Raw genomic sequence first — 144179 nt, 5'->3', positions numbered from 1 at the left:
TCATCCACTTTGGGCAGCGTGTACTGGTCCTGTAACGAGACTCGGTTAATTGTTACCTTGTAGTCTCCGCAGATTCTGACCGTGCCATCGCTTTTCAACACCGGAACAATTGGACTGGCTCACTCGTTGAACTCGACTGGCGATATGATTCCTTCCTGTTGGAGTCTGTCCAGTTCGATCTCGACTTTCTCCCTCCCTAACCTGAGGAAGGACATTCTTGCTATTGAGGGAGTGCAGCGAAGGTTCACCAGACTGATTCCCGGGATGGCGGGACTGACATATCAAGAAAGACTGGATCAACTGGGCTTGTATTCACTGGAGTTCAGAAGAATGAGAGGGGACCTCATAGAAACATTTAAAATTCTGACGGGGTTAGACAGGTTAGATGCAGGAAGAATGTTCCCAATGTTGGGGAAGTCCAGAACCAGAGGTCACAGTCTAAGGATAAGGGGTAAGCCATTTAGGACCGAGATGCGGAGGAACTTCTTCACCCAGAGAGTGGTGAACCTGTGGAATTCTCTACCACAGAACGTTGTTGAGGCCAATTCACTAAATATATTCAAAAAGGAGTTAGATGAAGTCCTTACTACTAGGGGGATCAAGGGGTATGGCGAGAAAGCAGGAATGGGGTACTGAAGTTGAATGTTCAGCCATGAACTCATTGAATGGCGGTGCAGGCTAGAAGGGCCGAATGGCCTACTCCTGGACCTATTTTCTATGTTTCTATGTTTCTATCATGTACGGAACTGCCCGAGCCTTGTGATGGACGGGCCGTGCATCGGGGCCTAGATGGATCTGTACCTTGGCGCCTGTGAAGTTGCTGATGCCTGGTTTGAACAGCGAGGGAAACTTGCTCAGCATTTGAGCACACGAGGCGTCATCCATTGAAGATAGTGCTTTGATGTCATTCCAATTCCATCTAATCTTTTCTAGCCAGCTTCTGCCGAACAGCGGTGGGCCATTGCCTGGAACAATCCACAATGATTGGTCATGCACAGCTCCATCATACGATACCTTCACTGCCGCACTTCCAATGACTGGTATGAGCTTTTTGGTGTCGGTATGCAGCTTTGCATTAATCGGGCTCAGTTTGGGCCTTTGTGCTTTATTGCCCCACAGTTTATTGAAAGCCTTCTGGCTCATTATTGACTGACTTGCACCCGTGTCCATGGATACTGGAACTCCATTTAATTTGACTTTCAGCATTATAGGAGAACTCTTCCTCGGGTTGAGTTGCCTGTGTTGCGTGATCCGCGCCGGATCGATCATCCTCTGCCACGTGGTGAGTCGCAGCACGTTTGCACAGTCGCTGGAGGTGCCCCATCGTTGCGCAGCTTTTGCACACGTAGTGCTTGAATTGACATTGATGGGCCCGATGATTACCCCTGCAGCGCCAACACGGTGCTAATGGATTCACATTCACCACTGATGGCAGACTCTGAGTCTTCACAGGTCTTACAGCCGCAGACGTATAGGTACTGCCATATGCAGTTCGGCCTGCTAGCGACATCATTTTATACACAGTACTCGCCGGTGAGCTTCGATGTTGAGAAGTTATCGTCCTTGGCCATGCATGCCTGGGCGATCGCGATGGCCCTGCTCAGGTCAAGGGTTTCAGCAGCCAGCAGCTTTCGAAGAATGACCTCGTGGCTGATGCCCAGCACAAAAAAGTCCTGCAGCATTTGCCCCAACGCAGCTCCAAAATTGCAAGGTCCTGTGAGGCCTCTCAGGTCAGCAACATAATCCACCACGTCTTGGCCCTCAAAGCGATGCTGCATGTAAAAATGATATCTGGCCATGAGGATACTCTCCTTCCACTTGAGGTGGTCCAGAACCAGCCTGCACAACTCTCTATATTCCTTCTCCATTGCTTTTGTCAGTGCGAGCAGATTATTGATGAGGCCGTATATTTTAGGCCCACAGACGGTGAGGAGAACCGCCCTGCACTTGGCCGCGTTAGTGTCTCCTTCCAGCTCATTGGCCACGAAGTACTGGTCGAGATGCTCGACGAAAGCTTCCCAATCGTCACCCTCTACGAATCTCTCTAACATTCCAACGGCAGCCATGGTTGCATGAAGTTTTGTATTCTGTTACTCATCGCCAATTGTTGTGTATAGAAGAATTCCACGAGGCTGAGTACTGTGAGCTAAATTTAGTGTGACCGTAGTCTTTTTAATTACAACTGCAGAGTGCCTAAACAACATGGCAGCCAACCTTTTATACTGGCCTTGCACGTGTGTGCAGGTGACCATTAGGACTCCCCAGTCGCGCCCTCTGGTGGCAAGTATTACATAGTTACATACATAACAGAAATCTTATTCTTTATTGCAAACATAGTCAAAAATGGATTCCAATATTAAGAATGGCTGCTTTGATAAAAGGAAATGATGTATTGATATATCAATAAAAGTTATCCTTCACAAGATGCTATAAATACTTGATTAACTGGACGAATCCACTCTTTAAAAGATAGTAAATATTTGTTGATGTTGTTCACCACTTGGCAAAAATTGCCCAAACATCTTCACAGCTCTCACAAAAGGCTTTGGCATCTGTATGTGAGTAACTCAATGACAGAATATCCAGGATACAAGTCAAATCACCTTCAAACATTATATTTGTAGCAAAGGAAGAAGGCTCAATGATTGGGACATACATTTGAGTTTGCAAGACAATGTATGCTGAGACTGGCACATAAACACTCTTGATTAACCACCACAAGAATCTTCAGCCATCAGGGAGATATTTATATTAATACAAAAACTAAATACTGTGAATGCTGGAAATCTGAAATAAAAACAAAAAATGCTGGAAATACTCAGCAGGTCAGGTACCATCGATGGAGCGAGAAATAGAGTTTACGGGCCCAAGTTTCCACAAGAAAAAAAACGGGGGCCCCTCCGAGCTGGGCGCCCGTTTTTCGCGCCTAAAACGGCGCCTAAAAACATCCTCGGTATTCTCCACCTACTTGCAGGTCCTCTGGCACTCGGCGCAGCCAGCACGAGCTGTGGGGGGGCAGAGCCAGGTCCCTGCGCTGAAAACAGTGCCGGGACCTCTGCACATGCACGCTACAGTCGGCACGCAAGTGCAGTAGCTCCAGGCGCCGAACTGTGTGGGAGGGGCCCGAAGCACGCAGCCCCTAGCCCTGGCCCAATGGCCTCACTGGGGCTGCGTGAATAAGGCTCCTCCCACGGCCAGCTCCTGCTTCCCCCCCCCCCCCCGCTCCCGACCGGACCCGACACCCGCTCCCCCCTGCCTCCGGACCAGACCCGACACCCGCTCCCCCCCCCCGACCAGACCCGACCCGACACCCGCTCCCCCCCCTCTCTCCCTCCCCCTCTCTCCCTCCCCCTCTCTCTCTCTCCCTCCCCCTCTCTCCCTCCCCCTCTCTCTCTCTCCCTCCCTCTCTCCCTCCCCCTCTCTCCCTCCCCCTCTCTCTCTCTCCCTCCCCCTCTCTCCCTCCCCCTCTCTCTCTCTCCCTCCCTCCCTCCCTCTCTCTCTCTCCCTCCCCCTCTCTCTCCCTCCCCCTCTCTCTCTCTCCCTCCCTCCCCCTCTCTCTCTCTCTCTCCCTCTCCCTCTCTCTCTCCCCCTCCCGCTCAGCGGCACGAACGGCTGCAGAATTCTCCCTGGCTGAAGCACTTTCACACAGGTAGGAAGATGGTTTATTTAATCTTTTCTTGGCTTATAAATGTTTATTCAGGTTGGATTTATTTGTATAATATTTGTAGAAGTATAAATAAGGATTTATTGTAGAATTTAATGAGTTCCCTTCACCCCCCCCCCCCCACCTCGTTCTGGACGCCTAATTTGTAACCTGCGCCTGATTTTTTAATGTGTAGAACAGGTTTTTTCAGTTCTACAAAAATCTTCACGGGCTCCATTCTACTTTAGTTTGGAGTACATTTTCACTGTGGAAACTTTCAAATTCGGCGTCAGTGGCCGGACACGCCCCCTTTTGAAGAAAAAATTCTGTTCCAAAGTAGAACTGTTCTACCTGACTAGAACTGCAGAAAAAAAAATGTGGAGAATTGCGATTTCTAAAATAGTCCGTTCTCCACCAGTTGCTCCTAAAAATCAGGCGCGAATCATGTGGAAACTTGGGCCCTACGTTTCAGGTCAATGACCTTTTGTCAGAACTCTGACATACTTTTATTAATTAGAATTGCACTACATTTGGCTTTGAGGAAGAATTTGTTATGCTTTCCATCATCCAAAAACTTCATATCAACCCATTCTTCCTCGACGAAGGACATGACTGTCTTTCTTTTAATGAAGGATTTCAGTCCCTTAATTTTGTGGAATAGAATTTTAATCTGTGTCACCAATAACTATTTAAGAAAGGGATAGAAGGGTTGATATGAAGCTGCAATAAAGTCACCTAAAAGAAAATTGCAATGGAATAATAGGGGCCAGATTTGAATTGACAATATATGCTAAAATTGAAGACCACAAAAGTCTTCAGCACTCCAACTTAGAGAAAATAAATCCCTTGAGTTTTTCATTCCTAGGGTTACTGTCAGTCTGGTTTGTTTTCAAAATGACATAAAAGGTAAATTGGACCCCTGAGCCAAGAAATTCAGCAACCCAGCGCCGGTTGTTTGGGTGCTAAACAGCCTCCTAAGCTTCCAATATGGCGGGTAGGAAGTGCATGCTCATTACAAGCTGAAGTGCGTTGCTGCAATATTGGTAATGATCAAAAATCATCATTCAGTGCCCATGCCTGAAACAGTCATTATCCATTGCATATGCAAATAAGAGCCTAATGCCTGTTTGAGGTCCCACTGCAAGATTGGTTTGCCCTGAGGCAACCAGTACCGGCTGCACACAGAAAAATCAGGCCTATATGCAGCCTAATAAACAGTCCTTAAAGGGACCACCTGTTAGGCCACAACCAACATGAACACCCTCACCCCCTCTTAGTTGGCTCCCCATGTTGATTGTCCCCTTCTCACTTACATGAGGGCCACTATGGCACCAACAGAGGCCTGATCTTTCATCCCAATTCACCGGCGAGCTGCTTGTTGCTCTCAACAGTTTGCTAGCTTGAGGGAAATGAGGCTCAAGGCCCAAAATTGAGGGCTCCTCAGACCTCACCGTGCCCAAATTTCTAGACCCTTGGGTTTTGTTTTGAGTGGTAGCCTGCTTTTTTTCCCCAACTTGTTCCTGTATCTTATGATGTGTATTGGTTATTAAGGTTTTCAATGAATTGTTACTTCAGCAATAAAAATCAGACGTCAAGCCATGATTTCCACTACTGTCCTGACTTTATTCAGCCTCTTGTATGACTTTGATTTGGAAAAAGGTACCTTGATAACCCAATATGAAATGTCCAAAGTGAAAGGATGCAACAAATATCTTACATCTGATACAGTGCGTAAAACATGGCTTTACGCCTTCTATTTTTAATATAGAAAACACGAAGGGGCTGAAATTGCCCTCAGTGAGAAATTGGGGAGGGCACTTTGATTTATCCGAAGATTTACTGTCCGGCGGGAGTCAAATGGAAGAGCTGTAAAATTTGTCTCTTTAACTCTGACACCTCCTCCCAGCACTTTGGGGTGCTGTTTGAGGTGGTAACAGGCCTTAAAGAAGGGGGCAATTTCCCCCTCTAAATGCGATAAGATTACAATTATGAGGCAGAGGAAAGAAAAAATATCCCCTTTGGGCCTTTACAACTCAGCAGTAAATGAGAAAATCTCTCTAAATATTAAACTATTATCAACAACCTGAGGGAATCTTATCCCTTTAAAACAAATCTGCTTTCCTCAGTATGACTGTAGGTCTGTTTAAAACAAAATAAACACCCTAGGGCCTAGACGTTCCACTTTTTTTGCATCGACACCGCCCACTTATCGTCCATTTTAACACTGAGTGAGGTATACCGCCCAGATATCGCCCATTTAGCAACAAAATGGAAACTAAAGCCCACGTATCGCTCACTTATCGCCCAGCATTACTTTCGGCATATAGTTAACGGCGAGAATTAATAATACCGCCCCCCTACTTTCTTTTGCTGTAAAGATCAGAATGGGGAAACTAATGCCGATAATAACGCCGAGCGAAAAAAAGGCTGAGAAAAAGTTGCTCTCACCTGAACTAAACCCAGCGATACGGACACCATGTTGTAAATTGGAAGTCGGTTCATATAAAAGGCTGCTTCAACTTCTGGTGAGTTTTGATGTACTGTACAGTTCTTTTTAGGTGATTTGAACATCTGAACAAACATCTTATCATACTGTGGATGATTTGAATTTATTTTAGGTAGTAAAATTTATTGTTTGTGAACAATAAGTATAAAACTGATTGTTATTGTAATGGGGCCTGTCATTTCTCAGCCTGCTTGATGACTACGCACATGCTGCAGACTAGAGATGGCAGAAGGTACATTGAAGAGCATTATATACCCAATCAAAGAGGTGGCAGACTGAGGAGGAGGACGAGAACTTACACCCTATGCACTGACAAGGAGAAGCGATCTTATCTGAGACAATGTGCAACAAGGTTATGTGAAATAAAAAACATTTAATGAGAACATTTGTATAAAATCATAATTATAATTGCAAAAAACACCCCACTCTCATCCCACCCCGCAACAAATTGATAACATTTATATCATTCATAAAAATTTTCAAATTTTAAACAAAACGTCATAGTCAAAGAACAGAAATGCAAAAAAACAAGGTACCCACCCTCCTCCCTAACCTGCCAACAAAATAGCAACCACAACATAAAAATACTGTGAGCAATACAACACCTGTGGCCATGCACCTCACTTTCCTTCCGCGCCCCCCCCCTGCTTCTCCTCCCCACCTCTACCCCTTCCCCTTCCCCTCCTGACTCCAAGCCGCCTTGCCGAGGAGCTCCTCAGGCTGCTTCATTAGGGGGGATGGTGCACATCCACTGGTTGAACGGATATGGGAGAGGATAATCCCGAGGAGGGAACGGCCTCTGAGCCAGAAGCAAGACCTTCCTCCTGGCTCGCATGTGTCGTTGGCAATGGGGGTGCGGCACCTTGGGGTGCAGTGCCGTGCTCTGGGACCACTGGGAGCCCTCTGCCACCAGTATTCCTGGCTATCACCTCCAGGGTCTCCGCCATCCGCGACACGTACGTGGCGGACATGCTGGCCAGCTGTTGGGATATGCCCCCCATGGTCTGTTGGATCTGCTGACCTATCCCAACCCTCCTCCTGGACAAGTGCACCATGTCCCCGCTCAGATCTGCCGCTTGTGGAGCAGACCTGCTGCGTCGAACCAACCTCCGCGTGGTCGGCGCCGTCATGGAGACACCTCGGGTGCCCTGCGGCAAGGTGTTTGGGCTCGCTACCTCCACGGTGGAGGAAGGCATGGCCGCAGGAAAACTAGATGTAATCGGTGTCGAATGGATTATGGAGCTTGGCAATGCACGCTCCTCGAAGTCGGCACTGTCATCTGTGGAGAAGGCACCCTGCAGCTCCACAGGCGATAATCGGGGCTCCTCAGCATGAGATGGACGATCGTCCGGCGAGTCTGACCCCACGCTCCCACCTTCTGGGCTCGGTGGTGTTGCATGGGGCCACGCTGCTGGCTGAGCTACATAACATAAATGAGGTTATTAGAGGAGAAGGGGGTGATAGAGTCATTAGGTGATTCCAATGCTGCACACAGCATATGCAAGACAAAAACACCACCACTATCAAAATCATCACAGACATCACATTTCATGAGCATGAACAATTCTGCATTGCAATGATTCTCATGAGGCCATCATTATTTAGATAACACTTTTATCAATCATCTATCATATATTATTGTTCGGATATGAGTGGGTGTGGCATCTATTGACGTTGCATCACACAATGGTGTACACTTTACTCACGTGGCATCACATCAGGTTCTGCTGCTGCTTGCGTGGCGGACCGGGGGTGGCTCCCCACGAGTGCCAGCACCCCCTCCTCAATGTCGGTGAGCTCGCTGATAACTGGTGGCCCGTCACCCATTCGCCTCTGTTCGGCCCTATTCTTCTAAAGCTTCTTCTGTAAAAGGTAACACCAGCATGACATGGCATGAGATCATTGCATGAGATCATTGCTAGGTACTGTCACAGAGACTGATACAACACATAACCGACAAATGTAATCATGATTATTATAAAAAACATCATTATTTACCTAAAGACGTACACCGTCAACGCAGGCTTTGAGTAAAACATTCCTGCTATAAATGCAAGACATCACATCTGATTTTAATCACTCATTACACTTACAATTCAAATTATATCAATATATAAGTACATGTAAGTAAATGTAATACTTAATCTGGCGGTTCCGACAAGGTCGTTCCAGCGCTTGTGGCACTGGTTGCCCTCACGCACATCATTTGTCATGGGATTTAATAATGGGATTTAATAATGGGAAATGTGGAAATGGCTGAGACCTTAAACAATTATCTTGCTGCGGTCTTCACAGTGGAAGACACAAAAACCATGCCAAAAATTGCTGGTCACGGGAATGTGGGAAGGGAGGACCTTGAGACAATCATTATCACTAGGGGGGTAGTGCTGGACAGGCTAATGGGACTCAAGGTAGACAAGTCCACTGGTCCTGATGAAATGCATCCCAGGGTATTAAAAGAGATGGCAGAAGTTATAGCAGATGCTTTCGTTATAATCTACCAAAATTCTCTGGACTCTGGGGAGGTACCAGCGGATTGGAAAGCAGCTAATGTAACGCCTCTATTTAAAAAAGGGGGCAGACAAAAGGCAGGTAACTATAGGCCGATTAGTTTAACATCTGTAGTGGGGAAAATGCTTGAAGCTATCATTAAGGAAGAAATAGCGGGACATCTAGATAGGAATAGTGCAAGAGATTGAGATAGGTTAAGCGAATGGGCTAAGGTTTGGCAGATGGAATACGATGTCGGAAAATGTGAGGTCATCCACCTTGGAAAAAAAAACAGTAAAAGGGAATATTATTTGAATGGGGAGAAATTACAACATGCTGCGGTGCAGAGGGACCTGGGGGTCCTTGTGCATGAATCCCAAAAAGTTAGTTAGCAGGTGCAGCAGGGAATCAGGAAGCAGACTAGGCCCAGCGGCAGCGAGAGGCCGCGGCACTCCGAGAAGCAGGAGTGCGTGGCGTTGGTGAGGCCTATAAAGGCCCAGCAGCAGCGAGATGCGTACTTGTGCAGCTGCAGCGGGGAGAGAAGGCAAAAAAGAAGTAGAAAGAAATGAAAAGGTGACGTCACAGCCAAGGGGGTAAGTGATTGGCTGGTGATTGGTGAGTAGCTTTCCTTTTTCTTTTTTATATCAGTAAGTAACCTGTTAACATTGTTGTTGCCAATTCAAGGGTATCTAAGGGTTAAGTCATGGCAGGAGAGCTCGGTCACATGATATGCTCCTCCTGTACCATGTGGGAACTCAGGGACACTTCTGGTGTCCCTGACGACTACATGTGCGGGAAGTGTATCCGCCTCCAGCTCCTGACGGACCACGTTGCGGAATTGGAGCTGAGAGTGGATTCACTCTGGAGCATCCACGATGCTGAGAATGACGTGAATAGCACGTGTAGCGAGTTGGTCTTACCGCAGGTGAAGGGTCCACAGCCAGATAGGGAATGGAAGACCAGCAGGAAGAGCAGTGCAAGGAAGGTAGTGCAGGGGTCCCCTGCGGTCATCCCCCTGCAAAACAGATACACTGCTTTGAGTACAGTTGAGGGGGATGACTCATCAAGTTCATGGCACCGTGGCTGGCTCTGTTGCACAGGATGGCAGGAAAAAGAGTGAGAGAGTGATAGTGATAGGGTATTCAATTGTAAGGGGAATAGAAAGGCGTTTCTGTGGCCGCAACCGAGAATCCAGGATGGTATGTTGCCTCCCTGGTGCAAGGGTCAAGGATGTCTCGAAGCGGGTGCAGGACATTCAAAAAAGGGAGGGTGAACAGCCAGTTGTCGTGGTGTACATTGGTATAAACGACATAGGTAAAAAAAGGGATGAGGTCCTACGAGACGAATTTAAGGAGCTAGGAGCTAAATTAAAAAGTAAGACCTCAAAAGTAATAATCTCGGGATTGCTACCAGTGCCACATGCTCGTCAGAGTAGGAATCGCAGGATAGCTCAGATGAATACATGGCTTGAGCAGTGGTGCAGCAGGGAGGGATTCAAATTCCTGGGGCATTGGAAATGGTTCTGGGGGAGGTGGGACCAGTACAGACCGGACGGTCTGCACCTGGGCAGGACTGGAACCAATGTCCTAGGGGGAGTGTTTGCTAGTGCTGTTGGGGAAGAGATAAACTATTATGGCAGGGGGATGGAACCAATGCAGGGAGACAGAGGGAAACAAAAAGGAGACAAAAGCAAAAGACAGAAAGGAGATGAGTAAAAGTGGAGGGCAGAGAAACCCAAGGCAAAAAACAAAAAGGGCTACTGAATATAAAGGGGCTGCAGGAGGGGTCAAAACTAAAAATCATGGTTTAAAAACTAGGATTAAAACACTCTACCTAAATGCACGCAGCATTTGAAATAAAGTAAATGAGTTGACGGCACAAATCATTTCAAATGGGTATGATTTGGTGGCCATTACAGAAACATGGTTGCAGGGTGGCCAAACTGGGAGTTAAACATACAGAGGTATCTGACGATTCGGAAAGATAGACAAGAAGGGAAAGGAGGTGGGGTAGCTCTGTTAATAAAGGAAGATATCAGGGCAGTTGTGAGAGACGATATTGGCTCTAATGAACAAAATGTTGAATCATTGTGGGGGGAGATAAGAGATAGTAAGGGGAAAAAGTCACTGGTGGGCGTAGCTTATACGCCCCCAAATAATAACTTCACGGTGGGGCAGGCAATAATCAAGGGAATAATGGAGGCATGTGAAAAAGGAACGGCAGTAATCATGGGGGATTTTAACCTACATATCGATTGGTCAACTCAAATCGCATGGGGTAGCCTGGAAGAGGAATTCATAGAATGCATACGGGATTGTTTCTTAGAACAGTATGTAACAGAACCTACAAGGGAGCAAGCTATCTTAGATCTGGTCCTGTGCAATGAGACAGGAAAAATAAACGAACTCCTAGTAAAAGATCCTCTCGGAATGAGTGATCACAGTATGGTTGAATTTGTAATACAGATTGAGGGTGAGGAAGTTGTGCCAGAAATGAGCGTACTATGGTTAAACAAATGGGACTACAGTGGGATGAGGGCAGAGTTGGCTAAAGTAGACTGGAAACACAGACTAAATGGTGGCACAATTGAGGAACAGTGGAGGACTTTTAAGGAGCTCTTTCATAGTGCGCAACAAAAATATATTTCAGTGAAAAAGAAGGGCGGTAAGAGAAGGGATAACCAGCCATGGATAACCAAGGAAATAAAGGAGAGTATCAAATCAAAGACCAATGCGTATAAGGTGGCCAAGGTTAGTGGGAAACTAGAGGATTGGGACAATTTTAAACAACAGGAAAGAATGACTAAAAAAGCAATAAAGAAAGGAAAGATAGATTATGAAGGTAAACTTGCGCAAAACATAAAAACAGATAGTAAAAGCTTTTACAGATATATAAAATGGAAACGAGTGACTAAAGTAAATGTTGGTCTCTTAGAAGATGAGAAGGGGGATTTAATAATGGGAAATGTGGAAATGGCTGAGACCTTAAACAATTATTTTGCTTCGGTCTTCGCAGTGGAAGACACAAAAACCATGCCAAAAATTGCTGGTCACAGGAATGTGGGAAGGGAGGACCTTGAGACAATCACTATCACTAGTGAGGGTAGTGCTGGACAGGCTAATGGGACTCAAGGTAGACAAGTCCCCTGGTCTTGATGAAATGCATCCCAGGGTATTAAAAGAGATGGCGGAAGTTACAGCAGATGCATTCGTTATAATCTACCAAAATTCTCTGGACTCTGGGGAGGTACCAGCGGATTGCAAAGCAGCTAACATAACGCCTCTGTTTAAAAAAGGGGGCAGACAAAAGGCAGGTAACTATAGGCCGGTTAGTTTAACATCTGTAGTGGGGAAAGTGCTTGAAACTCTCATTAAGGAAGAAATAGCGGGACAACTAGATAGGAATAGTGTAATCGAGCAGACGCAGCATGGATTCATGAAGGGGAAATCATGTTTAACTAATTTACTGGAATTCTTTGAGGATATAACGAGCATGGTGGATAGAGGTGTACCAATGAATGTGGTGTATTTCGATTTCCAAAAGGCATTCGATAAGGTGCCACACAAAAGGTTACTGCAGAAGATAGAGGTATGCGGAGTCAGAGGAAATGTATTAGCATGGATAGAGAATTGGCTGGCGAACAGAAAGCAAAGAGTCGGGATAAATGGGTCCTTTTCGGGTTGGAAATCGGTGGTCAGTGGTGTGCCACAGGGATCGGTGCGGGGACCACAACTGTTTACAATATACATAGATGACCTGGAAGAGGGGACAGAGTGTAGTGTAACAAAATTTGCAGATGGCACAAAGATTAGTGGGAAAGCGGGTTGTGTAGAGGACACAGAGAGGCTGCAAAGTGATTTGGATAGGTTAAGCGAATGGGCTAAGGTTTGGCAGATGGAATACAATGTTGGAAAGTGTGAGGTCAACCACCTTGGGAAAAAAAAACAGTAAAAGGGAATATTATTTGAATGGGGAGAAATTACAACATGCTGAGGTGCAGAGGGCCCTGGGGGTCCTTGTGCATGGATCCCAAAAAGTTAGTTTGCATGTGCAGCAGGTAATCAGGAAGGCGAATGGAATGTTGGCCTTCATTGCGAGATGGATGGAGTACAAAAGCAGGGAGGTCCTGTTGCAACTTAGGTTTTTGGTAAGGCCGCACCTGGAGTACTGCGTGCAGTTTTGGTCATCTTACTTAAGGAAGGATATACTGGCTTTGTAGGGGGTACAGAGATGATTCACTAGGCTGATTCCGGAGATGAGGGGGTTACCTTATGATGAGAGATTGAATAGACTGGGTCTTTACTCGTTGGAGTTCAGAAAGATGAGGGGTGATCTTATAGAAACATTTAAAATCATGAAAGGGATAGACAAGATAGAGGCAGAGAGGTTGTGTCCACTGGTAGAGGAGACTAGAACTAGGGGGCACAGCCTCAAAACATGGGGGAGCCAATTTAAAACCGAGTTGAGAAGGAATTTCTTCTCCCAGAGGGTTGTGAATCTGTGGAATTCTGTGACCAAGGAAGCAGTTGAGGCTAGCTCATTGAATGTATTCAAGTCACAGATAGATAGATTTTCAACCAATAAGGGAATTAAGGGTTATGGGGAGAGGACGGGTAAGTGGAGCTGAATCCACGGCCAGAGCAGCCATGATCGTATTGAATGGTGGAGCAGGCTCGAGGGGCTTGATGGCCTACTCCTGTTCCTAATTCTTATGTTGTCATTATGTAGACGCAACATGAAGGGGAAATCATGTTTAACGAATTTACTGGAATTCTTTGAGGATATAACGAGCATGGTGGATAGAGGTGTACCGATGGATGTGATGTATTTAGATTTCCAAAAGGCATTCGATAAGTGCCTCACAAAAGGTTACTGCAGAAGATAAAGGTACGCGGAGTCAGAGGAAATGTATTAGCTTGGATAGAGAAATGGCTGGCTAACAGAAAGCAGAGAGTCGGGATAAATGGGTCCTTTTCAGGTTGGAAATCAATGGTCAGTGGTGTGCCACAGGGATCGGTGCTGGGACCACAACTGTTTACAATATACATAGATGACCTGGAAGAGGGGACAGAGTGTAGTGTAACAAAATTTGCAGATGACACAAAGATTAGTGGGAAAAGGGGTTGTGTAGAGGACACAGAGAGGCTGCAAAGAGATTTAGATAGGTTAAGCGAATGGGCTAAGGTTTGGCAGATGGAATACAATGTCGGAAAATGTGAGGTCATCCACCTTGGAAAAAAAATCATTAAAAGGGAATATTATTTGAATGGGGAGAATTACAACATGCTGCGGTGCAGAGGGACCTGGGGGTCCTTGTGCATGAATCCCAAAAAGTTAGTTTGCAGGTGCAGCAGGTAATCAGGAAGGCGAATGGCATGTTGGCCTTCATTGCGAGAGGGATGGAGTACAAAAGCAGGGAGGTCCTGCTGCAACTATACAGGGTATTGATGAGGCCGCACCTGGAGTACTGCGTGCAGTTTTGGTCACCTTACTTAAGGAAGGATATACTAGCTTTGAAGGGGGTACAGAGTCGATTCACAGAGGCTGATTCCGGAGATGAGGGGGTTACCTTAATGTGATAGATTGAGTAGACTGGGTCTTTACTTGGAGTTCAGAAGGATGAGGGGTGATCTTATAGAAACATTTAAAATAATGAAAGGGATAGACAAGATAGAGGCAGAGAGATTGTTTCCACTGGTCGGGGAGACTAGAACTAGGGGGCACAGCCTCAAAATAAGGGGGAGCCAATTTAAAACCGAGTTGAGAAGGAATTTCTTCTCCCAGAGGGTTGTGAATCTGTGGAATTCTCTGCCCAAGGAAGCAGTTGAGGCTAGCTCATTGAATGTATTCAAGTCACAGATAGATAGATTTTTAACCAATGAGGGAATTAAGGGTCATGGGAAGCGGGTGGGTAAGTGGAACTGAGTCCACGGTCAGATCAGCCATGATCTTGTTGAATGGCGGAGCAGGCTCGAGGGGCTAGATGGCCTACTCCTGTTCCTAATTCTTATGTTCTTATTATGTTCTTACGGCTAAGGGGATCAAGGGCCATGGAGAGAAAGCAGGAAATGGGTGCTGAGAGAATGACCAGCCATGATCTTGTTGAATGGCGGTGCATGCTCGAAGGGCCGAATGGCCTACTCCTGCACCTATTTTCTATGTTTCTATGTTTCTATGTCACCGGCGAGACCACCTCGGCTATGTTGGCCCATATCTTCTGGCAAACCTTTGGGGTGAGCTTCCCACGCCCACCCTGGGTCAATTGACCCCAGCGTGACCCCACCTCCTGCAGGAGGGAGGCATTTGCCTCATCGAAGAATCTCCGAGCTCGGTATCGTCTTCCCAATAGTTCTTCTCCCACCTCACTGCTTTCGCCAGCGCCCTCAGTCTCCACAGCGTGCTGTGTCGCCTCCTCCATCCCTTCCATTGTTACTATATTTTTTTCCCCAAAACTCCGTGGGAACAACATTATTTGTGCTCACAAGTCTTTTTGCTGCTACCTCCCAAAACAGCCAAACAACCACACAACACACCCACACATGCTTTCAGTCCCTCTCTGCTCCCTCTCTCTCTCTCTCCTCTTCTGCACATGTATTGTTAACCCCTGACCTGAAACACGGGAAACATCCATTGCCATGGTATTGTTATAGACGCCGACAGTTTACGGCAGAAGGTCAAAAAAATTAACGCTCACTCCCATTTCACAACGCTCATGATAACTAACGGCCATTTTATAAAATGGAAAGTTGGGGCTTTGAAATTGGGTGATAATCCGCCGATCTCAAAACCCATATTAATTGCCAATGCTGGAAATAATACCCATTTTGGGAGATCTGCATAAAAGTGGAAAGTCTAACCCTCGGACTCTGAAGGCTGACTTCTGCTGAAACAACAAGAAAGCTTCAGTGACCAGTGAGAACAAGCAACCGACTCAGAATGTGTACAATAGCAAATTAATGTAATTAAGGGCTAGCCATCCTAGACTGGGTGTTGTGTAATGAGAAAGGACTAATTAGCAATCTTGTTGTGCGAGGCCCCCTGGGGGGGAGTGACCATAATATGCTAGAATTCTTTATTAAGATGGAGAGTGACGCAGTTAATTCAGAGACTAGGGTCCTGAACTTAAGGAAAGATAACTTCGATGGTATGGCTAGAATAGACTGGCAAATGATACTTAAAGGGTTGATGGTGGGTAGGCAATGGCAAACATTTAAAGATCACATGGATGAACTTCAACAATTGTACATCCCTGTCTGGAGTAAAAATAAACCAGGGAAGATGGCTCAACCGTGGCTAACAAGGGAAATTAAGGATAGTGTTAAATCCAAGGAAGAGGCATATAAATTGGCCAGAAAAAGCAACAAACCTGAGGACTGGAAGAAATTTGTAATACAGCAGAGGAGGACAAAGGATTTAATTAGGAGGGAGAAAATAGAGTATGAGAGGAAGCTTGCAGGGAACATAAAAACTGACTGCAAAAGCTTCTATAGATACATGAAGAGAAAAAGATTAGTGAAGACAAACGTAGGTCCCTTGCAGTCAGATTCAGGTGAATTAATAATGGGAAACAAAGAAATGGCAGACCAGTTGAACAAATACTTTGGTTCTGTCTTCACGAAGGAAGACACAAATAACCTAGGAGACCGAGGGGCTAGTGAGAAGGAGGAACTGAAGGATATCCTTATTAGGCGGGAAATTGCGTCAGGGAAATTGATGGGATTGAAGGCCGATAAATCCCCGGGGCCTGATAGTCTGCATCCCAGAATACTTAAGGAAGTGGCCCTAGAAATAGTGGATATATTGGTGATCATTTTCCAACAGTCTATCAACTCTGGATCAGTTCCTATGGACTGGAGGGTAGCTAATGTAACACTACTTTTTAAAAAAGGAGCGAGAGAGAAAATGGATAATTATAGACTGGTTCGCCTGACATCAGTAGTGGGGAAAATGCTGGAATCAATTATTAAAGATGAATTAACAGCGCATTTGGAAAGCAGTGACAGGATCGGTCCAAGTCAGCATGGATTTATGAAAGGGAAATCATGCTTGACAAATCTTTTAGAATTCTTTGAAGATGTAACTCGTAGAGTGGACAAGGGAGAACCAGTGGATGTGGTGTATTTGGACTTTCAAAATGCTTTTGACAAGGTCCCACACAAGAGATTGGTGTGCAAAATTAAAGTACATGGTACTGGGAGTAATATACTGACGTGGATAGAGAACTGGTTGGCAGACAGGAAGCAGAGAGTCGGGATAAACGGGTCCTTTGTAGAATGGCAGGCAGTGACTAGTGGGGTGCCGCAGGGCTCAGTCCTGGGACCCCAGCTATTTACAATATACATTAATGATTTGGATGAAGGAATTGAGTGCAACATCTCTAAGTTTGCAGATGACATTAAACTGGGTGGCGATGTGAGCTGTGAGAAGGATGCTAAGAGGCTGCAGGGTGACTTGGACAGATTAGGTTAATGGGCAAATGCACGGTAGATGCAGTATAATGTGGATAAATGTGAGGTTATCCACTTTGGGAGCAAAAACACAAAGGCAGAGTATTATCTGAATGGTGGCAGATTAGGAAAAGGGGAGGTGCAAAGAGACCTGGGTGACATGGTACATCAGTCAATGAAAGTTGGCATGCAGGTACAGCAGGCGGTGAAGAAGCCAAACGGTATGTTGGCCTTCATAGCTCGGGGATTTGAGTATAGGAGCAGGGAGGTCTTACTGCAGTTGTACAGGGCCTTGGTGAGGCCTCACCTGGAATATTGTGTTCAGTTTTGGTCTCCTAATCTGAGGAAGGACATTCTTGCTATTGAGGGAGTGCAGCGAAGGTTCACCAGACTGATTCCCGGGATGGCAGGACTGACATATGAGGAGAGACTGGATCGACTGGGCCTTTATTCACTGGAGTTGAGAAAGATGAGAGGGGATCTCATAGTAACATAAGATTCTGACGGGACTGGACAGGTTAGATGCAGGAAGGATGTCCCCGATGTTGGAGAAGTCCAGAACTAGGGGACACAGTCTAAGGATAAGGGGTAGGCCATTTAGTACTGAGATGAGGAGAAACTTCTTCACTCAGAGAGTTGTTAACCTGTGGAATTCCCTACTGCAGAGAGTTGTTGATCCCAGTTCATTGAATATATTCAAGAGGAGTTAGATATGGTCCTTACGGCTAAAGAGATCAAGGGGTATGGAGAGAAAGCAGGAAAGGGATACTGAGGGAATGATCAGCCATGATCTTATTGAATGGTGGTGCAGGCTCGATAGGCCGAATGGCCTACTCCTGCATCTATTTTCTATGTTTCTATGTTTCTATGTATTCATACCCGTCTTTCAGATAAGACATTAAACAGAGGCCTCGTCTGCTTTCTCAGGTGGACATAAAAGATCTCATGGCACGATTTCGAAGAAGAGCAGGGGAGTTATCCACGGTGCCCTGGTCAATATTTATCCCTCAATCACCATAACAAAAATAGATTATCTGGTCACTATCGCACTGCTGTTTGTGGGAGCTTGCTTGTGCTCAAATCGGCTGCCGCATTTCCCACATTACGACAGTGACTGCACTCCAAAAGTACATCATTGGTTGTAAAGCGCTTTGAGACGTCCGATGGTCCTGAAAGGTGCTATATAAATCTAAGTCCTTCCTTTTCTTTTATTCTTAGATAAGCCTTAATCGACAGACCAGGACAATTGATTGGAGACTGTAAAGCCTGTCCATCATTGCTTCATTCGAAACTTGAAAACAAAATAAAAATTGAACAGTCATGGAAACCCCTTGGGATAAGTCAATATCTGGAGCCGCAGGCACTTCAATTGTGATATTCTGCTGAGACAAAGCAGTAGCTCAGTTAATCAGTCAGTCAATCAATCAGTTACTTGGACAGGCAAGTGGTGTAAATTAGTTCTGCAGTATGGACTTTTTCGTCTCTATCACACCAGTACTGAACAACTCAGAACGTTTTTCCACAGAGGTAAGTACTCTACTGTTACTCCTGGGGCAAAGATAGCAATAGCCTCTTTAAGATGGATTCAGAGCTGAGGCATGCTTCATGCAATGGGGGTAATTTTGGTTTTGTGCAGCAATGTAAAACGGGTGATAGCGAATCAGCAGTTCGTTTTACACCTCTCTTGATTTTAATTTTCATCCACTTCAAGTAATAGAAATAAAAATTGGGTGTGATGTAAAATGGACTGCTAATTCACATTCATTTTACACGATTGCACAAAGTCAAAATTACACGAAATATGTTTAACGCAAATTGAAATGATTGACAGTGGGTCGGGACCCCGGTGTCAGGCTGCCTCCACACTAGTCTCCCAGGCGTCGGGTCTGTCAACGCTGAACAGATCTGACACCAAGCGGTGGGGGAAGCAAGTTAGATTATTAAGAGCTTGTTAACAGGCATGTAAAAACTATTTTAAGCTCAACTTTAGATTTTAAGAGTTTGTCAACGGCTTTCCCGCTGCTCGGGGATCACGTCAGGTAAGGAGATCGGTCTTAGAACATACATAAGAAATAGAAGCAGGAGTAGGTCGTTTGGCCCCTTGGGCCTGCTCTGTCATTCAATAAGATCAAGGCTGCTCTGATCTTGGCCTCAACTCCACTTCCCTGCCCGCTCCCCAGAACCCTTGACTCCCTTATCATTCAAAAATCTGTCTATCTCCATCTTAAATATACACAGCCTCCACAGCTCCCTGGGGCAGAGAATTCCACAGATTCATGACTCTCTGAGAGAATAAATACCTCCTCATTTCTGTTTTAAATGGGCAGCGCCTTATTCTGAGACTATGTCCCCTAGTTCTAGATTCCCCCATGAGGGGAAACATCCTCTCTGCATCTAACCTGTCAAACCCCTCATAATCTTATATGTTTCAATAAGATCACCTCTCATTCTTCTAAACACATAATGAGTATAGGTGCAACCTGCTCAACCTTTTTTCATAAGACAACCCTTCATCTCAGGAATCAACCGAGTGAACCTTCTCTGAACTGCCTCCAATGGAAGTATAACCCTCCTTAAATAAGGAGACCAAAACTGTACGCAGTACTCGAGGTGTGGTCTCACCAAAGCCCTATACCGTTGTAGCAAGACATCCCTACTTTTATACTCCATTCCCCTTGCAATAAAGGCCAACATTCCATTTGCCTCAGTGCCTTTGAAAAAATCTCACCTTGGTCCTCAGAATCCTATCACAATCAACCGCAATATCAGCATCACCAGGCACACCAGCAGCACCACCAACAACACTAGCCTTCTCCACAATCAAGGGATGCTGCACAGGACAGAGGGCATCAGCATCCGACCACAGTGTTGCCCGGGACACCAGGGATGGCCGGATATAAAAGGGGTCAGAGGGTCTAGTAAGGAGGGGGAACTGAAGGAAATCTTTATTAGTCGGGAAATTGTGTTGGGGAAATTGATGGGATTGAAGGCCGATAAATCCCCAGGGCCTGATGGACTGCATCCCAGAGTACTTAAGGAGGTGGCCTTGGAAATAGCGGATGCATTGACAGTCATTTTCCAACATTCATTGACTCTGGATCAGTTCCTATGGAGTGGAGGGTAGCCAATGTAACCCCACTTTTTAAAAAAGGAGGGAGAGAGAAAACAGGGAATTATAGACCGGTCAGCCTGACCTCAGTAGTGGGTAAAATGATGGAATCAATTATTAAGGATGTCATAGCAGTGCATCTGGAAAATGGTGACATGATAGGTCCAAGTCAGCATGGATTTGTGAAAGGGAAATCATGCTTGACAAATCTTCTGGAATTTTTTGAGGATGTTTCCAGTAAAGTGGACAAAGGAGAACCAGTTGATGTGGTATATTTGGACTTTCAGAAGGCTTTCGACAAGGTCCCACACAAGAGATTAATGTGCAAAGTTAAAGCACATGGGATTGGGGGTAGTGTGCTGACGTGGATTGAGAACTGGTTGTCAGACAGGAAGCAAAGAGTAGGAGTAAACGGGTACTTTTCAGAATGGCAGGCAGTGACTAGTGGGGTGCCGCAAGGTTCTGTGCTGGGGCCCCAGCTGTTTACATTGTACATTAATGATTTAGACGAGGGGATTAAATGCAGTATCTCCAAATTTGCGGATGACACTAAGTTGGGTGGCAGTGTGAGCTGCAAGGAGGATGCTATTAGGCTGAGAGTGACTTGGATAGGTTAGGTGAGTGGGCAAATGCATGGCAGATGAAGTATAATGTGGATAAATGTGAGGTTATCCACTTTGGTGGTAAAAACAGAGAGACAGACTATTATCTGAATGGTGACAGATTAGGAAAAGGGAAGGTGCAACGAGACTTGGGTGTCATGGTACATCAGTCATTGAAGGTTAGCATGCAGGTACAGCAGGCGGTTAAGAAAGCAAATGGCATGTTGGCCTTCATAGCGAGGGGATTTGAATACAGGGGCAGGGAGGTGTTGCTACAGTTGTACAGGGCCTTGGTGAGGCCACACCTGGAGTATTGTGTACAGTTTTGGTCTCCTAACTTGAGGAAGGACATTCTTGCTATTGAGGGAGTGCAGCGAAGATTCACCAGACTGATTCCCGGGATGGCGGGACTGACCTATCAAGAAAGACTGGATCAACTGGGCTTGTATTCACTGGAGTTCAGAAGAATGAGAGGGGACCTCATAGAAACGTTTAAAATTCTGACGGGTTTAGACAGGTTAGATGCAGGAAGAATGTTCCCAATGTTGGGGAAGTCCAGAACCAGGGGTCACAGTCTGAGGATAAGGGGTAAGCCATTTAGGACCGAGATGAGGAGAAACTTCTTCACCCAGAGAGTGGTGAACCTGTGGAATTCTCTACCACAGAAAGTAGTTGAGGCCAATTCACTAAATATATTCAAAAGGGAGTTAGATGAAGTCCTTACTACTCGGGGGATCAAGGGTTATGGCGAGAAAGCAGGAAGGGGGTACTGAAGTTTCATGTTCAGCCATGAACTCATTGAATGGCGGTGCAGGCTAGAAGGGCTGAATGGCCTGCTCCTGCACCTATTTTCTATGTTTCTATGTTTCTATATTGGTCAGAATTACTTCAATTGTGTGTGACCGTAATCAGCGAATTATGCAGGTCAATGCCTGGTATCCTGGCATCAGTCATGAAGCCTTCATTCTGTGACAGCCCACTGTGCTATCTGCATTTGAGCCACTACAGCAAATAAGGGAATTAAGGGTTACGGGAAGCGGGCGTGTAAGTGGAGCTGAGTCCACGGCCAGATCAGCCATGATCTTGTTGAATGGCGGAGCAGGCTCGAGGGGCTAGATGGCCTACTCCTGTTCCTAATTCTTATGTTCTTATGTAAACCAAAGGGTTGCTACTAGGCAACAAGCATAGCTGACAGCATAGCTCATGACTCTGGAGCGCAGCCCATGCACATGTGGGCAGTATGCATACGATGAAAGCCATGCTGACAGAGGAGATCATTGGCATTCTGAAACAACACTTCCGCTGCCTTGACCACTCTGAAGGAGCCCTGCTGTACTCGGCAGAGTGTGTACCAAGATGTATGGTGGTCTGCCGCATGCTGCAGAACCTCACCATCATAGGGGCACCAGCTGTATGATGAGCAGGAGAAGGAGGTGGAGGAGGAAAGGAGGAGGAAACCTAGACAGCCCCTTTCTGGCTGGGCTGTCCGTAAAGAGCTCATTCGAGTGCGATACGGATAAACGTAACCCCATATCCCCACCCCATACCCTAGCTTCCCCCTATCACTGAACAACGCAGCGACCACTTGGCCACGATGCAAAAATAAAGGACAACACTAAATAAACATTCCAAATGAAATCATGCCATATTGCATACAAACGTAAATTAATCACCCTAGTGCATTCGCTTAGTGCCTGACTTCCGTGTGCTTTTGCCTGTCCGAGTGCTCTTACACAGTGCTCTCCCAGTGGCTGTAGATTGGCTGGTGGAAGGCTGCTGACTTTCAGTGGGAGAGACTGCAGATGGCCTTCGATGTCAACCTCGAGCAGCCTGGGCTGCTCAATCTCGGCATCGGCGGCAGCGGTCCGGGCTAGCTGGCTGACAGGCAAAAGGAAGGACATAAGAACATAAGAATTAGGAACAGGAGTAGGCCATCTAGCCCCTCGAGCCTGCTCCGCCATTCAAAAAGATCATGGCTGATCTGGCCATGGACTCAGCTCCACTTACCCACCCGCTCCCCATAACCCTTAATTCCCTTATTGGTTAAAAATCTATCTATCTGTGATTTGAATACATTCAATGAACTAGCCTCAACTGCTTCCTTGGGCAGAGAATTCCACAGATTCACAACCCTCTGGGAGAAGAAATTGCTTCTCAACTCGGTTTTAAATTGGCTCCCCCGTATTTTGAGGCTGTGCCCCCTAGTTCTAGTCTCCCCGACCAGTGGAAACAACCTCTCTGCCTCTATCTTGTCTATCCTGTTAGATCTCTTAATTTCCAATGAAATACGAACTCCGAATGTAGTTTTAATGTAACTTTATTCTGGCAGCAGCAACAAGCTCTTGGCTTTAAGCCAGGCCTTTGTTCTTCTGAGACCACATGGCCAAAATGGCTGTACTTATACCTGGTTCAATTTACAGAAAAGAATTCGCCTTCTTTGACCTTATTAGCTCAATTAATAGTCTTTTAACCTTTAATTGGCTCGCTACCCAAAGGTCCTAAAATGTCAAGTTGATTGATGACTTAATGCAATGTGGTCTGTGTTTTCTCAAAAACTGCAGAGCTTGAATTCTCTATCAATCCCTTTCATTATTTTAAATGTTTCTATAAGATCACCCATCATCCTTCTGAACTCCAACGAGTAAAGACCCAGTCTACTCAATCTATCATCATAAGGTAACCCCTTCATCTCCGGAATCAACCTCGTGAATCGTCTCTGTATCCCCTCCAAGGCTAGTATATCCTTCCTTAAGTAGGGTGACCAAAATTGCACGCAGTACTCCTGGTGCGGCCTCACCAATACCCTGTACAGTTGCAGCAGGACCTCCCTGCTTTTGTACTCCATCCCTCTCGCAATGAAGGCCAACATTCTATTTGCCTTCCTGATTTCCTGCTGCACCTGCAAACTAACTTTTTGGGATTCATGCACAAGGAGCCCCAGGTCCCTCTGCACCGCAGCATGTTGTAATTTCTCCCTATTCAAATAATATTCCTTTGGACTGTTTTCTTTTCCAAGGTGGATGACCTCACATTTTCCAACATTGTATTCCATCTGCCAAACTTTAGCCCATTTGCTTAACCTATCTAAATCTCTTTGCAGCCTCTCTGTGTCCTCTACACAACCCGCTTTCCCACTAATCTTTGTGTCATCTGCAAATTTTGTTACACTACACTCTGTCCCCTCTTCCAGGTCATCTATGTATATTGTAAACAGTTGTGGTCCCAGCACCGATCCCTGTGGCACACCACTGACCACCGATTTCCAACCCGAAAAGGACCCATTTATCCCGACTCTCTGCTTTCTGTTAGCCAGCCAATTCTCTATCCATGCTGATACATTTCCTCTGACTCCGCGTACCTTTATCTTCTGCAGTAGCCTTTTGTGTGGCACCTTATCGAATGCCTTTTGAAAATCTAAATACACCACATCCATCGGTACACCTCTATCCACCCTGCTCGTTATATCCTCAAAAAATTCCAGTAAATTAGTTAAACATGATTTCCCCTTCATGAATCCATGTTGCGTCTGCTTGATTGCACTATTCCTATCTAGATGTCCCGCTATTTCTTCCTTAATGATAGCTTCAAGAATTTTCCCCACTACAGATGTCAAATTAACCGGCCTATAGTTACCTGCCTTTTGTCTGCCCCCTTTTTTAAACAGAGGCGTTACATTAGCTGCTTTCCAATCTGATGGTACCTCCCCAGAGTCCAGAGAATTTTGGTAGATTATAACGAATGCATCTGCAATAACTTCCGCCATCTCTTTTAATACCCTGGGATGCATTTCATCAGGACCAGGGGACTTGTCTATCTTGAGTCCCATTAGCCTGTCCAGCACTACCTCCCTAGTGATAGTGATTGTCTCAAGGTCCTCCCTTCCCACATTCCCGTGACCAGCAATTTTTGGCATGGTTTTTGTGTCTTTTACTGTGAAGACCGCAGCAAGATAATTGTTTAAGGTCTCAGCCATTTCCACATTTCCCATTATTAAATCCCCCTTCTCATCTTCTAAGGGACCAACATTTACTTTAGTCATTCTCTTCCATTTTATATATCGGTAAAAGCTTTTACTATCTGTTTTTATGTTTTGCACAAGTTTACTTTCGTAATCTATCTTTCCTTTCTTTATTGCTTTCTTAGTCATTCTTTGCTGTTGTTTAAAATTTTCCCAATCTTCTAGTTTCCCACTAACCTTGGCCACCTTATACGCATTGGTTTTTAATTTGATACTCTCCTTTCTTTCCTTGGTTATCCACGGCTGGTTATCCCTTCTCTTACCGCCCTTCTTTTTCACTGGAATATATTTTTGTTGCGCACTATGAAAGAGCTCCTTAAAAGTCCTCCACTGTTCCTCAATTGTGCCACCGTTTAGTCCGTGTTCCCAGTCTACTTTAGCTAACTCTGCCCTCATCCCACTGTAGTCCCCTTTGTTTAAGCATAGTACGCTCGTTTGAGACACTACTTCCTCAGCCTCAATCTGTATTACAAATTCAACCATACTGTGATCACTCATTCCGAGAGGATCTTTTACTCGGAGATCGTTTATTATTCCTGTCTCATTACACAGGACCAGATCTAAGATAGCTTGCTCCCTTGTAGGTTCTGTAACATACTGTTCCAAGAAACTATCCCGTATGCATTCTATGAATTCCTTCTCCAGGCTACCTCGTGCGATTTGATTTGACCAATCGATATGTAGGTTAAAATCCCCCATGATTACTGCCGTTCCTTTTTCACATGCCTCTATTATTCCCTTGATTATTGTCCGCCCCACCGTGAAGTTATTATTTGGGGGCCTATAAACTATGCCCACCAGTGACTTTTTCCCCTTACTATTTCTAATCTCCACCCACAATGATTTAACATTTTGTTCATGAGAGCCAATATCATCTCTCACAACTGCCCTGATATCATCCTTTATTAACAGAGCTACCCCACCTCCTTTCCCTTCTTGTCTATCCTTCCGAATTGTCAGATACCCCTGTATGTTTAATTCCCAGTCTTGGCTACCCTGCAACCATGTTTCTGTAATGGCCACTAAATCATACCCATTTGTAATGATTTGTGCTGTCAATTCATTTACTTTATTTCAAATGCTGCGTGCATTTAGGTAGAGTGTTTTAATACTAGTTTTTAAACCATGATTTTTAGTTTTGACCCCTCCTGCAGCCTCTTTATATTCATACATATTGTCCCTTCCTATCACCTTGTGGTTTACATTTACCCCAGTGCTACTCTGCTCTGTTGCCTCCTGCCTGTTGCATTCCTTCTTGGGGTCCTGTTCATCTGTGCTCTCACCCACTTTAACTAGCTCAGAGCCCTCTCCTGGGTTCCGAATGCTCCTTCCATTGAGGCACCGAGCTTTCAGGCTTGCCTTTTTATTACACTTTGACCCTTTAGAATTTTGCTGTACAGTGGCTCTTTTTGTTTTTTGCCTTGGGTTTCTCTGCCCTCCACATTTACTCATCTCCTTTATGTCTTTTGCTTCTGTCTCCATTTTGTTTCTCTCTGTCTCCCTGCATTGGTTCCCATCCCCCTGCCATATTAGTTTAACTCCTCCCCAACAGCACTAGCAAACACTCCCCCTAGGACATTGGTTCCGGTCCTGCCCAGGTGCAGACCATCCGGTTCGTACTGGTCCCACCTCCCCCAGAACCAGTTCCAATGCCCCAGGAAGTTGAATCCCTCCCTGCTGCACCACTGCTCAAGCCACGTATTCATCTGCGCTATCCTGCGATTCCTACTCTGACTAGCACGTGGCACTTGTAGCAATCCCAAGGTTACTACTTTTGAGGTCCTACTTTTTAATTTAGCTCCTAGCTCCTTAAGGTCTCATAGGACCTCATCCCTTTTTTTTACCTATATCGTTGGTACCAATGTGCACCACGACAACTGGCTGTTCTCCCTCCCTTTTCAGAATGTCCTGCACCTGCTCCGAGACATTCTTGACCCTTGCACCAGGGAGGCAACATACCATCCTGGAGTCTCGGTTGCGGCCGCAGAAATGCCTATTTATTCCCCTTACAATTGAATCCCCTATCACTGTCGCTCTCCCACTCTTTTTCCTGCCCTCCTGTGCAACAGAGCCAGCCACGGTGCCATGAACTTGGCTGCTGCTGCCCTCCCCTGATGAGTCATCCCCCTCAACAGTACTCAAAGTAGTGTATCCGTTTTGCAGGGGGATGGCCGCAGGGGACCCCTGCACTACCTTCCTTGCACTGCTCTTCCTGCTGGTCTTCCATTCCCTAGCTAGCTGTGGACCCTTCACCTGCGGTAAGACCAACTTGCTACATGTGCTACTCACGTCATTCTCAGCATCGTGAATGCTCCAGAGTGAATCCACCTTCAGCTCCAAGTCCGCAACATGGTCCGTCAGGAGCTGGAGGTGGATACACTTCCCGCACACGTAGTCGTCAGGGACACCGGAAGTGTCCCTGAGTTCCCACATGGTACAGGAGGAGTCTATCACGTGACCGAGCTCTCCTGCCATGACTTAACCCTTAGATACACTTAATTTGACGACAACAATGTTAACAGGTTACTTACTGATATAAAAAAGAAAAAGACAACAATGTTAATGGCTTACTTACTGATATAAAAAAGAAAAAGGAAAGCTACTCACCAATCACCAGCCAATCACTTACCCCTTTGGCTGTGACGTCACCTTTTGATTTCTTTCTACTTCTTTTTTGCTTTTTCTCCCGGCTGGAGCTGCACAAGCTGGGCCTTCATAGGCCTCTCCACGCACCCCGGACTCGCACTGCTCGAACTGCCGCTCCTCCTCCAACATTGGGCCTTCATAGGCCTCTCCACGCACCCCGGACTCGCACTGCTCGAACTGCCGCTCCTCCTCCAACATTGGGCCTTCATAGGCCTCTCCACGCACCCCGGACTCGCACTGCTCGAACTGCCGCTCCTCCTCCAACATTGGGCCTTTGTAGGCCTCTCCACGCACCCTGGACTCCCGCTGCTCGAACTGCCGCTCCTCCTCCAACATTGGGCCTTTATAGACCTATCCATGCACCCTGGACTCCCGCTGCTCGAGCTGCCGCTCCTCCTCCAACATTGGGCCTTTATAGGCCTCTCCACGCACCCCAAACTCCCACTGCTCGAACTTCCGCTCCTCCTCCAACATTGGGCCTTTATAGGCCTCTCCACGCACCCTGGACTCCCACTGCTCGAACTGCCGCTCCTCCTCCAACATTGGGCCTTTATAGGCCTCTCCACGCACCCCAAACTCCCGCTGCTCGAACTGCCGCTCCTCCTCCAACATTGGGCCTTTATAGACCTCTCCACGCACCCCGGACTCCCGCTGCTCGAACTGCCGCTCCTCCTCCAACATTGGGCCTTTATAGGCCTCTCCACGCACCCTGGACTCCCACTGCTCGAACTGCCGCTCCTCCTCCAACCTTGGGCCTTTTGTAGGCCTCACCACGCACCCCGGACTCGCGCTGCTCGAACTGCCGCTCCTCCTCAGACGTTGGGCCTTTTGTAGGCCTCACCATGCACCCCGGACTCGCGCTGCTCGAACTGCCACTCCTCCTCCGACGTTGGGCCTTTTGTAGGCCTCACCACGCACCCCAGACTCCCGCTGCTCGAACTGCCACTCCTCCTCCAACATTGGGCCTTTATTAGCCTCTCCACGCACCCCGGACTCCCGCTGCTCGAACTGCCGCTCCTCCTCCGACGTTGGGCCTTTTGTAGGCCTCACCACGTACCTCGGACTCGCGCTGCGCGAACTGCCGCTCCTCCTCCAACATTGGGCCTTTATTAGCCTCTCCACGCACCCCGGACTCGCGCTGCTCGAACTGCCGCTCCTCCTCCGACGTTGGGCCTTTTGTAGGCCTCACCACGTACCCCGGACTCGCGCTGCTCGAACTGCCGCTCCTCCTCCAACGTTGGTGGTCCGGCAGGGGTGGGAGACAAAGGCTGTAATCCTGAAAGAGGACAGCAGGTTCATTTTCCATTGAGCCACTGTCATTTACCCAAGGTTGCGCCTCAGCAATCCGAGTTATCTGTTGGAGGACAGATTGTTGGACTGCTGTGATACCCTGCAAGCCCCTTTGCACACTATAATCCACAGCCAAGATGGCAGCAGTCTGAGCTTGCATAACAGCATTCTGAGCTTTCACTGCAGCACTCAGATATAGGGTGGTTGTTGCTTGTGCTGCAATAGAAGCTGAGACATCGCTCATCAGATGCTGCATTATGGTTGGGTCAACAAATGTACTAATGGAGTTGGCCATCACTTCCAAGCTGGAAAGGATGGCCTCCAAGCTCTGTGCAAGTTGGTGCCGGGCCCTTCCATGCACCTTGACATTGCACTCAGGCTTTCTAGCAGGCCTACCGATGCACCAAGCATTTCATTGTGCTTATCCATCAGTTTTCTTCTGTAGCCTGCCCCATCGAAGTGCTCATTTGAGTCCTCTTCAGCAGAACTCATGTGTGACCTCATTATCCTTGCTCCCTGCCTGGCTGCAGACCAGTCATGCCTGGTGCCTCACCAGGTGCTATAGGGGGTGGTCTCGGGGGTCAGGTTCACATCTGACCTTCTGAGTGGTTCGAATCGCTCCCACTCCCTGGGTTCTAGACTTTGGATTTATTTGGGGATGTGACAAAGTGCAAGAGACAACTGGTTTTGGTGCAAGAAACTTAGATTTTATTAAGGAAGAGAAAGTACACTGTCAAAACATATAATCACTAGAATAAGGAACACTTTATCACACGTTCAAAAGGGGTTCCAGAAAGTAATACACCTCCCACCTCCCAATGTCTAACTCTGACTAGGTTGAACTCTAGGGCAAACAGGGATAATGCTCACCAATCCTTTTATTGTCAGTTAGCAGTTGTTTGCGGTTTCGGGGTTCGCTGGACTCTGTAGGTTCTGTTTGCCGTACCCCGAACGTCATGGAAGGCTTCTTACCGCGTAGTCTTCAGTTGGGTGGTGTCCGTTGACGCAGCTGGGCACACATTGGATTTATGGGATGAGTACCCACTTCCTTCCGTCAGCAGTAGATTTTAAAGTTCTTTTAGGTAATGTTTCATCTGTTGGTAGCTAGGAACAGATTGTAGCATGGAAACTTTCGAATCTTCGGTTTCTTTTTGAGGAATCTTTTACAGAATTTGTCGATCGAGGTGGTTCGATATTACCATGGTGGCTGTAGTCAGTTGTTGCCACGATGATGATGTCCGAAGTTACTGGGAACTGCTTTTCTCTGACGGTTTGATGATGTTCTTCTTCCTTCTTCAGTGGCAGAGCAGTGTAGCCCAGGAGTGTCGTTGAGGCTGAAGATGTTGATCTCTCTGAAAGTTGTTCTCAGAAAGCTGTTTTTTCGATCTGTAAAACAGGGCCCCAATTATACTTTGGGAGCCATTCTAATCTGCGCGCCAAATCAACCCTGATTTTTTGTCTTAATTTTGGCGGGCTTAGTAATTCTTTGTCATATTTTGGCAGGCTCATTAATGATAATTCGTTTCGGATGTGTCAATCTATTTTAATTCATTTTTCGATTGGGAAAATTAGTTTTGGTATTTACATTGTCTGCTTAGGCCTGGATTTTACATGCGGGCTGGATGGGCTATTAACATTATGCAAGCGCTGGATGGGTTTCATTCTTAGAGCTATGGCTGGCTATCTCTGGGTCGATTGTTGCCATGTTAATGGCTCCTGGGGAGAAGGGTTTTTGAGTTTACACAATTCTCCAGACAATTTGTTTTAGCTCGAATATCCCAGACAGCTCCAATACCCAAGAGGTTAATATTCCCCCTGGTTTTTGCAGTCCTTTTCCCTTGCGGACCCATGCATCCTTTAAAATCCTAAACTTGGTTGAAACTCGTAGATTTCTTCCATTGGCATCTTAGGATCCCAAACTTTCTGCTTGATAGTCTCAAATCGATTTTCCTTTTCAATTAGTCCAAACACTGGGGGATTTCCCACGAATTTTGCAACCTTACAGTGCAGATCCCACTTCTATGTTATCCTCTAAATTACACGCAGTGTCAGCATCTGAGCTGGGGTGGTTGGGAGTATAAAATTGAGTGATGGTGTTTCTTCATCATCACTGCCTCGTTCCTTTTCCACTACTGTCTGGCCAGGCTGCAGTTCTTAGAAATCTGAAAGGAGAAAAGCACAAGGTTAAGATTGTGGTGAGGGGTGGGGAGGAAACAAGAGGTGCATGCTTACATCATCTGAAGTAAATCAGAAGAGATTGTGTGCTGAAGGGGATGTGGGATACGAGAAGAAGGTATGAGGAAACCGTCATCTTCGATGGTTTCAGCCCAGCCACTGGCCACGGCTTCAGCAATGGCCATTCCAATGATGACTAGCACTGTCTACTCCATGTATGGACAAGCAAACACATCAGTCCTCCGCCAGGGGTTAGCTCCTGCTGCCTGCGGTTGTGCGCCTTGTCCTGTAAGAGAGAGGGAAGTGCGTCAATGTCATGGGAGGAAAAGCAATGTGTGGGGAGGACACAGAAAATCTGCAAAAGGACATAGACAGGCTAAGTGAGTGGGCAAAAATTTGGCAGATGGAGTATAATGTTGGAAAGTGTGAGGTCATGCACTTTGGCAGAAAAAAATCAAAGAGCAAGTTCTTATTTAAATGGAGAAAGATTGCAAAGTACGGCAGTACAGCGGGACCTGGGGGTACTTGTGCATGAAACACAAAAGATTAATATGCAGGTACAGCAAGTGATCAGGAAGGCCAATAGAATCTTGGCTTTTATTGCAAAGGGGATGGAGTATAAAAGCAGGGAAATCTTGCTACAGTTATTGGTGAGGCCACACCTGGAATACTGTGTGCAGTTTTGGTTTCCATATTTACGAAAGGATATACAAAGGCAGTTCAGAGAAGGTTCACTAGGTTGATTCCGGAGATGAGGGGGTTGACTTATGAGGAAAGGTTGAATAGGTTGGGCCTCTACCCATTGGAATACAGAAGAACGAGAGGTGATTGTATCAAAATGTATAAGATTATGAGGGGGCTTGACAAGGTGGATGCAGAGAGGATGTTTCCACTGATAGGGGAGACTAGAAGTAGAGGGCATGATCTTAGAATAAGGGGCCACCCATTTAAAACTCAGGCGAGGAGAAATTTCTTCTCTCAGAGGGTTGTAAATCTGTGGAATTCGCTGCCTCAGAGAGCTGTGGAAGCTGGGACATTGAATAAATTTAATACAGAAATAGACAGTTTATTAAATGATAAGGGGATAAGGGGTTATGGGGAGTGGGCAGGGAAGTGGACCTGAGTCCATGATCTGATCAGCCATGATCGTATTAAATGGCGGAGCAGGTTCCAGGGGCCATGCGGCCTACTCCTGCTCCTATTTCTTATGTTCTAATGTTCTTATGTAATCTGTTTGGGTAATGTGGCTGTCATGGTTGAATAGCTCACAGTGTGTGCAATCTGTGAGATGTGGGTGTGAGGCTTGCAGCAGTGCTAAGTTTGTGAGGGTGAGGTGAAGCCATGAATATTATGTCGGAGTCCTGATTAATTGAGATAATTGGTAGGTGAGTGATGGGATGTGGTGCATTGAGCAGTTACTGGGACTAGTGGTGCAGTTGGTGAGATATGGCATTTGAGGATGCATTCTCTACCTTGACCACTCGTGTGATGTCATCGAACTCTTTGCGGCACTACACCTAAGTCCTTGGGGCTTGACTCCTGTCATTGACCACCATGGCTATCTGCTTCCTTGCCTCTGAGCATTTGTCTGGAGAGTTCCTGCCTCCTGTGGATACAGCACATTGCTCCTGCTTTCCACCTCCTCTACCAAGGCCTCCAGTGCAGCGTCGGAGAACCTTGGAGCATGCTCTCTCCCACATTGTGCCATTGTTGAGTGTTTCCCATGTCAGAATCAGTTGTAGAATGACTTTCACCACTTGCTCCAGCCACAATGTACCCCTCTTACCCTGCAGGCTCTTTGTGTTTTTATATGTTTTTATATGTCTTAAAAGTGTTACGCTGGTAAAAGTAGACGATATGCCTCCTTTTACCAGGCGTAAAAGTTTGAAGGACATTCGCTGGGCAAGATTTGGGCAAATAGCCCAATCTCTGCCCCGTGGATATCCTTCTCCGGGGGATGTGTAGATTCTGTCAAAAGAAATCTTGACAGATCGGAAAAGCCGGTTCTCTGGGCATGCACATCGTGCCCCGAAAATCGGCCTTTGCGAGGCCTCGGCGGGTGTGCGCACTTCGTACAGACCCGGCGAGGCCACAATTTTCGGCCCATTATGATTTTCTAAGTGCCCTCTTACTTAATGATGGATTTCATCATTTTCCCAACGACTGATGTCAGGCTAACTGGCCTGTAATTCCTGGTTTTCTTTCTTCCTCCTTGAATTCAGGGTTACATTTGCTGCCTTCCAATCCACTGTTACCATTCTAGAATCTAAATAATTTTGGAAGATCACAACCAATTCATCCACTATCTCTGCAGCCATCTCTTTTAGAACCCGAGGATGTAGGCCATCAGGTACAGGAGATTTATTGGGCCCAAACTTGGTGGACTTAACATCCGCTGCCGCACGAGTTTTCTGGGCGGTCTCCCTGGTTTCTGGGCAGTCTCCCCTCCGAGTGAGTTTGGTGGAGGCCTCCTGCCGGCGGGGAGAGAAGACCGCTGGGTAACGTCCGCTGACATAGAAACATAGAAACATAGAAAATAGGTGCCGGAGTAGGCCAGTCGGCCCTTCAAGCCTGCACCATCATTCAATAAGATCATGGCTGATCATTCCCTCAGTACCCCTTTCCCACTTTCTCTCCATACCCCTTGATCCCTTTAGCCGTAAGGGCCATATCTAACTCCTTCTTGAATATATCCAATGAACTGGCATCAACAACTCCCTGGGGTAGGGAATTCCACAGGTTAACAACTCTCTGAGTGAAGAAGTTTCTCCTCATCTCAATCCTAAATGGCTTACTCCTTATCCTAATACTGTGTCCCCTGGTTCTGGACTTCCCCAACATCGGGAACATTCTTCCCACATCTAACCTGTCCAGTCCCGCCAGAATCTTACATGTTTCCATGAGATCCCCCCTCATCCTTCTAAACTCCAGTGTATAATGGCCCAGTTGATCCAGTCTCTCCTCATATGTCAGTCCAGCCATCCCAGGAATAAGTCTGGTAAACCTTCGCTGCACTCCCTCAATAGCAAGAACGTCCTTCCTTAGATTAGGAGACCAAAACTGAACACAATATTCCAGGTGAGGCCTCACCAAGGCTCTGTACAACTGCAGTAAGACCTCCCTGTTCCTATACTCAAATCCTCTAGCTATGAAAGCCAACATACCATTTACCTTCTTCACCGCCTGCTGTACCTGCATGCCCACTTTCAATGACTGATGAACCATGACACCCAGGTCACGTTGCCCCTCCCCTTTTCCTAATCTGCCGCCATTCAGATAATATTCTGCCTTCGTGATTTTGGCCCCAAAGTGGATAATCTCACATTTAAAATAATGAAAGGGATAGACAAGATAGAGGTAGAGAGGTTGTTTCCACTGGTAGGGTAGACTAGAACTAGGGAGGACAGCCTCAAAATACGGGGGAACCAATTTAAAAACGAGTTGAGAAGGAATTTCTTCTCCCAGAGGGTTGTGAATCTGTGGCATTCTCTGCCCAAGGAAGCAGTTGAGGCTAGCTCATTGAATGTATTCAAATCACAGATAGATAGATTTTTAACCAATAAGGGAATTAAGGGTTCTGGGGAGCGGGCGGGTAAGTGGACCTGAGTCCATGGCCAGATCAGCCATGATCTTGTTGAGTGGCGGAGCAGGCTCGAGGGGCTAGATGACCTACTCCTGTACCTAATTCTTATGTTCTTATGTTCTATGTTCTTATCCACATTATACTGCATCTGCCATGCATTTGCCCACTCACCTAACCTGTCCAAGTCACCCTGCAGCCTCCGCTGGTGTGCGCCGTCCAGAATAGTCCTCTCGCTCGCCAAGCTGCCTGTTTGGTCTGGGCAGTTCTCTGCTCCAGCAGGGAAAAAGACCGCTGCATGGAGACAGGGCTAACCTCAACAGTAAGTATGAAGACCTGCAAAAAAAGGTTAGTCCACTTCTTTTCTTTTTTTTTTTGCAAGGAATTTGGTGGATGGGGTCCATTGAAGGATTTCTAGTGGATTTTTAAAAATGTTTTGAAATTGTTTAATTTGATCATTTCCCCTTTACCTGGGCCCGACTCAATCCTCGGTGGTACTTTGCCGAGGATTGCATTTGCCGCCAAGAATGGAAGCTACTGCTCGCTGCCGCCCAGAATCGGCGTGTAAGTCCCATTTTTGCTGCCGGGCAGTCTTTCCCAGATTTTTCCATGAAACTTCCGCCCAAAATACCGTCAAGATCTTAGTGGTCCTTTGGACAGTACTTGAGCGGTACATAGCTTTCACCAATTTCGGGTCAAAATGTCTTTTAGTCCCATTAGTTTCTCAAGGACTTTTTCTCTACTGATCTTAATTACTTTAAATTCCTCTCTCTCATTAGCCCCTTTTTGGTATGCTCTTTGTGCCTTCTACTGAGAAGACAGATACAAAATATTTGTTTAAACTCTCTGGCATTTCCTTTTCCTCATTATTATTTCTCCTGTCTCAGCCTCTAAGGGACCAACACTTATTTTTGCTACTCTCTTCCTTTTTACACACTTGTAGCTCTTAACATCTGCTTTTATATTTCTTGCTAGTTTACTCTCATTCTATTTTTTCCCTTCTTATCAATTTTTTCATTATCCTTTGCTGGTTTCTAAAGATTTCCCAATCAATAAAGCTACTATTCTTTGCAATATTACAAACTTCTTCTTTTAATTTAATACTATCCTTAATTTCTTTAGTTAGTCATGGATGGGTCACTTTTCCCGTGGAATTTTTATTTCATAGAATCATAGAAATTTACGGCACAGAAGAAAGCCATTCGGCCCATTGTGTGTGTGCCGGCCAAAAAAGAGCCAGCTTATTCCCACTTTCCAGTTCTTGGTCCATAGCCTGGTAGGTTATGGCACTTCAAGTGCACAGTTAAGTACTTCTCAATGCCATTTATATTCGTTGAGAATTTTGGAATATTTCTTTCATTGTTTGCCAGGGTTAGTGGTTGAGGCAGAAACTCCACCAACCTGACCCCGCTACACAGCACTGCCCCCCCCCCCAAGCCATCAAGATCCATGGCGCGGGGCCCTGGACAACATGGATCACTTTCCATAACTTGGGAGCCTATTATCAGCAAGGGCAGACATGGACGCCGAGGTTCAACACCGTCTCCAGTGCGTCAGCGCATCCTTCGACCGCCTGAGGAAGAGAGTGTTCGAAGATCAGGCCCTCAAATCTGGCACCAAGCTTATGGTCTACAGGGCTGTAGTGATACCCGCCCTCCTGTATGGCTCAGAGACATGGACCATTCACAGTAGACACCACAAATCGCTGGAGAAATACCACCAACGATGTCTCTGCAAGATCCTGCAAATCCCCTGGCAGGACAGATGCGCCAACATCAGTGTCCTCGATCAGGCCAACATCGCCAGCATCGAAGCACTTACCACACTCAACCAGCTCCGTTGGGTGGGCCACATTGTTCACATGCCTGACACAAGACTCCCAAAGCAAGTGCTCTACTCGGAACTCCTATATGGCAAGCGAGCCCAGGTGGGCAGAGGAAACATTTCAAGGACACCCTCAAAGCCTCCTTGATAAAATGCAACATCCCCATCGACACCTGAGAGTCCCTGGCCAAAGACTGCCCTAAGTGGAGGAAGAGCACCTGGGAGGGCGCTGACCTCGAGTCTCATCTCCGAGCGCATGCAGAAAGCAAGCGCAGGCAGCGGAAGGAGTGTGCGGCAAACCAGACTCCCCACCCACCCTTTCCTTCAATGACTTTCTGTCCCAACTGTGACAGAGGCTGTAATTTCCATATTGGACTGTTCAGTCATCTAAGAACTCACTTTTAGAATGGAAGCAAGTCTTCTTCGATTTCGAGGGACTGTCTATGATGATGATGTCAACATTCAAGATTAGATTGAAGTGAAGAAAGTTTTACAGGAATCCTTTGGAAACTTGAAGTGGTACATTTAATAATAGCAATGTAACAAGTGGAGTGCATTACATGGTGAGAAAATGCTGAAATGTGTACAATAGTTATGTTCACTATTGTGAAATGCTGTTGCTAGCTACTGTGGCAGTAATCAATGCTTAAAGAGTCAGTATTGATGTGCATTTAACTCATTATTGGTAAGGTTTGCCTATTCATTTTAGTGATCAGTAGCATTTTAACAACATTCTATCTTCCTGCAGTCTAACTTAATTGTTTCCTAATCATTATTAACATTAACCAGATTTATTCTAGTTCACATTCCCATATAATTTGGTTCATAAACTTATAATTAGTTTCTAATTATAATGCTGTCCTGTCAGTTTGACCTTCAATTGATTTTAATTCAATTATTTTAATTTCTCTCACCACGGAACCCTTGTAAATATAAAGTGTTGGCTCATTCTGTCTATGTTGTGTCATGTACATTTTATAAGATGATATTAATGTGCTTAAATACATTTGAAAGGGAAACAAAAACAATTAACTTGAACAGATTTTGGCTTTATTTATTAATGTCGTGAAACAAGTTGCTCTGAATCTTCAGGGTGACAAGGCTGCATTTCTTTTTAAGCAGCAAAGGACACCTCATAAAGGACATTCAGTGCTCAGAGGGCTCATCATTGATATTATGAATCAGCATAATTTGCACATTACAGACTGTAACCTAGATGTCCCTCTCTTTACTGCTCAATTTTCAGGTGGCATTGCAGGAATTAAAAGCCTGCAGCAGCCTAAAGGAGCAATAGCAGCAAATATTGGTAAGAAATTTGGTCTCCTTGGTGAGTTGTGGGGACCACTTTCCTGTGCCGATCCTTCCTGGAAGTGTTGTCGCTGCCAAGTTGACAGCTGCTATCTTCTGAATGCCTAGGGCGGCAGCATAGAACAGGCATTTGGCCCTGTCACTATGGTAATCTGAGCCTAACACCTGTTTTAGGACTCCATTGGCAAATTTGGCGAAAACTGGGCATAGCATATACCGTGCATGTTCCTCTCAGTTTTCCAGGTCGATAGCAGGCCGCTCAAGGGCACAGTAGAACAGGTAAGTTCCTGTTTTTTTATTACCATTATTCTGGTGACAGGAGAAGCAAGAGCGCCATTTTCCAGCTCCACAGAAATACTGCTGTCAGCCCGCAACCCACAGCCCGTAGCCTTCCCACCCCAGGACATATCTGCAATGTCCCAATGGGCGACCTACATCAGGATGCCTGATTTGCGACCGCAGCTCACCAGTATTATGTAGATGAGATTTGAGGCCCAATTTGTCGCGAACCTCAGGCCTTCATCTTTGGGCACGTGTTCCACACCCATTTCACACCCATTTCTGGGATGAGACCAATTTCCAGGTCATTGTTGTGGGTTTGGAGATTCAGAAACTATGCACTTGGAAATGTTGAGTTAATCTTTGATAAACAAAAGGAGTACTTGGAGGTATTTTGGAGATTGGTATTTTGTCTGTGAATAAGAGAAGTACATAAGAACATAAGAAATAGGAGCAGGCCATTTGGCCCCTCGAGCCTGCTCTGCCATTCAATAAGATCATGGTTGATCTGGTCTTGGCCTCAACTCCACTTTCCTGCCCGCTCCCCATAACCCTTGACACCCATGACGTTCAAAAATCTGTCAAGAATAGGTAAGTATTTTTCTAGATAAATTTCTTCCTGTTATCTGTCTTTCAAACTTACATTTACTGACCTCAGGAAAAGGCTGTCTCTTTCAGCCTTAAAGTGATTAGACAGGGATAAAGACAAGTCTCTCTCATGGTTCATTCGTACCATTTGGTTTGCTTTGTCCCAGATCAATGGCTATGCAGAACAAGTGCCCTGTACTAGTGGTATGGTAGGAATGTGCTCACATAATGGTGCTTCCTTTTCCTTTCAATGTTGCATCCTCTTTTGGCTTCTGCTGCTTTTCTGGTTGATCCCTCACTACCCTTGGACACCTTCCTCCTCCAGGCCCACCTTGACGAAATCTCTTTGAAGGTGACATTAATACCCTAGCCAGAAGATACTGCAGAGCACCCAGACTGATCCACGCACCTGAAGCATAGCTTCATAGTTTCAGAAGTGTACTCTATGATAATCTTGGTGGCAGGATGGTCTTTGACATACTGGTGCTGAGTTGATGATCTGGGAAAGTGCACTGGTGCCATCTGCTTTGAGATTCTAGGAACCCCCCCAGAGACTTGTTTTTCGAGGTGAAAATATGCTGGCACAATGAACTGCCTCATGGCACATGCCAGAAACACAAGCATTCACATGCATTATGCAGTACAAATGAGTAGCCATAGGAAGAATGGTATCCTTTGCATTTGATGAAGAGAACTCATATAGCCATGTGAGTGCTATCTATGGACCTTGGACCATGGAGAATCTTCTCACTCTGTGAAACACCAGCGCCCTATTTTATTGTTGCTGGTGCCCATGGGGCGGATAATGATCTGGCTTGCTCTCGTAAATAGTGCAACTGTGACTTGCTTTATGCAACACAGGTAATTGGATAATATTACTGACGTTCTCAGTGGCAGCCTGGAATGTCCCCACTGCATAAAAGTTCAGGTTGGTCATAGGCAGCACTGTGCCTATCCTGAATGTGGGTTGAAGGTCAGATTGAAACTTGTGACATAACTTATCGATAATTACTTTCATGAAGTGCAGCCTTTGCAGCACTGCTCCTGTGTTGAGTGGAGATAGGAGCACCTCAGTCTGTATATTCTGGTATTGGGGTACACAAGTAGATACTTTGCACCATTGGTACTGGTTCTCCAAAAAAAGCAGAATGCAGGAATATTCACAATGGGGCTTTCCTTGCGGCCTCGAGAATGGGGGAAATGGGAGCCCCACAGCGAAGGCACAAAGATGAAGCAGTAACCATGAGCGAAAAGGTGAAGCAGTAACCATGAGTGAAAAGGGTCAATAACAATGAAATTGACCGTGAACATTTTTTTATAAGTAGTTTAAAAGTTGGGCATTTTTATCTTTTTGTCACTGCTTAGCAAAACAGAACACCTTTTTTGAATGGGAGCACTTTATGTTGGGTGTCCTGTACTCCAGAACTGTGGGAAATGACATGCAAGATCGAAATGCCTCCAAATGCATATTTAAAATGAAGGACGCACCTATTTTAGGAGGGCACTACTACCACTGCTGATCTTGCCCATTGGAAAATGGATCAAGATGCAAGTCTATTACATTGTCTGTATCCACTTACCATTTACTGTGCCAAAAATCAGTCACAAACAGATGGAAATCTATCCCAGTGCCTATTATAAAACACAATAGCTGCAAAATCCACAGGTTGTGATTCTCAGAGATCTGATGGTGTTTCCCCTTGAACTCAAACTTTGAAAGGACCCTTAATCTTCAAGGGTAGAGGGCACTTCCCTGGCCAGGACCACCCATGCTGGGTCCCACTTGTGCATTTCTGGAAGTCAGTACTTGGTGTAAGAACATAAGAAATAGGAGCAGGAGTAGGCCATTTGGCCCCTCGAAACTGCTCCGCCATTCAATGAGATCATGGCTGATCTTCTACCTCAATTCCACTTGCTTGCACTTTCCCCATATCCCCTAATTTCCTTAATATCCAAAAATGTATCGATCTCTGTCTTGGATATACTCAACGACTAAGCTTCCACACCCCTCTGGGGTAGAGAATTCTAAACATTCACCACCCTCTGAATGAAGATGTTTCTCCTCATCTTAGTTCTAAATAACCGATTCCTTATTCTGAGACTGTGACCCATGGTTTTAGATTCCCCAGCCAGGGGAAACATCCTCCCTGCATCTACCTTGTCAAGCCCTGTAAGAATTTTGTATGTTTCAATGAGATCACCTCTCATTCTTCTAACCACTAGAGAATATAGGCCTAGTCTACTCAATCTCTCCTCATAGGACAATCCCCCTATCTCAGGAATCAGTCTAGTGAACCTTTGTTGCACTCCCTCTATGGCAAGTATATCCTTCCTTAGGTAAGGAGACCAAAACTATACACAATACTCCAGATGTGGTCTCATCAGGGCTCTACTTAATTGCAGTAAGACATCTTTACTCTTATACTCAAATCCTCTTGTAATAAAGGCCAACATACTATTTGATGTCTTCATTGCTTGCTGTACCTGCATGTTAACTTTCAGTGATTCGTGTACAAGGACATCCAGGTCCCTCTGATACCAGCATTTCCCAATCTCCCACCATTTATAAAATACTCTGCTTTTTAATTTTTCCTACCAAAGTGGATAACTTCACATTTCTCCACATTATATTCCATTTGCCATGTTCTTACCCACTCACTTAGCCTGTCTATATACCCTTGAAGCCTCGTTGTATCCTCCTCACAAATTACAGTCCCACCTAGCTTTGTATCATCAGCAAACTTGGATATATTACATTTGGTCCCCTCATCCAAATCATTGATCTAGATTGTGAATAGCTGGGGCTCAAGCACCGATCCTTGCGGCACCCCACTAGCCTGCCAACCTGAAAATGACCCGTTTATTTCTACTCTCTGTTATCTGTCCGTTAACCAATTCTCAATCCATGCTAGTTTATTACCCCCCAATCCCATGAGCCCTAATTTTGTTTAATAACCTCTTGAGTGGCACTTTATCTAATTCCTTCTGAAAATCCAAATACACAACATCCACTGGTTTCCCCTTATCAATTCTGTTAGCTACAACCTCGTAAAACTCTAACAGATTTGTCCAACATGATTTCCCTTTCATAAATCCTTGTTGACTCTGCCCAATCTTATTATTATTTTCTAAGTGCCCTGTTACCACATCCTTAATAATAGATTCTAGCATTTTCCCTACTACTGATATCAGGCTAACTAATTTGTAGTTTCCCATTTTCTCTCTCCCTCCTTTCTTAAATAGTGGGATTACATTTTCTACCGTTCCAGAATCTATGGAATTTTCAGAAGATGTTAACCAATGCATCCACTATTTCTATAGCCACGTCTTTCAAAACCCTAGGATGTAGGCCATCAGGTCCAGGGGATTATTGGCTTTCAGTCCCATTAATTTCTCCAGTACCGTTTTCTTACTAATATTAATTTCTTTCAGTTCCTCATTCTCCAATCCCCTTTGGTCTCCATTACTTTTTGCGTCTTCTTCCGTGAAGACAGACACATAGTATTTGTTTAATTTCTCTTCATTTCCTTATTCTCCATTACAATTTATCCTGTCTCAGCCTGTAAGGGACCCGCATTTACTTTTGCTAATGTTTTCCGTTTTACATACCTATAGAAGCTTTTACAGTCTGTTTGTCTGTCTCTCACTGATTTGCTCATATTCTATTTTCCCTTTCTTTATCAATTTCTTGGTCCTATTTTACTGAATTCTAAAATCCTCCCAATTCTCAGACTTACTACTCTTTTTGGCAACATTAGAAGCCTCTTCCTTTGATCTTATACTATTTTTAACTTTTCTTGTTAGCCACGGTTGGACCACTTTTCCTGTCGGGTTTTTGTACCTTAAAATAATGTATATTTGTTGTAAATTATGTATTAATTCTTTAAACACTATCCATTGCTTGTCTACCATCATACCTTTTAATGTAGTTTCCCAATCTACCTTGGTCAACTCATCCCTCATATTTCCATAGTTTCCTTTGTTTAGATTTAAGACCCTAGTTTCGGATTTAACTAAATCACTTTCGAACTCAATATAAAATTCCATCATATTATGGTCACTCTTCCCTAAAGTGCCCTTTACTACAAGCTTATTAATTAACCTTTTCTCATTGCACAGTACTAGATCTAAAATAGCCTGTTCCCTAGTTGGTTCCTCAACATACTGATCTAGGAAACTATCTTGTATACATTCCATGAATTTGTCCTCTACACTATTACTGCAAATTTGGTTTGCCCAGTCTATAATGTAGATTAAAGTCCCCCATGATTATTGTACAAGTATTACCCATATTACATGTGTTTCTAATTTCCTGATTTGTACTCTGCCCTACATTACAACTATTGTTTGGGAGCCTATAAACAACATTCTGGGGGTGAAATTGATTAACTTATGGCCCACTGCTGCTGACTGCCACCCACTGCTGCCGACATTCCTCTGCAAAATCCGTCCAGTGCCACTTTCGATGTGGCCTGGAGCTGACGGGAGGAGAGATTTGGCGGGAACCGCCCACTGACGTCAGCGGACAGCCGAGTGGTGCAACTGACCTCCCATCCGCCAAGCTCCCATATTTATGTGGGCGGGAGTTGGCAGGAGTCGTCGCCAGAACAGGGGTGGACCACTGGCTGGAGGCTGGTCTGTCCCCGATGGTAAGTCTGAAGATCCTGAAAAGAAGGATAGTGAACATTTTTTTTCCCACAGCAACTTACCTAGTTGGGGTCCCCTGAAGATCTTCCATAGTTTTTAAAACATTTTCTGATGATTTTTATTTTCAACTTTCCCTGGGCCCAACTCCATCCTCAGCGGCACTTGGGCGGCATGTGCCTCTGCTGCCGAGAATGAGATCTCCTGCCCGCTGTCGCCCAGATTGGTGGCGTACATTGTTCATTTGCCGCCCACCGACCTTTGAGGGACCGCGACGATGAAAACTCCGCCGAAAGTACCGTCCGGTACCTTAGCGGCCATCGGCGACACTTTGGGCGGCACTTGGGCGGGCGGAGGCCTTGACCAAATTCGGCCCCTTTGATTCTACTTCTTGATTTTCAGAGCTAAGATCCTTTCTCTCTGCTGTCCTTTATTATCAGGGCTACCCCTCCTCCTCCTGCATTTTGCCTATCACTTCTGAATGTTAAGTATCCTGGAATATTTAGTTCCCAACCTTAGTCACTTTGCAACCACGTCTCTGTAATGGCTATCAGATCAAACCTATTAATTATTGCTTGTGCTATTAATTCATCTATTTTGTTGTGAATGCTTCACGCATTCAGATATAGTGCCTTTAGCTTTGACATTTCTATTCTTCCCTGATGTCACATTAGTCACTGATGCCTTATGACCTTTGTTACTCTCTCTGTCCCTTCATGACCCACTCTGCTCATTTTTACCCAAACCTCTACTCTGCTCTAGAGCCTTGACATTTCTCTTCCTGCTTTTAAATTTACTCTTTCCTGAAACCTCGCATCCGCCCCCGCCACCTCCCCCCCCACCCCCGCCCCCCCCACCCCCGCATTAGTTTAAAGCCCTGTCTACTGCCCTAGTTATTCGGTTTGCCAAGACACTTGTCCCAGCCCAGTTTAAGTGGAGCCTGTCCCAACGGAACAGCTCCCTCTTTTCCCAGTACTGATGCCAGTGCTCCATGAACTGAAACTCTTTCCTCCACCACCACTCTTTGAGCCATGCATTTAAACCTCTCATCTGTTTGTCCCTATGCCAATTTGCACATGGCTCAGGTAACAATCCAGCGATTATTACCTTTCAGGTTCTGCTTTTTAATTTGGATCCTAGCTCCTCAAACTCCCTTCGCAGAACCTTATTCCTGGTTCTACCTATGTCATTGGTTCCTGCGTGGACCATGACAACTGGATCCTTCCCCTCCCACTCCAAGTTCTTCTCCAGCCGCGAGGAGATATCCTTAACCCTGGCACCGGGTAGGCAACACAACCTCCGAAACTCCCTGTCATGGCTGCAGAGAACAGAATCTCTGACTATACTGTCGCCTACCACTACCACATTCATCTTTACTCCCTCCATTTAAATGGCTTCCTGTACCATGGTGCCGTGGTCATAAGAACATAAAAACATAAGAAATAGGAACAGGAGTAGGCCATACGGCCCCTTGAGCCTGCTCCGCCATTCAATAAGATCATGGCTGATCTGATCATGGACTCAGCTCCACTTCCCTGCCTGCTCCCCATAACCTCTTATCCCCTTATCGTTTAAGAAATTGTCTATTTCTGGCTTATATTTATTCAATGTCTCAACTTCCACAGCTCTCTGAGGCAGCGAATTCCACAGATTTACAACCCTCTGAGAGAAGAAATTTCTCCTCATCTCAGTTTTAAATGGGTGGCCCTTTATTCTAAGATCATGCCCCCTAGTTCTAGTCTCCCCCGTCAGTGGAAATAACCTCTCTGCATCCACCTTGTCAAGCTCCCTCATAATCTTATACATTTCGATAAGATCACCACTCATTCTTCTGGATTCCAATGAGTAAAGGCCCAACCAACTTAACCTTTCTTCATAAGTCAACCCCTCATCTCTGGAATCCTTTTCCTCATCCACACAGGCAGCAAGTACTTCATGCCTGTTGGACAAGGTCAAGGACTGAGGCACCTCCATCACTACATCCTGGGTGCCCATACCTGCCTCACTCACAGTCACACCCTCTTGTCCCTGACCACCGATGAACTCTAAAGTACTACTTAACCTAAGGTGTGTGACTGCCTCCTGGAACGAAGTATCTAGGTAACTCTCCCCCTCCCTGATGCCCCACAATGCCTGCAACTTGTACTCCAGCTCAACAACTCTGAACCGAAGTTCCTTGAGCTGCAGACACATTGCAGATGTGGTTGCTCAGGATCGCGATGCTCTTCACAAACCCCCACATGCTGCAGTTACGGCCCACCACCTTCCTTGCCATGCCTATCTAACCTTCTTTATTTATTTGATTTTGTCGTTAATTATTTTTTTATAAATTATTTTAGTTTTATTACTTAATTGGTTTATTTAGTTTAGTTACTAATTTAATAAAGTAAAGTTATAGCAATTTAAAATTATAGCAATTTACAGTTTCTTGGCAGGCATAGAGATTTTAAAAAACTGTAGTACTCACCAACCAATCACCTACCTGCAGTCCTGTGACTCCTTGTTTTTGCTGTTCTTTTGGAATATCTGCTCCTCTCAGCCAATTTTCCTGCTCGTTATATATGTACTGGCCTTCTGGGCTAGGGAAGAAGGGACTTCCAATGTCTGCCCCTTGGTATCATTTGCCCAGTCTTTTACAAAGCCAACCAAGAACTCCCAGAGATGACAACAGGGAGCCAATTTATTCAAGTCCCTTCCTGCCTCAGGAAAATTTTGGCAGATTCCCACTGGGATTATGGTGGGAGCCCAGTGGAACTCATGTCGATATTCAGGGCCAATACGATTTGTTAAATTAAGGCAGAAAAGAATGTAGATGTTTATTGTAAATTCTGCAATGGATTAGAGATAGCCAGATAAATTATTCAGATGGCACTTTCATTTTCAAGTGACATAAAATCCAACAGTTGTTTGTCATCTCACTCAACTCATTAAAACTAAATCAGGGTGGTGAGATTGGAATTATATTACACCCAATTGAAAATAAATCTGAATACTATGGTTTACTCTGTAGCTACAGTACTGTCAGTGAGCCTTTACACGACCAGAGAATCAAACTCGTAGGCAACGGGAAAAATTGAAACATTGGTACAAATGTTTGCATGGAATGTTCAAATTCTAAGGTAAGATGGAATGTTTTGGCTTTCACTAACATGAATACAATACTTAATTAATGACCACCTCTTGCAGCTTTTAGTGGTTACTTTAGCTCTTAAATTGCTCTGAATGTTTACTATTTGTTTATTTAATGGTCTGAATTCACAGTGAGTTTAGGGAGCTTGTACAATTTAAAGAAATTAGCAATGAGCAATAAATCCATTCTGGTTAAGAAGGCATACGGAAAACTTGCCTTAATTAGCCGAGGCATAGAATATAAGAGCAGGGAGGTTATGCTTGAACTATATAAAACACTAGGCCGCAGCTAGAGTACTGCATGCAGTTCTGGTCACCACATTACAGGAAAGATGTGTTTGCACTAGAGAGAGTACAGGGGAGATTTATGAGGATGTTGCCTGGACTGGAGAATTTTAGCTATGAGCAAAGATTGGATAGGCTGGGGTTGTTTTCTTTGGAACAGAAGAGGCTGAGAGGAGACCTAATTGAGGTGTTCAAAATTATGAGGGGCCGAGATAGGAACAACCTATTTCTCTTAGCAGAGGGGTCAATAATCAGGGGGCATAGATTTAAAGTAATTAGTAGAAGGATTAGAGGGGATTTGAGGGGACATTTCTTCATCCAGAGGGTGGTGGGAGTCCAGAACTCACTGCCTGAAAGGGTGGTAGAGGCAGAAACCTTCATAGCATTTAAAAAGTACTTGATATGCATCTGAAGTGTTGTAACCTACAAAGCTACGGACCAAGACCTAGAAAGTGGGATTAGGCTGGATAGCTCTTTGTTAGCCGACATGGACACAGTGGGCTGAATGACCCCCTTCTGTACTCTAAATTTCTATGATTCTATGTGAATAAATATAATCTCTTTCTCACATGTATGTGCTCATCGATCACCTTAAACAAGTTTTGAAAATAATAGAATTATATTATTTCCCTTTTGTGTGTTAGAAATTATATTTTAGGGCATCTAGTTACACTATGCTGTGATGTTTTGTTAAGTGAAAGCCCTATATAAATGCAAATTGTTATCTTACAAAAGAGGAGTGTAATGTATGGTTTGTATGAAGGAATTGAGTGTAATATCTCCAAATTTACAGATGACACTAAACTGGGTGGCGGTGTGAGCTGTGAGAAGGATGCTAAGAGGCTGCAGGCTCGACTTGGACAGGTTAGGTGAGTGGGCAAATGCATGGCAGATGTAGTATAATGTGGATAAATGTGAGGTTATCCACTTTGTGGGCAAAAACACGAAGGCAGAATATTATCTGAATGGCGGCAGATTAGGAAAAGGGGAGGTGCAACGAGACCTGGGTGTCATGATACATCAGTCATTGAAAGTTGGCATGCAGGTACAGCAGGCAGTGAAGAAGGCAAATGGCATGTTGGCCTTCATAGCTAGGGGATTTGAGTATAGGTGCAGGGAGGTCTTACTGCAGGTGTACAGGGCCTTAGTGAGACCACACCTGGAATATTGTGTTCAGTTTTGGTCTCCTAATCTGAGGAAGGACATTCTTGCTATTGAGGGAGTGCAGCGAAGGTTCACCAGACTGATTCCCGGGATGGCTGGACTGACATACGAGGAGAGACTGGATCGACTGGGCCTTTATACACTGGAGTTTAGAAGGATGAGAGGGGATCTCATAGAAACATATAAGATTCTGACGGGACTGGACAGGTTAGATGTGGGAAGAATGTTCCCAATGTTGGGGAAGTCCAGAACCGGGGACACAGTCTAAGGATAAGGGGTAAGCCATTTAGGACTGAGATGAGGAGAAACTTCTTCATTCAGAGAGTTGTTAACCTGTGGAATTCCCTACTGCAGAGAGTTGTTGATGCCAGTTCATTGGATATATTCAAGAGGGAGTTAGATATGGCCCTTACGGCTAAAGGGATCAAGGGGTATGGAGAGAAAGCAGGAAAGGGATACTGAGGTGAATAATCAGCCATGACCTTATTGAATGGTGGGGCAGGCACGAAGGGCCGAATGGCCTACTCCTGCACCTTTTTTCTACATTTCTATGTTTCTATGTACCTAAGGTCTGCCCATCAGCAGAGGGCACTACCGTTGGAGGTCCTAGGGTCATAGGTACACTCGTGCTGGCCCGGTATTTAACCTGAACTTCACCTTTGTATTTTCACTTCTGGAAGCCATTAAAGGTTACACCTGGTCACTGGCTGACATTTCAGAGTTCATTGTAACATTTCATACAACATAACTGGCGATGAGGCAAATACGAACCCATGCAAAAGTATGGCGAGCACAGCACAATCGAGTACTGTTGGAATTCTCAAGAGATTCAATGAGGGAGAGGAGTGGGGAGATTTCACAGATCGTCTTTGTTATGTATTGAACCCTTTGTAACTTGCATTACACCTGACCACCAGATGGCCTATCTGTTGGAGTCCCAAGGGATCCCAGCATCCCTTGGGAGCACAGTATATAAGCAGGCCACCCACGAGGTACCTGCACTCTGGAACCTTAATAAAGGAGCTAAGGTCACACTTGCTCATTACACACAGCACTCAGTCTCACCGTTTATTATAAGTGTAACAATTGGCGACGAGGTAATGAACAACCGCGCGAAAATGCAAAGAACAGTCGGCATCCTGGAGAAATTCTCAGAAGGGGACAATTGGGAGGCCTTCATGGAGAGACTCGACCAATACTTTGTGACCAACGAGCTGGAAGGTGACGAGAACGCCACCAAAACAAAGGACGATCCTCCTAACTGTCTGTGGGGCAGCAACCTATGGCCTCATGCAGAATCTCCTGGCCCTGGCAAAACCAGCAGAGAAATCCTACGAAGAATTGTGTACGCTGGTCCGGGAGCACCTAAATCCTAAGGAAAGCATTTTGATGGCGAGATATCGGTTCTACACGTGTCAATGATCAGAGGGCCAGGAAGTGGCGAGCTTCACCGCTGAACTAAGGACATTGTGAGTTTGAGAGATTCCGAGAACAAATGTTCTGAGACTTTTTTGTACTGGGCATCAGACATGAGACAATCCTTCGCAAACTGTTGACTGTAGAAACTCCGAATCCGAGTAAAGCCATAACGATAGCCCAGGCATTTATGTTCACCAGCGACAACACCAAGCAGGTTTCGCAGAACAAAGAAGTTGCGGCCAGTACTGTGCATAAAGTAACGCGGTTTTGAACAGAAATGTACATGGCAGAACATACACGCTGGCTGCTGTGGCCCGACCTCAATTGACCCAGAGTCCGCCATCATCTGTTAATGCGAGGCAGTTAACACCCTGTTGGTGCTGTGGAGGTGATCATTGGCCCCATCAATGCCGCTTTAAGCACTATGCGTGCAATGGTTGCAGAACAATGGGACACCTCCAACGAATGTGCAGGCGAGCTGCAAACCCTGCAAACCCTGCAAACCACCGCGTTGCAGAGAAATATTGATCCACTGTGGATCAGACTGAGTTTGAATCTCGTACGGAGGAGGCAGAAGTGTATGGGGTACACACGTTCACGACGAAATACCGACCAATAATGTTGAAAATTGAACTGAACGGCATTCCAGTATTTATGGAGCTGGACATGGGGGCAAGTCAGTCCATAATGAGTAAAAAGGCCTTCGACAGACTGTGGGGAAAGAAGGCACACAGACCCAAGCTCAGCCCCATTCACACTAAACAAAGAACTTACACCAAGAAACAAATCCCTGTGATTGGCAGTGCAGAAGTCAAAGTCTCCTATGATGGAGCAGTACGTGAACTCCCGCTGTGGATTGTGCCAGGGGATGGCTCCACGTCGTTCGGCAGAAGCTGGCTGGGGAAAATCCGCTGGAACTGGGACGACATCCGAGCCCTTTTGTCCGTCGACGATGCCTCATCTACCCAGGTTCTAAGTAAGTTCCCATCGCCATTCGAGCCAGGCATTGGAAGCTTCCCGGGGGCGAAAGTACAGATCCATTTGATTCCTGGGACGCGACCCATCCACCACAAGGCTCGGGCGATACCGTACATGATGCATGAAAAAGTGAGCTGGACAGGCTGCAACATGAAGGCTGGTGGAATTAAACGACTGGGCCAGTCCGATTGTCCCAGTACTCAAGGAGGACAGTATGGTTAGAATTTGCGGGGACTATAAAGTAATGATTAACCGTTTTTTGCTGCAGGACCAGTACCCGCTACCTAAGGCAGACGACTTATTTGCGACCCTGGCCGGAGGGAAGACGTTCACTCAGCTGGACCTGACCTCGGCCCACATGACGCAGGAGCTGGACGAGTCTTCGAAAGATCTCGCCTGCATCAACATGCACAAAGGTCTGTTTATCTACAACCGGTTCCCGTTTGGGATTCGATCGGCCGCGGCAGTCTTCCAGCGGAACATGGAGAGCCTGCTAAAGTCAGTTCCCTGCACAGTAGTCTTCCAGGACGATATATTGGTTACAGGTCGGGAGATCAAGGAGCATCTGAAGAATCTGGAGGAGGTTCTTAGTTGGTTGGATCGCATGGGGCTCAGGTTGAAACGCTCGAAGTGTGTTTTCCTGGCACAGGACCTCGAGTTCATAGGAAGGAGAATCGCAGCAGACCGCATCAGACCCACCAACGCCAAGAGAGTCGGGATAAATGGGTCCTTTTCAGAATGGCAGGCAGTAACTAATGGGGTGCCACAAGGCTCAGTGCTGGGACCCCAGCTTTTTACAATATACATTAATGATTTAGATGAAGGAATTGATTGTAATATCTCCAAGTTTGCAGATGACACTAAACAGGATGGTGGTGTGAGCTGTGAAGAGGATGCTAAGAGGCTGCAAGGTGACTTGGACAGGTTAGGTGAGTGGGCAAATGCATAGCAGATGCAATATAATGTGGATAAATGTGAGGTTATCCACTTTGGGGGCAAAAACACGAAGGCAGAATGTTATCTGCATGGCGGCAGATTAGGAAAAGGGGAGGTGCAACGAGACCTGGGTGTCATGGTTCATCAGTCATTGAAAGTTGGCATGCAGAGACAGCAGGCGGTGAAGAAGGCAAATGGTATGTTGGCCTTCATAGCTAGGGGTTTTTAGTATAGGAGCAGGGAGGTTTTACTGCAGTTGTCCAGGTCTCACCTGGAATATTGTGTTCAGTTTTGGTCTCCTAATCTGAGGAAGGATGTTCTTGCTATTGAGGGAGTGCAGCGAAGGTTCACCAGACTGATTCCCGGGATGGCAGGACTGACATATGAGGAGAGACTGGATCGACTGGGCCTGTATTCACTCGAGTTTAGAAGGATGAGAGGGGATCTCATAGAAACATATAAAATTCTGACGGGACTAGACAGGTTAGATGCAGGAATAATGTTCCCGATGTTGGGGAAGTCCAGAACTAGGGGACATAGTCTAAGGATAAGGAGTAAGCCATTTAGGACTGAGATGAGGAGAAACTTCTTCACTCAGAGAGGTGTTAACCTGTGGAATTCTCTACCGCAGACAGTTGTTGATGCCAGTTCATTGGATATATTCAAGAGGGAGTTAGATATGGCCCTTATGGCTAAAGGGATCAAGGGGTATGGAGTGAAAGCAGGAAAGGGGTACTGAACAGCCATGATCTTATTGAATGGTGGTGCAGGCTCGAAAGGCCAAATGGCCTACTCCTGCACTCATTTTCTATGTTTCAATGTTTCTATGTAAGACAGAGGCCATCAAGAACGCGCCGCGACCACAGAATGTGACGGAGCTGCGGTCGTTCCTGGGACTCATTAACTATTTTGGTAATTTCCTACCTGGGTTCAGCACCCTGCTAGAACACCTACATGTGCTACTGCGCAAGGGAGACGACTGGGAATGGGGGAATTCACAAGAGGCTGCCTTTAAGAAAGCCAGAAATTTATTGTGTCCTAACAAACTGTTTGTCTTGTATAATCCACTTAAACAATTAGTGTTATCTTGCGATGTGTCGCCAATCGGGGTCGGGTGTGTGTTACAACAGGCTAATGATTTGGGGATTTTGCAACCGGTTGCATATGCATCCTGGAGTTTTCCAAGGCCGAAAGGCCTGCAGCATGGTGGAAAAAGAGGCTCTGGCGTGCGTTTACGGAGTAAAAAAAATGCACCAGTACTTATTTGGCCTCAAGTTCGAGCTTGAAACTGACCACAAGCTACTCATATTGCTGTTCTCTGAGAGCAAAGGGATTAATTCCAATGCCTTTGCCCGCATCCAAAGAAGGGCGCTCACACTGTCGGCATACAACTATTTAATCTGCCACAGACCGGGCACAGAGAACTGCGCAGATGCTCTCAGTCAGCTACCATTGCCCACCACCGGGGTGGAAAAGGCACAGCCAGCGGACATGCTCATGGTCTTGGAGGCATTTGAGAATGAGAAATCCCCCGTTATGGCCCGCCAGATCAGGACCTGGACCAGCCAGGATCCTTTACTGTCCTTGGTAAAAAAAACTGTGTCCTCCATGGGAGCTGGTCCAGTGTCTCAGTGGAGATGCAGGAAGCGATTAAACCGCTCCACCGATGCAAAGACAAGTTGTCCCTGCAGGCAGACTGTCTTTTGTGGGGCAATCAATTCCTAGGAAAAATGTTTTTGGTTGTCGTAGACGCTTACTCAAAATGGATTGAATGTACAATAATGTCTGTAAGCACATCCACGGCCTACGAGCCATGTTTGCCACGAATGTCTTGCCTGATGTCCTAGTCAGTGACAATGGGCCGTGCTTTACCAGTGCTGAATTCAAGAAATTCATAACCCACAACGGGATCAAACATGTCATATCTGCCCCGTTCAAGCCTGCATCCAACGGCCAGGCAGAACGGGCAGTTCAGATTATTGTATTCCTAACACAGATGAGACTGCACACAGGGAGGTTAAAGTAACAGTGATGCTGGGATGCCTTCGGACTTCAGGGGATGCACTCCCTGGTGGCGGAACATGGGAGAGCATGCTTTACAGATACACAACATCACTCCCCACCAAAGTCAAAGTGAAAACTATTTACAAGGTGAAGCGATCGGGAGTCTTTCTTTCCCTGGTGGACCGCCTCGGTACAAATGTCTGTTCTGGTGTGTTGGCTGTGCCCTCGCTGGGCTGGCGTGTTGTTGGCCCTGCAGGGCTGTTGGGTGAGCCTGGCCTTGCTGGGCTGTTGGGTGTGATGGGTTTGATTTCCTGGTCCGGGGTGGTGCCGTTGATCCTTTGGCTGTGTGTTGTGGGCTCGAAAAAGGTGGTGTCTGCTGTGCGTTGTTCAGGGCAGTCTGTGAACCGCAGCCTCGTTTGGTCCAGGTGCTTTCTGCAAAATTGTCCATTGTCAAGTTTGACTACAAACATCCTACTCCCTTCTTTAGCTATCACCGTGCCCGCGATCCACTTGGGACCATGTCCATAGTTTAGCACATACACAGGGTCATTCAGATCAATTTCCCGTGACACAGTGGCGCGACCATCGTTTACATTTTGTTGCTGCCGCCTGCTCTCTACCTGATTATGCAGGTTGGGGTGAACCAGCGAGAGTCTAGTTTTAAGTGTCCTTTTCATGAGTAGTTCAGCCGGGGGCACCCCTGTGAGTGAATGGGGTCTCGTGTGGTAGCTGAGCAGTACTCGGGACAGGCGGGTTTGGAGTGAGCCTTCTGTGACTCATTTAAGGCTCTGTTTGATTGTTTGTACTGAAAACTCTGCCTGCCCATTGGAGGCTGGTTTAGACGGGGCCGAGGTGACATGTTTGATCCCATTGCGGGTAATGAATTCTTTAAATTCGGCACTGGTGAAACATGGCCCGTTGTCACTGACCAGTATGTCAGGCAGGCCGTGGGTGGCAAACATGGCCCTCAGGCTTTCAATGGTGGTGGTGGCTGTGCTTCCCGACATTATTTTACATTCAATCCATTTTGAAAAAGCATCCATCACCACCAGGAACATTTTACCGAGAAACGGGCCCGTATAGTCGACATGGATCCTTGACCATGGTCTGGAGGGCCAGGACCATGAACTTAGTGGTGCCTCTCTGGGCGCGTTGCTCAACTGAGCACACATACTGCATTGCCGTACACAGGACTCTAAGTCAGAGTCGATACTGGGCCACAACACGTGGGATCTGGCTATCGCTTTCATCATTACTATACCCGGGTGTGTGCTGTGGAGATCCGAGATGAACGTCTCCCTGCCCTTTTTGGGTAGTACTACGCGGTTACCCCACAACAGGCAGTCTGCCTGAATGGACAGCTCGTCCTTTCGCTGTTGGAACGGCTTGATTAGCTCTTACCTTTCAACGGGGATGCTGGCCCAGCTCCCATGCAGTACACAGTTTTTTTACTAGGGACAGCAGAGGATCTTGGCTGGTCCAAGTCCTAATTTGGCGGGCTGTGACAGATGATTTATCATTTTCAAATGCTTCCATGACCATCAACAAGTCTGCGGGCTGCGCCACCATCAACAAGTTTGCAGGCTTCGCCATTTCCACCCACGTGGTGGGCAATGGTAGCCGACTGAGAGCATTCGCACAGTTCTCGGTGCCTGGCCTGTGGCGGATGGTATAGTTATATGCTGATAGCGCGAGTGCCCACCTTTGTATGTGAGCTGAGGCATTAGTATTTATCCCCTTGTTTTCAGCCAACAGGGATATGAGGGGCTTGTGATCGGTTTCCAGCTTAAATTTGAGGCCAAACAGGTACTGATGCATTTTCTTTACCCCGAACACACACGCTAATGCCTCTTTCTCAATCATGCTGTAGGCCCTCTCGGCCTTGGACAAGCTCCTGGAGACATTGGCGACAGGTTGCAACTTCCCCGCAACGTTAGCTTGTTGTAACACACACCCGACTCCGTACAACGACGCATCACATGCGAGCACAAGTCTTTTACACGGGCTATACAATACAAGCAGCTTGTTGGAGCATAAAATGTTTCTGGCTTTCTCAAAAGCAATTACTTGTTTTTTTTTTCCCCATACCCAGTTCTCACCTTTGCGCAATAACACATGTAGGGGCTCTAAGAGGGCGCTTAACCCCGGTAGGAAGTTACCAAAATAGTTGAGGAGTCCCAGGAACGACTGCCGCTCCGTGACGTTCTGTGGCCTGGGCACGTTCCTGATAGCCTCTGTCTTGGCGTCTGTGGGCCGAATGCCGTCCGCCATGATCTTTCTCCCCAAAAACTCCACTTTCGGTTGCCATGAAGACGCATTTCAACCTCTTCAGCCGCAGCCCTATGCGATCCAGTCGCTGTCGGACTTCCTCCAGGTTTTGTAGGTGCTCGACGGTATCCCGACCCGTGACCAATATTTCGTCCTGAAAAACCACCGTGCGTGGTACTGACTTGAGTAGGCTCTCCATGTTTCTCTGGAAGATCGCTGCAGCCGACTGAATTCCAAACGGGCATCTGTTGTAGATGAACAGTCCCTTGTGTGGGTTGATGCAGGTGAGGCACTTCGAAGACTCCTCCAGCTCCTGCGTCATGTAGGCTGAAGTCAGGTCGAGCTTGGTGAACGTCTTGCCTCCTGCTAGAGTTGCAAATAGGTCGTCTGCCTTAGGTAGTGGGTATTGGGTCCTGTGGTGAGAAACGATTAATAGTTACTTTATAATCGCTGCAAATCCTGACCGTGCCATCAATTTTGAGTACTGGAACAATCGGGCTGGCCCACTCGCTGAATTTCACTGGGGAGATGATGACCTCGCGTTGCAGCCTGTCCAGCTCGATTTCCACTCTCCCCATCATCATGTGAGGTACTACTGGTGCCTTGTGGTGAATGGGTCGTGCCTCTGGGACCAAGTGGATCCGCACCTTCACCCCGGAAAAGTTTCCAATGCCTGGCTCAAAAATGGAAGGAAATTTGTTAAGAACCTGGGTACATGAGGCCTCATCGACATGTGATAGCGCTCGGATGTCATCCCAGTTCCAGTGGATTTTGCCCAGTCAGCTCCTTCCAAGCAGTGTGGGGCCATCGCCCGGGACAATCCAGAGTGGCAGTTCGTGCATTGTACCCTCGTAGGTGATCTTGACGATGGTGCTGCCTAGGACAGTGATAAGCTCTTTGGTGTACATTCTCGGTTTTGGGTAACTGGCGACGAATATATGAATCCAACGCAAAGATGTAGCAAACTGTGGGCATCCTGGAGAAGTTCTTGGAGGGTGAGGACTGGGAAGCCTATGTCGAATGGCTAGACCAGTACTTTGTAGCCAATGAGCTGGACAGAGAAGGAAGCGCTGCAAAAAAGAGAGCGGTCTTCCTCATGGTCTGCGGGGCACCGACCTACAGCCTCATGAAGAATCTTCTGGCTCTGGTGAAACCCACAGATAAGTCATGTGAGGAGCTGTGTACAGTGGTTCGGGAGCTTCTTAACCCGAGGGAGAACACGCTGATGGCGAGGTATCGGTTCTACATGTGCCACCGATCTGATGGTCAGGAAGTGGTGAGCTATGTTGATGAGCTAAGGCGACTTGCAGGACAATGTGAGTTTGATGGCTACCTGGAGCAAATGCTCAGAGACTTTTTTGTACTGGGCATTGGCCACAAGACCATCCGACAAAAACTTTTGACTGCAGAGAATAGTAAATGTGGAGGGAAACCCAAGACAAAAAACAAAAAAGGTCACTTTACAGCAGAATTCTAAAGGGTCAAAGTGTGTTAAAAAGACAAGCCTGAAGGCTCTGTGCCTCAATGCGAGGAGTATTCGGAATAAGGTGGACGAATTAACCGCGCAGATAGCAGTTAACGGGTATGATGTGATTGACATCATGGAGACATGGTTCCAGGGTGACCAAGGGTGACCAAGGCTGGGAACTCAACATCCAGGGGTATTCAGCATTCAGGAAGGATAGACAACAAGGAAAAGGAGGCGGGCTGGCATTGCTGGTTAAAGAGGAAATTAATGCAATTGTAAGAAAGGAAATGAGCTTGGATGATGTGGAATCAGTATGGGTGGAGCTACGGAATACCAAAGGGCAGAAAATGCTAGTGGGAGTTGTGTACAGACCACCAAATAGTAGTAGTGAGGTTGGGGACAGCATCAAACAAGAAATAAGGGATGTGTGCAATAAAGGTACAGCAGTAATCATGGGCGACTTTGATCTACATATTGATTGGGCTAACCTAACTGGTAGCAATGCGGTGGAGGAGGATTTCCTAGAGTGTATCAGGGATGGTTTTCTAGACCAATATGTCGAGAGCTGGCCATCCTAGACTGGGTGATGTGCAATGAGAAGGGACTAATTAGCAATCTTGTTGTGCAAGGCCCCTTGGGGAAGAGTGGCCATAATATGGTAGAATTCTTTATTACGATGGAGAGTGACAAAGTTAATTCAGAAACTAGGGTCCTGAGCATAAGGAAAGGTAACTTTGATGGTATGAGGCGCGAATTGGCTAGATTAGACTGGCAAAAGATACTTAAAGGGTTGACAGTAGATAGGCAATGGCAAACCTTTAAAGATCATATGGACGAACTTCAACAATTGTACATCCCTGTCTGGAGTAAAAAATAAAACGGGGATGGTGGCTCAACCGTGGCTAACAAGGAAAATTAAGGATAGTGTTAAGTCCAAGGAAGAGACATACAAATTAGCCAGAAAAAGTAGCAAGCCGGTGGACTGGGAGAAATTTAGAATACAGCAGAGGAGGACAAAGGGTTTAATTAAGAGGGGGAAAATAGAATACGAGAGGAAGCTTGCTGGAAACATAAAAAATGACTGCAAAAGCTTCTATAGATATGTGAAGAGAAAAAGATTAATGAAGACAAACGTAGGTCCCTTGCAGTCAGCTTCAGGTGAATTCATAATGGGGAACAAAGAAATGGCAGACCAATTGAACAAGTACTTTGGTTCTGTCTTCACGAAGGAAGACACAAATGAACTTCTGGAAATACTAGGGAACCGAGGGTCTAGTGAGAAGGAGGAACTGAAGGATATCCTTATTAGGCGGGAAATTGTGTTCGGGAAATTGATGGGATTGAAAGCCGATAAATCCCCAGGGCCTGATAGTCTGCATCCCAGAGTACTTAAGAAGTGGCCATAGAAATAGTGGATGCATTGGTGATCATTTCCCAACAGTCTATTGACTCTGGATCAGTTCCTATAGACTTGAGGGTTGCTAATGTAACACCACTTTTTAAAAAAGGATGGAGAGAGAAAATGGGTAATTATAGACCAGTTAGCCTGACATCAGTAGTGGGGAAAATGTTGGAATCAATCATTAAGGATGAAATAGCAGCATATTTGGAAAGCAGTGATAGGATTGGTCCAAGTCAGCATGGATTTATGAAGAGGAAATCATGCTTGACAAATCTTCTGGAATTTTTTGAGGATGTTACTAGTAGAGTGGACAGGGGAGAACCAGTGGATGTGGTGTATTTGGACTTTCAAAAGGCTTTTGACAAGGTCCCACACAATAGATTAGTGTGCAAAATTAAAGCACATGATACTGACGTGGATAGAGAACTGGTTGGCAGACAGGAAGCAGAGAGTCGGGATTAACAGGTCCTTTTCAGAATGGCAGGCAGTGACTAGTGGAGTGCCGCAGGGCTCGGTGCTGGGATGCCAGCTCTTTACAATATACATTAATGATTTGGATGAGGGAATTGAGTGTAATATCTCCAAGTTTGCAGATGGCACTAAACTGGGTGGCGGTGTGAGCTGTGAGGAGGATGCTAAGAGGCTGCAGGATGATTTGGACAGGTTAGGCGAGTGGGCAAATACATGGCAGATGCAGTATAATGTGGATAAATGTGAGGTTATCCACTTTGGAGGCAAAAAGACAAAGGCAGAATATTATCTGAATGGCGGCAGATTAAGAAAAGGGGAGGTGCAGCGAGACCTGGCTGTCATGATTCATCAGTCATTGAAGGTTGGCATGCAGGTACAGCAGGCGGTGAAGAAGGCAGTTGGTATGTTGGCCTTCATAGCAAGGGGATTTGAGTATAGGAGCAGGGAAGTCCTACTGCAGTTGTACATGGCCTTGGTGAGGCCCCACCTGGAATATTGTGTTCAGTTTTGGTCTCCTAATCTGAGGAAGGACATTCTTGCTATTGAGGGAGTGCAGCGAAGGTTCACCAGACTGATTCATGGGATGGCAGGACTGACATATGAGGAGAGACTGGATCGACTGGGTCTGTATTCACTGGAGTTTAGAAGTATGAGAGGGAATCTCATGGAAACATATAAAATTCTGACGGGACTGGACAGGTTAGATGCAGGAAGAATGTTCCCGATGTTAGGGAAGTCCAGAACCAGGGGACATAGTCTTAGGATAATGTGTAAGCCATTTAGGACTGAGATGAGGGGGAACTTCTTCACTCAGAGAGTTGTTGATGCCAGTTCATTGAATATATTCAAGAGGGAGTTAGATATGGACTTGCGGCTAAAGGGATCAAGGGGTATGGAGAGAAAGCAGGAACGGGGGTACTGAAGGAATGATCAGCCATGATCTTATTGAATAGTGGTGCAGGCTCGAAGGGTCGGATAGCCTACTCCTGCACTTATTTTCTATGTTGCTATATTTCTATGACCCTCAGTAAGACCATTGCGATAGCACAGGATTTTATGTCCACCAGTGATAACACCAAACAAATCTCTCAGCACACAAGTGCTAGCAAAGTTCATAAATTAACTGGAACTGTGTTTGCGAGCAGAAATGTACAGGGCAGAAACCGCGAGCCTGCAGCTGCCAGCAGGCCTCAGGTGACCCAGATGACTCAGAGTCCCCAACAAAGGATGAATGCAAGGCAATTCACACCTTGTTGGCATTGTGGAGGCTTCCATTCAGCCTATTCATGCCGCTTCAAAGGGTATGTTTGCAAGAGCTGTGGAACAATGGGCACCTCCAATGAGCTTGCAGACAAGCTGCAAGCTCTGCAAAACCTGCTAACTACCACGTGGCAGAGGAAGATCGGTCCATGGTGGATCAAAGCAATTTCGAGCCTCATAGAGAGGAGGCAGATGCTGAAGTACATGGGGTGCACACATTTTCGATGAAATGTCCACCTATAATGCTAAATGTAAAATTGAATGGCTTACCCGTAGCCATGGAACTGGACACTGGCGCTAGCCAATCCATCATGAGTAAAAAGATGTTTGAGAGACTGTGGTATAACAAGGCACTCAGACCAGCCCTGAATCCCATCCTCATCGCCAGTTATTGTGTTCCTAACACAGATGAGACTGCACACAGGGAGGTTAAAGTAACAGTGACCTCAGTCATTATTAAGACACTCCAGAGTGAGGAACAGGCCTTAGGGGCCGGCTTATATACAGTGCTTCCAAGGGATGCTGGGATCCCCTGGGACTTCAGGGGATGCACTCCCTGGTGGCGGAACATGGGAGTGCATGCTTTACAGATACACAACACAGACCATCAAGCAAAGCTTGAAACGTGTGTCGGAAGGCTCCCTGCAGACTCGGTTGTCCCAAGTGCTGCTCAGCTACCACATCAGCTCCACTCACTCACTGGGATTCCCCCAGCTGAGCTGTTCATGAAAAGGGCACTTAAAACAAGGCTCTCTCTTGTCCACCCTGATCTCCATGATCATGTGGAGGGCAAGCAGCATCAACAAAGTATATACCATGACCGCGCAAATTTGTCACGCAATATTGAGATTAATGATCCTGTGTTTGTGCTCAATTATGGGAGTGCATGCTTTACAGATACACAACACAGACCATCAAGCAAATGGCTCGCTGGCACGGTCACAGCCAAAGAGGGGAGTAGGGTGTTTCAGATCAAACTGACCATGTTCAAATGCACAGAAAACATTTGGATCAAATCAAATTGCGGTTCACCAACAGTTACAAACAACCCGAAGAGGACACCACCAACTTTGACCTTCCAACACACACACAAGTGGCAACTGACATCATAGTTGACCACGAAACCAAACTCAACTTCTGCAGCAGCCTGGCAAGGCCGGCTGCCCAACAGTCCAGTGAAGAACTGACCAACCCACGCACACCAGCATTTATACTGAAACAATTGATAAGGGAGCGCAAAGCCCCAGATCGTCTCACCTTGTGTATAAGTGTATTGTTGACTTCACGGGGGAGTGATGTTATGTATTTAACCCTTTGTAACTTGTATTACACCTGACCACCAGAGGGCCTATCTGTTGGAGTCCCAAGGGATTCCTGCATCCCTTGGGAGCACAGTATATAAGCAGGCCACCCATGAGGTACCTGAACTCTGGAACTTTAATAAAGGATCTAAGGTCACACTTGCTCATTACACACAGCATTCAGTCTCACCGTTTATTATGAGTGCAACGGTGTTGACCAGTATTTCGGGGCAAACGACCTAAACAAAGACAAGGATGCAGAGAAGTGCAGGGCAGTTCTTCTCACCGCCTATAGGCCCCACGACCTATGCACTCATCAAGAATCTGCTCTCATCTACTCTTCTTACAGAAAAGGATTACAAAGAACTGTGTGCTCTAGTTCGGGAACATCTTAAACCCACAGAAAGAATTCCCATATCCAGATATTGCTTCTATATGCACGTTTGCCCAGAATGCTAGGACGTAGCGGCATTTGTTGCTGACCTGAGACATCTTGTAGGACCCTGCAAATTTGGGCCTGCGTTGGAAGACACGCTGTGTTACTTTTTCATGATCGGGGTTAACCACGAGGCGATCTTCAGTAAACTGCTGGCTGCGGAGGCGCCGGACCTCAGCAAGGTCATCACCATCGCCCAGGCTTGCATATCCACGCGGAAAAGCACAAAACAGATATCGCGACAAAACAGAAACTCCACGGCAAGTACTGTGTACAAAATTCTATAGCCGGCCGGCATAGCTGCACATGGCAGAGCATACTCGACTGTGTCTGCACAGCCAGGAGCCGCTCAAAGTTCACCATCGAGGGCCTACTCGACTGCATATGCGAGAACGGGAGCCGCTCAAAGCCCACCATCGGGCGCAAATCCGAGTTCATTGTGTTGGCGTTGTGGGGGCAATCACCGGCCCCATCAGTGCCACTTCAGGCAGTATGTATGCAGAGGGTGTGCGAAGACGGGGCATCTTCAGCGGACGTGTCCACAGTGGAGCAAGGGAGCTGCGACACACCACGTGGATGATGATCAATCCAGAGTGGATCTGGCTATGCAGCCCGAGGCGTTTGAGAGTTCCGAGGAAGAAGTGTATAGTGTATGTGCGTTCCTAATAAAGAGCCAACCGATAATGATGGAGGTAAAATTATTAACAAAGAGCCAACTGATAATGATGGAGGTAAAATTAAATGGCATGCCGGTATCCATGGAATTAGACACGGGTGCGAGTCAATCAATAATGAGCCAGAGGACTTTCGAAAAGCTGTGGGAGACCAAGGCAGAGAGACCCAAGCTGAGTCCAATAAATGTGAAGTTGCATACCTACACCAAAAAGCTCATACCAGTGATCGGTAGTGCAGCAGTAAGAGTGTCGTACGAGGGAACGGTTCATGATCTACCGTTATGGATTATCCCGGGCAACGGCCCATCGTTATTCGGCAGGAGTTGGCTCGAGAAAATAAAATGGAAATGGTACGATATCAAAGCTTTGTCATCAGTGGATGATGATTTGTGTGCTCAAGTGCTGAGCAAATTTCCCTCACTGTTTGAATCGGGAATTGGCAGCTTCAAGGGAGCCAAGGTGCAGATTCATCTAGGCCCAGAGACAAGGCCCATCCATCACAAAGCCAGGGCAGTCTCGCACATGAGAAGAGAAAAGGTCGAGCTCGAATTGGACAGGCTACAACGCAAGAGGGGTCATCTCACCGGTCGAATTTAATGAATGGGCCAGTCCCTTTGTTCCGGTGTTACAGAGCGAAAGCACAGTCAGGATTTGTGGAGACTATCAGGTCAGGATTTGTGGAGAATACAAGGTCACGATCAACCAAGTTTCATAACAAGATCAGTACCTGCTACCGAAAGCTGATGACCTGTTCACAACACTAGCCGGGGGAAAATCGTTCACCAAATTGGATCTAACATCAGCCTACATGACACAGGAACTGGTTGAATCATCAAAGAAACTTGCATGCATCAACACGCACAAAGGACTGTTTATTTACAACAGGTGCCCTTTTGGCATTCGTTCAGCGGCAGCCATATTTCAGAGGAACATGGAGAGCCTATTGAAATCCTATCCCCAGGACCGTGGTATTCCAAGACGACATCCTAGTCACAGGTCGTGACACCGCCGAGCACCTGCACAATCTGGAAGAGGTTCTGCGTCGTCTGGACAAAGTGGGACTCAGGCTGAAACATTCGAAGTGCGTTTTCATGGCACCAGAGGTTGAATGCCTTGGACGAAAGATTGCTGCAGATGGAATCAGGCCTACAGACGCGAAAACAGAGGCCATCAAAAATGCGCCCAGGCCCCAGAATGTGACGGAGCTGCGTTCGTTCCTGGGTCTTCTCAACTACTTCGGTAACTTCTTTCCTAAATTGAGCACAGTATTCGAGCCTTTGCACAAGCTGCTCAGGAAATGAGATGACTGGATGTGGGGTGAACTTCAAGACAGAACCTTTGAGAAGACTAGAAATCTGTTGTGTTCCCACCAGCTACTAATACTGTATGACCCATGCAAGCGTTTAGTTTTGACCTGTGATGCGTCATCCTATGGGGTCGGCTGCGTACTCCAGCAAGTCAATGAGTTAGGCAAACTACAACCAGTTGCATTCGCGTCTCGAAACCTGTCCAAGGCGGAAAGAGCCTACGACATGGTAGAGAAAGAGGCTTTAACATGTGTTTATGGGGTAAAAAAAATGCACCAGTACCTGTTTGGGCTTCGCTTCGAGCTGGAAACTGATCACAAGCCACTTATATCGTTGTTCTCGGAACACAAAGGTATCCATACCAACGCGTTGTCCCGCATTCAGAGGTGGGCGCTGATATTATCTGCCTATGATTATATAAATCGCCATAGACCAGGCACTGACAACTGCGCTGATGCATTGAGCCGCTAACCGTTACCCACACCGGAGGTGGAAATGCCAATGCCTGCAGAGCTACTCATGGTCATGGGTGCCTTTGAGAGTGAAGGGTCGCCTGTCACTGCTCAACAAGTTAAGATCTGGACCAATCAGGATCTGACCCTAAAAACGTTGTGTTTTTAACGGGGACTGGTCGACGATCCCCAAGGAAATGGGTGATGAAACCAAAGCGTACAGCTGTCGCAAAGATGAGCTTTCTATCCAGTCCGACTGTTTACTGTGGGGTAATCGTGTTGTAATGACCAAGAAAGGCAGGGCGAGATTTGTAAGGGAGTTACATAGTACGGTATTGATATGATGAAGGCCATCGCCAGGTCCCATGTTTGGTGGCCTGGCATTGACTCAGATTTAGAGTCATGCATGCATCAGTGCAGCACTTGCATGCAGTTAAGCAATGCCCCAAAGGAAGCCCCGCCCAGTCTGTGGTCATTATTATGCTCATAATAAAGGATGAAACTGAGTACTGTATACAATGAGTAAGTGTGACAGCTCCTTTAATTAGACTCCAGAGTGCAGATACCGTGTGGGAGGCCTGCTTATATACAGTGCTCCCAAGGGATGCTGGGATCCCTTGGGATTCCAACAGGTGGGCCATCTGGTGGTGCTTTAAAACAGGTTGCTAAGGGTTACATACATAACATCACTCCCTCGTAAAATCAATAGTACACTTATTTACAGGGTGAGACGATCTGGGGCTTTTCGCTCCCTTGTCAATTGTGTCGGTACAAATGCATGTTGGTTGGTTCTTCACTGGGCTGCTGGGCAGCCGACCTTGCTGGGCTGCTGGGGATGGTGAGTTCGGCTTCATGGTCAACCATGATGTCAGTTGCCAGTTGTGTGTGTGTGTGTTGGAGGGTCGAAGTTGATGGTGTCCTCTTCGGGTTGCTCATAGCTGTTAGTGAACCCCAATTTGGTTTGGTCCAAATGCTTTCTGCACATTAGTCCATTGGCCAATTTGACCTGAACCACCCTACTCCCTTCTTTGGCTATGACCGTGCCAGCAAACCATTTGGGACCATGTCCATAATTGAGCGCAAACACAGGGTTATTGACCTCAATATCGCGTGACAAGTTTGCGCGATCATGGTACATGCTTTGTTGATGCCGCCTGCCCTCGATCACGGAGGTCAGGGTGGACAAGAGAGAGCCTTGTTTTGAGCGCCCTTTTCATGAGCAACTCAGCTGGGGGAACCCCAGTGAGTGAGTGGGGTCTGGTGCGGTAGCTGAGCAGGACTCGGGACAGTCGGGTCTGCAAGGAGCCTCTGACATGCATTTCAAGTTTTGCTTGATGGTTTGAACTACCCATTCTGCCTGGCCGTTGGATGAGGGTTTGAATGGAGCAGATGTGACATGCTTGATCCCATTGCGGGTCATGAATTTCTTGAATTCAGCATTGGTGAGGCACGGCCCATTGTCGCTGACTAGGACATCAGGCAGGCCGTGTGTGGCAAACATGGCTCGTAGGCTTTCGATGGTGGCGGTGGACATGCTTACAGACATTATTACACATTCAATCCATTTTGAATAAGCATCCACAACAACCAGGAACATTTTGTCTAGAAATGGGCCTGCATAGTCAACGTGGATCCTAGACCACGGTTTGGAGGACCACGACCACAAACTTAGCGCTGTCTCTCTGAATGCATTGCTCAGTTGAGAGCAAGTGTTGCACTGGTGCATGCATGACTCTAAATCTGAGTCAATGCCGGGCCACCACACATGGGATCTGGCTATGGCTTTCATCATTACAATGCCTGGGTGGGTGCTGTGTCGGTCACGTATGAGCGTTTCTCTGCATTTCTTGGGCAAGACCACACGATTACCCTACAAAAGACAGTCCGCCTGTCAGGACATTTCATCTTTGCACCTGTGGAACGGCTTAATCTCTTCCTGCATCTCCGCTGGGACACTGGACCAGCTCCCATGGAGGACACAGTTTTTTTTACCAGGGACAGTAAAGGATCCTGGCTGGTTCAGGTCCTGATCTAGCAGGCTGTAACGGGGGATTTCTCGTTCTCAAATGCCTCCATGACCATGAGCAAGTCCGCTGGCTGTGCCATTTCCACCCCGGTGGTGGGCAATGGTAGCCGACTGAGAGCATCTGCGCAGTTCTCTGTGCCCAGTCTGTGGCGGATTACATAGTTGTATGCCGACAGCGTGAGCGCCCATCTTTGGATGCGAGCAGAGGCATTGGTGTTAATCGCTTTGCTCTCTGAGAATAGCGATATGAGCGGCTTATGGTCAGTTTCAAGCGCAAACTTGAGACCAAACAAATACTGGTGCATTTTTTTCACCCCGTAAACGCACGCCAGAGCTTCTTTTTCAATCATGCTGTAGGCCCTTTCGGCCTTGGACAGACTCCTGGATGCACAGGCGAGCGGTTGCAAAATCCCTGATTCATTAGCCTGTTGTAACACACACCCGACTCCGTATGACAACGCATCACAAGCTAGCATTAATCGTTTACATGGGTTACACAGAACAAGCATAAGTTTGAACATAACAGATCTCTGGCTTTCTCAAAGGCAGCCTCTTGTGATTTCCCCCATACCCAGTCGTTTCCCTGCGCAATAGCACATGTAGGGGTTCTAGCAAGGTGCTTAACTCGAGCAAGGTCCCAGGAACGACCACAGCTCCGTCATGTTCTGTGGTCTCAGCGTGTTCTTGATGGCCTCCGTCTTGGCGTCGGTGGGTCTGATGCCATCTGCTGCGATTCTTCTTCCCAAGAACTTGACCTCTGGTGCCAGGAAAACACACTTCGAGCGTTTCAACCTGAGTCCCACACGATCTATATGACTAAAAACCTTCCAGGTTCTTCAAGTGTTCAATGGTGTCCTGACCTATGGCTAATATGTCGTCCTGGAAAACTACGGTGCATGGAACCGACTTTAGCAGGCTCTCCATGTTCCATTGGAAAATTGCCAAGGCCGAACGAATCCCGAATGGGCATCTGTTGTAGATGAAAAGACCTTTGTGCGTGTTGATGCAGGTGAGGCCTTTCGAAGATTCTTCCAGCTCCTGCATCATGTAGGCCGAGGTCAGGTCCAACGTGGTGAATGTCTTTCCTCCAGCCAGGGTCGCAAATAGGTCGTCTGCCTTGGGTAGCGGGTACTGGTCCTGTAGCGAAAAATGGTTAATGGTTACTTTATAGTCCCCGCAAATTCTGACCGTGAGGTCACCTTTGAGTAGCGTGACAATCGGACTGGCCCACTCGTTGAATTCCACCGGCGCGATGATGCCTTCTCTCTGCAGCCTATCCAGCTCAATTTCCACTTTCTCTCGCATCATATACGGTACTGCTGTGCCTTGTGGTGGATGGGTCATGTACCACGAACCAAGTGGATCTGCACTTTCGCCCCCGAGAAACATCCAATCCCTGGCTCGAACAATGATGGGAATCTACTCAGAACATGGGCACATGAGACGTCGCCGACAGACGAAAACGCTCGAATGTCGTCCCAATTCCAGCGGATTTTTCCCAGCCAGCTTCTGCCAAACAGTGTGGGGCCATCCCCTGGCATGATCCATAGTGGGAGTTCATGCACTGCTCCATCATAGGAGACTTTGACTTCTGCGCTGCCAATTACAGGGATCAGCTCTTTGGTGTAAGTTCTTAGCTTGGTGTGAATGGGGCAGAGCTTGGGCCTGTGTTCCTTGTTGCACCACAGCCTGTCGAAGGCCTTTTTGCTCATTATGGACTGACTTGCACCTGTGTCCAGTTCCATGGATACTGGAATTCCGTTCAGTTCAACTTTTAACATAATCGGTGGACATTTCGTGGTGAAGGTGTGTACCCTGTATACTTCTGCCTCCTCGGTTCGAGTCTCTAGTTCAGCCTGATCCACCATGGATCGATCTTCCTCTGTAACGTGGTGGTTTGCAGGCTTTGCAGCTCGCCTGCACATTCGCTGGAGGTGTCCCATTGTTCTGCAGCCGTTGCACGCATAGTGCTTGAAGCGGCATTGATGGACCCGATGATCACCTCCACAACGCCAACAAGGTGTTAACTGCCTCGCATTAACGATTGATGGTGGACTCTGGGTCATCTGAGGTCATGCAGCAGCCAGCGTGTACATTCTGCCATGTATATTCCTGCTCGAAAACGACGTTACTTTGTGCATAGTACTAGCCGAAACCTCTTTATGCTGCACAATTTGTTTGGTGTTATCGCTGGTGGACATAAATACCTGTGCTATCGTTGTGGCTTTGCTCAGAGTCAGTGTTTCAACAGTCAATAGTTCGCGAAGAATTACCTCATGGCCAATGCCAAGCACAAAAAAGTCTCTTAGCATTTGTTCAAGGAATCCATCAAATTCACAATGTCCTGCAAGGCGCCTTAGTTCGGCGACGTAGCTCGCCACTTCCTCATCCTCCGACCGTTGACACGTGTAGAACCGATACCTCGCCATCAAAATGCTTTCCTTCGGATTTAGGTTTTCCCGGACCAGCGTACACAATTCTTCATTAGATTTGGTTGTTGGTTTTACAGGAGCTAGAAAATTCTTCATGAGGACATAGGTTGTTTCCCCACAAATGGTTAGGAGGATCGCTCTTCGTTTGGCAGTGTTCTCGTCTCCTTCCAGCTCCTTGGTCATGGAGTATTGGTCGAGCCTCTTCACGAAAGCCTCCAAATTGTCCCCTTCTGAGAACTTCTCCAGGATACCAACAGTTCTTTGCATTTTCGCGCAGTTGTTCGTTACTTCGTCGCCAAATATTATGCTCATAATAAAGGATGAAACTGAGTACTGTATGCAATGAGTAAGTGTGACCTTAGCTCCTTTAATTAGACTCCAGAGTGCAGGTACCACGTGGGGGGCCTACTTATAGCTTATATACAATGCTCCCAAGGGATGCGGTGAACTCTTGGGGCTCCAACAGGTGGGCACTCTGGTGGTGGTGTGATACAGGTTGCCAAGGGTTATATACATAACAGTCGTGGCCATCCAAACCATGGTCTAGAATCCACATCGACTTTGCGGGCCCCTTCCTCGGTAAAATGTTTTTTGCGGTGGTGGATGCATACTCCAAATGGGTAGAATGTGTGATCATGTCATCCAGCGCTTCCACTGCCACCATTGAGAACCTGAGAGCCGTGTTTGCCACGCATGGTCTGCCAGACTTCGTTGTCAGTGACAACGGACCATGTTTCACGAGCCTGGAGTTTCAAGAGTTCATGAAATGCAACGGCATAAAACACGTGAGGTCAGCCCCGTTCAAACCCGCGTCCAATGGTCAAGTGGAGGGGGCAGTTCAAACCATCAAGCAGAGCCTGAAATGCGAAACGCACGATTCCTTGCAGACATGCTTGTCACGCATACTGCTCAGTTACAGGACAAGGGCACACACGCTCACCGGGGTCCCGCTGTGGAACTATTGATGAAGAGAGGCCTCAAAACCAGGCTCTCTCTAGTCCATCCTGACCTTAACGATCATGTCGAAACCCAACGTCAATGCCAGCAGTGGTATCACGACCGCACCGCTGTGTCACGCGATATATCTGTAAATGACCCAGTGTATGTACTTAACCATGGTCAAGGGCCCAAGTGGCTCCCGGGCAATGTTACGGATAAGGAGGGTAACCGGGTGTATATGGTCAAGCTCAGGAATGGACAGATATGCAGGAAACACGTTGATCAAATCAAGCTAAGACACACTGACGAACCGGAACAGTTGGAAGAAGACACTGCGAGCTTAGACGACCAACCAACTCACGTCCAGCCATCAGAAGAACCCACTGTGGTCAACGCCCAGCCCCAAGTTGTGAGAGACTCGGAAATCACTGAGACGTTCAAACAGGGAGCGAAGGGCTCTGGACCATCTGAACTTGTAATATGGACTTGTGCCAAGAACTGGGGGGGGCTGGGGGTGGGAAATGATGTAATGTATGTACATAAGGTCTGCCCACCACCAGAGGGCACTACCGTCAGAGGTCCTAGGGTCATAGATACACTCATGCTGGGCCCGATATATAATCTGAACTTCACCTTTGTATTTTCACTTCTAGAAGCCATTAAAAACTGACCAGGTTATACCTGGTCACTGGCTCACAGTACGGAGTTCATTGTATCATTTCATACACCATAAGGAGGATATTGGAAAGGAAGTAATTCCTGAATTGATTAAAAGCAATATGAGAGATATTCAAATAAATAAAAGGAAAGTATTAAAGAAATTAAGTTAAGATAAAAGGTTAAGCTGAAGAAGAAAGTGTCGGGAACTGATGGGATATATTCAATGAACCTGAGGGGTACAGTAGCAAAGTGGTTATGTTACTGGACTATTAATCCAGAGGCCTGGACTAACGATGCAGAGACAAATCCCACCACAGCAGCTGTGGAATTTAAATTCAGTTAATTGAATAAATCTGGACCATGAAAATGTCAGATTGTCGTAAAAACCCATATGGTTCACGAATGTTCTCTAGGGAAGGAATTCGGCCATCCTTACCTGGTCTGGCTCCAGACCCACAGCAATGTAGTTGACCCTTAACAGCCCTCTGACTGGCCTACCAGGCCACTCAGTTGTTCCAACCACCACAAAGTAGTATACTAAAAATACAAGGACTGCAGCAGTTCAAGAAGGCAGCTCATCACTACATTCTCAGGGGCAGTTAGAAACGGGAAATAAATGCCCACATCCCATGAATGAATAAAAAAAGAGAAACAGCGGAGGCCTGGAAATTATATTTCAGGGTTCTATTGAGAGTGGATGTGTGCCAGGGAATGGTCAATGTAATATCCATTTTTAAAAAGAGAGACAGAACTAACCAGGGAAATTACAGGTAATTTAAGTTTAAGATCGATAAGGTTCGATGAAGAGAGTGCACAGATTTAGGATGATGGTCAAAAGAACCAGAGGCACATGAGGAAACACTTTTTTATGCAAAGTGTGGTTAGGATTTGGAATGCACTGCCTGATAGGGTGGTGGATACAGATTCAATTGTAGCCTTAAAACGGAATTGGATAAATACTTGAAGGAAAAAAAATTGTCGGGATATGGGGAACGAGTGGAGAATGGAACTAATTAGATTGCTCTTCGAAAAAGCCAGCATAGACTGGATAGGCCGAATGTCCTCCTGCTGTGCTGTACTGTTCTGTGATTCGGTAGAGAATATTTTGGAATTTTGGCAGATGGAATTCAATGTCAGTAAGTTTATGGTGATATATTTAGCTAATAAAATAGAAGTAATAATTAGACTTTGAATAGGGGAAGTCTGGGTGATGTGGAAGTGTAGAGAGATTTTGAGATTCAGGAACATAAGACTTTAAAAGCAGCACCTCATGAAGAAAAGGCCAGAAAGAAAGCTATAGGAATATTGGGTTTAATGGCAAAAGGAATAGAATATAAAAACCAAGATATAATGGTGAATCTATATAAAATCATAGTAAGATCAAAATTGGAGTACTGTGTGCAGTTTTGGGCTCCACACTATGGGAAAGGTATTGAGGTAACAGAGAGGATACAATGCAGATTCACAATTTTCCATTCTGCTGAAGTCAATGGAAAAGTAAATCGGGTGGGTCATATAATGACAACGACTTGTATTTATATAGCATCTTTAACAGAGTGAAATGTCCCAAGGTGCTTCACAGGACTATTAATCTTGGAGTATTGATCCACTACCTGCCGTTTTCTGCTACTGCCAAAAGTTAAAATGAGTTTCGTGGATCTACAATGTCTTTGAGCTAAACAAACTATGATTGTCTAAATACTGGAGTGAAACTGGTGAAAAAAGATCAGGGGCTAGAACCTCCACCTTTTTTGTATGCTTAACGCCCATTTTATCACTGAAATGACGTATAACGCCCATATATCGCCCAGTTTGGCACAAAATGGAAACTGGCGGGCATTTTTCAGAAACTTATTGCTGAGCGTTACTTTCCCCATGTGCTTAACGGCGAGAAAAAATATTACTGCCCGTCCACTTTTTTTGGGCGGAATCAGCAGAATGGGCGAATTCAACGGCCATAATATTACTTTCTGCACGGAATTAACGCCGAGATTCAATATTAACGCCCGCTCACTGTTTTTTGTCATAAAGAGCATATTTACCCAAACCAGCGGCCATGGAGATTGCCCATTGTCAATTTCACCACCTCTCACACATATCGCCCACAATATCGCTCGCTCAAAAAACCACCCACAAAAAGTGGAACTAACCGGAACTAATCACAGCGTTATGGACGCCATGTTCTTCATCACATGTCGCATCCTTTAAAAGGCTGCTGTGCTTCAACTTCGGCGGAGTTCGGATGTACTCTGCAGGTCGTTGGAGTTGGTGTGAACATCTTTAAAAACATCTTGACCACACTGCGACCGATTGGAATTGAAGAGGTGTGTTCGTCGGGATATTCCTTGTTTGTGAGCAATCAGTGGAAAACAGAGAGCTATGGGGCCTGTGCTTTCTCACCCTCTCTTGGTGACCAAATACATGCAGCAGACTCGACATCGCTGAAGGAATGCTCCGCTGCATTATGTGCCCAACGTAAGAAGTGACAGACAGATGAGGAGGACCAAACGTTACACACCCCACAAGTACAAGGAGAAGCATTCTTACCTCGACTTGCCTGATACCACCTTCCTTTGGAGACTGCGCTTCCACAAAGAGGTTATCACTGAGGTATGTCAGCTGATAAGGGCAGGTCTGCAGCCTGCCAACACCATCAGAACTGCACTGTCCGTCGAGGTCAAAGTCACCGCGGCACTGTCGTTCTACGCCTCGGGTTCTTTTCAGGCCACAGCTGCCGACATTTGCGGACTTTCTCAGCATGCCATACATTGCTGCATTAGACCCGTCACTGAAACCCTGTACGCACACAGGAGGGACTTGATCAGCTTCCCTATGACCAGGGAAGCACAAAGTGAGAGGGCTCTAGGATTCTCCAGAATTGAAAACTTCCCCTTGGTGTAGGGAGCAATAGACTGTACGCACATCGCGATGCGGGCACCTTTTCAGGATGCAGAGGTTTTCAAGGACCATAAGGGATTCCACTCCCTGAATGTCCAACTCATTGTCGACCACCAGCAAATTATACTGGCAGTGTATGCTCAATTTCCTGGCAGCATCCATGATGCTCACATCCTGCGTGAGAGCACTGTATCTGGCTTGTTTAACAATGAGCCACAAGGTCAATGCTGGATGCTTGGGGACAAAGGATATGGCCTCGCCACCTGGCTGATGACCCCGCTGCGTGACACCCACACCGAGGCCGAGAGGTGATACAACGATAGCCACAGAGCAACTCGCAATATCGTGGAGAAAACCATTGGAGTGCTGAATAGGCGCTTTAGATGCCTGGACTACTCAGGAGGCGAGCTCCAATACCACTCTGAGCAGATAGTTCAATTCGTGGTGGTGTGCTCCATGCTGCACAACTTAGCTATCAGGAGGGGACAAGAATTGCCTGATGAGTCTGACAGTCCACCTCAGCAGAGAGAGGAAGAGGAGGACGAGGAGGCGGACGCTGACATCGGCCCAGACAATCAGGCTGATGCTGAACCCATGTTCCCGCCCCCCTGTAGACCGCATAAAAGGGCCCAGGGTGGCATGATAGTTGCAAGAGCCTTCTGTCAGGAGCTCATCAATGAGTGCTTTGCCTGAAAGTACGTTGGTGTTATTTACAAGGCTGACACACTGCTGGGTGTGCAGGTCATACATCAATGGTGGGCATCACCTTGGTGACAGTTAAAGTTTAAGCTGATTGAAGTTAATTGTGATTATACCCTTTGATGTTAAGGAATCACCAGCATGTAATGGTGCAGCTATCTGAGCCAATGTGCTACAAGGTTTTGTTAAATAAAAAACATTTAAACCGAACATTAGTCTGAAATCATCAGTATTTCTTTACAAACCAACCCTTCCCCCCCCCGCCCCCCCACCCCGCTTCTCTTCCCCATCTCTATCCCTTCCCTTTCCTCTCATGACTCCAAGCTGCCTGGCCGAGGAGGTCCTCAGGAGATGCTTCACTGGCGGGTGGGGCGGGGGAGGGGGGGGGGTGACGGCTGAAGCGCTGCTTGGACGGATACGGGAGAGGACAGTCCCGAAGTGGGAACATGCTCCGAGCTGCTGGCTCTCATGTGTGGTTGGCAATGGGGGTGCGTCACCTTGGGGTGTAGTGCGGCACTCTGGGACCACTGGGAGCCCTCTGCCACCAGTGTTCCTGGCTACCAGCTCCAGGGCCTCCTCCATCCCTTCCATGTTATTTCTTATTTGTTGGACAAAAACTCGGTGCCAACTATGTTCTTGGTGCTTAGTAGGCTTTTTGCTGCTGGTGAATCTCCCTCGTGTATCCCACAACAGCCAAACAAGCACACACCACAGCCACACATGCTTTCAGTGCCTCTGAGCTCCCTCTCTCGCTGTCTCCTCTTCTGCACATGTCATGATGACCCTTGACCTCCTGAATCGCAGGAATCGGGCATTGCCATGCCATTGCTAAGGACGGTCACACTTTACGGCAGAAGGTCAAAATTACTTATCGCTACCGCCCATTTGATATCGCTCGCGGTAACGCCCATTTTCAAAAATGTAAACTAGGTGAGAATGGGCGAGAAGCCGGCGATCTGAAAACACTTTTTTAATGTCCACGCTAGAAATAATGCCCATTTTTGGGCGATAAGCCCAAAAGTGGAAGTTCTAGCCCCAGGCCTTTGAGATCCTGGCAAAAATGTGGTTGTCCTGGCCCAAAACATGGGCAGATTAAAGCCTATAGTTCGTGGGGCGGGCTGTGCCTAAGTTTATAATATAAGTTCTACTCTCTCTGGGCTACAGGCAAAGCAAACATTTGCCCAGAGAGCTTAACCTGCAGCACACTTGACTGAGGATTGCAAAATCTGCTGAGGAGGAAGCTCGTCAAGTAGGGGAAGTTGTTGTGGTGACACAGGCCACCTTCCAGTAAAAGCATCTCCGTGGAGGGAGGTTACTGCCCAAGAAATTAGTCACTCAGGATGGCCCAAAGCACTTCACAGCCAAGAGATAAATAAGCCAGAGATTCTGCTTCATTAATGATTTTGATTGAGGGATAAATGCTGGCCAGGCCATCTCTCTTATTTTTATTCAAACAGGGCCATGAATCTTTTAAATATACAGGGTTTCAGTTTAACATCTCATCTGAAAGAAAGCACCTCCAATAGTACAGCACTCCCTCAGTATTGCACTGAAGTACTATTTGATCTTGGTCCCGATATTTACTGGGACAAGATTTCCAAGCTGGGTGGAGGGAGTGGGGGGGAGTTCTGGTTGGGAAACCCAGAAGTCCAGTTTTTTAATCCACAGCGCACATTTTTTTTTAACAGGTTCCATGCCCGGAGGCCTGCCTAATTGATGGGCTTGGCTCCCTAGCGGGCGGGGAACGGGCGGGCGCCAGAATAGGGCACAGCCCAGGGCCAGGTAGATTTACTGCTGCATGGGGCAGATTGTGGGTGGCGGGGAGGGGAGACGAGGAGGTTTTGTTGGGCACAGTATGTTTTGAAGGGTCTGGGCATGATCACGGGGAACTGGATAGAGATTGAGGGCAGAAAGGGTGTTTGGGGCACGGTGATTGCTGAGGGTGGGGGTCAGTGATTGCAGAAAGATCCGCTCGCAGGGACGTGTTCCGATCGTGGGGAGGGTCCAATTGTGGGGCGGGTTCGATTGTGAGGAGGGAAACAGGTTAGCTCGGGGTTCGGGGGCAAGCACTCCTTCTGGCCCATAAACAGTGCTGGAAAAGCAATTAACTGTTCTATGCAGCAGTCCTTGTCTCCCTTAAGCCCGGGAAACCTGGCCATCCAGCATTAAAGCTAGAAGGGAGATAAATTTTGAGGCATGCAGTCTCATTAAAATCTTTAAATGAGCGAACTGCCCCCTGTCTCGCTGCCGTTGAAATCAGACATCGGGTCGGCGGTGGCGGGGGTGGGGGGGGGGAGGGGAGGGGTAGTCGAGGCGGGTTGGGCTTGGGATTGAGATTTTTAAAATGCTAACTTCCCACCTGACCCAAACCGACCCGTTTTTGGGGGTTAAAGTTACTCTCCCATGTTTCTGGAATGGTGCTTGCACCTACATTATTAAGACTCAGAGCCAAGAGTGCTACCGCTGAGATGAGGGCTACGCCTATAGCTTTAGATTTTTGATTGTATTTATGCAATGTGGTTGGTCACTTACATTTTTTAACTGCAACAGACAGTTGAGCTAAATAGAATTGTAATTATCAGACAACATCCATTGCATTTCATGCTCCCATACTATCTGTGGGTCTATTGGGACACCCGCTCGGCAAAGGTACCAGAATTCCAGAGCTGGGTGGGTGCAGCAGGAAGTGGTCTAACCTAAGTGTCGAAAATTAAAAATGTTAACTATTGGTTGCTCCCTGGTTCACGCGCTGTACTTCTATGGCAATCAGTCTCTGAGATCTTTGGCCTTTTTGGATGTGGCGTTATGGAGTTGGATGACTGTATATGGAATCACTGGGAGCATAATGGGCATACTAAGCGTCAGGTCTCTGTGCCCAATGATACTGACCTCCCACACCCAAATCGTTGTGGTGCTTTGGGTGATTCAACTCACGTTATTTCCGCCCGCCACCATCGTAATTATAGCTTACTTTTAAGATGCTTGAGTTGAGTTAATGTCAGGATAATTTAAATGTCTCTTTGATAAATGGAAAGATATAATTCTCAAAAATGAGCTTTGCTTCTAATGTTTTAATTTATAGATGTGAATGTGAATGTTTGAAAACTGTTTCAAAGAGCATGAAATATAAAATGTTGTCACTGGAGGGCACTATTGTTGTCCTACACGGTTTTAGGCAACAATGAGCAGAAATGAGTGTGGGCCCCTTTCCAGCCCCAGACTCGGCGCTGCACACGCCGGCCTCATGATATCTGTGAGGTGAGCTGCTGGCGCTTGTTGCGTCTCCACAGGCTACGTTATTTTTCTCATTGAACAATGGTAAAACATTGGGGTAGAAATTCGTATGTGTTATGCCCATTTTACACCTGAGAAACTGGGACAAGGCGTACCAATTTAGCAGTGGTTCAGCTAAATTGGTTGTCTGCCTTGGGTAGCAGGTACTGGTCATGCAGTGAAAAATGGTTAATCGTTACTTTATAGTCCCCGCAAATTCTAACCGTACCGTCCTCCTTGAGTACCAGAACAATCGGACTGGCCCAGTTGTTGAATTCCACCGGCGCAATGATGCCTTCACGTTGCAGCCTGTCCAGATTGATTTCCACTTTTTCACGCATCAAGTACAGTACCGCCCGAGCCTTGTGGTGGATGGGTCGCGTACCAGGAATGCATCTGCACTTTCGCCCCCGAAAAGCTTCCAATGCCTGGCTTGAATAACGAAGGAAACTTGCTTAGAACCTGGGTACATGCAATGTCTTTGACGGACGAAAGTGTTCGGATGTCATTCCAGTTCCAACGGATTTTCCCCAGCCAGCTTCTGCCAAACAACGTGGGGCCATCTTCTGGCACAATCCACAGCGGGAGTTCATGTACTGCTCCATCAAGGAGACTTGGACTTCAGCACTGCCAATTACAGGGATTAGTTCCTTGGTGTAAGTCCTTAATTTGGTGTGAATGCGACTGAACTTGGGCCTGTGTGTCTTCTTCCCCCACAGCCTGTCGAAGGCTGTTTTACTCATTATGGACTGATTTGCCCCCATGTCCAGCTCCATAGACACTGGAATATCGTTCAGTTCAACTTTCAACTTTATTGCTGGGCATTTCATTGTGGACGTGTGTACCCGTACACCTCTGCCTCCTCAGTACCAGTTTCCAATTCCTTCTGATCCACTGTGGATCGATCTTCCTCTGCAATGCGGTGGTTTGCAGGGTTTACAGGGTTTGCAGCTCGCCTGCACATTTGTTGGAGGTGTCCCATTTTCTGCAGCCATTGCAAGCTTAGTGCTTAAAGCAGCATTAATGGGGCCGATGATCACCCCTGCAGCGCCAACAGGGTGTTAACTGCCTCGCATTAACAGATGATGGCGGACTCTGGGTCAATTGAGGTCGGACCACAGCAGCCGGTGTGTACGTTCTGCCATGTACATTTCTGCTCAAAACCGACATTACTTAATGCACAGTACTGGCCAAATGTTCTGCGAAATCTGTTTGGTGTTGTCGCTGGTGGAAAATAAATGCCTGGGCTATCGTTATGGCTTTACTCAGATTCGGAGTTTCTTCAGTCAACAGTTTGCGAAGGATTGTCTCATGTCCGATGCCCAGTACAAAAAAGTCTCTGAGCATTTGTTCTAAGAATCTCTCAAACTCACAATTTCCTGCAAGGCGCCTTAGTTCGGCGATATAGCTCGCCACTTCCTGGCCCTCCGATTATTGACATGTGTAGAACCGATATCTCACCATCAAAACTCTTTCTTTAGGATTTAGGTGCTCCCAGACCAGCGTACACAGCTCTTCGTAGGATTTCTCTGTTGGTTTAGCCAGGGCCAAGAGATTCTTCATGAGGCCATAGGTTGTTGCCACACAGACAGTTAGGAGAATCACCCTTCGCTTGGTCGCGTTCTCGTCCCCTTCCAGCTCGTTGGCCACAAAGTATTGGTCGAGTCTCTCCACGAAGGCCTCCCAATCGTCCCCCTCTGAGAACTTCTCCAGGATGCCGACAGTTCTTTGGATTTTCACGCCGTTGTTCGTTACCTTGTCGCCAATTGTTATACTCATAATAAATGGTCAGACTGACACTGTGTAATGAGCAAGTGTGACCTTAGCTCCATTATTAAGGTTCCAGAGTGCAGGTACCTCGTGGGTGGGCCAGTTTATACACTGTGCTCCCAAGGGATGCTGGGATCCCTTGGGACTCAAACAGTTAGGCCCTCTGGTGGACAGGTGTGATGCAGGTTACAAGGGGTTAAATACATAACAGGTACAGCAAGTAATCAGGAAGGCAAATGGAATGTTGGCCTTTATTGCAAGGGGGATAGAGTATAAAAGCAGCAAAGTCCTGCTACAACTGTACAGGGTATTGGTGAGGCCACACCTGGAGTACTGCGTACAGTTTTGGTCTCTGTATTTAAGGAAGGACACACTTGCATTGGAGGCTGTTCAGAGAAGGTTCACTAGGTTGATTCCGGAGATGAGGGGGTTGACTTATGAAGATAGGTTGAGTAAGTTGGGCCCATACACATTGGAGTTCAGAAGAATGAGAGGTGATCTTATCGAAACATATAAGATAATGAGGGGGCTCGACAAGGTGGATGCAGAGAGGATATTTCTACTCATAGGGACTTAGGGGTCGAACTTGGTGCACTCACCACCCGCTGTCTCCGAGTTTTCTGGGCGGTCTCTCCTCCGAGCGAGTTTGGTGGAGGCCTCCCACGGGGAGGGAAGTGTGCTGGCGACCGCCCGCTGATGTCCGCTGGCGTTCAACGGGCGTAAGTGTCCTCCTGCCCGCCAAGATGTCAGTTTGGTCTGGGCGGGAGTCCGCTGCAGCAGGGGGAAGGGCCGCCGCGTGGAGGCAGGTCTAACCTCAACGGTAAGTATGAAGTCCTGCAAAGAAAGTTAGTAAACTTCTCTTTATTTTTTTTCCAGCAATTCAGGTAGATGAGGTCCCCTGAAGGTTTTCCAGTGTTTTTTTGTATTTTTTGAAAATGTTTATTTTATCTGTTCCCCCCTCCCTGGGCCCGACTCAATCCTCGGCGATATTTTGCCGAGGATTGCATTTGCTGCTGAGATTGGGATCTCGCACCCGCTGCCGCCCAGATTCATGGCGTAAGTCCTTTTTTTGCCACCGGCCGGTCTTTCCAGGACTTTTTTGTTGAAAATTCTGCCCAAAGTACCATCAGGATCTCAGCGGTCCTTTGGGCGACACTTGGGTGGAACTTAGCTTCAACCAAGTTCGGGGCCATAGTCTCAGAATAAGGGGCCGCCCATTTAAAACTGAGGCGAGGAGAAATTTCTTCTCTCAGAGGGTTGTAAATCTATGGAATGCTCTGCCCCAAAGAGCTGTGGAGGCCAGGACATTGAATATATTTAAGGCGGAGATAGACAGATTTTTGAGCAATAAGGGAATAAAGGGTTATGGGGAGTGGGCAGGGAAGTGGAACTGAGTCCATGATCAGATCAGCCATGATCTTATTAAATGGCGGAGCAGACTCGAGGGGCCAGGTGGCCTACTCCTGCTCCTATTTCTTATGTTCTTATGTTCTTATTCACAGAGCACCAATGAGCAGGAGCAGGAGCAGTTTCAGGTGGAAAGGACTGCTCAGGAAATAGCTCACCGGAGGGACAGCTCATGTCCTACCTTTACTAAAGAGGACAGAGATGCAGACGTCATGGGTCCAGCCTTTAAAAGAAAGATACTCTGCGCATTGTTCAATGCATTGGACTGCCTGCCAAGGAACATCCAGAACATATCAGAGACTGTGGAGGAGTCAACTTGGCTGGGGTTCCGGCACATGACATCAACAGTCTGCAAGGAGACCATAGGTTAATGAGAAGAATCTTGAACCATGTGTGCAGGGGATTGCCATTGTCCACAAGCAGCAAATCTCTCACTTGTTATGCAAGGGCAAAAAGTGGTGGTTGGAGAACTGGCACAAAATAAGAGTGTCATGGCAGCTGCCAGGGTAGCGGGCACAGACCTACATCATGCGTTGATTCTGATCACACAATGGTTGTCCATTAATGGAGCGGAAAAATCATAACGTAATGCAAGCAGAGGGCCTGAGATTTACAGGGAGGGTGTGGGGAGGCTGAAAACAGCCTGAGAACCCAGCAAGGTCGGGGACACGGAGGTCCTACTGAACTTAATGGCAGGATATCAATAACATTTTTTCGCTCTGTTTCCTACCCGGCAGGTGGAAGATAAAACCAATGGCTAGAGGCCACAGCCAGGGGGTGGTACTTTGGGAGAAGATTTAAATATGTTATTTAAGTGATCCGCCTCTCCTTGGGGGGGGTCTCTCGGCCTCCTGGATATCTGCCGATGCAAAAAAGGTGGAGGGCGTGTGCACAGCGTATTGGGGTCGCGTTTCCTGTATTTAGCTCCTTAACCTCCAACGACCCTTTTCTGTCTGTCATGGGGGATTAATATCGTGGCAAAAATGTCTGCCAAAACTTTCCAATATTTCAACTGTGAGCTGGAAATGGCTGCCTGCCACCCATGTAAGCGGGATGCAGAACTGGCGATACCACATGGGTTAAGACAGGAATCATGTTGACGGTCATTTCATTTAAATTTGTATATATTCATTCGGGACATGCCTATTTCCAATGGCCGCTGCGGCTGCCTAAATTGAGGTACACTCGAAAATCAGAGTGAGTGGACAACAACTTGGTGGTTTTGTTATCCATGTGATTTTCGTCTTGCTGCTCCCCATTTTTAAATGTAAACGGGGCTTTTGCAAGACCAAATCACCCCTATTCTATTTTTCCTATCACTGAAATCAGCCATCTCCAAACAGAACAGAGGTCACACCTTGGATTTGCACTGCTCTGCCATTAACCTCCGCCAGCCTCCTGGTTGATTTCAAGAAATTGCTGCATTTGCACATTAATTATGGATTAAACTCGCTGCAGAAAGTTTGGGCTGGCACTTAACAGTGAGGAAAAAAGTTGAACTAACGAGGCACGAAGTGGGAAGCTCCATTCCAGCAAAGTTGAGACCATTTTATTTGCATAACTCCGATCCTTCCTGTCCCTCCCGAACTTGGTCACCTGCCTGTAACAAATAATCCCCACAGCAACAACTTATATAAATACAATGGGCTAGAAATTCGGCTCCGTAGCGCCCAATTTTTCAGTGCTATGGGTGCCATTTAGTGTCAAAAATGGCATTCGTGCCATGTGCACGCACTGCTGGTGCTTACTGCCACCGGACGGCATCTTGGTGAGGTAAGTAGATCAGGCGTTAGAAGCATGCGTCGAAGGTATGTTGAGTAGGCAGATCATGACACCAATCAGCGTGCAATGCAGATTTGATGTCAACGCTGCTATTTTCATCATCAACGCTGGAGATAATGCCCTTTCTCAATCTTGCACTGCTAAACGTGCATTCAGCAGCGGCAAGTATGTCCCACTAGCGAAATTCAAAGGGATCATCAACCACTCTCAGGTTAGCTGCTGATTAGGTTCTACTGGCTTTGTGTAAATGTGGTTGGTGATTTCCAGAGTTGTTAAAGTTGGTGAGGTGATTGGGAGTGGTGCTGTGAGTGGAGAAGGCCTTGGTTCTGACTTTAAGGGTTCTGGTCAGACCACTTGCTCCCAGTGATGGGTACTCCAGTTGCCTACCCCCTTGGCCTGCCGCATGAAAGGTAGATGCAGGAAGACATCAATGAACTGGTCAGATGGGCAGAACCGTAGCAATTGGAATTCAACCCGGAGAAGTGTGAGGTAATGCATTTGGGGAGGGTTAACAAGCCAAGGGAATACACAAGTGTAGAGGAACAAAGGGACCTTGGAGTGCATGTCCACAGATCCCTGAAGGTAGCAGGTCAGGTAGGTAAGGTGGTTAAGAAGGCATTAGGAATACTTGCCTTTATTATCTGAGGCATAGAATACGAGAGCAGGGAGATTATGCTTGAACTGTATAAAACACTAGTTAGGCCACAGCTAGAGTACTACATGCAGTTCTTGTAAAGTCCTGTTCCCTCAGCACAGATTCACATGAGGCATGTAGTGAAGTCAAGGTCACTCTGGACCTGCACCTTTATTTCACAGCTCTGGAATGCTGCACTTGCCTGAGACCTGTCCTTATATACCTGTCACTTGCAAGTGCACCCCTGGTGGTAAGGTATGCTGGTGGTTACAGGTCATATCTTATTACAGTTATGTATAGCATGTTAGGATACAGTTATATATAATAATGTAAGATACATGACATCACCCTCCCCCAAGGTCTTATTGGCTTTATAGGTTCAGTCTCTCAGGTGGTCTATGCTCTCGCATGGAGCGTCTGAGTTGTGGTTTAGTTGTTTGCCTTGGTGTCTATATTTCTTTGGGTGTGGTTGCTGGTATCTCGCCTGGGCTGTCTGTTTCGATTAGTGTGATTGTTATTGACTCGCCTGTGCTGTCTGTTGGGATTGCCCTTTACTCAGGTTGTTCCCTTTGTCTGTCCACCAGGTGTGGTGCGAGTTCCACATTGTAGTCTGCCTCTGGTTCCGCAGTGTTGTTGATAAATCTGCTTTTGACTTGGTCTACATGCCTCCGGCAGGTTTTGCCATTGTCCATTTATACTACCAGTAGCCTGTTTCCTTCCTTGCCCGTTACTTTCCCTGCAAGCCATTTGGGACCCCTGTCATAGTTTAGTACAAACACTTTGTCCCCTATCTCATTCCATCTCCCCCTTGAATTTCTGTCATGGTACTCAGTCAGCTTACGGCGTTTGCCTCAACGATTTTGTGCATGTCTGGGAGGATTAATGAGCGCCTTGTTTTTAAAGTCCTTTTCATCAACAGTTGCGCGGGGGGGATCCCAGTCAATGAGTGCGGACGAGATCTGTATGCCAGCAGCAGTCGCAACAGGCGACCCTGCAGCGTGGGACCTTGGATTTTAAGCATGCCTTGTTTAATGATTTGCACTACTCTCTCCGCCTGGCCGTTGGAGGCCGGCTTGAATGGTGCCTTCTTGACGTGATTTATGCTGTGGTCAATTATAAAATCTTGGAATTCTGCGCTGGTGAAGCACGGACCATTGTCACTGACCAATATGTCAGGGATTCTGTGCGTTGCAAACATGGTTGCGAGGCTCTCCACAGTGGTGGAGGTTGTGCTCGACTTAAAAATGGTGCATTCGATCCACTTTGAAAATGTATCTACAACTACGAGGAACATTTTGCCCATGAATGGGCCCAAATAGTCTACGTGCACCCACGACCACGGTTTGGTAGGCCAGGGCCAGGGGCTCAGGGGAGCCTCCCTGGGGGCATTGCTGAGTTGGGCACAAATGGTTCACCTTCGGACGCAGAGCTCCAAGTCCGCATCAATACCAGGCCACCAGACATGGGATCTGGCTATGGCCTTCATGAGAACAATCCCCGGGTGCTCGCGATGGAACTCCCGGACAAATGCCTCTCTGCCTCGCAGAGGCATGACTACTCGGCTGTCTTACATCAGGCAGTCTACTTGTAGTGATAGCTCATGCATGCGCCTGTGAAAGGGTTTTAATTCCTCGGGGCAGGCATCACGAGCCTCTGCCCAGTCACCGGTTCGGACACATCTTTTTACGAAGGATAACGTGGGGTCGCTGGCCGTCCAGGCTCTGATTTGGCGAGCCGTCATGGGCGAACCTATGGGCTCAAAAGGCATTGATTGCGATGACTATCTCACAGTCCTGTTCGTCAGACCCTTCCGTGGTCGCCAGGGGTAGCTTGCTGAGCGCGTCAGCACAGTTGTCTGTGCCTGGTCTGTGCCTTATGGTATAGTCGTAGGACGCCAGCATGAGTGCCCACCGTTGAATTCGCGCTGAGGTGTTGCCATTTATTGCCTTGCTCTCGGATAGGAGGGATGTGAGGGGCTTGTGGTCGGTTTCTAATGCGAACTTGGCCCCGAAAAGGTATTGGTGCATCTTTTTGACACCGTACAGGCACGCGAATGTCTCCTTCTTTACCATTCCGTACCTGCGCTCCGCCCGCGAAAGTGACCTGGAGACATAAGCCATGGGTTGTAATTTGCCTGCACTATTGACACGTTGTAAGATGCACCCGACCCCATACGCTGACGCATCGCATGTGAGAACTAGCTTTTTACCTGGGTCAAAAAAAGTCAAAACACTGTTGGAACATCAAAGGTTGTGTGCCTTATTGAAGGCGCGTTCTTGGGCGTCCCCCCAAAACCAATCGCACCCCTTCCTGAGTAGCACGTGGAGAGGCTCCAGCAGCGTGCTCAAGTTCTGCATAAAGTTCCCAAAGTAATTGAGTAGCCCGAGAAAGGCGCGCAGTTCTGAGACATTCCGGGGCCTGGGTGCCAGGCGAATTGCTTCTGTTTTGGACTCTGTTGGGTGGATTCCATCAGCGGCAATCCTTCTGCCCAAAAATTCAACCTCGAGAAACAGGCACTTGGATTTCTTGACTCATAGGCCTACCCGATCCAACCGCTTTCGTACTTCCTCCAAATTACGGAGATGGGAGTCGGTGTCCCTGCCCGTGATAAGTATGTCGTCTTGAAATACAACCGTCCCCGGAATGGACTTGAGCAGACTCTCCATGTTGCGCTGGAATATGGCAGCTGCTGACCTGATGCCGAATGGGCATCGATTGTACATGAAAAGGCCTCGATGTGTGTTGATGGTGGTGAGTAGCTTGGATTCCTCGGTCAATTCCTGCGTCATATATGCAGATGTGAGGTCTAGTTTTGAGAAAAGTTTACCTCCAGCCAATGTGGCAAATAAGTCCTCCGCTCTGGGCAGCGGATACTGGTCCTGTAGGGAGACTCTGTTTATGGTAGATTTGTAATCCCCACAGATTCGTACGGATCCATCAGGCTTCATAACTGGGACGATGGGATTTGCCCAGTCGCTAAATTCCACAGGTGATATAATGCCTTCCCGCAGAAGCCTGTCTAGTTCGTGTTCAATCTTTTCCCTCATCACATAGGGTACAGCTCTGGCCTTGTGATGGACTGGTCTAGCATCCTGTGTGATGTAGATTTTGACTTTGGCCCCTTTGAAAGTGCCCACACCTGGCTGAAAGAGATGTTCAAATCGCTTTATAACTGTTGAGCAGGAGGTCCGTTCCTCTAATGACATGGCATGTACATCATCCCATTTCCAGCCAGCTTTGCCAGCCAGCTTCTCCCCAGCAATGCTGGGGGGTCTCCGGGGACAATATACAGGGGAAGTTGGTTCACTGTCCCTTTGTGTGTGACAGAGAGCATGGCGCTGCTGAGGACTGGTATGATTTCTTTGGTATAGGTCCTTAGTTTGGTGTCGACCCTTGAGAGTTTTGGTCTGTCTCTTTTATGCGGCCACAGTTGTTCAAATTGTTGAGCGCCCATGAGAGATTGACTCGCTCCTGTATCCAGCTCCATGTTGACAGGTATCCCGTTGAGTAGGACCCTCATCATTATAGGAGGCGTCCTGTTGTAGGAGCAGCGGCCATTGATCATGTTGACCCGCTGTACATCGGTGTCCCGGTTACTGTCCCCACCGTCTTCTGGTCCGCTTTCTGACCCATCCGATTCGTATACCAGCCGGACTGCCATTTTTTTGCACATGCGGGCCAAATGCCCTGTATATTCACAGTTTCTGCAAACAGCCTGCTGAAATTGACGAGTGCCCACCCTCACACCTCCAGCACAGACTGCTTCCATTGTTCCCAAAGAATGAGCTGCGTCTGGCTGATCTCTCTTGAGCTTCTCTCAGTTTGTAGTTGATTGTTCGCATTGTGTGTTGATGAGGTGTGAACGGCCGTTCCTGTGGCCCTTGATGGCTTCTGGCGCCACTGCCTGCTGTCGAGAGCCTGTTCTCCCAGTTTTGTCTGTGTGTGGGGGTAGCAGCAGCTGTGAACTCCTTGTTCCGATATTTCGTTAGTTGTCGTACCTGCATTGTAAATCAACCTCGTTTCTTCTTCTCCTATCAAGAATATCTGTGCAACCAGTGCTGCTGCCTTTAAGGTCAGGTTCTTGGTCTCTATGAGCTTTCGGAATAGGCCACGCAGGCATATTTCTTCAATGAAAAAGTCTCTCAGCATTTCTCTCCTCAGTTCATCGGAGAACTCACATAAACTAGCCAACCTCCGAAGTTCCGCCACAAAGTCGGGTATGCTCTGGCCCACACAGCGTCTGTAGTTGTAGAACCTGTGTCTGGCCATGTGTAGGCTACTCACTGGCTTCAGGTGGTCTCTTACCAGTGTGCTCAATTCTTCAAACGACTTGCTTGCTGGTTTCTCGGGTGCCAGCAGATCCTTCATTAAAGCATATGTTTTCGAGCCACAGCTGGTCAAGAGATGGGCTCTTCTCTTGTCTGCTTTGTCGTCTCCTAACCAGTCTTTGGTTACAAAGCTTTGCTGGAGCCTTTCTACAAAGTCCTCCCAATCATCTGATCCGTTGTTCGCCATTCTGTGGTTTCTCTAATCCCGTAACTCGTCGCCACTGTAAAGTCCTATCCCCTTAGTACAGATTCACACGAGGCATATAGTGAAGTCAAGGTCACTCTGGACCTGCACTTTTATTTCACAGCTCTGGAATGCTGCAATTGCCTGAGATCTGTCCTTATATACCTGTCTCTTGCAAGTGCACCCCTAGTGGTAAGGTATGCTGGTGGTTACAGGTCATCTCTTATTACAGTCATGTATAGCATGTTAGGATACAGTTATATATAATAATATAAGATACATGACAGTTCTGGTCACCACATTATAGGAAAGATGCCATTACATGAGAGAAGGTACAGAGGAAATGTACGAGGTTGTTGCCTGGAGTGGAGAATTTTAGCTATGCGCAAAGATTGGATAGGCTGGGGTTGTTTTCTTTGGAACAGAGGAGGCTGAGGGGAGACCTTATTGAGGTGTACAAAATTATGTGTGGCCTAGATAGAATGGATAGGAAGGACCTATTTCCCTTCGCAGAGGGTTCAATAATCAGATTTAAAGTAACCGGTAGGAGGTTTAGAAGGGATTTGCGAGGAAATGTTTTCACCCAGAGAGTGGTGGGGGTCTGGAACTTACTGCCTGAAAGGGTGGTCGAGGCAGAAACCCTCATCACATTTAAAAAGTACTTGGAGTTGCACTTGAAGTGCCATAACCTACAGGGCTACAGACCAAGAGCTGGAAAGTGGGATTAGGCTGGATAGCTCTTTGACAGCCGGCACGGAAGGATGGGTCGAAATGGCCTTCTTCTGTGCTGTAAATTTCTATGATTCTATGCAGCAGAAGCAATGAAGAAGAGGACAAGCTGCTCACAAAAGAAGGAGGAGGAGGGGAGGAAGAGGAGGAGGAAGAGGAGAACAGAAGAAAGAGGAAAAGCAGGGGGAAGGGAGGAGGCAACACGTACATCTTGTCTCCGGCCAGGGTGTCCGTAACTGCCTCATTTGACCAGTATTCCACTGAATGCAATCCCAAATCCCCATCTTTCAACAGTCACACACCTTACCATCCCTCTGTTCCGGACTGTCACAGCATCCTTTTGGTCACAATGCTGAAATAAAAGCCACCACAAAAGAAACACTCCAAACCAACTTTATACATCAATCCATCTAATAACAAAGTCAGCTAATCACCTTGTGCATTCCCTTAGTGTCTGACTTCAGTGTAACTTTGCCTGTCCGAGTGCTCATACGCAGTGCTATCCCAGAGGCTTCAGCATGGCTGGTGGAAGGCTGCTGACTTTCAGTGGGGGAGACTGCAGATGGCCTTGCAAGACGACCTCGAGCAGCTCTGGACCTAGAAGGCCATCTGTCGCATGTGCGGCAGGCAACAGCAGGGGCACTGGCAGAGTGGCAGTGGTGGGATGACAAATGCTATCCTCCTGAGAAAGGACAGGTGGTTCTTGCTCCACGGAGCCTGCATGAGAGCAGTCTGAGCTTACCTGACCGAAGTCTGAGCTTCCACAGCAGCACTCAGATATTGGGTAGCTTCTACTTGTGCTGCAATGGAAGCTGAGACATCAGCCATCAGATGCTGCATAATGGTTGGGTCCACAAGTGCGCTAATGGAGTTGCCCATCACTTCCATGTTGGAAATCATGGGCTCCAAGTTCTGCGCAATGGCCTGTGCAAGGTTGGTGCCAGACTCCATGCTCCTTGACATTGCACTCAGGCTTTCTGGCAGGCCTGCCAAGGCACCAAGCATTTCTTTGTGCATACCCATCAGCCACCTTCTGTAGGCCACTCCATCAAAGTGCTCATCTGAGTCTTCTACAGCAGAACGTGTGTGCAACCTTGCCCTCTGGGGGCTGCCACCTGTGCTACCCTTTCTTTTGTCCTGTCTGCAGGTCACTTGTGTCTCACCACGTGCAGATCCTGTTTATAATCTATCCTCTAAAGTATGCAGAGTGTCAATATCTGAGCTAGTGGCTGTGAGTGTGAAATCAATGATGGTGCTGTGTCTTCATCATCAGTGCCTTGTTGCTCTTCAATCTGCTGCTCCTCCACCACTGCCTGTTGAGGGTATCTGAAAGGAGAAAGGCGCAAGGGTAGGGTTGTGGCGAGGGGAGTGGAGGAAAGCAAAAGGTGCATGCTTACACCATGTGCAGCTTATAAAGCAGAAGAGATTGTGGGATGATGGGCAAGTGAGATGTGTGAAGGAGCATTATGTATGATAATACCATCAGCCCTCCCAATAATGGCCAGCACCATCTCCTCCATTGGGTTAAGGTTATGCAAGCACACCTGTCCCCTGCCAATGAGGTTCTGCTGCCTCCTGTTGTGAGCCATTTTATTTTGCAAGAGAAAGGGAAGTGTGTCAGTGAGTGTGGTGCAATGCGTTTGTGCAATGTGCCTGTCATGGTTGAATAGCTGTGTGTGCAAGCTGTGAGACTTGGGTGTGAGATTTGCAACAATGATAAATGTGTGAGGATGAAGTGAAGCTATGATTGTGAGGCATGAGTCATTTTTGGTAGAGATTGTTGGTAGGTGAGCGATGGGGATGTGGTGCATTGAGCACTCTAAGGATAGTTGTGCAGATAGCGGGATATGGCATTTGAAGATGAATTCACTGACCGTGATCACTCTCATGAGGTCATTAAACTTCTTTCTGCATTGCATCCAGGTGCTCTGGGCAGCTCTGCTGGCATTGACCACGATGGCTATCTGCTCCGATTGTCTTTCCTGAATTTGCCTGGAGGACCTCCAGGCCTCCTGTACAAACAGGACCTAGCTCCTCCTTTCCACCTCTTGCACCGAGGCCTCCAATGCTGCATCTAAGAACCTTGGACATCAGCTCTTCTGCCATCAGTAGTACTCTGTCCTGCTCAGATTCTGTTCACCAATCAGTTGAACTTCAATTCTCATTGGAAAAATCAGAGCTGCAATACAAGATGCAACGCGGCTCAAGGACCAAGAATTCCTACAGGATGAAGTGGAGGCACTAGTTACTGTAACTGAGGCCAAATGGCATGAGCTGGACACCAGCAGAGATCACATAAAAGTTTCACCAAAAGAAATGAATAAATACTGGAACCAACTTGCAGAAGATTACTGTGCAATGATGAACATCCGGAGGTCTGGAGGCCAGTGCAAAAAGAAGTGGCAGGACCTTGGTCAAGTAGATGGTGTAAGTAATATTTTCATTTATTCACTGGAATTGAAATTGTAAATGTAACCATCTGTATATGTCCCACCCAGCAGAAAGACACCGTCTCTAAAAAGTTATGTTTTCATCTTTGCAGAGGAAGGTGGCACACAACAAAAGGGAAAGAACTTGAACAGGAGGAGGCCTGGCAAATCTGCACCCACTGACACACTTGGAAGAGTGGGTCGCTACTTTGATGGGTCCTGCCTGGAGAAAAGCAACCACCACTGCACAAGCTGGGCCCACACTGGAGGGAGAGGGTAAGTCCTGCAAATTCCAGTCTGGTGATGTTAAGTACTGCACGGGCTAGCCATGCTTCGGTTCATGGGGTGTCTCCGTCAGCTATGCTTCGGTTGATGCAATGTGCTATCGTTCATCGTGGTCCTTCAAATGAGCCTGCTGCCTGCGCTGTGTGAGCCTACTCATGCCACCCTGCCCCCTCCTCTGCTGCTAACCATTTGTCTGTTCTGTTATATTTTGCAGAACTTGTGGCCAACCCTGACGAGGCTGAAGCCGATGCAGAAGAAGATTCAGACGCGGATGAGCCTGAAGAGGAGAACATCTTCCAATTCCACCTTCTAGACCAAGAGCATGGGAGTGAGGGGATGGGGTAGAGGGAGGTGATGGATGAAGCCCACACTGTTGTATTCACTCTGGAGGAGGTGCAGCTGCCGCCCATTGAGGTGCCAGGCACTTTCCTGAGTGGTACGAGTGTTAGTGGGACATTCCATGGTTTCTCTCAGTCCGAGGCTGGGGATTCCAGTGGGATGCAGCGAGGCACACCCAGGGCCCCACTGTCCGAGGCTGCGGGTCCCAGTGGGATGTAGCGAGCCCCTCCCAGGGTGAGGAGGGGAAGGAGAGTTCGCCAGTGCTCTCCTGAGGTGCAGGATGTAACAGATGTGGTTCTGATGATGGCAATGAGCGTGGAGAACATTGACCTTACACGAGCACTCCTAGACATCATCAGTAGGGTGGGTGATGAGGGATCGGGACTGTCAGGAGAACTAACAACACTCTCGCGAGAAATGGGAACATTGTCTGGGCACATTCGGGATGGAATGTCGCAGATAGCTGACAGGGAAGTGGAGCTAAGTCCATGATCAGATCAGCCATGATATTAAATGGCAGAGCAGGCTCGAGGGGCTAGTTGGCCTGCTCCTGCTCCTATTTCTTATGTTCTTATGTTCTTATACACTGCCAATGAACATGAGAGAGGGAATGTCGCAGATAGCTGTTACACTGTTGGTGAACATTAGGGATGGAATTTCACAGGTAGCTGATACACTGTTGGTGCACATGAGGGAGGGAATGTCGGAGGTAGTTGAGACGTTGTCGGGGCACATGAGGGAGGGAATGTCGGAGGTAGCTGCTGCAATAAGGGAACACGCCCAGACACCGCGGCCATTGATGGAATCAACTGCCACTCCCACGCCAATCCCCAGATCAACCTCTGAAGAGGCCCAAGCCGGGACCTCTACATTACAGGCTGCCGATGCGCTCCAACAAGAAGTGTGCATTACCCGAGATGCTCGATAGAATAAGCTTGGTACCAACCCGAGAAACACTGCGCCACCGCCTGTGGGCAAGGGTGGAGTCAACAAGACCAAGCGCAGCAGGCGGTCTTAGAATAAGGTGGAGGAGAGATGGGTGCAGCCATTGTTTGCTGCTGCTGTTGTTGTTGTTGTTGTTGTTGTTGTTGTCGTTGTTACTGTTGTTCTTATCTTATTGTTATTTAACTGTTCTCAAATTAAAAGTTTTTTGTAAATGATGTAAATTTACAAATTTAAAAGTTTGTAAGTGATCTTAACTGAATAGTTTAAAGTTTGGTGCAAGAATACTTTTATTAAAGTTAAGTTAAGTACAAACAAGTGTTAACATTTTGAATAAAGTATATATTTTAAATTATAACTGAATCATTTACATTATTTGTTCCATTATTAACACAACTTTTTGAATTAAAGAAGAATCATTTACGTTATTTGTTCCATTATTAACACAACACAACTTTATGGAACAGATCCAAACAGTAAACATGGTCCATTTTGAATAGTTGCCGCTGAGCCTTCAGGCAGCAAAGCGTTCACGGATGAGCTGCTGGCGCAAGGATCGAGCAATCGTTAAAGGGGCAAGATGGTCCGTCCTCTCCCGCCGTCGTGCTCCGGGTTCTGGTAGTTGCATGGCTTCCTCGTCCTCTTCCTCCTCCTCCTCCTTGTCATCTGCATCTTCCTCCTCATCATCAGCCACTCTCATTGCAGGTGGGTCTTCTACTACCAGCTACTGCTACCTCATGATGGCTAAGTTATGCAGCATGCAGCACACAACAGTGAACTGACCGACAATCTGAGGGGAGTATTGCAAGTAGCCAGAATGGTCCAAGCTTCAGAAACGCTGCTTCAGGATGCCAATGGTCCTCTCTGTGATGCTGCATGTCGTCGCAATTTGCGACATGATGTATCCCCGCTCAGCTTCCGTCCAGGTTATGTATGGGGGTGTCATGAGCCAGGTGGTGAAGTTGCACCCTTTGTCCCCCAGCAACCAGCTCTGTCCTTCTGGCTGCTGCTGAAACATGGCAGATATAATGCTCTCGCATAGGATGAAAGCATCATGAGTGCTCCCAGGGTAACTCTCATCAACTGCCATGATGTGATGCATATCGTCACAAACGAGCTGCACGTTCATCGAGTAGAAGCCTTTTCTGTTCCTCTACATCTTGGAATCGTCCAAAGGTGCTCGCAAGGCGATGTGGGTACAATCAATGCAGCCCTGTACCTTTGGGAAGCCAGCAATCCTAGAGAAGCCCACAGCTCTTTCATGCATTGCCTGAGCGGTCATGGGAAAATTTATGTAATCATTCCTCCGGGCATATAGTGCAGCAGTCACTTGCCAAATGCAGATATGTGTTGCATGTTGAGACAGTTGTGGCCTGGAATGATCCAGATGCATAAAATAAAAGTGCAGCGTAACCTTTACTTCAACTGACAAAACAGTCCTCCTGACACTTCGAGGGTCCAGGTCTGCTTTTATTCACTCACAGATCTCGGTTACAACTTCTTTGCGGAAACGCAGCCATCTCACACAGACTGCATCACTCAGGTGCAGGTATGAATGCCTGTCTCGATATACCTGATGTGGGTAAAGCCTCCTGCCCATCATCCTATGTGCTCTGAGGTTCCTCAGGTGATGCTGTCTAATCAATCTTCTCCTCCACAGCACCAACATGCAGAAGGTTTGTACGAGGTATGGCATTGTCAATATTGCCCCCATAATTAAATTGTAGCTTTGCAACAACCTCAAAACACTAAGACAAAGCACTCACACCTCTTCTTCCCTTTCTCTCTCTCCAGGTTGGTGCCCTAGTATGGACCACATCCTAGTCTGCACATGCACAATAGGCTTGCTTACAATGGGAAGCTAGGCATTCAATGAAGACACTTGGGGCAACAAAGTATAATGCAATTCTTGAATTTTAGAATTTTTTCAAAGTACCGCCCCACGACTGAATCTCTCCTCACAGGGCTCGAGGGTCGGAACGTCGTCCGGCAGAATCGTTCCCTCGCCCGGACACAGGGGCTCAGCTTCAAAAGAAGCTCGGGGGGTGGGGGGGAAGGGGGAGGTTTGGTACTTTGAAAAAAATCAAAAATTTATGAATTGCATTACACTTCCGATTTCTCCCTCTTGAATTTCAAAAAATGAAGATTTATGATGCATATTCTCTGCCTTCTTCGCTCCCTCCAAAACTTTGGCTAAAAACAATGGCATTTTTCTGCACCGAATTTGTAATGTGTGCTGATTTTTGTTTAGTGCCAGAGGGTTTTGTGGGAGAGGTCACATACACCGTGGTAGAAAAAATGTAATTTGGCCAAACTTGCTTAAATGTTGAAAACTGACGCAAACATCAGGTTACGATCCCTATGACTCAAAAAAATCATACCTCAGTGAATTATGCTGGTGCAGAATCTTTGGGGAAACTTGGAGATTTTTATTTACTCCAAAAAAAACGGGGCACGCCAAAAAAACGTCGCAGATAATTGGGGAAAATTGAGCCCTATATTTCTTTGTCAAGGTGATGCATTTTGAACTGTACTGTTTATTGAACAGGGAAAAGGTTTTCCAAATACTTTTTAACAAATAAAATAACCCTGTGAAATGTTCATAAATAAGTGTAACAAAAGAAACTCTGGGACATGATTAATTCTGATTGCTTCTATCTACACATCTTGGTAACCTTAATCCAATTTTCTTAATACATTTCTGTGCCAATAGGTTGTTCATTTAGTAAGTTTTGATTTTGAAAAAAGAAGTTTATCAATGTAAATTTTGTTTTTGAATCTAGTGTAATTCTATTATTTTGCAAAACGTATTGGTTTAACATCAAATTTGTGTCTCAATGTAAAATTACCAACAGCAAACAATGTTGTAAACTGAAACAAAAGAGCCATAATGCAGAAATATATGTCAGTTGTAAAACACATTGCAAAATGTTGATTAAGGCAAATGTAACCCTGAGCATTCTGTAAAAGGTAGGGTTGTTTAAGAATGAATATATAGTGCTTTATGGAATATTTTGAACATCTGCAAATCTGAAGTGAATTTTCTCGAATAATATTGTAAAGGATTAATGAACAGTATGTTTTAATGGCAGAAAATAACCTGACATAGAGAAAGAATAGGATATGTTTCACTGAGTTCTTTATGTAAATGTTTCATGAGTGCTGTAAAATTGATAGCTGCTTTTCATGCAATATTTATTGCACTGTTACTGGAATACGCACATTAATAAATTAGTACTTGGGTGTCAATGCAACACAGTGGCTGCTAAAATTAAATAACTAATGTTTCATATCACTTTACACTATTGTAAATGAACCTAATACAATAGCATAATTATGCATTATTATTTTATGGCCACATATTTGGGACCTTTAGCGTGGACGTTAAGGCTGGTTTGACAGAAAAATGGCAGTCGTATCGCTTCTGGCCGCTTCCTGCGCGAAACACAGCAGCTGCCATTTTGGGCATGTCGACGCAAATATTTAAATGATCCAGATCGTGACGCCAATCGGCATGCATCACCTGAATTGACGCACGATCTGTGATTTTCAACATCACCACTCTTAATACCACCCCAAACCATGTATGGAAGAACATGCATGCAGTAGTACAACAGAGACATTTAAAGTGACACACACAACTTTCAGGTAAGTTTAGCTTTTTGCTTTCGGACTTGCTTCTTTATATTTTATTGAAGGAGTGGCTTGGTGCAATACATTTAAAAAGTTGTTAAAGTGTGCAGGGAGTGCTGCTGGACATTTGCAAGGTTTTGGCTCTTAAAGGAAGGCCTCTGAGAATACCACTTACTTCCAGTCCTTGGGCCTCTAGTTGCAGTCCCCCTTGGGCTACAGCATGACATGGAGATGGAGCAGAGGCAGCAAATGGGACACGCTGCTCATAGTGGGAGGAGGAAGCAAAAGAGGAAAAATCAGAAGAGGAGAAAGCAAAAGGAGGGAGGTAACCCAGACAGCCCCTTTCTGGCTGGGATATGCGGGATTGAATCATCCACCTGGGGTACCAGTGAACACCACCCTTTCAACATTTGTTCCACACTTTAACTACCATCTGTTACTGACCATTACAGTGTCCTCTTGGCCACAATGCTGATATAAAAGCCACCACAAAGCAAACTTTCCAAGCCAACTTTACCATATATGCATCCACTACGACATTAAAAAATCAACTAATTACCCTTGTGCATTCTCTTAGTCAGTGTTTTGCGTGTGGCTTTGCTTATCCTAGTGATATTATGCAGTGCTACCCCAGTGACTGTTGCATGGCTGGTGGAAGGCTGCTGAGTTTCAGTGGGGAACACTGCAGATGGCCTTGCAGGATGACCTCGAAGAGTTGGTAGTTGGGAGTGTGAAATCGAGTGACTGTGTTTCCTCTTCGTCTTCACTCTCCTTTCCTTTTTCTTGATCAGACGCTGGCTGGGCTGGCTGGATTTCATAGATGCCTAGGAAACAGGTTAAAGCAAGGAATGTGAGGTGTGCCTTGTGTTTGGTAGAGATTGTTGCTAGGTGAGGGATGGGGGTGGAGGGGCCGTGCATTGAGCAGTGTGAGGCTAGTGGTACAGTTGGTAGGAGATGACTTTTGAAGATATTTTCACTGACCTTGACCATTTGTCTGAGGTCATGAAACTTCTTTGGACACTGAACACTAGAGACAGGTCCTGTAGGCGACACTGCTGGCAGTGATGGCCTCGGCGATCTGGTCCCACATGCTTCTTTCTGGAGGGCCTCCTGCCCCGCTGTGGGTAGAGGACCTCTCTTCCAGTGTTGACTCCCTGCACAAAACTGGAGTGTTGTGTGTGAGACCCTGGATGCCCTTTCCATGGCCAGTTGAGCCCTTAGTATTAGTGCTGAAGCACTTTTAGCATTTCCTATGTGCAGAAGGCAGCTCAGCTTTAAGAGCTGCAGGCAGCCGAGTGCTGAGCGAATTTTAATTTTTTTATGTGCAAAAGGCAGTTCAGATTTAAGAGCTGCAGACTGCCTTGAAGAGGAGCAGGCTGGCTTTATATAAAGCCAGCCTCACTTCAGCGACGCAAACTTTGCCCCCCTGCTGAGCCCACAGCTTGTCAGCAGCATGTTTTGTGCTAGGCTGTGCGCTCCTATCATGGTAATTAGTTAGCAGCACCAAATTGATGTGCTGCCTGCACTTTTTGGATGGACACAGGTATATTTGGCATTGCGATGCCCGCACCCATTTTTTTAGCACTATCATATTTCACCTCCTATGAGTTTAAAAGAGTACAGGAAAGAAAATGCATTAGTGGTGTTTGTATATGTGATATCATGTAATGTCGGGCATGGGTTTACAATTGTGATCTTCCACTTTTTGATGTTCCTAATGTTAGTAACGCTACTCTGGGAAGTATTGAGCTTCTTTATGGCTGGGAGTGAAAAATTAGAGACAGATTCATCATCAGACTGCTTTGTGCACCTTCTTGCTGCAGACTCAGAGTGATGCTGGCAGAGGTCTGGGAGCACATTATCCACCTACCTTCTTGGGCAACTCTATAGAACATGCTGCAGTGAATAATGAGACCTGCTGTTATATCAAACATGGATCTGGTTTGGGAGTAGATGGAATTTCTTTTTTAAGTTATGCTCCCCGTGTTAAAGATTGTTAACCTGTTAACGCAGCATAGCCAGATACAGAGCACAGCACTTTCTACTCTGAACAATTTGACTTAAACCCAGTCTTGGGTAAGCACTCCCTACTGTTTTAGGAAATTTTTCATTTCCAGGACCAGCTCAGTCAGTTTACTGGTTTAATGCTTTCTTTTCTGAGTGATTAGGATGTTTTGTGATGTGAATCAATGTCCATTAGAAAATGGTATAAAACTACCCAAAGCCTGTCATGTATCTCACACCACTGTATATAACTGTATCTTACCATGCTATATATGACCTGTAACCACAAGCATACCTTACCACCAGGGGTGCACTTGCAGGAGACATTGCACACCTGTCCCACACAGGTATATAAGGGCAGGTCTCAGGCAAGGGAGGCACTCCAGAGCTGTGAAATAAAGGTGCAGGTCCTGAGTGACCTTGACTTCAGCATGTGCCTCGTGTAAGTCTGTACTGCAGGGTCAGGACTTTACAGTGGCGACGAGTTACGGGATTACAGAATCCACAGAATGGCTACCAACGGCTCAGCTGAGAAATACAATGCCGCTGATAATTGGGAGGACTTTATAGAAAGGCTCCAGCAAAGCTTTGTAACCAAAGACTGGTTGGGCAATGATAAGGCAGACAAGAGAAGAGCCCATCTCTTGACCAGCTGTGGCTCGAAAACATACGCCTTAATGAAGGACCTGCTGGCACCCGAGAAACCAGCAAGCAAGTCGTTTGAAGAGTTGAGCACACTGGTGAGAAACCACCTGAAGCCAGCGAGCAGCCTACACATGGCCAGACACAGGTTCTACAATTACAGATGCTGTGTGGGCCAGAGCATACCCGACTTTGTGGCGGAACTTCGGAGGCTGGCTAGTTTATGTGAGTTCTCCGATGAACTAAGGAGAGAAGTACTGAGAGACTTTTTTATTGAAGGAATAGGCCACGCAGGCATATTCCGAAAGCTCATAGAGACCAAGAACTTGACACTAGAGGCAACAGCACTGGTCGCACAGACATTCTTGGCAGGAGAAGAAGAAACGAGGTTGATCTATACTGCGGGTACGACAACTAATGAAACATCGGAACAAGGGGTTCACAGTGTGAAACAATCCGCCACCCCCACACACAGAAAAAGGCAGGAGAGCAGGCCTTCAACAGCAGGCAGTGGTGCCAGAAGCCATCAAGGGCCACATGAACGGCCGTTCACACCTCATCAACCCACAATGCGAGCAATCAACTACAAACTGAGAGAAGCTCAAGAGAGATCAGCCAGACGCAGCTCATCCTTCGGAAACAATAAAAGCAGTCTGTGCTGGAGATGTGGGGGAAGGCACTCATCAAGGGGGTGTCGATTTCAGCATGCCGTTTGCAAAAACTGCAACTATACAGGGCATCTGGCCCGCAAGTGCAGAAAAACAGCAGCTCAGCTGGTATACAAATCGGAAGGGTTGGAAAGCCGACCAGAAGACGGTGGGGACAGTGCCCTGGACAACGAGGTACAGCGGGTCAACATGATCAATGTCCACTGTTTTTACAACAAGATGCCTCCACGTCAGCGGCAGTCGGGAGCAGCGTCGAGGAGGTGCGTGGAGAGGCCTATAAAAGGCACAGCAGGGAGTCCGGGGCCCAGCGTCGGCGGCAGTCGGGAGCAGCGTCGAGGAGGTGCGTGGAGAGGCCTATAAAAGGCACAGCAGGGAGTCCGGGGCCCAGCGTCGGCGGCAGTTGGGAGCAGCGTCGAGGAGGTGCGTGGAGAGGCCTATAAAAGGCGGGACTTGTGCAGCTACAGGGAGAAGGCAAAAAAGAAGTAGAAAGAAATCAAAAGGTGACGTCACAGCCAAGAGGGTAAGTGATTGGCTGGTGATTGGTGAGTAGTTTTTCTTTTTTCTCTTCTATATCAGTGAGTAACTTTTAACATTGTTGTTGCCAATTTAAGTGTAAGGGTTAAGTCATGGCAGGAGAGCTCGGTCGGGTGTTATGCTCCTCCTGTACCATGTGGGAACTCGGGGACGACACCAGTGTCCCTGACGACTACATCTGCGGGAAGTGTATCCACCTCAAGCTCCTGACGGTCCGCGTTGCGGAGTTGGAGCTGAGGGTGGATTCACTCTGGAGCATCCACGATGCTGAGAATGACGTGAGTATCACGAGTAGCGAGTTGGTCGTACCACAGGGAAAGGGTCCACAGCCAGATAGGGAATGGAAGACCAACAGGAAGAGCAGTGCAAGGAAGGTAGTGCAGGAGTCCCCTGTGGTCATCCCCCTGCAAAACAGATACACTGCTTTGGGTACTGTTGAGGGGGATGACTCATCAGGGGAGGGCAGCAGCAGCCAAGTTCATGGCACCATGGCTGGCTCTGCTGCACTGGAGGGCAGGAAAAAGAGTGGGAGAGCAATAGTGATTGGGGATTCAATGGTGAGGGGAATAGATAGGCGTTTCTGCGGCCACAACCGAGACTCCAGGATGGTATGTTGCCTCCCTGGTGCAAGGGTCAAGGATGTCTCGGAGCGGGTGCAGGACATTCTAAAAAGGGAGGGAGAACAGCCAGTTGTCGTGGTGCACATTGGTACCAACGACATAGGTAAAAAAAGGGATGAGGTCCTACGAAACGAATTTAAGGAGCTAGGAGCTAAATTAAAAAGTAGGACCTCAAAAGTAGTAATCTCGGGATTGCTACCAGTGCCACGTGATAGTCAGAGTAGGAATCGCAGGATAGCGCAGATGAATACGTGGCTTGAGCAGTGGTGCAACAGGGAGGGATTCAAATTCCTGGGGCATTGGAACCGGTTCTGGTGGAGGTGGGACCAGTACAAACCGGACGGTCTGCACCTGGGCAGGACCGGAACCAATGTCCTAGGGGGAGTGTTTGCTAGTGCTGTTGGGGAGGATTTAAACTGATATGGCAGGGGGATGGGAACCAATGCAGGGAGACAGAGGGAAACAAAAAGGAGGCAAAAGCAAAAGACAGAAAGGAGATGAGGAAAAGTGGAGGGCAGAGAAACCCAAGGCAAAGAACAAAAAGGGCCACTGTACAGCAAAATTCTAAAAGGACAAAGGGTGTTAAAAGAACAAGCCTGAAGGCTTTGTGTCTTAATGCAAGGAGTATCCGCAATAAAGTGGATGAATTAACTGTGCAAATAGATGTTAACAAATATGATGTGATTGGGATTACGGAGACGTGGCTCCAGGATGATCAGGGCTGGGAACTCAACATCCAGGGGTATTCAACATTCAGAAAAGATAGAATAAAAGGAAAAGGAGGTGGGGTAGCATTGCTGGTTAAGGAGTAAATTAAGGCAATAGTTCGGAAGGACATTAGCTTGGATGATGTGGAATCTATATGGGTAGAGCTGCAGAATACCAAAGGACAAAAAACGTTAGTGGGAGTTGTGTACAGACCTCCAAACAGTAGTAGTGATGTTGGGGAGGGCATCAAACATGAAATTAGGGGTGCGTGCAATAAAGGTGCAGCAGTTATAATGGGTGACTTTAATATGCACATAGATTGGGTTAACCAAACTGGAAGCAATATGGTAGAGGAGGATTTCCTGGAGTGCATAAGGGATGGTTTTTTAGACCAATATGTCGAGGAACCAACTAGGGGGGAGGCCATCTTAGACTGGGTGTTGTGTAATGAGAGAGGATTAATTAGCAATCTCGTTGTGCGAGGCCCCTTGGGGAAGAGTGACCATAATATGGTGGAATTCTGCATTAGGATGGAGAATGAAATAGTTAATTCAGAGACCATGGTCCAGAACTTAAAGAAGGGTAACTTTGAAGGTATGAGGTGTGAATTGGCTAGGATAGATTGGCGAATGATACTGAAGGGGTTGACTGTGGATGGGCAATGGCAGACATTTAGAGACCGCATGGATGAACTACAACAATTGTACATTCCTGTCTGTCGTAAAAATAAAAAAGGGAAGGTGGCTCAACCATGGCTATCAAGGGAAATCAGGGATAGCATTAAAGCCAAGGAAGTGGCATACAAATTGGCCAGAAATAGCAGCGAACCCGGGGACTGGGAGAAATTTAGAACTCAGCAGAGGAGGACAAAGGGTTTGATTAGGGCAGGGAAAATGGAGTACGAGAAGAAACTTGCAGGGAACATTAAGACGGATTGCAAAAGTTTCTATAGATATGTAAAGAGAAAAAGGTTAGTAAAGACAAACGTAGGTCCCCTGCAGTCAGAATCAGGGGAAGTCATAACGGGGAACAAAGAAATGGCGGACCAATTGAACAAGTACTTTGGTTCGGTATTCACTGAGGAGGACACAAACAACCTTCCGGATATAAAAGGGGTCGGAGGGTCTAGTAAGGAGGAGGAACTGAGGGAAATCCTTATTAGTCGGGAAATTGTGTTGGGGAAATTGATGGGATTGAAGGCCGATAAATCCCCAGGGCCTGATGGACTGCATCCCAGAGTACTTAAGGAGGTGGCCTTGGAAATAGTGGATGCATTGACAGTCATTTTCCAACATTCCATTGACTCTGGATCAGTTCCTATGGAGTGGAGGGTAGCCAATGTAACCCCATTTTTTAAAAAAGGAGGGAGAGAGAAAACAGGGAATTACAGACCGGTCAGCCTGACATCGGTAGTGGGTAAAATGATGGAATCAATTATTAAGGATGTCATAGCAGTGCATTTGGAAAGAGGTGACATGATAGGTCCAAGTCAGCATGGATTTGTGAAAGGGAAATCATGCTTGACATAGAAACATAGAAACATAGAAAATAGGTGCAGGAGTAGGCCATTCGGCCCTTCTAGCCTGCACCGCCATTCAATGAGTTCATGGCTGAACATTCAACTTCAGTACCCCATTCCTGCTTTCTCGCCATACCCCTTGATCCCCCTAGCAGTAAGGACCTCATCTAACTCCTTTTTGAATATATTTAGTGAATTGGCCTCAACAACTTTCTGTGGTAGAGAATTCCACAGGTTCACCACTCTCTGGGTGAAGAAGTTCCTCCGCATCTCGGTCCTAAATGGCTTACCCCTTATCCTTAGACTGTGACCCCTGGTTCTGGACTTCCCCAACATTGGGAACATTCTTCCTGCATCTAACCTGTCTAACCCCGTCAGAATTTTATATGTTTCTATGAGGTCCCCTCTCATTCTTCTGAACTCCAGTGAATACAAGCCCAGTTGATCCAGTCTTTCTTGATAGGTCAGTCCCTCCATCCCGGGAATCAGTCTGGTGAACCTTCGCTGCACTCCCTCAATAGCAAGAATGTCCTTCCTCAGGTTAGGAGACCAAAACTGTACACAATACTCCAGGTGTGGCCTCACCAATGCCCTGTACAACTGTAGCAACACCTCCCTGCCCCTGTACTCAAATCCCCTTGCTATGAAGGCCAACACGCCATTTGCTTTCTTAACCGCCTGCTGCACCTGCATGCCAACCTTCAATGACTGATGTACCATGACACCCAGGTCTCTTTGCACCTCCCCTTTTCCTAATCTGTCACCATTCAGATAATAGTCTGTCTCTCTGTTTTTACCACCAAAGTGGATAACCTCACATTTATCCACATTATACTTCATCTGCCATGCATTTGCCCACTCACCTAACCTATCCAAGTCGCTCTGCAGCCTCACAGCATCCTCCTCGCAGCTCACACTGCCACCCAACTTAGTGTCATCCGCAAATTTGGAGATACTACATTTAATCCCCTCATCTAAATCATTAATGTACAGTGTAAACAGCTGGGGCCCCAGCACAGAACCTTGCGGTACCCCACTAGTCACTGCCTGCCATTCTGAAAAGTACCCATTTACTCCTACTCTTTGCTTGCTGTCTGACAACCAGTTCTCAATCCATGTCAGTACACTACCCCCAATCCCATGTGCTCTAACTTTGCACATCAATCTCTTGTGTGGGACCTTGTCGAACGCCTTCTGAAAGTCCAAATATACCACATCAACTGGTTCTCCCTTATCCACTCTACTGGAAACATCCTCAAAAAATTCCAGAAGATTTGTCAAGCATGATTTCCCTTTCACAAATCCATGCTGACTTGGACCTATCATGTCACCTCTTTCCAAATGCACTGCTATGACATCCTTAATAATTGATTCCATCATTTTACCCACTACCGATGTCAGGCTGACCGGTCTATAATTCCCTGTTTTCTCTCTCCCTCCTTTTTTAAAAAGTGGGGTTACATTGGCTACCCTCCACTCCATAGGAACTGATCCAGAGTCAATGGAATGTTGGAAAATGACTGTCAACGCATCCACTATTCCCAAGGCCACCTCCTTAAGTACTCTGGGATGCAGTCCATCAGGCCCTGGGGATTTATCGGCCTTCAATCCCATCAATTTCCCCAACACAATTTCCCGGCTAATAAGGATTTCCCTCAGTTCCTCCTCCTTACTAGACCCCCCGACCCCTTTTATAACCGGAAGGTTGTTCGTGTCCTCCTTCGTGAATACCGAACCAAAGTACTTGTTCAATTGGTCCGCCATTTCTTTGTTCCCCGTTATGACTTCCCCTGATTCTGACTGCAGGGGACCTACATTTGTCTTTACTAACCTTTTTCTCTTTACATATCTATAGAAACTTTTGCAATCCGTCTTAATGTTCCCTGCAAGCTTCTTCTCATACTCCATTTTCCCTGCCCTAATCAAACCCTTTGTCCTCCTCTGCTGAGTTCTAAATTTCTCCCAGTCCCCAGGTTCGCTGCTATTTCTGGCCAATTTGTATGCCACTTCCTTGGCTTTAATACTATCCCTGATTTCCCTTGATAGCCACGGTTGAGCCACCTTCCCTTTTTTATTTCTATGCCAGACAGGAATGTACAATTGTTGTAGTTCATCCATGCGGTCTCTAAATGTCTGCCATTGCCCATCCACAGTCAACCCCTTAAGTATCATTCGCCAATCCATCTCAGCCAATTCACGCCTCATACCTTCAAAGTTAGCCTTCTTTAAGTTCTGGACCATGGTCTCTGAATTAACTGTTTCATTCTCCATCCTAATGCAGAATTCCACCATATTATGGTCACTCTTCCCCAAGGGGCCTCGCACAACGAGATTGCTAATTAATCCTTTCTCATTACATAACACCCAGTCTAAGATGGCCTCCCCCCTAGTTGGTTCCTCGACATATTGGTCTAAAAAACCATCCCTTATGCACTCCAGAAAATCCTCCTCCACCGTATTGCTTCCAGTTTGGTTAGCCCAATCTATGTGCATATTAAAGTCACCCATTATAACTGCTGCACCTTTATTGCACGCACCCCTAATTTCCTGTTTGATGCCCTCCCCAACATCACTACTACTGTTTGGAGGTCTGTACACAACTCCCACTAACGTTTTTTGCCCTTTCGTGTTCTGCAGCTCTACCCATATAGATTCCACATCATCCAAGCTAATGTCCTTCCTAACTATTGCCTTAATCTCCTCCTTAACCAGCAATGCTACCCCACCTCCTTTTCCTTTTATTCTATCCTTCCTGAATGTTGAATACCCCTGGATGTTGAGTTCCCAGCCCTGCTCATCCTGGAGCCACGTCTCCGTAATCCCAATCACATCATATTTGTTAACATCTATTTGCACAGTTAATTCATCCACCTTATTGCGGATACTCCTTGCATTAAGACACAAAGCCTTTAGGCTTGTTTTTTTAACACCCTTGGAATTTTCTGGAATTTTTTGAGGATGTTTCCAGTAGAGTGGACAAGGGAGAACCAGTTGATGTGGTATATTTGGACTTTCAGAAGGCTTTCGACAAGGTCCCACACAAGAGATTAATGTGCAAAGTTAAAGCACATGGGATTGGGGGTAGTGTGCTGACATGGATTGAGAACTGGTTGTCCGACAGGAAGCAAAGAGTAGGAGTAAATGGGGACTTTTCAGAATGGCAGGCAGTGACTAGTGGGGTACCGCAAGGTTCTGTGCTGGGGCCCCAGCTGTTTACACTGTACATTAATGATTTAGACGAGGGGATTAAATGTAGTATCTCCAAATTTGCGGATGACACTAAGTTGGGTGGCAGTGTGAGCTGCGAGGAGGATTCTATGAGGCTGCAGAGCGACTTGGATAGGTTAGGTGAGTGGGCAAATGCATGGCAGATGAAGTATAATGTGGATAAATGTGAGGTTATCCACTTTGGTGGTAAAAACAGAGAGACAGACTATTATCTGAATGGTGACAGATTAGGAAAAGGGGAGGTGCAAAGAGACCTGGGTGTCATGGTACATCAGTCATTGAAGGTTGGCATGCAGGTACAGCAGGCGGTTAAGAAAGCAAATGGCATGTTGGCCTTCATAGCGAGGGGATTTGAGTACAAGGGCAGGGAGGTGTTGCTACAATTGTACAGGGCCTTGGTGAGGCCACACCTGGAGTATTGTGTACAGTTTTGGTCTCCTAACCTGAGGAAGGACATTCTTGCTATTGAGGGAGTGCAGCGAAAGTTCACCAGACTGATTCCCGGGATGGCGGGACTGACCTATCAAGAAAGACTGGATCAACTGGGCTTGTATTCACTGGAGTTCAGAAGAATGAGAGGGGACCTCATAGAAACGTTTAAAATTCTGACGGGGTTCGACAGGTTAGATGCAGGAAGAATGTTCCCAATGTTAGGGAAGTCCAGAACCAGGGGACACAGTCTAAGGATAAGGGGGAAGCCATTTAGGACCGAGATGAGGAGGAACTTCTTCACCCAGAGAGTGGTGAACCTGTGGAATTCTCTACCACAGAAAGTTGTTGAGGCCAATTCACTAAATATATTCAAAAAGGAGTTAGATGAAGTCCTTACTACTAGGGGAATCAAGGGGTATGGTGAGAAAGCAGGAATGGGGTACTGAAGTTGCATGTTCAGCCATGAACTCATTGAATGGTGGTGCAGGCTAGAAGGGCCGAATGGCCTACTCCTGCACCTATTTTCTATGTTTCTATAATGATGAGGGTCCTACTCAACGGGATACCCGTCAACATGGAACTGGACACGGGAGCGAGTCAATCTCTCATGAGCGTCCAACAATTTGAACAGCTGTGGCCGCACAAACGCAACAGACCAAAACTCACAAGGGTCGACACCAAACTAAGGACCTATATCAAAGAAATTGTTCCAGTCCTTGGCAGCACCATGCTCTCAGTCACACGCAAAGGGACAGTGAACCGACTTCCCCTGTGGATTGTCCCCGGAGATCTCCCGGCACTGTTGGGGAGAAGCTGGCTGGCAAAACTAAATTGGAAATGGGATGATGTTCATGCCATGTCGTCAGAGAAATGGACCTCCTGCTCAACAGTTCTAAGTCGATTTGAACATCTCTTTCAGCCAGGTGTGGGCACCTTCAAAGGGGTTAAAGTTAAAATCTACATCACATAGGATGCTAGACCAGTCCATCACAAGGCTAGAGCTGTGCCTTATGTGATGAGGGAAAAGATTGAACATGAACTGGACCGGCTTCTGCGGGAAGGCATTATCTCACCCGTGGATTTTAGCGACTGGGCAAGTCCCATCGTCCCTGTCATGAAGCCTGATGGATCCGTACGAATCTGTGGGGATTACAAATCTACCATAAACAGAGTTTCCCTACAGGACCACTATCCGCTGCCCAGAGCGGAGGACCTATTTGCCACATTGGCTGGAGGAAAACTTTTCTCGAAACTGGATCTCACATCTGCGTATATGACGCAAGAACTGACCGAAGAGTCTAAGCTACTCACCACCATCAACACACATCGAGGCCTTTTCATATACAATCGATGCCCATTCGGCATCAGGTCAGCAGCTGCTATATTCCAGCGCAACATGAAGAGTCTGCTCAAGTCCATCCCGGGGACGGTTGTGTTTCAAGATGACATACTCATCACGGGCAGGGACACTGACTCCCATCTCCGCAATTTGGAGGAAGTACTAAAGCGATTGGATCGGGTAGGCATAAGAGTTAAGAAATCCAAGTGTCTGTTTCTCGCGCCCGAGTTTGAATGTTTGGGTAGAAGGATTGCCGCTGATGGAATCCGCCCAACAGAATCCAAAACCGAAGCAATTCGTCTGGCACCCAGGCCCCGGGATGTCTCGGAACTGCGCGCCTTTCTCAGGCTACTCAATTACTTTGGGAACTTTATGCAGAACTTGAGCACGCTGCTGGAGCCTCTCCACGTGCTACTCAGAAAGGGGTGCGATTGGTTTTGGGGAGATGCCCAAGAACGCGCCTTCAATAAGACATGCAACCTTCTATGTTCCAACAATGTTTTGACTTTTTTTGACCCACGTAAAAAGCTAGTTCTTACATGTGATGTATCAGCGTACGGGGTCAGGTGCTTTTTACAGCATGTCAATGGTGCGTGTAAATTACAACCCATTGCTTATGGCTCCAGGTCACTTTCGCGGGCGGAGCACGGGTACGGTATGGTGGAGAAGGAGGTGCTCGCGTGCTTGTACGGTGTCAAAAAGATGCACCAATACCTTTTCGGGGCCAAGTTCGCGTTAGAAACCAACCACAAACCCCTCACGTCCCTGCTATCCGGAGCAAGGCAATAACCGCCAACACCTCGGCACGCATTCAACGGTGGGCACTCATGCTGGCGTCTTACAACTACACAATAAGGCACAGACCAAGCACAGACAACTGTGCCGACGCGCTTAGCAGGCTACCCCTGGCGACCATGGAAGGGTCCGACGAACAGGACTGTGAGATGGTCATGGCAATCAATGCCTTTGAATCCACAGGTTCGCCCATGATGGCTCGCCAAATCAGAGCCTGGACGACCAGCGACCCCACGTTATCTTTAGTCAAAAGATGTGTTTTAACTGGTGACTGGGCAGAGGCTCGCGATGCCTGTCCCGAGGAGATCAAACCTTTCCATAGGCGCATGGATGAACTATCACTACAGGCAGACTGCCTGATGTGGGGCAGCCGAGTAGTCATGCCTCTGCGAGGCAGAGAAGCGTTTGTCCGGGAGCTCCACCGCAAGCACCCGGGGATTGTTCTCATAAGGCCATAGCCAGATCCCATGTCTGGTGGCCAGGCATTGACGCGGACTTGGAGCTCTGCGTCCGACGGTGCACTATTTGTGCCCAACTCTGCAATCCCCAGGGAGGCCCCCCTGAGCCCCTGGCCCTGGCCCACCAAACCGTGGTCACAGGTGCACGTAGACTATGCGGGCCCATTCATGGGCAAAATGTTCCTCATAGTCATCGATGCATTTTCAAACTGGATTGAATGCACCATTTTAAACGCGAGCACCACCTCCACCACTGTGGAGAGCCTAAGAACCATGTTTGCAATGCATGGAATTCCTGACATATTGGTCAGTGATAATGGTCCGTGCTTCACCAGTGCAGAATTCCAAGATTTTATCGTTGACCACAGCATAAATCACGTTAAGACGGCCCCATTCAAGCCAGCCTCCAACGGCCAGACGGCGCGAGCAGTGCAAATCATTAAACAAGGCATGCTTAAAATCCAAGGTCCCACGCTGCAGAGCCGCCTGTCGTGACTGCTGCTGGCATACAGATCTCGTCCGCATTCGTTGACTGGGGTTCCCCCCGCGCAACTATTGATGAAACGGACCTTAAAGACTAGGCTCTCGTTAATCCTTCCAGACATGCATGAAATTGTTGAGGCAAAGCGCCGGAAGCTAACTGAGTACCATGACCGAAATTCGAGGGGGAGGTGGAATGAGATAGGGGACAAAGTGTTTGTGCCAAACTGTGGCAGGGGTCCCAAATGGCTTGCAGGGACAGTAACAGGCAAGGATGGAAACAGGCTACTGGTTGTACAAATGGACAATGGCCAAACCTGCCGGAGGCATGTAGACCAAGTAAAAAGTAGATTCACCAACAACACTGCAGAACCAGAGGCAGACTACAATGTGGAACTCACACCACACCTGGTGGACAGACAGAGGGAACGACCTGAGGAAAGGGCAGTCTCAGCAGACAGCCCAGGCGAGATACCAGCAATCATACTGAATGAAACAGATAGCCCAGGCAAGATACCAGCAATCACACCGAAAGAAAAACAGGCACAAAGGCAAACAACTGAACCACAACTAAGATGCTCCACGCGAGAGCGTAGACCATCTGAGAGACTGAATCTATAAAGACAATAAGACCTAGGGGGAGGGTGATGTCATGTATCTCACACCGCTGTATGTAACTATAGCTTACCATGCTATACATGACTGTAACTAGATATGACCTGTAACCACAAGCATTCCTTACCACCAGGGGTGCATTTGCAGGAGACACTGCACACCTGTCCCACATAGGTATATAAAGGCAGATCTCAGGCAAGGGAGGCATTCCAGAACTGTGAAATAAAGGTGCAGGTCCTGAGTGACCTTGACTTCAGCATGTGCCTCGTGTAAGTCTGTACTGCAGGGTCAGGACTTTATAGCCCAAGAAGACCAATATCTGGTTCACATCTGGATAGATATCTCTGGTTTTGAACCTGGATCCCAAAGGTGAAGTTAAACCTGTTCATCTTTTTCCTTTTTCCCTTTTCGTTCCTGCAAGTGTAAATGATTTGGCTGTATAAAATGTTCATCACATATGCAGCCCACCTTGAAATTTGAGGATTTATGACCAACTTTGTGTTTAGCAAGAAACAGGAGGGCCAAAATTCATCTCCGCCCAAAACGGGGCACAATTACTGTTTTATGGCGGTCATTACCGTCGCAATGGTTGCGGTGGCAATTAGAGCGAAATTCAGTTTTTTTTTTAAATGGCGCCCAGCGGTATTGGTTGGCAGGAATCGGCAGTTTGCAGCGGCCTGTGTGCAGAGTGATGTTTGGACTGCAAAATTCAGCTACTACTGATTTGCTGCTAATAAGCCAGCTACTCCCTGGCCTTCTTAAAGGGCTGGGTTTGCAGCTCGGCCCTGAGCAGGGAAGCCGTTTGAGTGGAGGCCATGGCTCATGTACCAGTAGAAAGGAGGGCAATGAGATTTTCCGACGTTGAACTGGAGGCACTCATGGAGGCTGTGGAGGGAAGGAGGCGCGTCCTGTACCCCGATGCAGGCAGACCGACTCGTGAAGTTTTCACGAATGCCTGGAGAGAGATTGCTGAGGAGGTCTCGGGGACATCCATTCATGACTGCACCCTGACCCAATGCTGCAAAAGGACGAACGACAACATTCAACTGATGAAACTGAGTATATGTTCCACCAACTCCCGACCTTCCATCTGTGAGCCTTTCCTTCATCCTTCTCTTATTTTCCACCTTCACTATATAGTCACTGAAGCAGCATTTGATTGTTGAGGCCTGTATGAGTGGAACTAAACTACTGAACCAGTGGGAAGCTGTTCAACCTTCGCCGTCTCCAGGCCAGGTCCAAGCCAGCCCCAATCTCTGTCATCGAGCTATAATACGCGAACGACGCCTGCGTCTGCGCATGTACTGAGGCTTAATTCCAGGACATAGTCGCTGGTTTTACTGAGGCGTACGAAAGCATGGACTTTATGCTAAACATCCGTAAGACAAAGGTCCTCCACCAGCCTGTCCTCGCCGCATAGCACTGCTCCCCAGTCATCAAGATCCATGGCGCGGCACTGGACAACGTGGACCATTTCCCATACCTCGGGAGGCTCTTATCAACAAGAGCAGGCATTGACGATGAGATTCAACATCACCAGTGCACCAGTGCAGCCTTCGGCTGCCTGAGGAAAAGAGTGTTTGAAGACCAGACTCTCAAAACTGCCACCAAGGTCTACAGGGCTGTAGTAATACCCGCCCTCCTGTATGGCTCAGAGAAATGGATCATGTACAGCAGACACCTCAAGTCACTGGAGAGATACCACCAACAATGTCTCCGCAAGATCCTACAAATCCCCTGGGAGGACAGACACACCAACATCAGCAACCTCGGCCAGGCCAACATCCCCAGCATTGAAGCATTGACCACACTTGATCAGCTCCGCTGGGCAGGCCACATTGTTCGCATGCCTGACACAAGACTACCAAAGCAAGCACTCTACTCTGAACTCCTTCACGGCAAACGAGCCAAGGGTGCGCAGAGGAAATGTTACGAGGGCACCCTCAAAACCTCCCTGATAAAGTGCAACATCCCCACCGATACCTGGGAGTCCCTGGCCAGGGATTGCCCTGAGTGGAGGAAGTGCATCCAGGAGGGCGCTGAGCGCCTTGAATTTCATCGCCAAGAGCATGCAGAAAACAAACGCAGGCAGCGGAAGGAGCGTGCGGCAAACCAGTCCCACCCACCCTTTCCCTCAATGACTATCTGCCCCACCTGTGACAGAGTCTGTGGTTCTCGTATTGGACTGTTCAGCCACCTAAGAACTCATGTTAAGAGTGGAAGCAACTCTTCCTCGATTCCGAGGGACTGCCTATGATGATATGATGATGATATATGTGCGCGTTCTCGCAATGGAGGCTTTCTTTCATGTCAGAGTTACAGCTGAATGTAATGGACATACACTTGTGCACCCATTTCTGATGCCTCATGACACTGCTACCCAGCAAGCCTTCTTTGTTTGCTGGCCAAGGTTGCTCACAACCGAATGGAGCAACAGAGGACTGGTTATGGCGAGGCTGACATACAGCAGCTCACTCCACTGGAAGAAAGGGTCCAGATGCTAGTGTGCCCACATGTTGCCTTCCCTGTGGCCTCCGGTAGTGCCGATCCCGCTGTGGGCAGCATGGGTAAATGAAGGCCTTCCTTTAATGCTATCTCTCCCTGAAAGCACCAGCGTTTACTGTGCGTTTCCTTAAGAAAGTGTGAAAGTTGCAGCCTCCATGTGTCAATTCCCTACCTCCCCCTCACAGCAGCCCTTGTGTCATTTATGCTTGCAGATGAGAGCCCAAGTGTGAGCCAAGGCCAGGGACATAGCGATGATGTGAGTGGGATGACAAGCCAGGACGACAGCCTTGAGGGCACTGGGCACTGAGGTCAGGGAGAGGCTCATGAGGATATTGGGAGGACAAGCTAGGAAGACAGCCTTGAGGGCAGTGGTAGCTGTGGCCATGAGGAGGCTGATGAGGACATTGGGAGCCAAAGCCTGGACAAGAGCTAAGAGGGCACTGGTAGCCATTGCCATGCCGACACCCTAGAGCCCATTGGGAGCGTGAGCCTGGACAACACCCTGGAGGCCACTCCATATGTTGGTGTGACGGATGAGGTGGAGGAAGAGGGGACAATGCTGAAAGTACCACATCACTGCTTCCTACAGTCACACATGCCAGCTCAGATTCTGGGAGTATGTAGTTGATCAGTTAGAGATAGTAGAGGGGTCTGCACTGGGTGTTGCACCAGGACCTAATGGGTCTCAGCTGGATGCCACGTGACACCTCAGTATTGCCATCGCGGCTGGGTTCACCACAGTCCACAGGGGACCTTCCGGTGTCGCGCCACACCACCGACCTGTGTTCCCTCAGATTGGAGGCAATGGTGAGATGCTGCCCCCAGGGAGTGGCGCAGGCTACTCGGACCAGGATGAGGATGATGATGTGCTCGCTCAGTATCACAGCATTCCTGACCCCTGATCTGTCACTCTGCCATTGGAAACATGGACTCGCTCAAGCCAAGGCCGACTGAACCCTCCAAGGAGGGTGCTGACCAGTCTCCAGCCAGCCCTTTTGGGGCCAGAGCTAGTCGAGGACATCCTCGAAGTACATTTGTAGCTTCTACACATGAAAGACAGCAGCCTTACTAGACCCATGAGGCAGCTACATGGGAGACATTGCGGCATAGTAGCAGAATACATTCGCGTAAGAGGGGTTATAAGGAGATGCACAAGGGTGAGAAATGATTATGTGTATATTTTTTGCACCTTTATTTTGTAATAAATCTTTATTTTGTGTTCCCATATCTGTGCAGGTGTATCATTTCATTGTGGGCAATGATGTGTGAAAGGATTCATTGGGATGGCCATGGAAATGCAAAGATGAAGGGTGAAGTGGGCTTTAACTCATCGGAAACGAGCAGCAATGAAATGGTTCTGCACTTCCCTTGCAGGGTTTGGATAGCGATGACGCCTCCTGGGTGGCTGCCAACATGCATCCTGGTCCTCCTATTTCTCCTTCTCCTCCTCCTCCTCCTCCTGCGCCTCCTCCTGAGGTGCTACTACTGGCACGAGCTAAACGACTGGCTCCTCATGATTGCCAGGTGTGAAGCATGCAGCAGATGACCACGAATAGGGAGACCCACTCAGGCGAGTACTGCAACACTCCACCAGAGTGGTCCAGGCAATCTCTGCTTAAGGATTCCGATACACTGCTCAATTATGCGCTTTTTGGCTGAATGAGAGTCATTGTAAGCTTGCTGCACAGCAGTGCTGGGGTTGCGAAGAGGAGTCAGCAACCAAGTGCACAGTGGATACCTCTTGTCACCAAGCAGCCAGCCCGAAAACATGGCGAGCACACCGGTCTGGCACAGACTGAAAGCATCGTGGCTGCTGCCAGGATAACGGGCATGAACTGCCATGATTTTGCGGTGGTGATCGCACACCAGCTGCACGTTGAGGGAGTGGAATCCCTTGCGGTTGATGAACATCTCAGGATTGTTCTGTGGCGCCCTCAGTGCGACATGTGTGCAGTCTATGGCACCCTGAACCCTGGGGAACCCCGCAATGTGCACAAATCCAGTCTGCCGCTCCATCTGCTTCTCCCTGCTCATCGGGAAAGAAATGTATTCATGCCTTCTCTTGTAGAGAGCATCTGCAACTTGATGGATTGAGCGATGGGTGGAGAACTGAGAAATTGAGTGTGATGGTCACCTTGGTTTCCACGGTCAGAGCTGTCCTCAGCCTTGTCTGAGGCTGTAGATCTAGCCGCAGGAGATTGCACAGCTAGCTCCCTGCCGATGTCCTTCCTGAATCTGAGCCTGCGGACACATTGGTCATCCATCAGGTCCATGAAGGAAAACTGCTGCCTGTAGACCCTTGCACGATGGGACCTTCTTCCCCAAACTCTATGCTCGACTCCTCCAATGACAGCTGGCTCTTTGCATTCTCTCTCATCCCCTTCATGATCCTCAGTCTCTGCAGCCTGCTGCTGGCAAGCATCTGCCACGTGTGCATCCTGCCTTCTTTGTATGTCACCCACTATCTGGTGCGGGGGGGGGTCAGTGTACCTGACAAAAAGTCCTCCTCACAAAAAGTCCTTCCTGGCCAACCAATCTGCCTTGAGGTCTGTCGCCATTTCCAAGCCCTTCTCTATCTTGGTCATCCATGACTGCTGCCTCCCTTGCCCGCTGCCTCTGGAGCCGTTGCTGATGGCGCCGCCTCCTCCTGAATGCCTCCCTGCCACACACAATGTGCAGGAGGCTAAATTAATTTTAAAATGTCGACCGGCCGCCTGTTGGTGCCTCTGCAAGCTCAACCTTCATTATGAGGCCTCTGTGGAGTATAAGTTGAGGCCCCCAGGCCACGAGTATTCAATGGCACGATGAAAAGGCTGAGTGAGAAAGTTTTCAGAAGTCTGAAAAATTTGGGGACAAAAATGGAGATTCATGCAACACTCCTTTGACCTCCGCTGGTGGTCTTGATCCGGCCGGCACAGTGCACTGACACAAAAAGCTGTCGGAGGCATCGACAGGCGGCAGGTCGACTTTTTAAAATGAATTTAGCTTCCAGGGCGGAGAGGCTGTGGTGTGTGCTCTGATGATGTCTTTAACGACATATCTACAGGAGTGCCGGGGCAGCCGGGGGAGCGGGGCGGATCTCAACACCATTGCAGAATCCCCCGAGGAGAATTTCGCGAGCGGCGGCCATTCGACAGCAAATTAACAGCCACTTGACTGAGCGACTGGCCGCCGCTTTCTGGCAGGAAGAGGCCTTATCGGGAGGCTGAATTTCAGCCCCAGGCGCTTTTATTTTAAACATATGTTATGAATTTCTAGTCTACCTTGGATATTCTTGAATATCATATTGAATGGTGGTGCAAGCTCGAAGGGCCGAATGGCCTACTCCTGCACCTATTTTCTATGTTTCTCTCAGGTTCATGTAGCAGGACAGGGCAAATATAGCAATGCAAATGCCCTCAATTTTATTCAGATGGTCTGCAATGTTACAAAGGATCCTTAAAGTTGGTTTTAATGGCAATTTAAAAAGTTGGGTTTTTGAGGTTATATTACAAAATGGGGAGAGGGAGCATTGGATGCCAAACACCCCAGGTAATTTCTGAGAAAATCAGTAAAAATCAATTTTTATTTCGAACATTGTTGGAAATCAAGTAATCAAGGTATTAAAAACACAGTTAAGCTAAATGACAATCAGCAATTATTTAGACAGTCCAGCAGTGGCACAAGTAAACCACCCACTACATACACAGGACTTCCACAAGCACCAAGAACAATGAGGAGAAGCTTGGACAGCAGATTTGTGGGGGGCTGGGGGCAAGGGGAAAGTAAGATTTTCAATTTTATTTTTTCTTAAACATTTACTGTGGTATTTACAGGGCAGAAATATATTTATATTTTTACTTTCAGTGCATATTTATTTATAATGGTGCTGGAGAAAAAATCAGATACAACAAGACAAACGTGACATTGAAGGTATATTCTTGGCAGATCAGGAATAAAGGAGGGAGGGAGAAAATAATTTGTAGAATAGCTGCGTGCACTCTCAATTTGTAAAGGGTCAACCATGATGTGGTTCATTAATTGATAATAATGTTGTGACAACTCCAGTACATATCTAGTACAAATCAAACTTTGTAATAAACCAATGAAACCTAGAGCCTTATTTTACCAAATTGCCTATTCCCAGGAGTCTAATGAATTATTTAGCATGTGATCAGGAAAAGAATATAGTGATCACATTACTGACCCTAATATTAAAGTGAAAGAGATACACTATTATGGCAGAGTTTCAAGAAGGATTAGTCTGATCTCATAGTACTCTCATACGTCACCTCATTCATTGAGAGCAATGCAGTTCTTCACAGAATGCTAAATATTTTAGTCATCAGGCCACAGAAAATCCCCCAAAATGTTCTCTGAGACTATCTTGTATAATTCTGAAAATTTATAATGACCCAGAATTTGAGGAAAAAAATAATGAACGATGCACGCCGTCATTAATGTGCAAATTGGCCAGCAACTTGTGGCGAGGAAGAAATACCCTTGAATTGTGAATCGCTACATGTTGCTGGCCGACTTGTGCCACCCAGCCATTAGCTTTGCAAAAACGGCATCTCATGCTTAACCTCCCTATAAGTTTCATGAAGTGACTGTATTTGCACATTAATTACCCATTAAACTCACTACAAAAAAATCAAGTCTAGTAATTAACAGTGTAAGTACCCTTTTAAAGATGTGATAATTGTTAATAACTGCCAATCAACCTCTCTCACAGAAAGTGAACAATTAAAAGTGTGGCGTCTCATTCCTTCAGATTGTGAATTGTTATTGGAGATATAAAAATGTCACATTTTTTTCCTTACTTTTCCTTTCTTTTTTCTCTCTCTCATAATCTTTCTCTCCTTATTTCATTTTCTGATTTGACAGTGAATTTCCCATTCCAATTCACCCTCATTCTTAGTCCTTCCTCTGTTTATTTTTCCATCCTTTAATCTCATTGGTTAAAGAGATACACTGTATATTCCATTGTTCACCAGGGTTCTAGATGTCCTGTTGCCCTTGCCATGCCATCAGTTCGCACTTCCAGCAACTTTGCGATCAAATTTTTTCAAAGTTGCATGGAGAAGTCTAAGTAACATGTCATGAAATGTCCCATTCCAGCAATATCTGGGCCATTAACTCCACCAAATAAGAACATAAGAACATAAGAAATAGGAGTAGGCCATACGGCCCCTCGAGCCTTCGCTGCCATTTAATACGATCATGGCTGATCCGATCATGGACTCAGGTCCACTTCCCTGCTCACTCTCCATAACCCCTTATTTCCTTATCATTTAAGAAGCTGTCTATTTCTGTCTTAAATTTATTCAGTGTCCCAGCTTCCACAGCTCTCTGAGGCAGCGAATTCTACAGATTTACAACCCTCTGTGAGAAGAAATTCCTCCTCATCTGTTTTAAATGGCTGGCCCCTTATTCTAAGATTATGCCCTTTAGTTTTAGTCTCCTCCATCAGTGGAAACATCCTCTCTGCATCCACCTTGTCAAGCCCCCTCATAGGGCCCAAGTTTCGTCAGGAGTTGCTCTGTTTTTTTTGGAGCAACTAGATTTTTTTAGTAACTTAAAAATCGCAATTCTCCCCATTTAATTTGCTCCAGTGTAAGTGAGTTAGTTAGGTTTTTATTAAGTTTACTTTTTTTTTCAAAAGGGTAGCGTTACCAGACACTTACGCCTGTTTTGGCCATTTAAGCAAATTTAGCCAGCTAAAAGTTACTCCAAACTAACTTAGGCCGGCGTATGTGGCCACTTGTGTCCGCTCAGAAAAATCTTGCGGTGAATTAAGAAAGATGGGGGGCGGGGGAGAAGGGAAGTGAGAGGATTTTGCAAAGCACTAAACACCTTCACAACAACATTAAAGAAGCATAAAAAACACCATCAATAATAAATGAAAAATAAATCAATGACTAAAAAATAAAAAGTCCTACCTCGCCGACTGCAGCACGCACTGGCAGGCCCTTTGGCCAGGGCTAGGTGCAGGAGGCTCATAACAAGCAGCAGGAGAGCCCTCTGGGGTACAACATGCTGCAGCGGCAAGCCCTTTGGTCAGGGTTAGGGGCGGGAGGCTCACAACAAGCAGCGGGAGAGTCCTCCGGGGCATGTCGATGGAACTATTTGAAAGGTGCAAACATTTGACTCGAGCCGTGGCCCCCCACAGGCTCCTCCAGCTCCTGTTCCTGCTTCCCCGGGCTCCTCCAGCTCCTGCTCCTGCTCCCCCGAGCTCTTCCAGCTCCTGCTCCTGCCCGCCCCCCCCCGGGCTCCTCCAGCTCCTGCTCCCCCGGGTTCCTCCAGCTTCTGCTCCTGCTCCCTCAGGCTCCCTGGCAAACTTCCCTCGGCACACACCACGCACACACTAAACTCGAGTCTAAGTGAGTGCTGGAAGGCAGTGGCCGGCCTGTGTGGTAGGCCACTTGGCCTGGGATAGGGGCGACGAGCATCGGGACACGCTGGGACGGCGAGGAGTTACTGTGCATGTGCATAGCTGCCGGCACTGCTTTCGGCGCAGGGCTGTAGCTTTGCCCCCCACTGTGATTGCCACGCCGCGCCAGACCCTAGGATGGTCCACAGACTGGGGAGAATCAGCAGCTACATTTTCGACGCCATTTTTGGAGTAGAAAGTCGGTGCACCACGGGTAAGTGCGCTGGAAAAAGGGATTAGGGAAACTTGGGGCCAAGATCTTATATGTTTTGATAAGATTACCTCTCCTTCTTCTGAATTCCAATGTGTAGAGGCCCAACCTACTCAACCTTTCCTCATAAGTCAACCCCCTCATCTCCGGAATCTAGCTAGTGAACCTTCTCTGAACTGCCTCCAAAGCAAGTATATCCTTTCGTAAATATGGAAACCAAAACTGGACGCAGTATTCGAGGTGTGGCCTCACCAATACCCTGTACAGCTGTAGCAAAACTTCCCTGCTTTTATATCCATCCTCTTTGCAATAAAGGCCAAGATTCCATTGGCCTTCCTGATCACTTGTTGTACCTGCATACTATCTTTTTGTGTTTCATGCACAAGTACCCCCAGGTCCCGCTGTACTGCAGCACTTTGCAATCTTTCACCACTTAAATAACAACTGGCTCTTTGAATTTTTCTGCCAAAGTGCATGAGCTCACACTTTCCAACATTATACTCCATCTGCCAAATTTTTGCCCACTCACTTAGCCTGTCTATGTCCTTTTGCAGATTTTTTGTGTCCTCCTCACACATTGCTTTTCCTCCCATCTTTGCATCGCTAGCAAACTTGGCTACATTACACTCAGTCCCTTCTTCCAAGTCGCTAATATAGATTGTAAATAGTTGGGGTCCCAGCACTGATCTCTGCGGCACCCCACTAGTTACTGATTGCCAACCCGAGAATGAACCATTTATCCCTACTCTCTGTTTTCTGTTAGTTAGCCAATCCTTTATCCATGCTAATATATTACCCCCAACCCTGTGACCTTTTATCTTGTGCAGTTACCTTTTATGTGGTACTTGTCAAAGGCTTTCTGGAAGTCCAAATACATCACATCCACTGGTTCTCCTTTATCTACCCTGTTCGTTACATCCTCAAAGAATTCCAGCAAATTTGTCAAACATGACTTCCCCTTCATAAATCCATACTGACTCTACCTGACCGAATTTTGCTTTTCCAAATGTTCTGCTACTGTTTCTTTAATAATGGACTTCAACATTTTCCCAACCACAGATATTAGGCTAACTGGTCTATAGTTTCCTGCTTTTTGTCTGACTCCTTTTTTAAATAGGTATGTTTCATACAGCCAACGATCCCCCGAACAGACTGAATGGCAATGGAATTCACTTTTTTCAGGGGATTTCTGGTGGTGACAAATGGCCGGGGTAAAGTATCAATCCATCTACCTGGAGAACTGGTTTGACGGCTCTTTGTATAAACCAGAGCAAACACGTATACTATTGCAAATAGCCAGGGGTCGAGAGTGATACTGATTTGTTCCTGGGAGGAAGTGGGGGGGATGGTGGGACAGGAGAGAGATCGAAGCACTGACCACACTCAACCAGCTCCGTTGGGTGGGCCACATTGTTCCCATGCCCGACATGAGACTCCCAAAGCAAGCGCTCTACTCGGAACTCCTACACGGCAAGCGAGCCCCAGGTGGGCAGAGGAAACATTTCAAGGACATCCTCAAAGCCTCCTTGATAAAGTGGAACATACCCAGCGACACCTGGGAGTCCCTGGCTAAAGACTGCCCTAAGGGGAGGGCGCTTAACACCTCGAGTCTCGTCACCGAGAGCATGCAGAAAGCAAGTGCAGACAGAGGAAAGAGCGTGCGGCAAACCAGACTTCCCACCCACCCTTTCCTTCAATGACTGTCTGTCCCACCTGTGACAGAGACTGCAATTCCCATATGAGACTGTACAGTCACCTGAGAACTCACTTTTGGAGTGGAAGCAAGTATTCCTCAATTTCAAGGGACTGCCTATGATGATGATGATGATTACTTAGATTATGAATTGCAGTGGTTTCAGAATACATGAATTTATCATGAATTTAAAACTCCTGGGAACATTTTACATTTAATGATCCTTACTTGAGACAATTAGTTTAAAGACCTTGGGGTGATTATCCAATTTATGGGCATTAAAGCCCTTTAGATACAATTGCTGCAATAAGGACGTAACTATTTGCACTAGAAAATGCTCTGATAGGCTCCCCATGATCACATGACCTGATTGCTGATTGGTCCTCTTGAAGGATAAGCCACATCCAGAAGTTTCTCTGGAACGATAGAGCTCCCCCATCCCAGCACAAGTTCCTGACAACCCCAGTCCAAGTTCCTGACTTCCCCAGCCCAAGTTCATGGTCCCTCCAGCCCAAGTTTCTGACCCCCATCTCAGCCAAAGTTCATGCCCCCTCCAGCCCAAATTCCTAACGCCAAACCAGCCCAAATTCCTGACCTTATCCCCTGCCCCCTCCCCCCTGCCCGCTATAGATGGAGCATTGTGTGTGGGTCACAGATGGTTAACAGGCTTATTGGGTATGAAGTGGGTGGGTGTTGTGACTTCTGGATTTCATCCACTCCAATTATGCCACTTGTCACACACGCACCAAGCTTTCCGAGTGTGTGAGTGTAAAGGGAATTGGAAAAACATGATCTGTCTTCCCTGAGTTCCCTCTCTCCCCTATGATCCCCTCTTCCACTTCACCTCTCCCTCCCCAGTCTCTCTCCCTTCCCCCCACAGTCTCTGTCTCTCCCCTCAGTCTTCACGGTAGAAGACACTAAACACATCCCAATAGTGGATAATCAAGGGACTATAGAGAGGGAGGAACTTAATACAATCACTATCACTAATAAAGTAGTACTCAGTAAAATAATGGGACTAAAGGTGAACAAGTCCCCTAAACCTGATGGCTTACATCCTAGGGTCTTAAAAGAAGTGGCTGCAGAGATAGTGGTTGTAATCTACCAAAATTCCCTGCATTCTGGGGTAGTCCCAGCGGATTGGAAAACCGCAAATGTAACGCCCCTATTTAAAAAAGGAGGCAGACAAAAAGCAGGAAATTATAGACCAGTTAGCCTAACATCTGTCATTGGGAAAATGCTGGAGTCCATTATTAAGGAAGCAGTAGCGGGACATTTGGAAAAGCATAATTCAAATAAGCAGAGTCAGCATGGTTTTATGAAAGGGAAATCATGTTTGACAAATTTTCTGGAGTTCTTTGAGGATGTAACGAGCAGGGTGGATAAGCGGGAACCAGTGTACGTGGTATATTTGGATTTTCAAAGGATTTTGATAAGGTGCCACATAAGAGGATAAGAGGTTACTGCACAAGATAAAAGTTCACAGGCTTGGGAGTAATATATTAGCATGGATAGAGGATTGGTTAACTTTCCAGTTGGAAAACAGTGACTACTGGAGGGATCGGTGCTGGGTCCTCAACTATTTACAATCTATATTAATAATTTGGATGAAGGGACTGAGTGTAATGTAGCTAAGTTTGCTGATGATATAAAGATGGGTGGGAAAGCAAATTGTGAGGAGGACACAATAAATCTACAAAGGGATATAGACAGGCTAAGTGAGTGGGCAAAAAATTGACCGATGTTGTATAATGTGGGAAAATGTGAAGTTATCCACTTTGGCAGCAAAAATAGAAAAGCAAATTATAATTTAAATAGAGGAAAATTGCAAAGTGCTGCAGTACAGAGGGACCTGGGGGTCCTTGTGCATGAAACACAAAAAGATAGTATGCAGGTACAGTAAGTAATCAGGAAGACAAATGAAATGTTGGCCTTTATTGCAAGGGGGATAGATTATAAAAGCAGAGAAGTCCTGCTACAACAGTACAGGGTATTGGTAAGGCCACACCTAGAGTACTGTGTACAGTTTTGGTCTCCGTATTTAAGGAAGGATATACTTGCATTGGAGGCAGTTCAGAGAAGGTTTACAAGGTTGATTCCGGAGATGAGGGGGTTGTCTTATGAAGATAGGTTGAGTAGGTTGGGCCTATACACATTGGAGTTTAGAAAAATGAGAGGTGATCTAATTGAAACATATAAGATAATGAGGGGGCTCGACAAGGTAGATGCAGAGAGGATATTTCCACTCATAGGGGAAACCAGAACAAGGGGACATAGGGCTCAATTTTGCCCAAGCCCTATTTCTGGCATACTGTTTATGTAGCCCAGCCAGAAATGTGCCAGAAATAATTTGCCAAAGTTTCACCGATGTATAATTCGAATTTGGTGCTGCGCAACGTTTCCAGTCGCCTTGGTTGGGGGGGGGGGGTGGAGCCCGCTGTTTGCACCAAAAAAACGATGCCACACGTTCGGCGCATGTGCAAAAAAAAGTTACGTTTCTGACGCCGTTGCAATGGACACGCATGCGCAGTACAGCTCCGAGTTGGTAGTCGGCCATTTTTAAAAGGCCAGTTGTGTATGTGAGAAGAAATGCTATGTGAGAGCATTGGAAAAATCGCAGCTGCAGCAGTCCACGATGCAAAACGGTACAAGGACCAAGAATTTCTTACAGGAAGAAGTGATTGCATTAGTTACTGTGATTGAGAACAGATGGCAAGAGCTGGACACCAGCAGAGGTCACATAAAAGTTCCACCCAAAGAAATGTAGAAAAACTGGAACCAAGTTGCAAAAGATTACTGTGCAATGGTGACCACCACGAGGTCTGGAGGCCAGTGTAAAAAGCAATGGCAGGACCTTGGTCAAGTAGTTAGTGTAAGTAATATTTTCATTTATTCAATGGAATTGCAATTGTAAATGTGAACATCTATATGTCCCACCCAGCAGAAAGACACCCTCTTTAAAAAGTTAGGTTTTTTCATCTTTGCAGAGGAAGATGGAACATAACAAAAGGGAAAGAACTCGAACAGGAGGAGGCCCGGCAAATCTGCACCCACTGACACCCTTGGAAGAGAGGGCCAGTGCTTTGATGGGTCCTGCCTGGAGATAAGCAACCATCACTGCACAAGCTGGGCCCACACTCTAGGGAGAGGGTAAGTCCTGAAAATTCATCGTGGTCCTTCAAATCAGTCTGCTGCCTGGTTTGCAATGTGTGAGCCAACTCATGCCACCCACCCTGCCCCCTCCTCTGCTGCTAAATATTTGATTGTTCTGTTACACTTGACAGAACTTGAGGCCAACCCTTATGTTGTAGAAGAAGATTCAGACATGGATGAGCCCGAAGAGGGGATCATCTTCCAATCCAACCCTCCAGACAAAGAACAGGGGGCGTGAGGGGGAGGGGGAGGGGATGGAGCTGGATGAAGCTCCCACTGTTTTACTGACTTTGGAGGAGTTGCCGCTCATTGCGGTGAAACCCTTTTCCGTGACTAATCGTTTGAATGTTGGTGGGACATTCCATAGTTTCCCACCTTCCGAGGTTGCAGGTCCTAGTGGTGTGGTGCAGTGAGGCACATCCAGGTCCCCACCTTCCGGGGTTGTGGGTTCCAGTGGTGGGGTGCAGCGAGGCACACCCGTGGGGAGGAGGGGAAGGAGAGCTCGACCGCACTCTCCTGAGGTGCAGGATCAACAGATGTGGTTCAGATGATATCATTGAGTGCAGAGAGCATTGACCTTACCCGATCACTCCTGGACGCCATCAGTGGAGGTGAGTGATGAGGTAGTGGGACCATCAGGAGAAGTAAAAACAATGACACGAGAAATGGGAACGATGTCCGGGACCATCAGTGAGGGAGGGAATTTCAGTTTTCGCTGATGCGCTGTCAGTGACTGTTGGGGTAAAAAGAAGGTTTCTCTTCTTCAAGGTGGATTCCCTGAAATAAGGAATCGACACCTGCCCAAACAGACGAAACCTTGGATTCACTTTTACGATCTTTATTCAAGCATTTCAGTTTTATCTGCATATGAAAGGAGCTTCCCCGATTAATGATTCTACACACAGTTATACATTTTCTGAGGCTTGCGACCCTCGTGCAAAGTCTTCTACGACCATCAGTTGGCCGACAGCTTATCAGCTGACCTCAGTCGATAGGAATTTGTTGTTCTATAGTTTTAACATTGTTCTTCAGTTTTAAGCTTGTTCTGCAGTTTTTAAGGTAAGCACACAAACACGAGCTATGCCCTTTAACCTGATTTCATTCCATACCCTTATTTCATTTTTAAATATACTTTTTTTCCCCTTACAGTGACTATCAGGGAGGGAATGTTGCAGGTAGTTCAGACAGTTTTGCTCAACATGAGGGAGGGAATGTTGCAGGTCGTTGAGACACTGTCAGGGCGCATGAGGGACGGCATGTTGGAGATAGCTGCTGCAATAAGGGAACACGCCCAGACCCTGCGCCCATTGACAGAATCAACTGTCACTCCCACTCCTATCCCCACACCAGCCCAAAGCTGGGCCTTCCAGCTTGCTGCCCCCACCCCCAACTCAACAGGTGCGCAGTACCCGAGATCTTAGAACCTAAACACACGCAGCATTCGAAATAAAGTAAATGAGTTGACGGCACAAATCATTACAAATGGGTATGATTTGGTGGCCATTACAGAAACGTGGTTGCAGGGTGGCCAAGACTGGGAATTAAACATACAGGGGTATCTGACAATTCGGAAGGGTAGACAAGAAGGGAAAGGAGGTGGGGTAGCTCTGTTAATAAAGGATGATATCAGGGCAGTTGTGAGAGATGATATTGGCACGAATGAACAAAATGTTGAATCATTGTGGGTGGAAATTAGAGATAGTAAGGGGAAAAAGTCACTGGTGGGCGTAGTTTATAGGCCCCCAAAAAATAACTTCACGGTGGGACGGACAATAATCAAGGGAATAATAGAGGCATGTGAAAAAGGAACGGCAGTAATCATGGGGGATTTTAACCTACATATCGATTGGTCAAATCAAATCGCACGGGGTAGCCTTGAGGATGAAATCATAGAATGCATATGGGATTGTTTCTTAGAACAGTATGTTACAGAACCTACAAGAGAGCAAGCCATCTTAGATCTGGTCCTGTGTAATGAGACAGGAATAATATACGATCTCCGAGTAAAAGATCCTCTTGGAATGAGTGATCACAGTATGGTTGAATTTGTAATACAGTTTGAGGGTGAGGAAGTAGTGTCTCAAACGAGCATACGATGCTTAAACAAAGGGGACTACAGTGGGATGAGGGCAGAGTTGGTTAAAGTAGACTGGAAACACAGACTAAACGGTGGCACAATTGAGGAACAGTGGAGGACTTTTAAGGAGCTCTTTCATATTGCTCAACAAAAATATATTCCAGTGAAAAAGAAGGGCGGTAAGAGAAGGGATAACCAGCTGTGGATAACCAAAAAAATAAAGGAGAGTATCAAATTAAAAACCAATGTGTATAAGGTGGCCAAGGTTAGTGGGAAACTAGAAGATTGGGAAAATGTTAAACGACAGCAAAGAATGACTAAGAAAGCAATAAAGAAAGGAAAGATAGATTATGAAAGTAAACTTGCGCAAAACATAAAAACAGATACTAAAAGCTTTTACCGATATATAAAATGGAAGAGAATGACTAAAGTAAATGTTGGTCCCTTAGAAGATGAGAAGGGGGATTTAATAATGGGAAATGTGGAAATGGCTGAGACCTTAAACAATTATCTTGCTTCGGTCTTCACAGTGGAAGACACAAAAACCATGCCAAAAATTGCTGGTCACGGGAATGTGGGAAGGGAGGACCTTGAGACAATCACTATCACTAGGGAGGTAGTGCTGGATAGGCTAATGAGACTCAAGGTAGACAAGTCCCCTGGTCCTGATGAAATGCATCCCAGGGTATTAAAAGAGATGGCGGAAGTTATAGCAGATGCATTCGTTATAATCTACCAAAATTCTTTGGACTCTGGAGAAGTACCATCGGATTGGAAAGCAGCTAATGTAACGCCTCTGTTTAAAAAAGGGGGCAGACAAAAGGCAGGTAACTATAGGCTGGTTAGTTTAACATCTGTAGTGGGGAAAATGCTTGAAGCTATCATTAAGGAAGAAATAGCGGGACATCTAGATAGGAATAGTGCAATCAAGCAGACGCAACATGGTTACATGAAGGGGAAATCTTGTTTAACTAATTTACTGGAGTTCTTTGAGGATATAACGAGCATGGTGGATAGAGGTGTACCGATGGATGTGGTGTATTTAGATTTCCAAAAGGCATTCGATAAGGTGCCACACAAAAGGTTACTGCAGAAGATAAAGGTACGCGGAGTCAGAGGAAATGTATTAGCATGGATAGAGAATTGGCTGGCTAGCAGAAAGCAGAGAGTCGGGATAAATGTGTCCTTTTCGAGTTGGAAATTGGTGGTTAGTGGTGTGCCACAGGGATCGGTGCTGGGACCACAACTGTTTACAATATACATAGATGATCTGGAAGAGGGGACAGAGTGTAGTGTAACAAAATTTGAAGATGACACAAAGATTAGTGGGAAAGTGGGTTGTGTAGAGGACACAGAGAGGCTGCAAAGTGATTTAGATAGGTTAACCGAATGGGCTAAGGTTTGGCAGATGGAATACAATGTCGGAAAATGTGAGGTCATCCACCTTGGAAAAAAAAACAGTTAAAGGGAATATTATTTGAATGGGGAGAAATTACAACATGCTGCAGTGCAGAGGGACCTGGGGGTCCTTGTGCATGAATCCCAAAAAGTTAGTTTGCAGGTGCAGCAGGTAATCAGGAAGGCGAATGGCATGTTGACCTTCATTGCGAGAGGGATGGAGTACAAAAGCAGGGAGGTCCTGCTGCAACTGTACAGGGTATTGGTGAGGCCACACCTGGAGTACTGTGTGCAGTTTTGGTCACCTTACTTAAGGAAGGATATACTAGCCTTGGAGGGGATACAGAGACGATTCACTCGGCTGATTTCGGAGATAATTTATGATGATAGATTGAGTAGACTGGGTCTTTACTCGCTGGAGTTCAGAAGGATGAGGGGTGATCTTATAGAAACATTTAAAATAATGAAAGGGATAGACAAGATAGAGGCAGAGAGGTTGTTTCCACTGGTAGGGGAGACTAGAACTAGGGGGCACAGCCTCAAAATATGGGGGAGCCAATTTAAAACCGATTTGAGAAGGAATTTCTTCTCCCAGAGGGTTGTGAATCTGTGGAATTCTCTGCCCAAGGAAGCAGTTGAGGCTAGCTCATTGAATATATTCAAATCACAGATAGATAGATTTTTTACCAATAAGGGAATTAAGGGTTACGGGGAGCGGGCGGGTAAGTGGAGCTGAGTCCATGGCCAGATCAGCCATGATCTTTTTGAATGGCGGAGCAGGCTCGAGGGGCTAGATGGCCTACTCCTGTTCCTAATTCTTATGTTCTTGTGTAATAAGCTTGGTGCCAAGCCCAGAAACATTGCACCACCGCCTGCAGGCAGGGGTGGAGGAGATTCCAACACCAAGTGCAGCGGGCGGTCTTAGAATAAGGTGGACGAGAGATGGGTGGCTGCAGCCTTTTTTTGCTGTTGTTGTTGTAATTTTTGTTGTTATTATTATTGTTGTTACTATTGCAACTTTTCTCAAATTAAGTTTTTTGTAAGTTATGTAAATTTACAAGTTTAAAAGTTTGTAAGTGATCTTAAAGTTTTCAAGTGATCTTAAAGAGTGATCTTAATGTAAAGTTTGATACCATAATAATTTTATTAAAGTTAAGTTAAGTACTAAAGAACTGTTTGTTAAACTTTTGAATAAAATATATTTTACATTAAAAGTGAATCATTTCCATGATTTGTTCCATTAACACAACACAATATTACCAGCTCCAAACAATAAACATGGTCCCTGTGGAATAGCTGATGCTGAGCCCTCAGGCATCAGTAAAGCGTTCACGGATGAGCTGCTGGTGCAAGGCTCGAGCAATCGTTAAAGGGGCACCATGGCCCGCCCTCCTCCGTCATCGTGCTCCAGCCTCAGACACTTGCATGTCTTCCTCATCCTCGGCGTCCTCCTCCTGCTCGTCATCTGCATCTTCCACATATTATCATCAGCCACTCTAACCGCAGGTCTTCCACTACCAGGTGCTGCTGCCACATGATGGCTAAGTTATGCAGCATGCAGCACACAACAGTGAACTGATCGACAACCTCAGGGGAGTACAGCAAGTAACCTCTGGAATGGTGCAGGCATCGGAAATGCTGTTTCAAGATGCCAAAGGTCCTCTCTATGATGCTGCGCGTCACTATGTGCGACATGTTGTATTCATGATCAGTTTCCATCCAGGTTATGTGTAGGGGCGTCATGAGCCAAGTGGCGAGGCCATGCCCTTTGTCTCCCAATAGCCAGCTCTGCCCTTCTGGCTGCTGCTGAAACATGGCAGATATAACGCTCTTGCGTAGGATGAATGCATATCATGGATGCTCCCAGGGTATCTTGCAACAACTTGACATGATATGATGCATGTCGTCAAACATGAGCTGCGCATTAATGGAATGGAAGCCTTTTCTGTTCTCGTACATCTCGGAATCCTCCAAAGGCGCTCTCAAGACGATGTGGGTACAGCCCTGTACATTTGGGAAGCCAGCAATCCTGGAGAAGCCCACAGCCCTGTCATGTATTGCCTGGGCGGTTATGGGGAACTTTATGAAGTCATTCCTCTGTACATACAGTGCAACTGTCACCTGACGAATGCAGACATGTGTTGCATGTTGAGAGATGGTGCACACATCCCCAGTTGTAGCTTGAAACAAGCTGGAGGCATAGAATGAAAGTGCAGTTGTAACTTTCACTTCAACTGACAAAGCAGTCCTCCTGATGCTTCTGGGTTGCAGGTCTGCTTTCACCAACTCATAGATGTCAGTTACAACTTCTTTATGGAAACGTTGCCTTCTGACGCAGTCTGCATCACTCAGGTGGAGGTACTAATACCTGTCTCAATGGGTAAGGCCTCTTGCCCAGCACCCTATGCAGAAGGCTCCCACAAGGTATGGCATTGTTAGTATTGCCCCCATACTTAAATTTAACCTCAGAAAGAAGCTCAAAATGTCAGGAAAGCAGGCAGGACAGGTTCATAGAAACATAGAAAATAGTTGCAGGAGTAGGCCATTCGGCCCTTCGAGCCTGCACCACATTCAATATGATCATGGTTGATCATGCAACTTCAGTACTCCATTCCTGCTTTCTCTCCATACCCCTTGATCCCTTTAGACGTAAGGGCCACATCTAACTCCCTTTTGAATATATCTAACGAACTGGCCTCAACAACTTTCTGTGGTAGAAATTCCACAGGCTCACAATTCTCTGAGTGAAGCAGTTTCTCCTCATCTTGGTCCTAAATGGCTTACTCCTTATCCTCTCTCTCCCCAAGGTCTGTATGGATGGACCACACCCAAGGTCTTGTGACTTATCCTCTCCCTCTCCCCTCCACCTTAATGAATTGCAGTCTTGTGAATTCTCCTCTCTCTCCCCCCTCCTTAACTAATTGTAGTCTTGTAACTTCTCCCCTTCTCTCTCCTGCCCCCCCACTCTTTGCAGCCTTCAGAAGCCTTCCGATTGGCACCTTGCTTCACGGCCTTAGTACAGAAGGCTTCCGATTGGCACCACATTCCCCAGGCTCGAAGCCTTCCGATCGGCATCTCGCTGTCTCTCTCTCTCCTCCCCGCCCCCCACCACCCCCATCCCCATGGCTTCTTTTCTAGCCGAGCCCTGAGCCCCTGTGTCCGGGCGCGGGGCCGATTCTGCCAGCCAAAGCTACGACCCTCCAGCCCTGCTTCAAGACGTTCGGTGGTGGGCTGTGAGTGAGTAAAAAAATGAGAACACTTCTGAAATCCAACAAATTTACATTTACTATGTTGACAGGTAAAAAATGTTGAAATTTATTATTGATTTTTACAGTGTTCTTGACTCCCTCCAAAATCTTCGATTTAAAAACAATGGCGTCTTTCAGCACCGATTTCTCAATGTGCGCTGGTTTTCTTAAGAAGGTTTTTTGGGAGTGACCAGATACGCCGACCTAGGAGGAAAAAATGTTGGCCAAACTGCAAAAAACCAGTGCAGACATGAGGGAATGTCCTCTATGATGTCAAATAAAAACTGGGCTAGAAAAATCGTAACTAAGTCAGTTACACTGCCACAGATCGCAGGGGGAAACTTGGAAAAAAATAAATACACCAAAAAACACGGCGCAAATGACCAGGGAAAATTGAGTCCAATTTGTCTCAGAATAAGGGGCCGCCCATTTAAAACTGAGATGAGGAGGAATTTCTTCCCTCAGAGGGTTGTAAATCTATGGAACTCTCTGCCCCAGAGAGCTGTGGAGGCTGTGTCATTGAACATATTTAAGGCAGAGAGAGACAAATTTTTAAGCGATAAGGGAGTAAAGGGTTATGGGGAGCGGGCAGGAAAGTGGAGCTGAGTCCATGATCAGATCAGCCATGATCTTATTAAATGGCGGAGCAGGCTCGAGGGGCCAAATGGCCTACTCCTGCTCCTATTTCTTATGTTCTTATTTTCTTATGTTCTCTCTCTCTGCCCCCACAATCTCTCTCTCTCTCTCTCACTCTCCCCCCAGTCTCTCTCTCTATCTCCAATCCCAGTCTCTCTCACTCTCCCCCCAATCTCTCTCATTCACCCCCCCAAAAAAAAATCTCTCTCTCTTTCCCCCAGTCTCTCTCTCTTTCCCCCAGTCTCTCTCACTCACCCCACAGTCTCTCTCTCTCTATCTCCCCCCAGTCTCTCTCACTCTCCCCCCAATCTCTCTCATTCTCCCCCCCCAAAGTCTCTCTCTCACTCCTCCCTCCCCGTCTCTCTCTCTCTTCCCCCCACAGACTTTCTCTCTCTCACTCCCCCCAGTCTCTCTATCACTCTCTCCCAGTCTTGCTCACTCTCCCTCCACAATCTCTCTCTCTCCTCCCAGTCTCTCTCGCTTTCCCTCCAGTCTCTCTCATTCTCCCTCCCCCCACAATCTCTCTCAGTCTCCCCCCAGCCTCTCTCTCTCTCCCCCCCAGCCTTTCTTTCTCTCCCCCACAGTCTCTCTCTCTCTCTCTCCACAGTCTCTCTCTCTCCCCCACAGTTTCTCCCTCACTCTTCCCCACAGTCTCTCTCTCTCACCCCCCCCCCATAGTTTCTCTCTCTTCCCCCCCAAAGTCTCTCTCTCTCTCTTCCCCCCAAAGGCTCTCTCTCTCTTACTTCTCTCTCACTCACCCCCCACCTTCCTCAGTCTCTCTTTCTCTCTCCCTCCCCGGACTCTCTCTATGTCTCTCCCACTACCTCTGATGTTTTCTCTCCCACAGAAGGCTGCAATAATGTTCCAAATAATCAATAAACGAAAAGCAGGTCCAGTGGCAGCTCCACACGACTTGTGCCCCCTCTTCTGCCTTCTGATTTACTCGTATGTCACACTGAGCATACGCGACCGAATTGAGAGCCCATGCTCAAAAAGGGGGCGGAGTCCAATACGCGCATGTGCAGAAGGACACAGAGAAACCTAGTGCAAATAGTCACTTTGCTGCAATAACAGGTCAAAGTTACTGATTTGCAGCAACAACATATTTTCTATAAAACATTAGCACAAACATTATGAATCAAATCAATGCACAGTCCCATGTGGTTACAGTTTAACATCTTGGCAAGCTGGTAACAAGATAACCTTATGAAAGAATGGGTGGAAATCAATTTGGCAGAAATCATCACAAATTTTTTAACAAGATGTCCAGACAATAGAGAACACATTTACCAAGGCACGGGTTGCCCTCATGGTGAATCAGGCAATGGCCAGAAGAGTTAATGGCTATGTAGACAGGCTCCATTCCTCCAAATCTCTGACCAGAAGAGAGGCCTGAAGTAGATTGCTTGGCACATGAGCATAATCACATTGAGCCAAATGTTATGCTAAAAATATGCAAATACTTCAATGCTATCAAGATGACTATCAGAATGTGTTCAACTGATAGTCAAGAAAAGCTGATAGAGGACTATCCCAGAATCAACAGGAGTTGCTGAATTTAAGGTGACAGGCGACTTCTGTCTGTAAAGTCTAGAGTTGGTTATCATGGCTAGAGTGAAAGTAAGCTAATAATACTGCTTTATAGAAGCATGCCACATCTTCAAGAAAGGTGACAAGTCCGATTATGGTAATTACGGAGGAGTTTCCAGGCTGTCTGCCACAGGGAAAATCATCACAAGAACCCGCCTCAATCTCCTTCTCTCAGTGGCTGAAGAGCTCCTCCCAGAGTCGAAATGTGGATTCCACCCACTAAGGGGCACAATGGACATGAATTTCACCATGCGTCAAATTCAAGAGAAATGCAGGGAACAGCACCAACCTCTGTACATGGTCTTCTTTCACCTCACAAAGGAATTTGACACTGTCAACAGTGAGGGATTATGGAATGTCTTCCTCAAATTCAGCTGCCCTTAAAAGTTTGTCACCACGCCTGCTTCACGATGACATGCAAGCTGTGATCCTGACCAACGGATCCACGACAGACCCAATACACGTGTGGACCGGGGTCAAGCAATGCTGTGTCATTGCACCAACGCACTTCTCGATCTTCCTTGTTGCAATGCTACATCTCACCCTCAATAAGCTCCCCGCTGGAGTGGAGCTAATCTATAGAACAAACGGGAAATTGTTCAACCTCCGTCGCCTCCAGTCCAGATCCAAGGTCATACTATCCTTTGTCATTGAATTACAGTATGCAGGCGATGCTTGCATTTGCGCACATTCAGAGGTCGAACTCCAAACTACCGTCAACACCTTCACCGAGGCGTATGAGAGTATGGGCCTTACACTAAACATTCGTAAGACAAAGGTCCTCTAACAACTTGCCCCCGTCACACAGCACTGACACCCGATTATCAAGATCCATGACAAGACCTTGGACAACGTGGACAATTTTCCATACCACGGGAGCCTACTGGCAACAAGGGCAGACGTCGATAACGAAGTCCAACACCGCCTTCAGTGTGCCAGTGCAGTCTTCGGTCGCCTGAGGAAGAGAGTGTTTGAAGACCAGGACCTCAAACACAGCACTAAGCTCATGGTCTACAGAGCACTAGTGATACCCGACCTCTTATATGATTCAGAGGCATGAACTATAAACAGTACCACCAATGCTGCCTCCGCAAGATCCTGCAAATCCATTGGCAGGATAGGCGCACCAGCGTCAGTGGTATCGTTCAGGCCAACATTCCCAATATCAAAGCATTGACCACGCTCAATCAGCTCCGATGGACAGGCCACATCGTCCGCATGCCTGATGCTGGGGCCATTAGCGGGAACAGCGTGTGGCGGCCCGGTTCGGAAATCGGCACAGTCCCGGCCTGCAAGACCATCAGCAGGTCGAGGCCATTAGAGGCATGCCACTGCAGGGAGTAGCGCGTGCTGCTGCAGGAGGGTGACGGCTGTTTGGAGCATGGGCAGGTACAGCAGGAGTGCCGAGGTCAGGGCGAAGGAGCGGCAAGAGTTCGTAGAGGGATGTGATCGGGGCCCAGGAGAGGTGAAAGTTCTTGGCCCAGAAGAGGCGAGGGCCTAGGGGCAGCACGGGCCAGTCCACACTGCAATATGTGTGCGCGCTAGGTCCGTGCAGCTGAGATGGTCTCCAGTCGTCTTGGTTAATCCTTGCCACTGGACCAAGACCTAGCTCTGTCAAGCCCATGTGGTGGCTGGGGTGCAACGGCCACCACACGTTAAAGAAAATCCACGCACAGGCGTCTTCCACCCTTCAGGATGTAGTTCAGGATCTGGAATATCATTGAAACACCTGTGAACTCATCCATTTTCGGCGTGGAAGCAAGCCATCCTCGTTTTGAGGGACTGCCTATGACAAGACTCCCAAAACAAGCGTTCTACTCGGACCTCCGATGCAGCAAGCGAGTCCCAGGTGGACAGAGGAAGCGCTTCAAGGACACCTTCAAAGCCTCCTTGAAAAAGTGCAAATCCCCACCAACACCTGGGAATTCCTGGCCCAAGACCGCTCAAAATGGAGGAGAAGCATCCGGGAAGGTGCCGAACACCTCAAGTCTCTGTGCCGGGAGCACTTGGAAGCTAAGCACAAACAGCGGAAGGAGTGCATGACAATCCAAGCACCCCATCCACCCATCCCTCCAACCACCGTCTGTCCCACATGTGACAGAAACTCTAGGTCCCGTATTAGACTCATCAGACACTTGAGAACTCATATTAGTGTGGAACCAAGTCATGCTCGACTCCAAGGGACAGCCTTAGAAGAAGAAGACACGATATAGCACACTTTGGGGCAGAGTTTCCGCTTTGGGTGCGATCGGTGAGCCGGGTGCAAATTGCACTAGTTTTGACAAGTGATTTTTTTCTCATGTTGTTATATACATCAAAAGAGGCATCGAGGGCTCACATGTAAAAAATATGTTAAATCCTCTGCATATGCAAATGGGGGGCCTCCCACCTATTTAAGGCCCCCATGTAAAATTGGCCTGCCCTGAACAAAGCTAGCCCGGCTCCCACTGAATTCAGGAATGGTCTGCATATCTGCATGGGCTCGGTGGGCCGAATGGCCTCCTTCTGTTCTGTAACCATTCTATGATTCTATATGACCTAACCAGAATCCTTAAGGGGATCACTGCATGCTGCCACCAAAAAGGTAAAGGGGTTACTTTTTATGTATTGTTGTGTAAACAGCTAATAACCACATGAAAACTAAAATCTGAAAGTGCATTGCACAGCAAGTTAATGAAAAGCGAAACTGTTCATTTTAATTTTACATTTCATAACTACATGTTTAATTTTACAAATAATTCTGAATCATTTGTCTTAACTGCTTATAAATGACTTTGAATTAGGTTATGTTTTGTGCAATTAATATTGCCAGTGTTTTGTGGTTTGTATTGTTTCACTTTATTGAACATGTTCTTCTATTGTTAATTGAAGTTAACTTTATTTAAATCCATTACTCCATATTGATGAATATTTTTAGAAGCATAATAGCAATAGTGAGAATGATTAGGTGTTGTGTTCTTCCAAGCAGTTGCAATACGCACCACTGATCATTGTTCCTGTTGTAACGATCAAGATAAAGTTTATTTTCGCTTTTCAAAATTACAGTATATAGGGCTCAATTTTGCCCAAAGCCCTTTTTTTGGCATATTGCCAGAGATACACCCTTTTTTCTAGGCCAGAAATACACCAAAAATATTTGTGCCAATTTTCCCCAGTGTATTTTTCAAAATTGGCGCCGCGCAGCCTATCCAGTTGCCTCAGGGGGTGGAGCCTGCTGTCTGCGCCGCAAAACGATGCCAGACCTTGTGCGCATGCGCGAAAAATAGGGACGTTTTTGACGTTATTCCTATGGGCGCGCATGCGCAGTACAACTCACGGTCTGCAATCGGCCATTTTTAAAGACTCAGTTGTGCATGTGAGAACGTTGAGAGCTGTGTGAGAACATTGGAAAAATCAGAGCTGCAATAGAAGATACAACGCAGTGCAAGGACCAAGAATTTCTTACAGGATGAAGTGGAGGCACCAGTTACTGTGATTGAGGCCAGATGGCAAGAGCTAGACACCAGCAGAGGTTACATAAAAGTTCCACCCAAAGAGATGAAGAAACACTGGAACCAACTTGCAGAAGATTACTGTGCAATGGTGACCACCCCGAGATCTGGAGTCCAGTGCAAAAAGAAGTGGCAGGACCTTGGTCAAGTAGTTAGTGTAAATAATATTTTCATTTATTCAATGCAATTGCAATTGTAATGTAAATGTGACCAGCTGTATATGTCCCACCAGCAGAAAGACACCTTCTCTAAAAAGCTGCATTTTCATCTTTGCAGAGGAAGGTGGCACATAACAAAAGGGAAAGAACTTCAACAGGAGGAGGCCCGACAAATCTGCACCCATTGACACCCTTGGAAGAGCGGGTCGCTGCATTGATGGGTCCTGCCTGAGAAAAGCACAAGCTGGGCCCACACTCGAGGGAGAGGGTAAATCCTGCAAATTCCACAGTCTGGCTTTACTAAATGTTAAGTACTGCATGGTTCATGGGGATGTCTCCTTCAGTATGCTTCGGTTGATGCAATGTGCTATCAATGGCAGACCAATTGAACCAATACTTCAGTTCTGTCTTCACGAAGGAAGATACAAATAACCTTCCGAAGGTACTAGGGGACAGTGGGTCTAGTGAGAAGGATGGGCCTGATAGTCTGCATCCCAGAGTGCTCAAGGAAGTGGCCCTAGAAATAGTGAATGCATTGGTGATCATTTTCCAACAGTCTATCAACTCTGGATCAGTTCCCATGGACTGGAGGGTAGCTAATGTAACACAACTTTTTAAAATAGGAGGGAGAGAGAAAACGGGTAATTATAGACCGGTTAGCTTGACATCAGTAGTGGAGAAAATGTTGGAATTGATCACAAAGGACGAAATAGCAGCGCATTTGGAAAGCGGTGACAGGATCGGATCAAGTCAGCATGGATTTATGAAAGGGAAATCAAGCTTGATGAATCTTCTGGAATTTTTTGAGGATGTAACTAGCAGAGTGGACAAGGGAGAACTAGTGGATGTGGTGTATTTGGACTTTCAGAAGGCTTTTGACAAGGTCCCGCACAAGAGATTGTTGTGCAAAATCAAAGCACATGGTATTGGGGGTAATATACTGACGTGGATAGGGAACTGGTTGACAGACAGGAAGCAGAGAGTCGGGATAAACGAGTCATAGAAACATAGAAACATAGAAAATAGGTGCAGGAGTAGGCCATTCGGCCCTTCTAGCCTGCACCGCCATTCAATGAGTTCATGGCTGAACATTCAACTTCAGTACCCCATTCCTGCTTTCTCGCCATACCCATTGATCCCCCTAGTAGTAAGGACCTCATCTAACTCCTTTTTGAATATATTTAGTGAATTGGCCTCAACAACTTGCTGTGGTAGAGAATTCCACAGGTTCACGACTCTCTGGGTGAAGAAGTTCCTCCGCATCTCGGTCCTAAATGACTTACCCCTTATCCTTAGACTGTGACCTCTGGTTCTGGACTTCCCCAACATTGGGAACATTCTTCCTGCATCTAACCTGTCTAACCCCGTCAGAATTTTAAATGTTTCTATGAGGTCCCCTCTCATTCTTCTGAACTCCAGTGAATACAAGCCCAGTTGATCCAGTCTTTCTTGATAGGTCAGTCCCGCCATCCCGGGAATCAGTCTGGTGAACCTTCGCTGCACTCCCTCAATAGCAAGAATGTCCTTCCTCAAGTTAGGAGACCAAAACTGTACACAATACTCCAGGTGTGGCCTCACCAATGCACTGTACAACTGTAGCAACACCTCCCTGCCCCTGTACTCAAATCCCCTTGCTATGAAGGCCAACATGCCATTTGCTTTCTTAACCGCCTGCTGCACCTGCATGCCAACCTTCAATGACTGATGCACCACGACACCCAGGTCTCTTTGCACCTCCCCTTTTCCTAATCTGTCACCATTCTCAGAATGGCAGGCAGTGACTAGTGGAGTGCCGCAGGGCTCAGTGCTGGGACCCCAGCTCTTTACAATATACATTAACGATTTGGATGAAGGAATAGAGTGTAATATCTCCAAGTTTGCAGATAACACTAAACTGGGTGACGGAGTGAGCTGTGAGGAGGACGCTAAGAGACTGTAGGGTGACTTGGACAGGTTAGCTGAGTGGGCAAATGCATGGCAGATGCAGTATAATGTGGATAAATGTGAGGTTATCCATTTTGGGGGCAAAAACACGAAGGCAGAATATTATCTGAATGGTGGCAGACTAGGAAAATGAGAGTTGCAACGAGACCTGGGTGTCATGGTTCATCAGTCACTGAAAGTGGGCACACAGGTACAGCAGGCGGTAAAGAAGGCAAATGGTATGTTGGCCTTCATAGCTAGGGGATTTGAATATAGAAGCAGGGAGGTCTTACTGCAGTTCTACAGGGCCTTAGTGAGGCATCACCTGAAATATTGTGTTCAGTTTTGGTCTCCTAGTCTGAGGAAGGACGTTCTTGCTATTGAGGGAGTGCAGCGAAGGCTCACCAGACTGATTCCAGGGATGGCTGGGCTGTCATGTGAGGAGAGACTGGATCAACTGGACCTTTATTCACTGGAGTTTAGAAGGATGAGAGGGGATCTCATAGAAACATATAAGATTCTGACGGGACTGGACAGGTTAGATGCGGGAAGAATGTTCTCGATGTTGGGGAAGTCCAGAACCAGGGGACATAGTCTTAGGATAAGGGGTAGGCTATTTAGGACTGAGATGAGGAGAAACTTCTTCACTCAGAGAGTTGTTAACCTGTGGAATTCCCTGCAGCAGAGAGTTGTTGATGCCAGTTCACTGGATATATTCAAGAGGGAGTTAGATATGGCTCTTACGGTTAAGGGGATCAAGGGGTATGGAGAGAAAGCAGGAAAGGGGTACTGAAGGAATGATCAGCCATGATCTTATTGAATGGCGGTGCAGGCTTGAAGGGCTGAATGGCCTACTCCTGCACCTATTTTTCTATATTTCTATGTTTCTATTCATCGTGATCCTTCAAATCAGCCTGCTGCCTGTGCTGTGTGAGCCTACTCATGCCACCTACCCTGCCCCCTCCTCTGCTGCTGAACATTTGTCTGTGTTCTGTTATATTTTGCAGAACTTGAGGCCAACCCTGACAATGCAGAAGAAGGTTCAGACGCGGATGAGCCTGAAGAGGAGAACATCTTCCAATCCCACCTTCCAGACCAACAGCATGGGGATGAGGAGGAGGGTGAGGTGGAGGGGATGGATGAAGCCCCATCCCTTGTACTCACTTTGGAGGAGGTGCAGGTGCCACCTATTGAGTTGCTAGCCCCTTCCCTGAGTAGTGATTTGAGTGTTGATGGGACACTCCATGGATTCTCTCCAACTGAGGCTGTGGATTCCAGTGGGGTGCAGCAAGACACACCCAGGGGCCCACCGTCCGAGTCTGCGGGGCCCAGTGGTGGGGTGCAGTGAGGCATACCCAGGGCCCATCTTCCAAGGGTGCGGGTTCCAATGGTGGGGTGTATCAAGGCACACCCAGGGCCCCACAGTCCCAGGCTGCGTGTTCCACTGGGATGCTGTGAGCCACACCCAGGATGAGGAGGGGAAGAAGAGCTGTGCAGCGCTCTCCTGAGGTGCAGGATCTAACAGATGTGGTTCACATGATGGCAATGAGTGTGGAGAGCATTGACCTTACCCGACCATTCCTGGACACCATCAGTGGGGTGGGTGATGAGGTATCGGGACTGTTGGGAGAAGTAACAACACTCTCACGAGAAATGGGAATGATGTCCGGGACCATGATTGAGGGAATATCTCAGTCGGCTGAAACCATGTCAGTGAAAATGAGGGAGGGAATGTCACAGGTAGCTGATGCACTGTCGGTGAACATGAGGGAGGGAATATCACAGGTAGTTGAGACACTCTCAGTGACCATGAGGGAGGGAATGTTGCAGGTAGTTGAGATACTTTTGCTCAAAATGAGGGAGGGAATGTTGGAGGTTGTTGAGACACTGTCAGGGTGCATGAGGGAGGGAATGATGGAGTTAACTAAGGGAACACACCCAGACCACGTGCCCATTGACAGAATCAACTGCCACTCCCACTCCAATCCCCAGACCAGCCTTTGAAGAGCCCCAAGCCGGTCCCTCCACATTGCTGCCTGCGTCTCCCGCGCGCCCCCTCTCACAACCACCCCCCCCCCCCAACACATGTGCATTACCTGAGATGTTCAAATGAATAACCTTGGTACCAACCCCTGCAGGCAGGGCTGGTGGGGTCACCAAGACCAAGTGCGGCGGGCGGTCTTAGAATAAGGTGGCGGGGAGATGGGTGCAGCCTTTCTTTGCTGCTGTTGTTGTTATTATTGTTGGTACTGTTGTAACTGTTGTTCTCAAATTAAAAGTTTTTTGTAAGTTATGTAAATTTACAAGTTTAAAGTTAGTAAGTGATCTTAAAATTTTTAAGTGATCTTAGAGTTTGTAAGTGACCTTAAAGTTTGTAAGTGATCTTAAAGTTTGTAAGCGATCTTAACTGAAAGCTTTAAAAATAGAAACATAGAAAATAGGTGCAGGAGTAGGCCATTCGGCCCTTCGAGCCTGCACCACCATTCAATGAGTTCATGGCTGAACATGCAACTTCAGTACCCCATTCCTGCTTTCTCGCCATACCCCTTGATCCCCCTAGTAGTAAGGACTTCATCTAACTCCTTTTTGAATATATTTAGTGAATTGGCCTCAACAACTTTCTGTGGTAGAGAATTCCACAGGTTCACCACTCTCTGGGTGAAGAAGTTTCTCCTTATCTCGGTCCTAAATGGCTTACCCCTTATCCTTAGACTGTGATCCCTGGTTCTGGACTTCCCCAACATTGGGAACATTCTTCCTGCATCTAACCTGTCTAAACCCATCAGAATTTTAAACATTTCTATGAGATCCCCTCTCATTCTTCTGAACTCCAGTGAATACAAGCCCAGTTGATCCAGTCTTTCTTGATATGTAAGTCCCGCCATCCCGGGAATCAGTCTGGTGAACCTTCGCTGCACTCCCTCAATAGCAAGAATGTCCTTCCTCAAGTTAGGAGACCAAAACTGTACACAATACTCCAGGTGTGGCCTCACCAAGGCCCTGTACAACTGTAGTAATACCTCCCTGCCCCTGTACTCAAATACCCTCGCTATGAAGGCCAACATGCCATTTGCTTTCTTAACCGCCTGCTGTACCTGCATGCCAACCTTCAATGATGTACCATGACACCCAGGTCTCGTTGCACCTCCCCTTTTCCTAATCTGTCACCATTCAGATAATAGTCTGTCTCTGTTTTTACCACCAAAGTGGATAACCTCACATTTATCCACATTATACTTCATCTGCCATGCATTTGCCCACTCACCTAACCTATCCAAGTCACTCTGCAGCCTAATAGCATCCTCCTCGCAGCTCACACTGCCACCCAACTTAGTGTCATCCGCAAATTTGGAGATACTATATTTAATCAAAGCTTGATACAAGAATATTTTTATTTAAGTTAAGTACAAATGATTGTGAAACTTTTGAATAAAATATATTTTAAATTATAACTGAATTATTTCCATTATTTGTTCCATTAATACAACACAACATTACGGAACAGGTCCAAACAGTAAACATGGTCCATGTGGAATAGTTGCCACTGAGCCTTCAGGCAGTAAAGCGTTCACGGATGAGCTGCTGGTGCAAGGCTCGAGCAATCGTTAAAGGGGCACGATGGCCCACCCTCCTCCACCATCGGGTTCAGGTACTTCCTCGCCCTCATCCTCCTCCTCCTCCTGCTCGCCATCTGCATCTTCCTCATCATTATCATCATCCACTCTCACCACAGGTGGATCTTCTACTACCAGGTGCTGCTGCCTCATGATAGCTAAGTTATGCAGCATGCAGCATACAACAGTGAACTGACCGATAATCTCAGGGGAGTATAGCAAGTAGCCTCTGGAATGGTCCAGGCATCGGAAACCCTATTTCAAGATGCCAATGGTCCTCTCTATGATGCTGCGCGTCGCAATGTTCGACATGTTGTATTCCCGCTCAGCTTCTGTCAGGGTTACTTGTAAGGGCGTCATGAGCCAGGTGGCGAGGCTGTACCCTTTGTCTCCCAGTAGCCAGCTCTGCCCTTCTGGCTGCTGTTGAAACATGGCAGATATAACGCTATCACGTAGGATGAACGCATCATGGGTGCTCCCAGGGTATCTTGCATCGACTAACATGATTTGATGCATGTCGTCACACACGAGCTGTACATTAATGGAGTGGAAGCCTTTTCTGTTCCTGTACATCTTGGAATCCTCCAAAGGTGCTCGCAAGGTGATGTACATATAATCAATGCTGCCCTGTACCTTTTGGAAGCCAGCAATCCTGGAGAAGCCCACAGCCCTGTCACGCATTGCCTGAGCGGTCATGGGGAACTTTATTTAATCATTCCTCCAGGCATATAGTGCAGCAGTCACCTGCTGAATGCAGACATGTGTTGCATGTTGAGAAATAGCGCACACATCCCTAGTTGTGGCTTGGAACGATCCAGATGCATAGAATGAAAGTGCAGCTGTAACCTTCACTTCAACTGACAAAACAGTCCTCCCGACGCTTCTAGTCTACATCACTCAGATGCAGGAATGAACGCCTATCTCAAGTTACCTGAGGTGGGTAAGGACTCCTGCCCAGCACCCTATGGGCTTTGAGGTTCGTCATGCGATATTGTTGAATCAATTGTCTCCTCCGCAGCACCATCATGCAAAAGGCTTGCACAAGGTATGGCGTGGTTAATATTGCTCCCGTGCTTAAATTTTACCTTTGCAAGAAGCTCAAAATGGCAGGAAGGCAGGACAGGTTCTTAGTTCTCTTTCCCCAAGGTCTGAATGGACCACACCCAGGTCTGAGCAAGCACAGTGATCGGGAACTCCCCGGGCTCATTGCAGTCTTGTGACTTCTTCTGATCGCATTGAACAGCACCTCCCCCTCAACCACCACCCCCCCCCCCACCCCGACCCCCCCCCAAGGCTCATTGCAGTCTTGTGACTTCTTCCGATCGCATTGAACAGAACCTCCCCCCCAACCCCAACCTCCCGGGCTCATTGCAGTCTTTTAATTTCTTCTGATCGTGTTCAACAGCACCTTCTCCCCCACCAACCCCTGGGCTCATTGCAGTCTTGTAATTTCTTGCGACCGCATTCAACAGCACCTTACACCACCCCCCCCCCCCGCCCCCCAACAGCACCTTACACCCCCGCCCCCCCCCCAGTCTCATTTAATGCCAAGTGCAGTCTTCCGATTGCCACCTCCCTCCCCCGGGCTTGCTTTGAAGACGAGCCCCGAGCTCCTGTGTCCGGGCGGGGTCGATTCTGCAGGACCGACACTCTGACCCTCCAGCCCTGTTTGAAGTTCGGTGGTGGTATATAAGTTAAAAAAAAATTAAAAGTTCAGAATTCCATCAAACTTCCATCTACTCCGTTGTAAGGTAAAAACATGTCATCTTTATTATGCATATTTAAAGTGTTCTTATCTCCCTCCAAAACTTCGATGAAAAACAATGGCGTCTTTCTGCGCCGATTTTTCAATGTGTGCTGCTTTCTCTTAACTCACCAGAAGGTTTTTCGGGAGTGGCCAGATCCGCCGACCTAGGATAAATTTTATGGGGGCAAACTTTGAAAAATTATAAAAACTGCCGCAGACATGAGGTAACGCTTCCTATGACATCAAAAAAAGAACCTAAAAAAATCGTAACTAACTCAGTTACGCTGGCGCAGGTTGCTTGGGGAAACTTTAATTAAAAAACTTACGCCAAAAAAACGATGCTTGCCAAAAAAACGGTGCAAATGCCCGGGGAAAATTGAGCCCATTAGGTCTATCTGTAAAACATTTTCAGACTTTTAAATCTGTTTCAAGACATTTATACTTTGAACAATATTCATAACAATTGCCTAATGTTTCCCATTTTATAAGTGCAATTTGAGCTGCTTTGTATCTGATGTTTTAACTACATTCCAAGCAATTTTGTTCAATCAAGAAATACAATCTTACATCTTACAAAAAGGATGAAAAGAAATTTAAAGCCTAATTAAAATTTAAAATGATTGCTTCATTATGCCTCTGCTATTAAGTTGCATGTTACAAAAGAAAAATCTTACTTAAATCTATGAAGTGTGAACATAACATTGAATATGGGAAGGTGAGCAGGACTGTGTAACCTATATACACAGGTTTCCAATCAGCCACTGAGCTGTTAAAAGGACCGAGTTAAAA

This window comes from Pristiophorus japonicus, chromosome 1, assembly GCF_044704955.1.
Source record: "Pristiophorus japonicus isolate sPriJap1 chromosome 1, sPriJap1.hap1, whole genome shotgun sequence".
In the NCBI taxonomy this organism is placed as follows: domain Eukaryota; kingdom Metazoa; phylum Chordata; class Chondrichthyes; family Pristiophoridae; genus Pristiophorus; species Pristiophorus japonicus.
The sequence above is the reverse complement of the archived record's forward strand: the minus strand, read 5'-3'. Positions refer to the sequence as shown.